At 38.3% G+C, this 144,179-nt stretch overlaps 1 long non-coding RNA gene across 3 annotated transcripts; it reads right to left on the bottom strand.

Moving 5' to 3' along the window:
• Positions 1-28,473: 28,473 nt before the first annotated feature.
• Positions 28,474-117,565, bottom strand: LOC118148456 (uncharacterized). 3 transcript variants are annotated; one of them, XR_013528256.1, is made up of 4 exons: positions 117,411-117,565; positions 87,860-87,989; positions 36,088-36,226; positions 28,474-35,645 (listed from the first exon to the last, which is right to left on the bottom strand). It is a non-coding gene; the product is annotated as an uncharacterized LOC118148456 (long non-coding RNA). The 3 variants fall into 3 exon arrangements; XR_004735268.3 differs by having other exon boundaries at positions 117,418-117,563; XR_008477040.2 differs by having other exon boundaries at positions 28,474-28,709; positions 117,418-117,563.
• Positions 117,566-144,179: the final 26,614 nt, after the last annotated feature.

The following is a 144,179-nucleotide window of genomic DNA, read 5'->3' as shown; positions in this document are numbered from 1 at the left end:
GGTGCAGAAATTAAAGATCCAGGAGCAATGAGAGATGTCACAAAAGGAATATTTCAATGCAGCGAGATCCCCCGTGGAGTAACAATTGGGGAAGATACAGGTCAGTACTTCAGATAAATCCAGTTGATATTTGTAACACTGTTCTCTGGACAGCCTTGTGACTAACTCCAGGCAATGCAGTCATGCGGTCACATCATGTTATACGGTCCTATGGGCAGGCAATATAGAGGTTCAGGGCATAGATTAGAGCCAGATTCCTTGCTTTAAATCCTGGTTCTGAGTCCTCCCAGCAATGTGTGCCTTGGGCAATGTACTTAATTTCATTGGGCCTCAGTTTCTTCATCTTTAACCTCAAGACATGAATCTTAAGATGTTAGTTTTTATTTTAGTGCTCATGGGAATACATTTGAATAAGTGTTTGCTATTATTACTCCATTGCCCGTAGGAATCTCTAAAACATTAGAAAATCCCTTTTACCCTACAGTTATCCTTTAGTAGTTTACAGAAGTGCTGATTCCACAACTGTTTAGTGAGCACTGTGCTAGGAAACAGTAACAGGGATGAACGGGACAGACACAATCTCTACCCTCATGGGATCCATAGACTTTAAGTGGGTAGGCTACCTGGATGACCAACGCTCATCAACCCATTCTGCACTCTTCCTGGAAACTTGACAATGTACATACTTCTGTCTTCAGCCTATCAGCATCTCAGACTCTGCTGCACTAAAGGGCCTGATCCCTTTTATCTTCCCAGATCTCATTTCCTACCCAAGATGATTGACAAGGATGACATCCAATTATAGCTTCTCATTCTTCAGTCAGAACACCAAAAGGTGGATTTTCTCTGATTTTTAATAGTGTCATGACAAAGCAGCAAACATGAAAAACTCATGACCTTGAGTAAGACCTGAAGACTGGGGAGTTTGTGGTGCTTTCATTACCTCACCTTTTCTGACCTGTATTCTGTCATGAGCATGGAAGGGACCAGCCCTGTGGTTCTGTGCTCTCCTAGTGATGGTTGTCAGGCCCACATGTCAGGGATAAAGGAAGCGCTGCCACATGCAAGTGGCTAAGAGCCCTGGGCTGCTGGATCAAGACTGCCCAAGGTCCCACCGATACAACCACTGTCTTGCTTCTCTTCTTTCTCACTCACCTTTTCTTTTTGCAAGGATTATCAGTCCAGGGCCCAACTGCTCCACAAGAGCCCTCTGCACAGACAGTCATGGATCACTGTCTGCAGCCTGTATTGATACATGCTCAGGTAGCAGGAGAGAAATATCACACTCCTCAAGGCTGAGCCAGTTGAGGTGCCTCTCACCCACCCCCACCCTTTTTTCTCTTTTTGCACACTAGGCACTAAAAGTAACTGCACTGCTTAGGAAGGATAAACCTAGAATAGGTGCCTGGATATCAGAATTCTTGAAGGAAGATAAAATAATTCATGAAGGATGAGTAAAACCTTGGGAGTTCACTATTTGGGAAAGGCATGACAAAGCAATGCACTCACAGGACGGGGCAGGTCCTCTGGGGCAGGAGAGGGGACTGGGGACAGCTTGGGGGAGAAAGACTCCCCAAGAGGGTGCTTAAACCTCCTATTAATAAGAGTAAGTGTGCCAAGCACATTAATCCAGCACTTTGGGAGACTGAAGCAGGAGGATCACTTGAGGCCAGGAGTTTCGGACCAGCCTGGGCAGCATAGGGCAACTCCATCTCTACATAAAATAAAATAAAATTGGTTGGGTATGGTGGCACATACCTGTAGTCCTAGCTGCTTGGGAGGATGAAGTGAAGGGATCACTTGAGCAAAGTTTGAGACATCAGTGAGCTATGATGAAACCACTGCACTTCAGCCTGGGTAACAGAGTGACTTGCGCCATTGCACTCCAGCCTGGGTAACAAGAGTGAAACTCCGTCTCAAAAAAAAAAAAAAAAAAAATAGAAAAAGAGGATATTTGGAGGTACAAGTGCTTCATTCAAAAAAAGTCAGAGCTTTGTGACCATTTTTGATTCAGGAGCTGGTAAAGGAAGTCATGTTGATTATTTACAGACAACAAACTGTAAAGAAGATGCAGTGGGTTTGGATGCACATGTGCAGCTTTTCCTCACGAAGTCAGTGTCACTAGCCCTGAGCCACATGGCAAAGAGAACACATGCACCTGCTCTGGGTCCCTTCCTTGTGCTGCACATTGTTCTCTTCCAAGCCAACTATTCTGCTTTTTTTCTTCGTGATAATGTCTTTCTCGTCACAAATAATTCTTTGGTCTCTGCTTATGTACTTGCCCCAAAGTGCACTCTTGAAGTCCTAAGTCTTTTTCAGGAGATTTCTCCAGGAGACTTCTTTCCTCCAGAATGTTCTGTGAGGTGGTGGTGCCTCATGGATTTGTTGATGAAAATGGCTCCTGGATGCCCTGCTCTCTGCCTCTCTCTGTCCTGTGGCTGCCTCACTGCTCTCTATAGCAGCTTCTTTCTCTGCAGTGACATCAGCCTTCTTTACAATGCAATGATAGATGATGAAACACTGATCACCTGTTTGATCAGAAAGTGTTATTTTCTGCTTGGATCTGACTGGAATAATCTCCCACATTCCCTCACAACACACAGGACTTCCTATGCAATAACATGAAATCTGGATGGGTGATGTGGGCTCTTTTTTAGTCAATTAATTCCAAATATTGTACGTGTTATAGAATTACTGGGTTAAGTTAAAAAAAAAAAGAAATCATGTTATTTGCAGAAACATGGATGCAGCTGGAGGTCATTATCCTATGCAAATCGATGCAGAAACAGAAAAGCAAATACTGCATGTCCTCACTTATAAGCAGGAGCTACATGCTGCATATATACAGTCGTAAAGATGGGAACAAAAGACACTGGGGACTACAAGAAGTGGGAGGCAGGAAGGGGAACAATGGCTGAAAAACTTCCTATTAGGTACTGTGCTCATCACCTAGGTGACAGGATCATTTGCATCCCAAACTCAGCATCCTACCTTATACTCATGTAACAGACCTGCACATGTACCCCGAAATCTCAAGTTGAAAACATTTATTACATTAAGTATTCCTAGCTTTTCCTATCTTTAATGGGAATAGGAAGAATATTTAGTTTCCATGACACACTTAGATAAGGAGTTGAAAACACTTTGGAGATAAATGGAGTTGTTGCTATTGTGGATTTCCTATGTTGACCAAATATCAACACTCATTGCTTTTGCCTCCAGTGAAGAGTTAGCATTTAGACCTCATCTGTGGCCTGTTCATTGCCCACAGTAAAGAGGTATCTCTTAGGGCCAGATGACTGAATGAAAGGAAGCTCCTCAATTGCCTATGTCCCTTTATAAATCAGCCGTTGTTGTATATATATATATACATATATAATAATGGAGCTGTATATATATATATACATATATAATAATGGAGCTGTATATATATATATACATATATAATAATGGAGCTGTAAAGACAAGCAAAGACAATGCATGGGCCACTTGCTTCATCTTGGTGTGTGCGAAAAACCTCTTAAACCCACACGCAGCCAGATTTTCATCTGCCCTTTAGGTGCCAAGCAAATATATGACATCAACAGAACCTTCCAGAGTTTCTGCTTGAAAACATTTGGTCTGTATGGTGAAAATAAGGAGATGATTAAGATATGATATGATTTAATGAATCACATAGTATCTGGTCAAAAAAAAACTTTTTTTCTTAGGTTAGCAATGCTTAAAAGAGGGAGAATAACATGAAGAAACCTCACCTGGAACACACTGGATAGATGTGGGCTCCAAACTTAATAAAGTCAAGTTGCCCAATTATGATATAAGCAGACTTCTGTGGAAAGTGAAATCTAATTAGTGGTTCAGGGTCAATAACTCATATGTGAGGTCTGATAAGGTCTGAAGTCACAGTCCTGAGGAGAAGGGGGAGTTCACTCCAAGTTCTCACATATGGGATCTGATAAGAGGTCACATTCTCAAAGGGAGGAGGGAATGCATTCCAAGTTCTTAACAGCAAAACATACACCATTCACAGAGCAATATTAGTGTTTGGAATCATATCATAGCTACATAACAACGCTCTAGCAAGAGAATCTCAAGCAGATAAATAGATAGTCATTTGATTCATATAAACCATAGACTAATGAATTTGATCTAGTTCCAGTATTAATATATTAAAATGCTAATAGCTTTGTTTAAACTAGATTTTAGACAAGGTTCTTTCACTGCTTAAAAAATCAACAATTACTGTATGATTGAATTGCATAGTTAGGAAATGGGCAGGGTTCTTCTAGTGGCACATTGAGTACAGAATTAAGTGACAAGGAGACTTGAGGGTCACTGAGGGACTAAAACACTCATTCACTTACACAATGAACAAATTCTTTCTTGGACAGGATGTCGGTTTGTGGGAGGTGATCCAGAACATAAGTGTGAGTTAACAGTAGTTCAGTTTAATTCTATTCCTACCACCCTATTGGACCATTGCCTTATTTTATGTCCCTTTATACACTAATGCCACAAAACCCAATTTAGTTACCACTGATGTTTTCTCAGTGTACACCTTCCATTTATTTCCATCCCCAGCCTCCAGTCAGGACCAGTGCAATTTATTATTTTTTTTGGTAGTAATATATTCTTTGCCTTTCAATTTCAACCCATCAGAAATCCTCAACAAATGTCCCAATATAATAATTGAAACAATTTCTGAAGAATATATTTTTATGGATGCATCCAATCAATGTATTTTTTTTTTTTTTTTTTTTTTTGAGATGGAGTTTCGCTCTTGTTACCCAGGCTGGAGTACAATGGCGCGATCTCGGCTCACCGCAACCTCCGCCTCCTGGGTTCAGGCAATTCTCCTGCCTCAGCCTCCCGAGTAGCTGGGACTACAGGCACACACCACCGTGCCCAGCTAATTTTTTGTATTTTTAGTAGAGACGGGGTCTCACCATGTTGACCAGGTTGGTCTCGATCTCTCGACCTCGTGATCCACCCGCCTCGGCCTCCCAAAGTGCTGGGATTACAGGCTTAAGCCACCGTGCCCGGCCCAATGTATTTTTTTTTTAGAAATTCTGAGATTTCTGAAGAATATTCCCACTATTGTGTGTCCCTAAGTGCAAGCATGTAAGCATTGTTGCTTACTGAGAGGCCCTCTGGAATGATGGTGAGCTCACTTAGAGGCAAAAAATAGAATTAAATCAGGTTTGCAGGCTGCTTGGGATCAGAAAACCCATTAGGATGAGCTAAACTGTTTTTGAGCTAAACTCTCTTAGTGCTTGCCATACACTTTGTTGTTGTCTTTAATATGATGCATATTCTGATGCGTATTTTATGTCCAGTCAGCAGGTGTCTGTATCCACCAGTACAGGGGCTTTGGACAGGAGAAGGCTATGTGAAGGATGGCTGTGGCTGGTATGGAAAAGGTGGGTAAAGCCAAGAGCAGCCATTAAACTCCCCATCTGACTTGTTTCTCTTCTTCCTTCTCTATTGCTGTAAATTACACATGACTGCTAACATTCACATATTTCTTTTTTAAGCAGCTAGGGGGACAGGAAGCCATGGTGTCATGTATTTATTAAACAAATGCTTATGAGTTCTTATTGTGTATAATTACTGGATTGGTGCTAAGCAAAATGCAATCCTTGTTTTTCAGACACCTAATTATAATTCAGAGTATCTTGTTGAAGCCATGTGGATGGCACACGTTGTGGGTCCAAAAAAGAACAAAGAATATGCGGAGGTGATCAGGGAAGGTTTCATGAGGAGGTGGCATATGACTCAAAGGTTGGCAAGGGCAGGAGAGGAGAAGGGATTCAGGTGTGTAGACTAACTAACTGGAGGAAAGATGTGAGGGGGAGACAGGAGAACCAATGGAGACTTGGTGGATGGACTGATTCTAAATATATACAAGAAGGTGGAGAGAGGCAACAACAAAAGACAGGATGAAGGAATCAAACTGAGTGCTGTGAAAACGAAATGATGAAATTGGACCTTCACCTACCGATAGGAGATAATGGATCCATTTACAAGTTAAAGATTGAGCACTTAAGTAGCAGACACTGTAATAGACACTGGAGCTATTAGAGGAAAAATAAGACCCTGCCATTTAACCTCAAATAAAAGCACTGATAAGGCCTGTAAGAATATTTAACACAGAATTGTTTTCTGGAATTTAGCCCCACACTTTATTCATGGTGGACTGCAATGGGGAAAAAAATGGAAGGCAGGCAATTCTAACTCCCAGAGGTGTGTGGGCAGGTGGAAGTGAAATGGAGGAAACAGACAAATAGGACAGTGCCTGCTCCATTTCCAGGACCGAGCTGGTGTATGAGGCTGCCTCCTTCCCCTCATCCCCCAAGCCTTTCTTCTAAGTCACTCCTCCAACAGGTAAGTACAGATGTAAGTAAGCTGCTGATTCTCAGCTTACTTTTTCAGGAGAATTATTTAGTTATTTGCATTTTTTTTCCATTTCTCTTTAGGCTCCAAGAAATAGAAAACACCTTATCTTTAAAAACCCTGCTTGTAAATTGTCCTTTAAAAACTTTACGAGCATGTCCTGATCCTTTCAGGTAGAGCTTAAGCATCTCAAGCACTGTGCTTTTGATTTCTTCGGTAATTCCCACAGCATATGGTTTCCCTATACACCTTTGTTGCCTGAAAGATTTCCTAATGAGATAAAAGATTCTGAACTTATTACCAGACACAAACAAACCTCAATAACAACTAAATACAAATGTACTTATTTTTCTGAAAGTGTAAACTATGACATGTCTCTGTGTCTACATTTTCCCATCTTTTCTCAGCAGCCATTGCTGAATCCATCATTTCATGGCACAAATGTTTGTAACCTGGAAAGTACTCAGTGGCTTCATGACCTTTAATATGATCCGAAAGCCGCAGCACCATTTTTCTTTACAACTTGCTAACAACACAGCTGTTGAGGTCATACACTCAGGATGGGAGTGTCTTCTCGACAAAACCTAACGGATATGTGGTTGTCCTGTTAGCTTCTGATCGTATTTCTGGTTTCTAAGCGTTCTCTAAGAGGTTGCATGAGTCAGGTGCCCCACCCAGGGCTGTCCTAAGCTCGTTCTGGCATCCTGTAACCGCGTAGGGCTCTATCTTCTCCAGGCCCATGCAATCTTATCCATGCAGCGTGAGACCAATCTAAGAGGGCTTTGGAGAAAGGCATTTGGAGGGCAAGGGGGAGGCGGCGGCACAGGACGAGCTGGCAAGAGGAGCTGGTCGAATAGAGGTGCTGGGACGCTGGGACCTTGAGACGCTGAGATGCTGGGAAGCAGGAGCCCATCCAGTGGCAGGGCGATGCTGTCTCTCATGAGACTCAGGGCAAATCCACAAGAGTTAGTAACCCCTCTTGGTGCACTGACCGGCCCACCCACCACCTAGTCAGTGTTGAGGTCTTCAACTCTTTCCTTCGTTTTTAAAACAGCGATCCTATTGAATACTTGTATTCTTCTTAAAAAATTGATTTATTCTATCAGCTTTATGCCACATGAGTGATTTTTCATTTAATGTAAGCTAGAGTGCTATTTCTTATTTTGATGGGGATTTGTCTTCAGAATTAATTTCAGTCATTTCTTCTTCTCTTCATATCTTTAGCAACTTATACCAACGGAACTTTGAAAGACTATTTAGATGATTCATTGGATCTTTAAATAAAAACAATATTTCTTCCCGCTCCATAATTATTTTACTTAAGATTTATGAAGTTATATTTTTTCTTATGTGGACGTGAACATAAAAAACTGTCATTCTGCTTATGTGTTAAATACAGGATAAAAAATTGCCAGGATTAGTTTGTTGTGTCTACATGTTTCAGTGAGTTTTCTTCAGCCTTTGCAAATACTAAGAGCAATACTATTATTTCTCTGTATTTTATTTTAATTAATTAATTAATTAATTATTTTTGAGACGGAGTTTCGCTCTTGTTACCCAGGCTGGAGTGCAATGGCGCAATCTCGGCTCACCGCAACCTCCGCCTCCTGGGTTCAGGCAATTCTCCTGCCTCAGCCTCCTGAGTAGCTGGGATTACAGGCACGCACCACCATGCCCAGCTAATTTTTTGTATTTTTAGTAGAGACGCGGTTTCACCATGTTGTCCAGGATGGTCTCGATTTCTTGACCTCGTGATCCACCCGCCTCGGTCTCCCATAGTGCTGGGATTACAAGCTTGAGTATTTCTCTTTAATTTAAACCTACCAGAGAAAAAGATAGAGCCCCAAATAGTTTTTCAATTACCTTAGCCTTTTTACAAAAAACGTTGTGGCCGGGCGCGGTGGCTCAAGCCTGTAATCCCAGCACTTTGGGAGGCCGAGGCGGGTGGATCACGAGGTCAAGAAATCGAGACCATCCTGGTCAACATGGTGAAACCCCGTCTCTACTAAAAATACAAAAAATTAACTGGGCATGGTGGCGCGTGCCTGTAATCCCAGCTACTCAGGAGGCTGAGGCAGGAGAATTGCCTGAACCCAGGAGGCGGAGGTTGCGGTGAGCCGAGATTGTGCCATTGCACTCCAGCCTGGGTAACAAGAGTGAAACTCCGTCTCAAAAAAAAAAAAAAAAAGTTGTAGTAAGAGGGTTGCCTGAAAGCCTTCTCTCTTCATGTGGAAGAGAGAAACCATGCTTGGTGCATTGCACTGCTTTGTCATGATATCTTTTTCTTCGCAGGCATTCTGAAATGACTGGATGGATGAACTGTCTTACAAGGACAGCCTACTGTGATTCATAATCCTAGTACTGCAACAGTAGGCATAGCTGCCTAAAACAAAAAAGCTTTTTTTCCAGCTTTGTGTGAATTTTTACTCAAGCATTTAAAAACATGCCGTCTGTTCTTTCAGTGGAAGGAACTCCCGTTAGTGTTAATGCAAGTCACATATTTACCTCAAAGTCAGAAAAGATGCCTCTGTCTTTCCCTAGGAATCCTACTTTATTATTATTATTTTCTTAAATGAAGAGTGTCTGGGCTTCTTTACTTTTTGTAGTGGAGCAGGGTGGAAAAAATGGAGCTGAGGTGGAACTTGGCACCATTTAAAATAAAGCTTTCCATTTGTTGACACTAGAAAAATACCTTATTGTCAGAGCATAAAAGCAAATGTCTCCATCTGCGCTTGATATTTTTTGGATTTTTTCACTTTGAAGGGAAAGTAAGTCATTTTGACTTTCAAAAGATAAAACAGATTTTAAAAATATTTTACATACACAAGCCACTCACTTTCCCACTGATTCACATCGAGTCCTTATGGGATAGAATCTCCTCTGAGGAACGAGAGGAGATGAAACACAATAGATGAAAGACACAGAAATAGTAGCAACATAATGGCCCTGTCCTCGTCTCTTAAGGAAGCATATTCTATCATCCTTGTTGCACTAAACTGTCTCTAATGTTGGCGGGCTGAATGCAAAAAATACTTCATTTTCAAAGCATTAGCAAGATCAATTACCAAATCCTTACAGTGAAGAGTAATAGAAAGCACCTGACAATATGGAAGTATCATGAAACATGGCTGTTATAAGAAATTATCACTTTGTGTTTTAATGTTTCATGTCAATCCACCTGGTAAATCCCATTCACTTTCGGGATTTTGCAGTAGTTCAGCATTTTGCTCAAATGGGGAGGCTGCATTTAGTGGAAAGAGCATGAGTTTTGGGATTTAGAACACAAGCTCAAGTTCATTTTTTCAGCAAATATTTATGTGCTATGAACTCAAGTGTTCCGCTTCCTAGTGGCTATGGAATTTTGTGTTTGGAACTTAGCGACGTTGTTAATATTTTACCTTGTGGCTAGGTGTAGTGGCACACATCTGTAATCCCAGTGCTGTTGGAGGCTGAGAACTCCCATAACAAGACTCTGTTTCTACAAAAATAAAAACAATTAGCTGGGCATGGTGGCACACACCTACAGTTCAAGCTATTTGGGAGTCTGAGATGGGACAATCACTTGAGCCCAGAAGTTCAAGGCTGCAGTGAGTTATGATTATGCCACTACAGTCCAGCCTGGGTAACAGAGTGAGACCCTATCTCTAAAATATGTATATTTATCTTAGTCTGCTTTGTGTTGCCAGAACAGAGTCCCAAAGAATGGATAGTTTATAAAGAAAAGAAATTTATCTTTCATGGTTCTGGAGACTAGGAAGTCCAATATCAAGGGATCAGCATCTGGCATGGGCTGTCATGCTGCTTCATCCCACAGAAGAAGGCAGAGGGGCAAGAGAGTGTGAGAGCCCGAGAGCAAGAAGGGGGCAAACTTGCTTTTATAACAAGCTCACTCTCAAGATAACTAATGCATTTCTATGTTAACATGAATTCTTTCATGAGGATAGAACCCTTATGGCCTACTCATCTCTTAAAGATTTCGCCTTTTAATACCACTGTGATGGCAATTACATTTCAACATGAATTTTGGAGGAAATACTTGAATCATAGAATACCTTTTTCATAATATGACTCAGGCAAAGCAAACTAAATACTCTAGATACATGATGGCCATAGTGATTAGTTTGGGATGGGCACATGATCCAAACTAGGCCAATCAGGAATTTTGCTGAAGCTTCCTGAAATGAGGCACTAGAAAGGATCTTGGGCAGGTGTGGTGGCTCACGCCTGTAATCCCAGCACTTTGGGAGGACTAGGCAGGCAGATCATGAGGTCAGGAGTTCGAGACTAGCCTGGTCAATATGGTGAAACCCCATCTCTACTTGAAAAATAAAAAAATTAGCTGGGCATGGTGGAATGCGCCTGTAGTCCCAGCTACTCAGGAAGCTGAGGCAGAAGAATCGCTTGAACCCAGGAGGCGGAGGTTGCAATGAGCCAAGATTGCGCCACTGCACTCCAACCTAGGCAACAGAGTGAGACTCAGTCTCAAAAAAAAAAAAAAAAAAAAAAGGATCTTGCTTGGAATAATGGAAAACAACCTTTTACCAGTATAAAAATACATCAACATATATATGTGTGTGTGTGTTTGTGTATATATGTATCTAACCTCCAAATTTTCTTTTGATACAGTGATGATGTCCACATATATTTAACCCAACCCAATTTCATTCATTCACTTGTCCCTAGAAAATAGAACCCATGAGCATGATAATTTAGTGCATCCACATTTTAAACTGTATATATTTGAATATGAATGCAGTCTCCAATTTTATACCACTGTTGAGAAAATAGTATCATACAGAGAGTAACGGGAGCAGGAACAAATGCAATACATACATGTATATATATATAAACATAAATAATCTGCCTCAGTAATATAAATATTTCCAAAGTTATGACTGTTTCAGAAAGAATTTATATCATCAGGACCTTAGCAAACCATACTGTTGGAAAAAAGACTAAGAGTGAACATAAAATTAACCAAAATGTAGGGAAACTATCTTTTCTTGGGCTTCTGTTTCTGTATTTCTCCCTTCCAGAATATGCATTCTTCAAAATTAAGGAAGCAGTAAAAATATCATATATTTCAAATTAAACTTTCTTCTAGACTAGTAAGACTCAATTTAATATGTTATTAAGAAATAGAAATAAAAACACTTCATGAAAGGTAAGCATGAAAGCTAGGTGATTTATTGGCTGGGTGGTTAAAAGCATAAAAATAAATACATTTGGCAAAATGGGAGGAGAGATTTACAGGCAGCTTCAGGATCCATGACTGAGGCATCCACCAATGCAGAGACAGTAAAACAGATAAGAACATTGTGCACTTAGCATTGACTCCCACTCATTCCCAGGTTGCCATATTAAATGCACCAGGTTGCTTCCCTTCATACTACCAGAAAGATGTTGCTTGAAATAATGAAAAATCACCCTCTACCAAGATAACGCATCAGCTGATTAATCTAAAGTTTAAATCTTGGCTTCAGGGCTTGTGTTGCGTTTGGCTACAACCTGCTTTACTCTTCCGAGCATTGTGCAGAACATGCAGTGTTCAAAAAGCAAGCGGTATGTTCAGTGGGAAAAGTGCGTTTTGGAGCCAAACGAGTCCTCGCTCTACCACTTAGCATTGGGAAAATAAGCTTTCTTCATCTATTTTATTTCTTTAGAACACTTTCCTGAACTTACGCTACAAATTTCTGTAGTTATTGTTTTTCCATTTATTTTAGTCATCTTACACCCAAACTCAAAATTCTCTATTTCGCCATGACTTGATGGGAGGAAGGTGGGTCCACAGGTTACTATAAAGGGTTCACAGAATCAGAGATATTTCAAATATTGCCTATAAACTAACTAAATAATGCCTCATATATATGCATTGTATACTACACTATCTTTCAAATATATAAACATAATTTTGAATAAATAAATACAATTTATTTAGAAATATCGCACTTTTTTGCAGTTTCTAAAAAATCAATGGGTAATGAAAAGATAATATCATGTGGATTTTTTTAAACTTCAAAAGGAGATCTCTAAAATGTTAATAATATTGTTAAAAAGATTTCTCCCTCTTTATTTGCTGATTATTTTAATATCCTTTTAGGACCTTATTTTCTCTTTTTTCCTTCTCACCTTTCTTTCTAAGTTAGGTTCACTATTTTCTATGTCCAAAGTCTCTATTAGTTAATACTAAAAAATAGACTGAAGAAAATAGTTGGCAATTGCTTCTTCCCCCGGCTTTTTTTTTTTTTCCCAAAGACTCCTGTTCAGGTATATAAATTGTCTGAGTGCCTCCATCCCATGGTACTGAGATTTAAAAATTAAGAAAAATTATATTCCTTCAGCTGAGCTTCTTCTTAGTGGTACATATATCTCAGTATACCATACATTTGTTATACATATATCCAGATGTATAGGAGCCTCTACATATTCCAGGGTACAGATACACCACAATCCCTCCCTGCCACAGCTGGAGAAGTAGATCATAAAGTCACATTTACTCAAAGTGTTTGAGCCTATTTTATTTTTTCTGTATTTTGAATAATAAATTTCATAGATTTAAAATTTCCAGAAAGTTAACTTAATAATAATAATAGTAAATTAAGAATACTTATTTTTCCACACCAAGAATTAGTGACTATAAAACAATGGTCATACTTGTTTAACCTGTTGTTAAAGATGCGAAACGTAACAAAAACTAAAGGCTTCTTTAACCACCATTACCAGCTGCATCCCCATTCATTTTTAGAGGCAACTCCTATAGTGTGAAGCTTTCCAGTTCATCTAAATGTGTAGATATGTGAATACTTATTATTGCTTTGCATGTTTTAATTCAATTGTTTCTTATTATATTTGCATTTCATGTTGCCTTTTTTCACGCAATATTATTTTTCAATATCTGTATTTGTTATGCAGCATTTTATTTTATTTTTTAGATAAAATTTGCTTTTTTATTTTTAATTTTTATTTTTCCATAAATTATTGGGGTACAGGTGGTGTTTGGTTACATGAGTAAGTTCTTAGTGGTGATTGGTGAGATTTTGGTGCTCCCATCACTGGAGCAGTATACACTTCATCTTCTTTCCCTTGCCATCCTCCCACTCTTCCCCACAAGTTTTTTTTTTTTTCTTTTGAGACGGAGTTTCACTCTTGTTACCCAGGCTGGAGTACAATGGCGTGATCTCGGCTTACCGCAACCTCCGCCTCCTGGGTTCAGGCAATTCTCCTGCCTCAGCCTCCTGCGTAGCTGGGATTACAGGCATGCGCCACCATGCCTAGCTAATTTTTTCTATCTTTAGTAGAGACGGGGTTTCACCACGTTGACCAGGATGGTCTCAATCTCTTGACCTTGTGATCCACCCGCCTCGGCCTCCCGAAGTGCTCGGATTACAGGCTTGAGCCACCATTCCCCACAAGTTTTTAAAGTCCATTGCATCGTTCTTGGAATTTTGTGTCCTCATAGCTTAGCTCCCAAATGTCGGTGAGAACATACGATGTTTGGTTTTCCATTCCTGAGTTACTTTACTTAGAATAATCGTCTCTAATCTTATACAGGTTACTGCAAATGCTGTTAACTCATTCCTTTTTACAACTGCATAGTATTCTGCTCTCTCTCTCTCTCTCTCTCTCTGTGTGTGTGTGTGTGTGTGTGTGTGTGTATTCTGTATATTCTGCAGTTGTTAGTTGTTGGGTGAAATGTTCTGTATGTATCTGTTAAGTCCATTTGTTCCAAGGTACAGTTTAAAACCATTATTTTGTTTGAGAAGGTTGAAGATAGGACTCCACTTCCTTCTAGCTTATGAGGTTTCTGCTGAGAAATCTGCTGTTAATCTCATAAATTTTCCTTTATAGGTTTCCTGGTGTTTCTGTCTCACAGTTTGTAAGATTCTTTCATCTTAACAACTTTGGATAACCTGATGACAATAGCCCCAAGTGAAGATCTTTTTGTGATGAATTTCCTAGATGTTCTTTGTGTTTGTTTTTTTTTTGTTAATTGCGTTTTAGGTTTTGGGGTACATGTGCAGAACATGCGAGATAGTTGCATAGGTACACACATAGCAGTGTGTTTTGCTGCCTTCTGCCCCTTCACCCACATTTAGCATTTCTTCCCATGCTATCCCTCCACAGCTTGTCCCCCCCACCGCTGTCCCTCCCTATTCCCCCAATAGACCCCAGTGTTTAGTACTCCCTTCCCTGTGTCCATGTGTTCTCTTTTTTCATCACCCGCCTATGAGTGAGAATATGTGGTGTTTCATTTTCTGTTCTTGTGTCAGTTTGCTGAGAATGATGTTCTCCAGATTCATCCATGTCCCTACAAAGGGCACAACTCATCATTTTTGATTGCTGCATAATATTCCATGGTGTATATGTGCCACATTTTCCCTGTCCAGTCTATCATTGATGGGCATTTGGGTTGGTTCCAGGTCTTTGCTATTGTAAACAGTGCTGCAATGAACATTCGTGTGCATGTGTCTTTATAGTAGAACGATGTCCTTTGGATATATACCCAGTAATGGGATTGCTGGGTCAAATGGAATTTCTATCTCTAAGTCCTTGAGGAATCGCCACACTGTCTTCCACAATGGTTGAACTAATTTACACTCCCACCAGCGGTGTAAAAGTGTTCCTATTTCTCCACATCCTCTCCAGCATCTGTTGTCTCCAGATTTTTTAATGATCGCCATTCTAACTGGCGTGAGATGGTATCTCAATGTGGTTTTGATTTGCATCTCTCTAATGACCAGTGATGATGAGCAGTTTTTCATATGTTTGTTGGCCTCATGTATGTCTTCTTTTGTAAAGTGTCTGTTCATATCCTTTGCCCATTTTTGAATGGGCTTGTTTGTATTTTTTCTTGTAAATCTGTTTGAGTTGTTTGTAAATTCTGGATATCAGCCCTTTGTCAGATGGGTAAACTGCAAAAATGTTTTCCCATTCTGTTGGTTGCCAATTCATTCTAGTGACTGTTTCTTTTGCCCTGCAGAAGCTGTGGAGTTTGATTAGGTCCCATTTGTCTATTTTGGCTTTTGTTGCCAATGCTTTTGGTGTTTTGATCATGAAGTCCTTGCCTACTCCTATGTCCTGAATGGTTTTGCCTAGATTTTCTTCTAGGGTTTTTATGGTGCCTGGTCTTATGTTTAAGTATTTAATCCATCTGGAGTTAATTTTAGTGTAAGGTGTCAGGAAGGGGTCTAGTTTCTGCTTTCTGCACATGGCTAGCCAGTTTTCCCAATACCATTTATTAAACAGGAAGTCCTTTCCCCATTGCTTGTTTTTGTCAGGCTTATCAAAGATTGTATGGCTGTAGATATGTTGTGTTGCCTTCAATGCCTCTGTTCTGTTCCATTGGTCTATATCTCTGTTTTGGTATGAGTACCATGCTGTTTTGATTACTGTAGCCTTGTAGTATAGTTTGAAGTCCGGTAGTGTGATGCCTCCCGCTGTGTTCTTTTGCTAAGAATTGACTTGGCTATGTAGGCTCTCTTTGGTTCCATATGAAGTTCAAGGTGTTTTTTTCCAGTTCTGTGAAGAAAGTCAATGGTAGCTTGATGGGAATAGCTTTGATTCTGTAAATTACTTTGGGCAGTATAGCCATTTTCATGATATTGATTATTCCTAACCATGAACATGGAATGTTTCTCCATCTGTTTGTGTCCTCTCTGATTTCACTGAGCAGTGGTTTGTAGTTTTCCTTGAAGAGGTCCCTTACATTCCTTGTAAGTTGTATTCCTAGGTATTTTATTCTTTTTGTAGCAATTGTGAATGGCAGTTCGTTCTTGATTTGGCTTTCTTTAAGTCTGTTGTTGGTGTATAGGAATGCTTGTGACTTTTGCACATTGATTTTATATCCTGAGACTTTGCTGAAGTTGCTTATCAGTTTCAGGAATTTTTGGGCTGAGGCGATGGGGTCTTCTAGTTATACTATCATGTCATCTGCAAAGAGAAACAATTTGGCTTCCTCCTCTCCTATTTGAATACACTTTATTTCTTTTTCTTGCCTGTTTGCTTTGGCTAAAACTTCCAGTACTATATTGAATAGCAGTGGTGAGAGAGGGCATCCTTGTCTCATGCCGGAGTTTAAAGGGAATGCTTCTAGTTTTTGCCCATTCAGTATGATATTGGCGTTGGTTTGTTGTAAATAGCTTTTATTATTTTGAGATACATTCCATCAATACCGAGTTTATTGAGGGTTTTTAGCATAAAGCATTGTTGAATTTTGTCAAAGGCCTTCCCTGCATCAATTGAGATAATCATGTGGTTTTTGTTTTTGGTTCTGTTTATGTGGTGAATTACGTTTATAGACTTGCATATGTTGAACCAGCCTTGCATCCCCTGGATGAATTCTACTTGATCATGATGTATAAGCGTTTTGATGTGCTGTTGCAGTTGGCTTGCCAATGTTTTATTGAAGATTTTTGCATGTATGTTCATCGTGGATATTGGCCTCAAGTTTCCTTTTCTTGTTGAGTCTCTGCCGGGTTTTGGTATCAGGATGATATTGGTCTCATAAAATGAATTTGGAAGTATTCCCTCTTTTTGGATTATTTGGAATAGTTTCAGAAGGAATGGTACCAGCTCCTCTTTTTATGTCTGGTAGAATTCGGCTGTGAACCCATCTGGACCTGGGCTTTTTTTGTGTGGTAGGCTCTTAATTGCTGCCTCGACTTCAGACCTTGTTATTGGTCTATTCATAGTTTTGGCTTCCTCCTGGTTTAGGCTTGGGAGGACATAGGTGTCCAGAAATTTATCCATTTCTTCCAGGTTTACTAGTTTATGTGCATAGAGTTGTTTGTAATATTCTCTGATGATGGTTTGAATTTCTGTGGAATCTGTGGTGATTTCCCCTTTATCGTTTTTTTATTGCATCTATTTGGTTATTCTCTCTTTTCTTTTTTATCAGTCTGGCTAGTGGTCTATTTTGTTGATCTTTTCAAAAAACCAGCTCCTGGATTTATTGATTTTTTGAAGGGTTTTTCGTTTCTCTATCTCCTACATTTCTGCTTTGATCTTAGTTATTTCTTGTCTTCTGCTAGTTTTTGAGTTTTTTTGATCTTGCTCCTCTAGCTCTTTCAATTTTGATGATAGGGTGTCAATTTTGGATGTCTCCACTCTTGTCATGTGGGCACTTATTGCTATATATTTTCCTCTAGAGACTGCTTTAAATGTGTCCCAGAGATTCTGGTATGTTGTGTCTTTGTTGTCATTGGTTTTGAAAAACTTTATTTCTGCCTTCATTTCATTGTTTATCTAATCAACATTCAAGAGCCAGTTGTTCAGTTTCCATGAAGCTGTGCGGTTCTGAGTTAGTGTCTGAATTCTGAGTTCTAACTTGATTGCACTATGGTCTGAGAGACTGTTTGTTATGATTTCAGTTGTTCTGCATTTGCTGAGGAGTGCTTTACTTCCAATTATGTGGTCAATTTTAGAGTAGGTGTGATGTGGTGCTAAGAAGAATGTATATTCTGTGGATTTGGGTTGGAGAGTTCTATAAATGTCTATCAGGTTTGCATGTTCCAGGTCTGAGTTCAAGCCCTGGGTATCCTTGTTAATTTTCTGTCTGGTTGATCTGTCTAATATTGACAGTGGAGTGTTAAAGTCTCCCACTATTATTGTGTGGGAGTCTAAGTCTCTTTGTAAGTCATTAAGTACTTGCCTTATATATCTGGGTGCTCCTGTATTGGGTCCATATATATTTAGGATCATTAGCTCCTCATGTTGTATTGATCCTTTTACCATTATGTAATGTCCTTCTTTGTCTCTCTTGATCATTGTTGCTTTAATGTCTATTTTATCAGAGATGAGAATTGCATCTCCTGCTTTTGTTTGCTCTCCATTTGCATGGTAAATCTTCCTCCATCCCTTTATTTTGAGCCTATGTGTATCCTTGCATGTGAGATGGGTTTCCTGGATACAGCACACCGATGGGTTTTGGCTTTTTATCCAGTTTGCCAGTCTGTGTCTTTTGATTGGTGCATTTAGTCCATTCACATTTAGGGGTAATATTGTTATGTGGGAATTTGATACTGCCATTTTGAGGCTAGCTGGCTGTTTTGCCCATTAGTTGTTGTAGATTCTTCATTATGTTGATGCTCTTTAGCATTTAGTGTGATTTTGGAATGGCTGGTACTGGTTGTTCCTTTCTATGTGTAGTGCCTCTTTCAGGAGCTCTTGTAAAGCAGGCCTGTTGGTGACAAAATCTCTGAGTACTTGCTTGTTCGCAAAGGATTTTATTTTTCCTTCACTTCTGAAGCTCAGTTTGGCTGGATATGAAATTCTGGGTTGAAAGTTCCTTTCTTTAAGGATGTTGAATATTGGCCTCCACTCTCTTCTGGCTTGTAGAGTTTCTGCTGAGAGATCTGCTGTGAGTTTGATTGGCTTCCCTTTGTGGGTCACCCAGTTTTTCTCTCTGGCTGCCCTTAGTATTTTCTCCTTCATTTCATCCCTGGTGACTCTAACCATTATGTGCCTTGGGATTGCTCTTCTTGCGGAATATCTTTGCAGTGTTCTCTGTATTTCCTGGACTTGGATATTGGCCTGCCTTGCTAGGTTGGGGAAATTTTTTTGGATAATATCCTGAAGATTATTTTCCAGCTTGGATTCATTCTCTTCATCACATTCTGGTACACCTATCAAACGTAGATTAGGTCTCTTCATATAGTCCCACATTTCTTGGAGACTTTGTTCATTCCTTTTTGCACTTTTTTCTCTAATCTTGGCTTCTTGTTTTGTTTCATTGAGTTGATCTTTGACTTCTGATATCCTTTCTTCTGCTCGGTCAATTCGGCTATTGAAACTTGTGCATGCTTCACGAAGTTCTCTTGTTGTGTATTTCCACTCCTTCAATTCATTTATATTCCTCTCTAAGTTGTCCATTCTTGTTATCATTTCCTCAAGTCTTTTTTCAAATCTTTTTTCAAGGTTCTTAGTTTCTTTGCATTGATTTAGAACATGTTCTTTTAGCTCACAGAAGTTTCTCATTAGTCACCTTCTGAAGTCTGATTCCGTCACTTCATCACAGTCATTCTCCATCCAGCTTTGTTCCCTTGTTGGTGAGGAGTTTTGGACCTTTGTAGGAGGTGAGGTGTTCTGGTTTCGGGTGTTTTCCTCTTTTTTGCGTTGGTTTCTTCCCATCTTTGTGGATTTATCCACCTGTCGTCTGAGTAGTTGCTGACTTCTCGATTGTGTCTCTGAGTGGATGCCCAGATTGTTGATGATGAAGTATTTCTGTTTCTTAGTTTTCCTTCTAACAGTGTAGCCCCTCTGCTGTAAGACTTCTGAGGTCCACTCCAGGCCCTGCTCGTCTGGTTTACACCTGTAGCAGCTGCAGAACAGTGGGGGATGCTACCAGTTTCTTCGTCTGCTATCTTTGCCCCAGAATGATGCCTGCCAAATGTCAGTCTCATCAGTCCTTTTTGAGGTGACTCTTTGGGTATATGGGGGTCAGGGGCTTGAGGAGACGGTTTTTACTTAATAGGAGTTCAAGTGCTGAACTGTGGGCTCCATTGTTCATTCAGGGCTGCTAGGCAGGTATGTTTAAGTCTGCTGCAGCAGAACTCATAAAACCCCTTTTTTCCCTCAGATGCTCTGTCTTGGGGACTTAGGGCTTTATTTATGAGTATCCATTGCACTGTCCTGCCCTGCTGGGAGGCAGTTTAGTCACTATTTGCCTGCCGAGGCTCTGCCCTGCTGCCATGGGGTCCTCCCTGTTGCCATTGGCTCTGCCCTGCTGCTGTGGGCTCTGCCCTGTTGCCGTGGGCTCCGCCATTCTGCCGAGTGTAATTCCCTGTAGTCCTGCTTATACGGGTGTGGTTAGAACTGCTGTGGTGATGGTGGCCCGCCTCTGTATTGGCGGACTCTCTCTGTTATGGCGGGTTGCCTCGGCAATGGCAGGCTGTGTTAGCAATGGGAGAGTACTTCAGTAGGGGCAGAATGTCTCGGTAATGGCGGATGCCCCTCTCCCACTGAGCTGCACCATCCTGGGTTCAGCTGTGCCCGCCATGAAACTCTCAACCCTGAGCATTTCAAATCACCGTTTTGTTTGTCCCTGTGGGGGTGGGACTTACCGAGCCTGATCACCTGGCTCCCTGTCTCAGAGCCATTTTGTTTTTTTTTCTTTAAGTTGAATGGTTGACTCTCTCCCAGTTGTTTCAGTTGCCTGCTGAAAGGACACTGGGATCTGTGTGATTTCCCGTGCAGCAACCCACTTCGCCAGCTCACACATCACTTCCCGGGAGTCTCCTGGCCTGGCTCACTGTCCGAGTCCCATTTAATCAGATGAATATGCTTATCTGCCCTCCCAAATCTCAAAATGCCAGTTTAACAGGGCACCCAGACCAGTGAATTTTGTGCGGAGTGCCGCTGCACTGTGGTGCCGGCCGAAACGGCCACGCCAGCCAAAACAGCTGTGCTGGCATCTTGTGTCTCCCCTACACTTAGGAATTTCCCTGTTCTGTGGGGAACAAAGATCTGTCTGGAAATGTGGCATGCACTCACCCTCTGCACATTCACTGAGAGCTGCAATTTTGAGTTGCTTCTACAGTGCCATCTTCCCCCGCTCCCTCTTTGTGCTTCTTGTATTTGAATGTCTAGGTCTCTAGCAAGGCAAGGGAAGTTTTCCTTGATTATTCCCCTAAATATGATTTCCAAGCTTTTAGAGTTCTCTTCTTCCTAGGGAACAGCGATTATTTTTAGGGTTTTTCATTTAACATAAACACATACTTCTTGGAGACTTTGTTCATATTTTCTTATTCTTTTTCTCTTTGTCTTTGTTGGATTGGGCTAATTCAAAGACCTTGTCTTTGAGCTCTGAATTTCCTTCTTCTACTTGTTTAATTCTATTGCTGAGACTTTCCAGAGCATTTTGCATTTCTAAAAGTGTGTCAAAAGTTTCCTGAATTTTTGGTTGTTTTTTCTTTAAGCTATCAATTTCCCTGAATATTTCTCCCTTCACTTCTTGTATTATATTATGGATTTCCTTGCATTGGGCTTCTCCTTTCTTTGGTCCCTCCCTGATTAGCTTAATAACTAACCTCCCGAATTATTTTTCAGGTAAATTGGGGATTTATTCTTGGTTTGGATCCATTGCTGGTGAACTACTGTGATTTTTGAAGGGTGTTGAAGAGCCTTGTTTTGTCATATTACTAGGGTTGGTTTTCTGGTTCTTTCTCATTTGGGTGGTCTCTGACAGAGGGAAAGTCTAGGGCTGAAGGCTTTTTTTTCCCTGCAGATTCTTTTTTCCCTGCAGTCTTCCCCTGATGTAGTACTCTCCCACTTTTCCTATGGATGTGGCTTCCTGTGAGCTGAACTGCAGTGATTGTTGTCTCTCTTCTGGGTCTAGCCACCCAGCAAGTCTCTCAGCTCTGGACTGGTACTGGGGGTTGTCTGCACAGAGTCCTGTGATGCAAACTGTTTAAGGGTCTCTCAGCCATAGATACCAGCACCTGTTCTGGTGGAGGTGGCAGAGGGTGCATGGACTCCATAAAGGTCATTTGCTTTGGTGATTTAATGTTCTATGTTGGTTGGCCTCCTGCCAGGAGGTGGCACTTTCCAGAAAGCATCAATTGTGGTAGTATGGGGAGGAACCAGTGGTGGGCGGGGCCCTAGAACTTTCAGGATGATATGCCCTCTGTCTTCTGCTAGCAGGGTGGGTAGGGAAGGACCATCAGGTGGTGGTGGGGCTAGGCGTGTCTGAGCTCAGACTCTCTTTGTGGGGGTCATGCTGTGGCTGCTGTGGGGGATGGGAAATGAGCATCCCAGCTCACTAGAGTTGTGTACTTAGGAGGATTATGGCTGCCTTTGCTGGGTCATACAGATTGTCAGAGAAGTGGAGGAAAGCCAGCAGTCATAGGCCTCACCCAACTCCCATGTAAACTGAAGGGCAGGTCTCACTCCCACTGTGTCCCCACAACAGCCCCAGATCATTTCCAGGTGGACAGTGACATGACCTTGAAAACCTGCTTCAGGCCACTAGCCTCTTAGCTGAGAAAGAAAAGGGCTTGGTTTTTCCCCCTCCTGTGGCACATCACATTTGAGCCCTCCCCGGAATTCTGGCCAGGAGACTTCTCACCCTGCTCAAATTGTGTGAGTTTAGCTAGAGATTTCCTTCTCCCTGTGGAGTTTCACCTCCTGCTCCCTCCCCTTGGATCCCTGTGGTGCCAGGCAGGAACGGCCTGCTAGGGGACCCAGCAAGCTCCCAAGGCCTTTCTACTGCTTCCTCTACCCTTGTATTTCACTTGGCTCTCCAAACTGACTCAGGCCCAGGTAAAGTTGGAAAATTCTCCTTCAAACAGACCTTAAACTTCTCCAGTGGGGATGTGTGTTCTAGAGAGGAGGGTCTCCCTTTCCCACTTCCTCAGTTGGGGCACTCACAGTTTTGAGGGTGTCTCCCGGGTCCTATAGAAGCAATCCCGCTTCCTTCAGAGGGTCTCAGTATTCTATTTTATGGCTGTAACTTGTTTATTCCTTACTTGAGGTCATTTAGATTGCCTCCATCCAAACATGTCATAACATACATTTTTCCCCTTGGACGAGCATTTTTCTAACATATATAGTATTTTAAAATTTTTTACTATAGTAAAAATTTGACACAATGTTAAAATTTTAGAATTTCTCTTGTGGTATTTTTATATTGATGCTAAAATTCTCTTCAGTGTTTTGGCATTGATGGTGTTTTGTTTTGCTAAGTTTTCTAAGTTTTCTTTGCCAGTTTCTCCCTCAGTTCTCCCTATTCTTTTATGTGTCTCTTAACCCCTCCTGCAACTGGTCTACTCATAGCTAACATCCCATTCCATTAGAGCCTTCACCAGATGGTTATTCAGAGGATACACATACATATTGCTTTCTCCTGACACTTTCCTCAGAAATAGCAAAAATAAATCTGATGGAAAAAAATCACAGAGAAAGATCTATTCTTTAAAATGTCAACTATCAGGCTGATATGAATGACTTAGATTCAGGAAGTGACAAGTAATGTATTGTCATTTGGAAACTGAATTGCCAATCTTTAACCCCTGACCATCCAGACCGTGGAAGATAAGATTTCCTAATCACTTCCTAAATGGGGGCAGCAGGCAGCCTACTGCATACAACACACATTCATTCCACCACGTGTCAGACCTAGTCACTGAATATTTTATGATGGTAGCCGGGTAATTAAGCAAATATTTGAAGGAGCAAGAGGGGTGATGGTGACAAGTGACAGGGTTAGGGAGGTGGGAGAAAGCCTTGGATGCTTCAGTTGTTGTCATGGAATTTGATTGGATTAAAACTCTCAGACACAAATAAATAATGTGTGTATGTGTATGTGTGTGTGTGTGTTTGAGACAGAGTCTTGTTCTGTCACCAGGAGCCAGGCTGGAGTGCAGTGGCGCAATCTCCGCTCACTGCAACCTCCGCCTCCCTGGGTTCAAGCAAATCTCCTGCCTCAGTCTCCCAAGCAGCTGGGACTACAGACGCGCACAGCCAAGCCCTGTATTAATTTTTAATATTTTAGTAGAGATGGGGTTTCACTATGTTGGCCAGGATGGTCTTGACCTCTTGACCTCGTGATCCGCCTGCCTCAGCCTCCCAAAGTGCTGGGATTACAGGTGTGAGCCACCGCACCCGGCCTGGTATTTGTGTTTTTATCTGTACCTAACTTTTATATTTCAGTACTCTGTCTGTATCTAGTGTGTGAAGAGGAAACTGAGGCATGCATGAGTCCACACAGATCTCACCATTGGCAATATGGTATTTCAGTGCATGTCAACTGCTCTGAGATCAGTGCTCTCTCCATTGTATGACTGTGAGGGTTGATCATTAGTTAATGAAGCAGTTGAGGTGGTGACAACAAAGACTTTACCTTTCTATTCCTGTTGTAGGTGCTAAATGTCATTGTAATGAGCAGGGTGGTCAGTATAGGCAGTGTAGTGGCTTGAAGGATTTGGACTTGCAGTCAGAATCACAATGGCCTCTCATTAGCTATGAGACTCTGGGCAAGTATACCCATGCTCCTATCAGTCACGTTAGCTCTTATTATACACATATGAAATCTGCAGGGAAATCCTCACATTTTGCCACAGTCAAATATCAGTTTCCTTTCTTCTATCTTTCTTTCCTTTCAGAACTTCAACAAGTAGCAAAATATACTGATTGAAGTTTCAGATATAAAATTTAATGATATTTAGAAAGGCAGTGGTTGGGTGAATGAACACAAATACTTCTAGGGTATTTGAAAAGAAAGTCAGCTATATATTAATTCCAAAGAATACATTTGCACAAATAACAGTGTACTGTTAATATCTCTTGAAGAGATGCTTTGCTAAGATGAAAAACAATCATTTGTGGCCACTACAGTCTTGGAAATAAATACTTGTTGTTATATGCTGTTTTAATAGTTTCAAACATAGAGAACACTTGCACTACTAATTACTAAGAAAACACTTGAAAAAGACATTGTGAGACTTCCACTTCTTCCCACGAAGGAAGAAATGCTTTGGAAATTGCTTTCCTTCCATAAAACCTAGAAAACCTAAGGACTTTGATCTCCGAGAGAAAGAAAATAATGCAGTGGGCAATATAATTGCTCCAATTTACCACTGAGAGGCAATTTCCAGCTTGCTGGACAGGGAGAGTCCAAATGAAGTCTGTAGTTTTGTGACTTGAAGAGACAGAAGTTGTAGTTTAGGGAGGCAGAAGCAGTCACAATTTGTGGTCAGAGTACTGGAGGGGAGGGACAGACAGGGACAGAGACAGAGAGTTCGGATATCTGCAGAAGGTCCCCTTTTAGGCCTTGGCTAAATATTCATCTGCACACACGGGATAAAACTTCCCAGGTTACGGGAAAGACTACTAGAAAGCAGCAGGCCCAATAGTTCCTGTAACTCACATAGGACTGGGGATAGTTAACATTTTTGTTGCACTGAGTGGAGAAATCTTGTGCTATGTGGAGTATCTGCAGGACTAAACTAGCCCTAGAGTGAAGTCTGCTTTGAACCTACCCTGATAAAGCTTAATGGCAAGCCTTGAATGGGTCAGTGTGATGTTCTAGTACAAGTGCCATAATAAAGCCGAATATTCATTAAAGGAAAGCAACAGAATTTAACACTCAATCGCATAAAATTCACAATGGCCAATAAATGGTAAAAATAACTCTGTTTGCAAATAAGCAGGAAAATTTGCTCAACGACTAGGATGAAAGTCAAATTGCATAAAAGAACCAGAAAATGCCAGGCGCGGTGGCTCATACCTGTAATTCCATCACTTTGGGAGACTGAGGCAGGTGGATCACCTGAGGTTAGGAGTTCAAGACCAGCCTGGCCAACATGGTGAAATCCCGTCTCTACTAAAAATACAAAAAAAATTAGCCTGGAGTGGTGGCAGGCACCTGTAACCCCAGCTACTTGGGAGGCTGAAGCAGGAGAACAGCTTGAACCTAGGAGGCAGAAACTGCAGTGAGCCGAGAATAATGCCACTGCACTTCAGCCTGGGCAACACGGTGAGACTCCATCTCAAAAAAACTACAAAAAACAAAAAACCAGAAAAGACAGAGATGAAGAAATTAGGATACAAGGATCCTAAAATAACAACTATGTTCAAGGATATGAAAGAAAACACGGACATAAGAGAAATGCTAAACCCGATAAAGAACCAAATACAACATTGAGAGATGAAAAATGCAACATCCACAAAGGGAAATAGACTGAATAAGATTAACAGATTAAACACAACAGAACAAAAGAGCAACAAACTTGAAGACAAAGTAATAGAAATTATTTCAAATGAAGTGTATAGAGGTAAAAAGTAAGAAGGGGACGAAATCTCTGTAACTTATGGTATGATATCAAGCAGTCTAACATATGTTTTATAAGAGTCTCAGAGTAAGAGGAGAAAGAGTGAGTCATACAGAAAAAAATATTTTCAGATGCAAAAAATTAACAAAATCCCCAAGAAAAATAAGAATAAAGTAAAGCAGAGTACTTCACTCAGGGTCCAATTAAAAGAGAGAAGCCACGCCACAATTTGAACAGGAAAGTTTAATACAAAGAATTATTCATTGTAATGGGGAATTGGATAGTAAGAAGCAAAGAGAACTCTGAAGATGTAAGGAAGTTGTAAGGAGCTATTTCCCAAAAAGGAGAAACACAGTCCCAATAGTCATTGTATTAGTTGCTGACCACATTAATTCATTCTCAAATTCAGTCACAGACCCATTGAATATTTTGTTACCCAAAGGTTGAAGTTAACTTCTAATAATTTGTATATGAAATAAAAATGGGGAGAAAAGGGAAGGTGGCTAGGTTATACCAACAAGCATATGCACATAACAAAGAGAAAATATGCCAAGCTAATACAGTCCTCATGTCTGTAATGGATCATGAAGTTGTAGTTAACATCTGTGACATCCTTCTTCAACTGCTCATCCTAAGTGTTTTCCTTGCTTTCATTCAGAACCTCGGTTTCTTTAGGCTGTTTATCTGGGGGAGATTACTAAGCATTCATTCCTGAAAGATATGAGACCTTCATCATTTGGCTTTTTGTTGTAATTTTGAAATAATTTTTACTACTATTATGGAATATTAGCATGGAAGTGCTAAAGGGCATTACCAAGGGTCCCCTGGATACTAGGGTTCTCTTTGCTTCCATTTTATGATAGCAATCCAGTTTTGTCTGGTAATTGGGATCAATCACTTTGGACAACAGACTAAAACTTTAAGGAAAATCTGTTGGTTTAGAGGCTTAAGAAGACCAGAATGACTAGGTAGAAATTTCAGTGACATCTTGTCATGTCCCTTGATGAAAGCATTGTCCCCTTAAGAACCTGGGCTAAACTCTATACCCAGCAACGTATTTTTCAAAAATAATGGCAAAATGAAGACCTTTTCAGACCAATAAAAGCAAGCTGAGAGTCTTTCTTTGTTTATTTTTATGTGTCATTTAAAGTAAACTTGCCCTTTATTCACTGGTTCTTTTTAAAATTGTACATTTAAAAAAATTTTCTGCAATTTTACTATAAGTATGTATTTCTTTTTACATTTTTTCTGCTTGGTATTCATTAGGTTTCACAAATATGGAAATTGATATCCTTCATCATTTCTCGTTAATGTATAGCCATTGCTTATCCTAATATCACCTCTATTTCACTCTCTTTCTTCTCTCCTTCTGGGTTTCTCACTAAGCATGTGGGAAACTTCTTACTGCATATATGTCCCATATTAAAAAAATTATATCTTTTTGGGTCTCCATGTTTTATTCAGCTAATTTCTTCTAACCTATCTTCTGGTTCATTAACTCTTTCTTCAACTGGGTATAATCTGCTAAACCCTTTCATTGAGTTTTTAATATTAGTTATTATATGTTTTAGTTGTATAATTTCTATTTGGATATTCTCCAAATCATGTATATAACTTTTTAACAGTTTCTATCTCATGGCTGATAAGTTTAAGCTTGGTTTTTATTTCCTCAAATATAATATTTGTTCCATAGTCTGTTGTCTAATAATTTCACCATCTAGAGTTCCTGTGGGTTTATTTCTGTTTTCTGGTATTTCTCTAAATCCTTGTTCATAGGATCTTGTTTCCTTGTGTGCTTGGTTATCTCTGACCCTGCTGGATATTGAAATTATAGGAATAATTTGAGACTCCAGATGATATAATCCTCTCTTGCATAGCTTTATGGCTTGTATAAAGTACTGTAGAACCTGAGTTGATCAATGAGCTACAAATGAATGAGATTCCATTGTATTGTTGAGAAATGTACATGCAGATTTGCCTTAATCTATTTATATCATCAAATTCCATAACTTGGGAAGCTAACTTGTTCTAATAGCTACCTTAAAATAAGACATTAATATTTCTGTTTTTTGCATATTTGATTAAAATGGATTTAATTAACATTCTAGTTTCTCTTTTAAGCTCCTTGTTGTATACTGCAAACACTTTAAAAACATTCCATAATTAACATTCTGAGTTACAGGGCTTTTTGTTTTAATTAGTAAATATGTCTACATGTCTGAACTTAAAAACAATGTTTTTGTTTTAAAAAAATATTTATGGCTGGGCGCAGTGGCTCACACCTGTAATCCCAGCACTTTGGGAGGCCAAGGCGGGCAGATCATGAGGTCAAGAGATTAAAACGATCCTGGTCAACATAGTGAAACCCTGTCCCTACTAAAAAAATACAAAAATTACCTGGGCATGGTGGTGCGTGCCTGTAGTCCCAGCTACTCAGGAGGCCGAGGCAGGAGAATTGCTTGAACCTGGGAGATGGAGGTTTCGGTGAGCTGAGATTGCGCCACTGCACTCCAGCCTGGTACCTAACCTGGTGACAGAGCAATATTCTGTCTAAAAGAAAAAAAAAGTTTATATGTGATTTTTATTTGTTCTTACTGCTTTAGAAGATAATTGGCAGTGAAACTAATGTGACAGTAATAGTAATTTTGCAAAACACAGTCATACCAATATTACTCTGTAATTTGTCCTGGTTATATGGATAGTATCTTATAAAATTAAAGAGATTTTGATCACAGTGATGTAGTCCCCTAGAGAATATCTTCAATACCTGCCTGCCTGATACCATGGAAAGAAGTAGATAAAAGAAATATCTTTCGGAAGTTACTTAGAAATAATTTAGGTTTATTAATCATCAAGCATTGAACTCATACCTTTCCTAAGAGCTGCTGATAATTGTGCCTTCTTGAATTCAATATTCATTCCAATAAAAAGATAAAGCCTAATGGAAGTAAATCATAAAAATTCCTTTTTCCTTCTCACTCCCATTTCTTGCCAGTCTAGCATCCTATTCTATTCTAACTCTTTCTTGAGCCTGATTGCATTTAGCCATGAGCATTTTATAGTTATCCTTCTGATTGTAATATCATTCCTTTGGGGAAAAAGAGCGTTTGAATTATGCTATTTTTCCAAGTGCTTCCAGAATTAGAAATATCATATTACACAAATAAGTAGTATATAATATCAGTTCACTTAAAATTTATTTCTTTTGAAACACAAGAACAAAAATTGTGTTTTTATAAATGGATCATCAGATATATCTCTTTTTCCCACAGGGAACAAAATCATACCCAAGCTTTAAATATAAGAGCAGAATATATATATATATATAGTCTACTCCATACCTCTTTATCATATTAGCTTCTCCTCATAATAACTCTATATTGAAACAAAATAAAACAAAAACGAGAGAGTAGATGCAGAAATGTTTTTTCCTTCATGCATACATCTAAAACCCTGTATTTTGGCCTACTTTGTGGAGAAAGTAATTTAGCTTTCCTCTGATTGTATTTTCTTGTTGGTAGAATAGAGTGGTAACTTCTCATTTCGATGTTTTTTGGAAACAGAAATAGACATATTATTTTTATCAGTGTTCTCAAAAATTTAAAGAGATTTTGTCTTCTGTAAAGTTTTTATTTAAACTCATTTTTGTCTTTTCACGAAACAAGAATCCCTGGAAAGGTCACAGGGGTATAAAGAGGAGGAGGAATGAAAGAACAAGGTAGCTGTCTAAGCCATCTATCCAGGGGGCTGTGGTTATACTTCATTATGCCTTGGAAGCTCTTTGACTCCCAAAGGTCAAATTTTCAGCTAGAGCAGGACCTAGAGCCTTGGGTCTGGATCCCAGATGCTAGGTCAGGCAGCTGAGTCTCAACACCATGACAGACTCAATACCTGGGTTCATGATCTGGTCCTTACCTACAGATTCTATGACTCACAGACTTGAAACTCTGAGTACTTTAGGGAAACTATTATAGGACTATATAGATACAAAAGATCCTCATCAATGGACTTGGATTTTATTATGATATCTACAGCAATGCACTAGAAACACAAGGTAGTATTTTTAAAGAGCCAAATTCCTTCTCTATGTGGAAGGAATAATATTAGTCCTTTGTTTTCCTTCTGACTTATATCCTATCTATTTTTTTCTCTTTATTTTTTAAAGCGTCACCATAAACTTGTTGATTTGTAGCTTGCTTTTTCACCCCTTCATCAAACTCTTAGATATCTGTTAGCTTATATAGATCTGCCTCATTTTAAAAACTGTAACATTCCATGTATAATACATATAGTATACAGATACTATCATATAGGTTATTTTGTGTAACGATTGCTCTATTCACGAATGTGTGCATAGTTTTAATGTTTTTGCCACTACAAACAAGCAACAGTGGACGTTTCTGAACCTGCCTTCATGCTACTGTGCATGGAAAGTAAATAATGATACTAATATTATGAATTTCTGGGTCTGAGAGTATAAGCATTTATAATTTTAATATATACTGTCAAATTGCTTTCCAAAGAGGCTGTGATAATTGACAGCTCTACCAGCAGTGTAGTTTCTGTAATTTTGACCTCAATGTAGTCAATTTACATTTGCTAACATGATGAATAGAAGGCAGTCATTTAATATTGTTTCCTTGATCACTACCGAGGCTTACTATAATTTCAAGTTTATTGGATATCTGTATTTATGTCAGCCTGTCCAGGTGCTTTTCTCACTTTTCTATTTTTTTCTGAACGCTTTTCTAATTAATTTGTAGGCTACATTCTGGACACGAATCATTTGCCTATTATGTTACAAAGATTTTCTCCCAGATTATCACTTAATATTATTATTTTTTCAACTTGAAATAATCTTTTCATTTTAAAATAGTGCTTGATTTACAGAAAAGTTGTAAAAGTAGTAAAGAGAGTCCCATACACCCCATCACCCAGGTTCTATTGTTAACATTTTTCATTACTGTGGTACCTTAGTCACAATAAATGAACCAATATCAATACTACATTATTATTAATGGAAGTTCATGCTTAATTACATTTTAATAATTTTTCCGGTGTTTTTTTTTGGTTCCAGAATTTCATTCAGGATATCAAGTGACATTTACTCATTAAATTTTTTTAGCCTCCTCTTAACTGTGACATGTTCTCAGACTTTTTTATATTTCACCATTGCTCAATATTTATTTACATCAACATATATATTAGTAGGTGACATAGAGCATACCGCAAGAATGAATAAGTCAGTGTGTCCTACCTGCATACTGATAAATTATTTATCATATATTAAAGTATTATAATATATAATGGCAATATATCATTACTGGTCACCTACATGTTTTAACTTAAATAATTATCTTAATTTTCAAATGAAGGTAAAGAAATGTTCAAAAGCTTATAAGTTATGGTTCAGGAATTTTATAATTTCTTATGCCTTAATCACTTTTATATCAATTTTGTTTTTTACTACTAAAAAAGCCGATAAATCCCTGGTAATGCTGGTTCCCTACATTAATTCTCAGCCATTTTTGAGGCCATGGTCACCTTACTTTCATTTATACTTACCTCTGTGTCTGCATGTATGTGGGTGCTTTTTAAAAAAGGTTTTTAGCAATTTGTAATAATCACCCCCCTTGAAAAAGTTAGGATTTAGCTCTCTATTACTACTACTTCTTGTCACTACTCAGTAAGTACCTTCTCATACTCTTAATACTAGTATATTGGAATTTCAGTTGTGCCAATAGTCAATGTTTCTAAATACTTCAAATACGTCAAAGATAATGGCAGTTGAGTCTTATATTGCACAAACATTACTATTCCTTCTTATGCAACTTCCTTCTCACCCCTGAAGGGATAATTGCTTTTTGTTTTGTTTTCTTATTTTTTATGTACTTATCACTGATTCAACCTTGAATTGTCAGTTGTCTAAAACCCTTCATTCATCAATAACTTTACTATTGTCACCTTCCTCAAGAGGAATCTTCAGAAACCATCTGTTACATACTCTGCCTCCTTTGCTTGTTGTCCTGGCCTTTGCCTTTTCTCCGTTGCTATATTGGACCCCTTGTTTCTTTCCTGCTACATTTCTCTTTCTCTTGGCTTTCTTTCTGTTTTTGAATGAGCATATCTTCCAGGACAGTCCTGAGAAAGGCTTCATGAGAAGTATTTCTTAAGTTTTGCATATCTGAAAACATCTGTATTCTACCTTCATATCTGATCAATAGTTTGGGATTTTTGTGTAAAATTCTAGGTAAAAAATAACTATTTTCTAAAAAGAAGTTTGGAGACAACATTCCATGTTTCACAGCCTCCAGTGTTGTTTTTGAGAAGTCTGATGTCATTCTGATCCTTCATGGCATGACTTTTTTTCTCCGTTTCTGGAAGCTTGTAAGGTCTTCTCCCTGACCCCTGGAGTGTTTATTCCATTGACCTTTAATGTAAGTATTGATACGACCATATCTGTTTTCAGTTTGTTCCCTCTGGTTTTTCTTCCTTTGTTTCAATCTTATTGACTTCTTTTTCAATAGTCGAATGTGTTTTGAAATTCCCTTTTATCTATTGACTTTTTAGTTATACCTTGTGGCATTATTTTAAAATAATTGTTCTAAGAATTAAAATATGAAACTTTTCATATTATAATATTTTACCACTCATAAAATGTAAGACCTTCACTATATATATGTTCATTTACATCTATTGTTCTTCACATTATAGTTGTGTTATATTATAAATTTTCCATTACAATATTACAATTGTGCTTCAAATGGTGTTGCAATTTTTAAATAAAAAGAACTAATCTTTTGTGTGTACTTAGACATTTCTATCACATTTTCGGTGTTCTTTTCAATTCCTCAAGATCTGTATTTCCCTGATATCATTTCCCTTCATCAGAAAGAATCTCCTTTAGCATATTTTGTACTGCAGGATTGGTGGTGCGAATTCTTAGTTTTTCTTTATATGAATATGTTTTAAATGCACCTTCATTCTTGAAGGTTATTATCATTGAATATATACTTATGCATTGACAGGTTTTTAAAAAATCTTTCTTTTGGTCAGCACTTAACAGATGTTCCACAGACTTGAGCCTCCATGATTTCTCATAAAAGTATGTCATTTTCCAAATTATTGTTCCTCTGTATCTTTTTCTCTGGTTATTTTCATAATTAAATTTTTGTCTTTTTTTTAAAACCAATGTGATTATAATGTGGTTAGGCATCAGTTTCTCCAAATTTACCCCGTTTGTAGATTGTTGAAGTTGTTGAATCTGTAAATCTGTCAATATATATCTTCCACCCAATTTGAGAGGTTTCTGTCATTATTTCTTCAATTATTTTCTTCTTCATTATCTTAGTCCTCTTCATCTGGGACTCCATTTACCTAAGTGTTGGACATTTTGAAATTGTCTCACAAGTTCTAAGGCTTTCTTAATTATTATTTAAAAAAAAACCTCTTTTTCTTTCTTTTCTTCAGACTGGATGGTTTTTATTGTTTTCATTCTGCTATTTAGCTAATTCAGTACACTTTCTAGTTCTGGAATTCTATTTTCATTTGTAAAATGTGCGTTTCGTTCTTCTTCATAGTTTCTCTTTTTGTTCTGAGATTCTCTATCTCTTATTTTATTACAAACAGATTACCTTATGTCTCTTCAAGCATGTTCACGGTAGGTGCTTTAAAATTGTTGTCCAACAACTCCAACATCTGGGGTTTCATGTTGGTAGTAATGTTTGAGAACTGTTGGGAACTTTGTAGGCCCCAAACTACAATTAAAGCTTTGCAAATCGGGGGTAACTCAGCATTCTGAAAGTCACAGGTCCAGCTGAGCCAACCTCTTTTTTCCTCTTCTTCAATGTTGTTTTTGATGCTGTCACATTCCTCATCAGCAGTCTGGATACCATGCCTCTGAGACAAAATTCTTTACACCTTCTGAGTCTGTCTTTTCTGAATAAGCCATTGAAGACTTTCAGGCAAAAATAGAAAGGCTAAAAACTGTATAACTGCTGGGATTGCTTCAAGTTCCAACATGTACCTATTCCTATCCTGCTTGATTGAATAATGTATACCTTTGTATTCAGCATATCAACTAGTAAAGTGTCTTGCACCCAGTAGGCATTTGGTAAATGTTTTAAGAAATAATACAGAAGCATCAATGTATCTAAATTTTCTGTATTAACTAAACAGAAAATAGCTGTGCCTTATACTCATATAGCCATATTTTTTTGTAGCCTCTCTTCTGGATCATTTAGCTCTGCAAAATTGCTTGCACAATAATTCCTTCCAACCAAAGCATTCGTTATTCTATCTGTAACCAGACCTCTTCTGGAAGAGTCTTCAGATGAGAGTTAGAGAACAGATTTTCCTTATTTTTAGAGACCTTGACAGTTTTGAAGAGTACTGGTCAGGTGTTTCATATAATGTCCGTCAATTTGACTTTGTCTAATGTTTTCCTTATGGTTTGCATGGGCTTGTGGTTTGTAGAAGATCAGAGAGATGAAGTGCCATTCTCACCATATCATATCAAAAGTGCATGCTGTCACGATGGCTCCTGATGATATTAACCTTCACCTTCATTACGAGAAGAAGGAAGTGTTTGAAATAGGCTGTGCGAGGTAAATCATAGATTTACAATTATGTATTTGCTTTTTACTTTTCTTTCTTAGAAATTGACTAAAACTGTAACAAAAGCTGATGGGGCAAAAGGAGAAATTGAAATACAGACAATAGCGTTTATTTAATAATCCTGAGTAATTGCATGTTAAATATTTATAAAGTCTGTTGCTTTTATGAGTTTATTTACCAAAGATCGATTTTGACTAGGGGGCTTAACTGGTTAAAGTTTCTCTGAGGCTATTTGATAAGAAAGGAATAGTTTCCTATATTTTGTTCATAAACAGAAATATTAATAATAAGACAGGAGATAAACAGAATAAACAATGTTACAGCACATATTGCATTTATAATAGTATACATTTGCAATTACATCTAATGACCAGCATTAAATACAGTGTATTAAATTATTCAAATTGCTCTTCAGTATAAATTATGCCATTGATTAGATTTATGATGGTAGCTGTGAGATGTAAACTAAATATTGTGACATTCTTTAATTGAAATAAATGCTTGTACTTCAATTAATGATACTTTTTTAGTTCATTAATTCTAGAATTTGTTTTTATAGTCTATTCAGAATTCTACAGTCAAATGAATTGAGATATAGGCAGCATGAGTTTATTAAGAACAACTCAATGATCATATAAACCTGATAACTTTTTCTGATACAGTGTTAAAGTAGCACATAAAATGTGAAATGAAATGCAAAGAAGTAAAAATGTCTATGTCTGTCCCTCTTAAATCCTGTGATATTAAACATGTCCACTTCTCAAAGTATGATTTGTGGGCAAATGATATCTTAAGGTGTGTGACTTTCTCTCTTCTAAGCTCATCTCAGAATTCTTCGTTAGCCTTAGTGAAATGTGGCCATATTCATACCTAGCCTAAAAAGTAAGCAAAGTTAGCATGGTTTTACCAGAGAGAGATAGTGAGTAGATACCTTCTAGAGGGAGGGCAGTATCTTTTTAAAGTATTTAACGAGATTTTACCAAAACCTAATAACCTCACTTTAGCAGTTTTAATGGGTAAAATATTTGAAGGACATTGAACAGTAACAATGTCTAAATGATATTTCTCAAAGAATGGTCCAAGGACCCAGGTCAAACTCACCATTCACCTTGAGTACATATTAAAATTATAGACCCCTTGAATCAGATGCTTAGGAATTGGGGTGGCAACTGCATGTTTACCATCTTTTAGATTGCCCTTATGCAAAGTGAAGTTTGAAGTCTACTTGTATGAAGGGTACTGTTTCATTCATAATATGTAAGGGAGAATAAGAATGAATACATGAAGTTCTCTGTTAGAAAAGTTTTCCTACCAAATAAGAAGTCTTGGAGAAGCTGTTTCATGTTCCATGTTTCTGAGGGTGTCATATTCCATGTAGATGGTCTTCTTTTTGTTCGTTTAATATTTGAGGTTATCGCCTGCTTACACTCAGCCTTGTAGTGAGGATATATCTGTAGAATAGATAATTATCTCCTTGAGGGCAGGAATCATGTGACTTCATTTCTACATTCTTATAATCCTATTTAAGTTTAGAGGACATACATATTTCATAATCTGAATTAGGAAAACATCAGCTAATTAGATTGAAATAAAGTGTAACCATCACTATTTGTGTTACTGTCACTCCTAATGATAAATTATGATAAGTGATACTGAAAACACCCAGCATAGTTTCTGCTCACTAGGAATGAATGCAATTAGTTTTCCAGATTCTTTCCTAATATTTTCCATGCGAGCATATTCCAGGACAGACCTCTGTAATCGCTTTGCTTTTCATCACATTTCCACCCTTCTCCCCACCCTTGAGGGTCATTTTTCTGAGGTGCACATAATAATCTTTGTTAGGCAATGTTTGGATTAAATGTATAATGGCCCTGATAAATATTATTTATGGTTATTTAAATAATAACAATAAAGATAATACAGAAAAACATGGTAAGGTTACTTAATTCATCCCAACCTAGTAACAAGTGAACAGTTTGCTTTGCACTTTCCACCTCTTTCTTGCTAGGAAATTATGAGATCCCATTCCCTCTATTCCCTCAGTGAACTCAAATGTTTTTCTTATTCCTTGGAGAATTGGGTAGGGAGAACAAGACTGAATAGATACTGTGGCTGTATTTTTTTCTGACTTCATTAATCTGGGCTACATGACTGTGAATAGCAGGATAATAGCACCATTTTGAAGGTCACCTGCCTTCTGGAGATGCCATCACACATAGAAATTATTACTTTGCAAATGTAGTGCTTTGCAGCCATTAAACTGAGGAATTGTCTTCTGTAAGCTCAGCTCTGTGCGGTCCTGTATGGCCACAACAGGCCACATTAGGGAGTGTATTCAAATCCAGTTCCTCCCAACAGGGTTGCACTAGCCTTAGGGTCCTGCTCTGGGTCTCAGTATCTGGTGTTTGAGGTGAGTCTTACTCAAAGCTCTCTGTGCGAGCTCCGTCCCTAGCATTGGTTCTGGTGTTGTGCTCTGGCTCTCTGGTGGATGGGAACCCTTCCATGAACTCCAACTCTCTTGGATAGGACCTTGGGCCCTACCACTTTCCCGGTTCTAGTGCATGAGTCAGCAGTGACTTTTGACTGTTTTTGTCAAACAAGAGAGTTGTCATTTCTGGTTTCTCCGCTTTTGCCTGCAACCCCAAATTGTGAAGCAAGCCTCAGATGAAAATTTTATCCGTTGGTTTCTCAGAAAACTTGTGGCGCCTTAGGATTAACAACAAAATTACAATTTTGAAAATCTACAAGAAAGCCAAGATATTTAAAGTGTACACAGAAAGGATTTCAAGTGGAGTTACATGGTATATAGCTTACAGTGCTTCATATCCAGGACCAGCTGAAGAAATGCACGCTAAGGCAGACGGGTGACTATGGCTTGAGTAACGGGCAGTTTCACTCTTTCTGGTCACCCAGCATGCATTATTCCTTCTCCCTCTTTTTTTTTTTTTTTTTGAGATGGAATCTCGATCTGTTGCTCAGGCTGGAGTGCAGTGGCACCATCTCCGCTGTAACCTCCACCTTCTGGGTTCAAGCAATTTTCCTGCCTCAGCCTCCTGAGTAGCTGGGATTATAGGCGCCCAACACCATACCTGGCTAATTTTTGTATTTTTAGTAGAGATGAAGTTTCACCATGTTCGTCAGGCTGGTTTTGAACTCCTAACTCCATGATCCACCCTCTTTGGCCTCCCAAAGTGCTGGAATTACAGACTCGAGCTGCTGCGCCACGTTACCCCTTCTCTATCCAGTTTCTTTTTGGAGAAATACTTCTCCACTGTGCCCAGTCTGAGTGGGATGGTAAATTCGAGTGCCTGCTCTGCTGTGAGGGAAGCCAGAGGGATCCCTCAATCTCTGTCCGCCGTCTTGAGCAAGGATCTGAGTAGCTGCTTCTTGACTTTTCCAAGCTGGGTTCTACAGTCTTCCCTCCAGAACTGAGATATTTTCCAGATTTTTCTAATAGATTCCTCTAGGCTTCTTCTAGCCAGAGTTCAGCTTTTGTTTCTTGAAATTGAAGGCCCCATCAGTAATAGTGGCAAGTGGTGGAGAGTGATGCGTTGTCTCAGAAATGCTGTCAGCGAATCTATTTTGTTCCAGAGAGAGCAACGGATACTTCCGTCTTTATCACAGTATTGTTACTTTCAACCAATTGTTGCCTTAAGTTTAGGGGTCTAGCCCATGAATCAGAAAAATACGTTCGCATTAACCTTCTTTACATCCTAAAGAATTTGCAAAGGAAATATTTACACAGCAGTAATTCCTGTGGATGATGATGTCTCTGGGAGCCAGTTGACCCATCAAATGTCATTAGCATCATATTCTGCAGACAGTCATGTGTCACATCTTTTAACTTTACATTAATCAAAATCATTAAAGAAATTAGCCACACAAGCCAGCCTCATTAGATCTAATTCATTCTGTGATGTGTAATAAAACACAAAGAACACGTGGCCTGTATCAGGAGGCAGGATGTTCTCAGTGGCTCATGTCACAGGTTTAAATGGATATTGCTTCTCACCCAATTTGCCAGTTTTGATTGCCACATAAGCTTAATTAATTCAGAATTGACACCTTACTCTTCCCACTCCAGAAAGCTGTCATTGTTTACTGATTTGTATAATTTACCGTCCGAAGGGGGGAGGGACAAAAAAGGGTCTTTATGGAGTTTGCAGTTTTGAAGCAAAGCACTGAGGACCACAAACATCAGTTAGAAAATGTCACCTTTTTGGAGGCCGAGGTGGGTGGATCACGAGGCCAGGAAATCAAGACCACCCTGGCCAACATGGTGAAACATGGTCTCTACTAAAAAATACAAAAATTAGCTGAGCATGGTGGCGTGTGTCTGTACTACCAGCTACACAGGAGGCTGAGGCAGGAGAATCGCTTAAACCCTGGAGGTGGAGGTTGCAGTGCAGTGAGCCAAGATCCCACCACTGCACTCCATCCTGGGTGACAGAGCAAGACTCCATCTCAAAAAAAAAGAAAAGAAAAATGAAAAAAAAAAAAAGAAAAGAAAATGTCATCTTTCAGCTTTTGCCTCAAACTGTCACAATCGAACAGCTTTCATGAAACTTTAATTTTCATGACAAAGAAATCCAAGCAACACGTTAATAATCTGTGTTTGTGGAAATTGGCAAAGAGGTATCATGTGAGACTTTGTCTTTCAGAAGCAGACTTGTAAGTTCTCTTTACTTTTCACTTCCAGATTTACACCAGTGGTGGAAAAAGTGGGAAGCAAGTCTTGTGGGGAGACAGTGCCATCCTGTGTTAAGAGCTTCCGCAGCAGAACGCCCAGTTATGTGGCAGGGTTGTGGTAACGTCTTCAAAGTAGGCTGTTTCTCTAGGCTGCGTGTGTTTTCCGGAAGTGTCAGTCATGGGAATGTTTCCTTGTGTCAGTCCTGCAGAATGGGGCTGAACAAGGAACCTTTAGTTAAGTCCAAAAACGATGATTCCCACTATCGCCACCAGAGGATGTTCTAGGCACGTTTTTGTCAGAGCAGCTCATACTGACTAAAATAGCCAGTCCTTCCAACATAACGGCTCTGAGGATGTGGAAAATCTCAATGTCAACAGCAGCTCATAAAATGGAAAAGAACATGGCATCAGCTATGTGTTTAGAAAAGTCTGAGGCGTTTAGACTAACTGTTCTTGAATCATTACCATGATACTGACAAGCAAAGAGATTTCTGAGAAACCAGTCGTATTTAGTCCTTGACTGCATGGTTAATAGAGAGAATAGCATAGGCTACCCACACACCACAGTTCTTTTTGAGTTTTGGGAAAGCAGCCATTTTGGTTGATACATTTAAAAAATTATTATTTTATTGCTGTAATTCTTGTGGTGAGACTAGGGTAGGTAGAGACCCAAAGAAGAGAAAAAAGTTTTTTTTTGTTTTTTAAAGGGAATTCAGTCTAGCATTCCTTAGATAGGGAAGAGGAAGGATTGAGAAGCATGCTTTACATTTATCCAAAAATAAACTATAAAATACTATCAAAAGAGTAGCAAGACCACCTGTTATAGATAAGAGCTTTAAAAACTGCAGTGTAATAGCAAGTATCAAAAGAGTAGCAAGACCACCTGTTATAGATAAGAGCTTTGAAAACGGCAGTGTAATAGCAAGGTCTGCTATGAAATGTCAAGTGTCAGGGAGTACTTACAGGCTGAATCTTGCATTGGTGCCAAGGAATATACATTGAGCTGAAAAGCAACCTGCCTCCCCTCAGTTTGCCTCATTATAGAAAAGATATTCTTTCTGTATGCTGCAAGAACACCGAAGAATATGTAAATATTAAAATGAGTAACTGTAACATGTTGTTGAAGGCAGATCATCTGCATGTGCGTGCATGTGTGTGGGCACGCAGAGACTAAAAGCACAAACCAGTTTTCAGGTTTGAGGGCATATGTTTTAATATCATACCTATTTTATGGAACATTCTCTGCTTTTACTAAAAAAGGCATATTTTGCACTGATTTATTTTATTATGGTAAGAACACTTAACATGAGGGCTACCCTCTTAAAAGATTCTTCAGGGTGCAATACAGGGTTCTGAAGGCATGGTGTCGCACAGCAGACGCTTCTTAAGGCTGAATAATATTTCACTCTGTGTGTGTGTGTCATATTGTTTTCTCCATTTTTCTATAATTGGACATTTAGACTGTTCCCACATCACAGTTATTATGACTAGTGCTGCGATGTATTTATTTTTATAAGGTTCTCATTTATTTTTATTAAGTTCTCTTAGTAAAATAATTGAATAATATGTATAAATTTTAGTGACAGCTGCAGTTCTTATGACAAAAAGAATTGGCAAGTGGATGCCTACAGGCAGGGAGAGCAGCAGGCAGGTGGACTTCAGGTGTGGATTGATCCAGGTTGCTGTTCTATGGGGCTTGAGGAACATAGCAAATACCTTCTTCCCCAGAAATGCTGGGAGGGAGGCAGTGCCTAACGTCGCATCTGGAGTTCTGCTGCTACAATACTTACCTTTTAACCATTTTTTTCTATTATGGAAATTCAGTTCATCTAGGCAATGGGAGACTGGTGTAGCTCACAAGATTATTGTAAATACGACCAGAAATACTAATGCTTGGCCTGTAGTAGGCGTTCAGTAAATATCAGCTATCATTACTGCATTATTTTGCATTGTTGTCAGCCATAGTTATACTCTAAAAAGGCCACACTCCATTGCCTTTGTCGGGTGGGGAGTGGAAACTCTGATATTCAGAAAGTTTGAAGTATCACCTGAATTATTAGAAAAGAAAATCCCATGAAAGTCTCTTCCAGTCCCCTTCCTAGAGTGCACCTCATAAGAATCGTATCGTTTAACCGTCACCAACCTGATGATTCGAGGTGGCTGATTTTTATCAAAGGCATGAGGGTGACCCTGGCAGCAGTGAATCTTGGTGTCCTGAGGCTAGTGAGGGAAGCCGAGGTAAAGCAAGCCTGCACTGGACTCAGTAGAAGGCACTGGTGTCAGGCAGTATGTCTTCAGGAGAGCCTGTGCCAAAGGCCTGCCCCTGGGTGAGAGTGAAAGGAGGGGCTACAGGGGAGGGAGAGATGACAGAGAAAAGCTTCTTTCTGCTCACTGTGAGTCAGGTATCCAAGTGAGACCATGATGTTGATATTTATCATTATTGAACATCATAGTTTTCTTAAAAATTATTTTAAAAGCCATCTGAAGAAAATATCTGAACCTCATCCTACTTTATTAGAGACAAATGCATTTATCAAGCCTTTCCCTTCACTCTCCTCTTCAATCTATTTTCTAATATTATGCTAGTTACTGTAAAATAACTATGACCAAGTTGTTAGATTTTGCCAGAAACAGGAGGCCAATTTTCCCAACAAAATTTGATGTTAAAGAGAATTTTGGCCTCAAATTAAGGACAGACTTTACCTTGTTTAAAGTGTATTTTGTGGACAGTCAAACTTAAAATCTGATTTTGAACATACGCACATGAATTTGAAGAGAATTTGGTACATGACTTCTTGATATACGTGTGTATATATATATGAGCAGCAACTTCAATTTACCTTCTCTCTACTCCATCATTTCTCCTTAACTTCCGCCAGTAATACTTGTATCTTCCTTAAATTTTATTTTTAAGTCTGGACATTTTTCTCTGACGAGACTGCTGTTCTTATTCCTATTGTGTTCTATTTTCTTTCTTTCTTCTTTCTTTCTTTTCTTCTTTCTTTCTCTCTTCTCTTTCTTTCTTTCTTTTTCTTTCTTTCTCTCTCTTTCTTTCTTCTCTTTCTTTCTTTTCTTTCTTTCTTTCTTTCCTTCCTTCCCTCCCTCCCTCCCTCTTTCTTTCTTTCCTTCCTTCCTTCCTTCCCTTCCTTCCTTCCTTCCTTCCTTCCTTCCTTCCTTCCTTCCTTCCTTCCTTCCTTCTTTCTTTCTTTCTTTCTTTCTTTCTTTCTTTCTTTCTTTCTTTCATTCTTTCTTTCTTTCTCACAGTCTCTCTCTCTAGTCCAGGCTGAAGTGTAGTGGTGCAATCACAGCTTACTGCAACCCCCACCTCCTGGGTTCAAGCGATTCTCCTGCCTCAGTCTCCTGAATAACTGGGCTTACAGGCGGGTGCCACCATGCCTGGTTAATTTTTGTATTTTTAGTAGAGATGGGGTTACGCCATGTTTCCCAGGCTGATCCCGAACTCCTGACCTCAAGTGGTCTGCCCACCTCGACCTCCCAAAGTGCTGGGATTACAAGCATAGCCACTGCACCCAGCCTTGTCTCCTATTTTCTTGACTCAATTCTTCTGTCTTCCTTTTCTACAGTCTCCCCCTCTTAATTGTCTTCCTTTCCTTGGCCATCAATGATTCTCAAGCTGACCATCCTTATCACCTAGAATAAATGCCTTCTTTTGAGCTTATGGCTTTTCTCCTAGCTGTCATTCTTCGAAATGTTAGAAAAGTATGTAACACGTGCCTATATTTCTGAACCATGGAGCACTGTGGCTACAAAACTAGTAAGGCACAGTCTCTGCCTCAAGAAGCTTAGAGTCCAGTATGTTGAGACAGATGTGTAAATACTTTGGGACACTAAATGCTGTCAGCATAAGCTGTCTGGGAGTGCCTGTCATATCCCAGGACTCAAGAGCACTTTCTCAGAGAAGGTGAGATTTGAATAAACACCAGAGGTGAGTTGGTAGTTCCCAGTTGGAGAGCAGTAGGGGTGAGAAGGACATTCCAGGCACATGTACAAGTGAGATCCAAGCTGGAAGAAGCAAGAAACAACAGTCATGCAGGGGAAAACTCACAAGTGTTTCTGTATCATTGGAGTACAATGTGCAGAGGAGAGTGCTTGGTAAGAAGTGGGGTTGAGAGGCTTGACCAACTTCATTTTTTTCCAGACATCTAATGGATCTTCAGGAGGTGCCTCATCTCAGCAACTGCCATTGCAGTTTCCCATTTAGGGATGCATTGCCTGTGCAGATATTCCATAAATTGGACTTTTCACTAAATTCCTCATTCCCAATGCATTATGCCTTTGACTGTGGGACTCATTACATGAGAGGCCACTAATGAGGAAATGTTAATGTATGTTGATGGCTTCTGGGTCAGGAACTATAAGGTGTCCACCAGGACCATTCTCACTGTTTCCAGTAACAGGATGGCAGAGTACGGGTGTACCCACAAAAGACTCCATTTCCCAGCCTCTCTTGCAGGTTGGGGTAGTGTGAGATAAGCAGAAGTGATGCTGCCATATCTCCACTGCATGCCTCCAAAAAGATTCGTGCTCATACATCTCTGAGCTTTCCCAGTGGTTGGGTGAGCAAGACCTGGAGCAGCTGCTCTGGACTCAGAGAGAGAAGCCATGTGGTGAACGTGGCAGGAACACTTTTTCCTGGTCAGTTATATGAGAGAGAAGCAAAGTTCTGTTTGTCTTATGTTTGAGTCTCTTTGTTATAGCTGCATGGCCTGTTTTGTAACAGAGTGTTATAATACATTTTAAAGCATTGACTCAAGATAATATAAATGACTTAATGGGAGTGTTCAAGAAAGAGTGTCTTAAATTAAAGCAGTTATCCAGATATTGGGCATCCCAGATGCATGAGTGTGCTGACCAGGTAGCCCTATTCAGGCAATAGGGTTCTGTGGCCCTCCTCAAACTACATCTCAAAAATAGCAGAGCCATCCTAAAAATAATGTGTGTATACTCCCAAAATACCAAGGGCAAGGAACACCAAACAAGCTGAAGGAACTATTTCAGATTAAAGGAGACTAAAGAGACATGACAGCTAAATGCAACGTATGGTCATAGACAAGGAAAAAAGAGCTGTAAGGGACATTATGGGAACAACAGATAACATTTGAACATGCACTGTCAATTAGATAATATCAATTCTAAAAATCCTGATTTTGATAAAACTTTGATAAAAATTTTTGATTTTGGTAGTTACATGAGAAAATGTTCTTAGAATAAGGACTTAAGGTTAAAACACTGTGATATCTGCAACTTATTCTCAAATGATTTAGAAAGAATATGCAAACACACACACACACACACACACACACACAAACTACGCATAAACAGAATGCCAAAGCACATGGAGTGAAATATAAACAACTGGTGAATCAAGATGGTAAGGGGTAGTATATACATCAGCAACTTTTCTGCAAGTTTAAAATTATGTCAAAATAAAAACTTAAAAGAAAAACAGATAGGAGCAGAATTTTCTCTTCTTTGAAAGTCACCATCAGCATCAATAATAACACACTTGAATTGGAATATGGCCTGCCAGTTAGATCATTGCCATTGGCGAAACATTTGGAAGGGCACTCCTGCATGCGCTCTTCCTCTTGGGCCCATTTCCAGCACTCTAACTTTCCCCTGAAGCAAATTTGTCAAAATAATTGTTGAATAAACTCACTTTTTAGAAGTTGTCAAAACAGAACCACTCCTCGTCTTTGATCCAAGAACAGATGTGGTCTTTGGGTATGAATAGAATATAAGGTAGAATTAGAGGCTGATTTTTTTTTTTTTAACCATGGACTAGAATTCTATTAATGTGATTTTATTCAATGGAGCGATATATTCTATTCATTCCAAATTGAGGGACAGTCCACAAAATAACTGCATATCCGTTTCAAAAATATCAAGCGTGAGAAGCACAAAGCAATGCTGAGGAATTACTATTATCCAAGGAACACTATTCTAAAATTTCCTAAAAGCATTTCCTTTTTTTTCTGTTCTCTGTTTCTACCTATCATAGTCTCACCACAAGAATTATAGTTATTAAACCAACCCTAACAACCAAGATGGCTGCTCTCCCAGGACTCAAAGAGAATTATAATGTGGATATTATGGTACTTGTCACTCCTTGAAATCACCTTAATAATATTAATAATTTAATTATATCATATTAATTTAAATGGTTTGTCTTAAATAGTAAATAATATAATTAAATAAATAAAATTTATTATGAAGTATAACATTAATGTAACATTTACTATTAATATTTAACATAATATTATATATTAAATAATACCATATATACTTATATATGTATATGTAGAGAGGAGTACTAGTTGGAATATGCATTCAGGTCGTCTATACCACAAGTGCTATCCCATGTCAGAAATATCCTGCAATCCAGTGAAATCATCTTACCCATATTGATGAAAAGAGATTTCACTGATGCATTCACAAAATCAAACACCTCAGTGGCTACTTCTTTGTTTATCAATAAATTCTAAAGGATTGTTAAATTACTTAGGCATGGATGCTGGGTAGCATTTTGACCGATTTTCAAACAAGGAAGATGGCTCTGAACCATCAGTTTAGGGCTATTCACTGAACTGCAGAGATGGGCATGTCTCTTGTGTCTGCGTGACCTCACCAGTTCCTCCTCATCATCTCACTACAGATGCAAGAGACAGCTTTAGGGTGGAGTCAAGTCAAGGCCAAGGAGCAGGCATGAGATGCAGAAGGCTGATGAGCTACTTCGAGAAGGTAAATGGTAAAGGCAGACAAAAACACAACCTGCACTGCCCACTACAGTACCTATAGGGCCCTTAAAATTAAAATTAATTAAAATAAATATAAAAATACATAAAATAAAAGACTCAGTTTCTCAGTCACAATATCCACATATGAAGGGTTCAATAGCCTCATATGGCTGGTACCTATCATTTGGACAATATGAACAGAGCATTTACATCATCACAGACATGAACTATCTGTACTGTAATTCCCAATGTGACTAAATTTACTCCAGAGTAAAAGCAGTCTCACTTTTGCCCAATGAAGCAAGGTCATACTAGCTGTTTTGACTGAATGTGATGACTTCTAGGCGTCACTGCCAAATTAGTTAGAGACCAGTGTTTTAAGAATGGAATGCAAGGCTGATTTCTGATTTTTACCTGAGAGAAGGCATCTCTTGGGAGTCTCAAAATCTCCAAGTATCCTAAATGCCATCTTCATATAATTACTTAAAAATATTTTGTTTGTCAAATGGAATTTCTATTGGACTGAGAAAATGTGGCACATATACACCGTGGAATATTATACAGCAATCAAAAACGATGAGTTCGTGTCCTTTGTAGGGACATGGATGAACCTGGAGAACATCATTCTCAGCAAACTGACACAAGAACAGAAAATGAAATACCGCATGTTCTCACTCATAGGCGGGTGATGAACAATGAGAACACATGGACACAGGGAGGGGAGCACTACACACTGGAGTCTATTGGGGGGAATAGGGGAGGGACAGTGGTGGGGGGAGTTGGGGAGAGATAGCATGGGGAGAAACGCCAGATATAGGTGAAGGGGAGGAAGGCAGCAACTCACACTGCCACGTGTGTACCTATGAAACTATCTTGCATGTTGTTCACATGTACCCCAAAACCTAAAATGCAATAAAAAAAATTTTACTAAGAAGTTAAAAACAACAACAAAAAATATTTTGTTTTTATATTAAGTTATTCAAAAGATGTTTACTGAACATTTAATATTTTTTCAGACTATGCAAGATAAAGGATTCAAAGTAATAATGTATTTTGAACACTGTCTAGCTTTTCAATATGGCCTGCTATGCCCCACATGATATGGCTTCTGTTTTCCCACCTCCATCTCACACGACTCCTCCTCCTCTCATTTGCCATGCTTGAGACACACTGAGGACTCTTCTGTCTTCTGAATACAAGCTAGTTTTTGTCCCAGACATATTGCAAATGTTCTTTTCTCTGTCAGAAACAACAGAGATCCCCATTAGATCTTTGCACAGCTGGTGCATGTGCCCTGACACCTCAGCCTTCAGGTCTTAGGTCAAATGTCATCCTTGGGGATGGCCTTCTGTGAACACCCTGTTTAGAGTACCTGCTTCCAGCTCTGCACTCCTGTAGTTCCATGTGATTCATCTGTATTAGCCTCTTTACAGTACTTGTCACTCCTGGAAATTAGTTACCTGTTAATTGTCTATGGGCAGAGACTTTGTCCTCACTGCTGTATCCTCAGTACCCAGAACAGGGCCTGGCAATAAGCATTTGTCCAAAGAAAGAATAAATCAATGCATGAAGCTGATATAGCTCTTACTTTTGCCGTGGGTATTTATACTTTTTTTTTCCTTTTTTTGTAGAGGCAGGGTTTTACCATTGTCTCTGTAGAGATGGAGGTTTGCCCAGGCTTGTCTTGAACTCTCAGACTCAAGCAATCCACCCACCTTGACCTCCCAAAGTGCTGGGACTTATACTTCAGTGAAATATTAATAGCTGACAGGTGATCATGTACTACGTAGCAACGAGCTTCCCATGGTTTATCGAACTTACTAATATACCAATCTGATATAAAATACTCTTATTTCACCAGCCAGGCCAACATGCTAAAACCCTGTCTCTACTACAAATACAAAAATTAGCTGGGCATGGTGGTGGTCGCCTGTAATCCCAGCTACTCAGGAGGCTGAGGCAGAAGAATCACTTGAACCCGGGAGGTGGAAGTTTCAGTAAGGCGAGATTGCACCACTGCGCTCCAGCCTGGGCAAGAGAGGGAGACTCCTTCTCAAAAACAAACAAACAAACAAACAAAACTCTTATTTCTCCCATTTTACAGATTGGAAATTTGGCATCTTAGATGAGTTAAGTAACTTGTGCAGGATTAAAGAGGTAGTAACGCGGAAGCCAAAACTGAACACAGGCTCTGTTGCGTTAGAAGCACGCCTTAATCAAGGGCCATCTCTCTTTCTCTCCTCTCTGCATACGCTTTTAAATTAATTTCCTCAATTGGGTTCCATGAGTCTTTGATGCTTGAGTTTTACTTTGGATGAATAACAATAATAATAATCTACAATATTTATATAATTCTTTTTTTATATGGTGGATGCACATGTGATTTCTTTGTAATCTTTATAACGGTCCTGTGAGCTAAGCAGAAAAGTTACGATTATCAACAAAATTATCCAGTCAAGAAGATATTCAGCATAAAGAAAGAAATTATTATTTTTGCATGTGAGAAAAACAATGTCACCCTGATTTTAAATGTCACCCCAATTTTGAAAATAGCCTCGGGCTTCTCTGTGAAATCATTGGAATGAATGGTAGAAGACAAGAAGAACTACTCTGCATGAATAAACCATGAAATATATTTGACAATAAAATTTTCAATTAATGTGGAAATATTTGCTCTGAAATCTTGGCTCTTGAGAATTTAAGTCCTGGCCAAATATTAAAAATCTGTTTTATTTCATTGCACAAAGTACATTGCAGACTCTTAGATGCCTGAAAAACAGAAAACTACTGTTTTTGAAAATCCTGAATATAGATTAGGTTGATGGATTTATTGTGTTGGGTGAATTGGATTTGCCCCGACACTTAGGAGAAGCCTTTACCCTCATGTGTTGCGGCTCCCTTAGGAAAATAGTTGCTTTTATTCTGATCAACTTTTAGATGGTGGTTTTCCTGGGCCTTTTGCTGCTCATTAGTATCTTTCTGGCATCTTTTTAAATTCAGTAAACGTACAGAGAGAAAGACAGAGAGAGTGAGAGATTCGTCAAGATCTCTGACCGAAGCATTTATTTAGTAGTGTGTACTTTAAAAAAAGATCTGTGAGATGTCTCAAATATACAACACATTTACATTAAAAGAAACATTTTCCTGCAGTTATTTTACTCATCATCTTAGCATATCCCTAATTTTAAGAGTTCTGCTTTACTAAGACTTGGCATTTGCTAGCAATCTATACCCAGTTTTATTTATTTAAAACTATTTGATGCATGTAGAGTATCTTCTATGTGTAAGTCACAACCCTGTACTCAATAATATGAAATAGGAGAAAGGAATAAAAAAGGAGAATGGGGGCAGAGTGGAGGAGGTGGGCAGTACGTGAAGGAGATAAAATAGACAGGACATGTGGCACCTTCACCCACTGTAAGGCTGACTCTACCATCACTCAGAGCTTCCTTCAGGTGCATAAATGATGCAAAAGACTTTTGGCCTCCCAAGGTAAACCACATAAACATTACGCTTGAGTAACTGGAGAGTGCAGAGCACTTGATTTTTCTGCATACACATGTTCTTGCTTTGTGCTTATTTCAAACAGGTGCCGTTGGTAAAACTATACAATACATGAGAATAGGAATTTTCAGGTCAGGAAGTGTAGTTAGGGGGTCATGTCATTAAAACCATATATTGAAATAGACATTGTCAAATTATTTTTTAAGTAAAAGGATTCTAAAGTAAGTAACATGTAATAAGTTCATGGAATCATTTCATAACAAGAGCAGCTCTTGCAACACACACTTTGCAAACCTTGGTTGCTGGGAATTGGACCAAACAGATGACCAGTTTCTTTAATTAATCCATACTCAGCTGTTTTCGTGATGCCACTCTCATGCATTTGTTTTTCCATTAAACAATTATTTATCATCTGTTTATGTGATGGGAATTCATTATCCAATAAAAAAATTTCAAATCCCAGGTTTAGAGGAAGATGCAGACAAACGACCAGACCCTCACAGGATAATGGGATCAATGCCCCATCATTGATGCATTTCATGGAGAGCAAGGGAGGAAGACTTGATGTGGATATGGGCAGTAAATAATACAGGTGGAGCTCCATTGGCCTCTGAAATTGAATTGTAGGAATAGTGGATGTGGCCACTATAAACATCAGAAATCGATTGAAAAACTAAGTTGTAAATGAAGAGTGACAAAAATTATGCAATACATTTATCTCTAGTATAAAAAGTGTTGGCTAGGGACAATTATGACAAAGGCAGAAATTTGTGTTGAGCTGATGCAAACCAAAAACAAAAAGTCCTCTAACTAATCAAATAAAAAAGCTCACGATTTTGAAGAATGCTATTTGTTTAAGGTCAGCTTCACCTAGATCTCACTATCTCTGTAACACAAATGGTTTTTCCAAGGCTAAAAGTAAGAAAAACTCAGGTGATCATGATTAAAAAGTGCCCTGTAAGAATGGTGACCTTTTGAGCTGGACTTTATCTAACTGTAGGCTTTTTACAAGTGAAGATCAGATGAGACCAGGTGAGACTCTGAGTGAGAGGAGAGAACAAAGACCAGAACTGGATTTAGGAAACATCAAGAAGTCCTGATTGTCCATAGCAGAGAATTCAAGATGGCAAATAGTTGATATTAAGGTTGGAAATGGAGATTTCTAACGTATTGTGGCCCATCTCAAATTTACAGAAATTAGGGCCACTGAGGATGGTATAAATACATAAATATAGGTATATTAAAAATTATTTTAATAATGGTGGAAGTTTCATTCAATAAATTTAAAGAATAGAAAACTTTTGTCCAAAAATATTATTCAAATTATCTTTAATAAAACCTCCAAATATTACTGATGCTGGAGCATACTTTTTTGCAGCATTTTTCTGCACCTATATGACATTGCAAATTGTAAATCTGTGAATTTTTATGCTGCTTTTTTTTTAACTCAAATAAGACTTTTCTAATGCTTTTTTATTTTTAGTGTATCTTCTTGTTATACAAGCATAAGTCTATTGGACAAATATAACAGTTCCTTATTACTCTGTTGTTGAATATTTAGGCTCTTTTTATTTTTAATTTTAGTACTATACAAAACTTTAAGATGAATGTTTTGTGTCTACTGATCCACCCATCTTGTTTCCTTGTGTGGCTGTAAGGTACAAGGTTTCACTTAGTCCACTCTATACCTCTATTCTAGTCACACGAGTACCTCAGGCCTTTGTCTGAACTACCTCTTTGAAAATGTATAATACATTTTCTCCAAGTCTAATTTGTTAAAAATAATTTTGCTCAGTTAACTTTTGCCCTTCTAAAAGGTACAGAAGAGCAATTATGTTTTGTGGGAGTTATTTGTTGTTAGGTTGAAGATACCATTTTCTGAAGGCTAGAAGCCTTTTACAGATTATCTTAATAATTACATTAATTTATATCTTAATTATTCATTTATTCAGTCTATTTTTTAGTACATTTTAATAATTTATATGGTAGTGTAGACTCTAGAATCAAAGAGCCCTCTATTTGAAAGTAAAATCTGCTGTGTGCTAGATATATGACCTTGGGAAATTCATTTAACCCCATTAAGCCTAAATTTTTTAGTCTATAAATTAGACTGCTATTACCTAACTCACAATACTATTATGAAAATTAGATGATATCCTGAATATAAAGATTAGTTATTAGTAGTAATGTTTAATTTGCATTTTCTAAATCTATTTGTAATTTATAATCAAAATCACTAATTTAATAAGTATTTATTGATTATGTGTCATATATTAAGTATTACATAAGCTGCAGAGACATAAGTTAGACACAGTCTAAGATCACATATTAGTGATGGCCAACATGTAGACAATGGATGACTTCAATTTATGGTAACATGAAAGATTAAAAGCATAAAAATCCTCCTGCTACAAAACACCTAGAAATCCTGAATTTATAGAAAGGTAAACCAAATTCATAGAAATAAAAATAAAGGGAAATTGAAGTAGAAAACTATTCGCTGCTCTAGCAAGGTGTTATCCCTCTTAGCAACCAGGACTTTGGGTTATAGGATATTAATCGATAGGAGATGGGGTACTGGGTCTAAAGGAGGTAGGGTATGGTGATGAAATGCCAACATAAGGTTTAGAAATTCTTGGATGTTTTATTTCTCAGCTATAGAGTAGATCTGGTACAGCACAGCGGCTCGTGCCAGTAATCCCAACACTGGGAGGCTGAGGAGGGTGGATCACCTGAGGTCAGGAGTTCGAGACCAGCCTCTCCAATGTAGTGAAACCCAGTCTCTACTAAAATACAAAAATTATCCAGGCATGGTGGTGCATGCCTGTAGTCCCAGCTACTCAGGCAGGAGAATGGTTTGAACCTAGGAGGCAGAGGTGGCAGTGAGAGGAGATCGTGCCACTGCCCTTCAGAGTGAGACTCTGTCAAAAAAAAAAAAAAAAAAGAGTAGACCTGAAAAATGATTGGCTGCCACATCCAGGCTAATGAAAACTGAGCTCATGGGGATGAGGTAAGAAAAAGTAAATTAGCCTGTACTAATTAAGATTTGGGTAGGATTTATACTATCTGTTTGATCTTAAAGATCTTGTTCTGAGAAGGACTTTTAAAAAGCACTTAAAAAATATTCCAAGCTAAAAATCACCTTGGAACATGAGGCTGAACTAAAGGAAAATCTGTCTGGCAGAAAATATCCTCAGCCTAGGACTATCTAAATGTGAGTACAATACTCAATTACAATTCTACAAGGAAGCACTTCACCATGAGTGAGCGTCATCAGGCCCAGTAAACAATCAAATTCAGTCCTGAGGAACTCAGATAAAAGTTTAGATAGAAACTACATTTAAAAAAAAGCATTTTAAAAATAACTGAAGGTATAAAAGATAAAATGAAAACATGAGAAAAGAACTAGATAAGCAACTTTCCCCAACATTTTATTATAAAATTTTCAAGCATAGAGAATGTTATGAAAATTTTCATGTAAAACTATACTATTGTTAACATTTGTTACATTCACTTAAAAAATCTTAAAATGATAGACAAGTTTATATATCAATTTATCATATTTCTTGTTGTCTTCGAATTGAGTTGCAGATATCAGTTTTCATGCCTAAACAATTCAATGTACATATTATTACTACATTTGTTAACTGTATTGTTAAAAATTACATTAATACCAATTTTTGTAAATAACATTAAATATATTATAAATAAATATTTGTTTATGATTTTCAAAGTAAAAATTACAGTGGAATTAATAATTTTAAGTGCATCATTTAATACTTTTGGCAAATACATACACCTGTGTAACTCAAACCTTTATCAAGATACAGAACATTGCTATGAATTTATATCCTTTCTAACCAGTAATACCTTCTGACTCTACCCCTAGAAACCACTATTTCTTCCTTGTAGATAAGTTCTGCTTATTCTAAACATTCATAAAAATGGAATCTTTAGGTTTGTACTCCTTCATGTAGATTACTTTCACTCAGCATAGTTTTGAAATTCATCTATATTATGTTAAAATACCAAGATTCATTTTATCTACTCTTTTATTAATGGACATTGTATTGTTTCCAGATTTTGGCTGCTGTGAATATTCTTGTATAAGTCTTTTTGTGGATATAGATTTTCATTTTTTCTGGGTAAATATGTAGGAATAGAAGTGCTGGATCAAAGGGTTTATTTAGTTTTGTAAGAGGTTTCTAAGCTTTCTCCTAAATTACGTTTTCCAAGAGTATTTAGAGACATAATAAGGTGGATGGAAAGTTTAAAATATATCTAGAAGAGGTCCCAGAGAGATTGGAGAGAATTAGTAGCATTTAAGGCATGAATTTTTCATAAATTTCTGAACAACATCAGATTTCCACATTCAGAAGACCTAATAAGTCCTAAACGAGATACATAAAACTAAATCCATACATGGTCAAATCATAGGAAAAATGTGTAACATCAAAGCACAAACTGATATGTGACTTCAGAGCAGTGATAAAGGAAACTTGTAGAGAATGGTATGTGGCTAAAGTGCTGAGAGAAACTAATGGCCAAATTAGAATGGTGCACTCAGGTAAACTTTCATAAAAAAGTGAATACGAGGTAAAGACAATGAAGATATCTTCCAATTAACAAAAACAAGCTAGAGAGAGGGAGAGTTTATTACTCTCAGACATTTGCAGAAAGTATTATTCAGGAAGAAGAAAATTGGAACAAGAGGAAAGGAACAGTGAACAAATAACTTGACAGACTTGAGCAAAAACGAGCCTGTGTAGTATAATGTCATAGATACCCTGATAATCAAGAGCATGGATTCTGATGCTAGACTGGGTTTGAATCCTGTTTCTACCACTTACTAGTTGTGTTAGGTAGAGTTAGTCAATTAACTTCTCCCATTCTAGGCTTTCTCACTCAAAGGAGGACTCAAGGAGTTAACATCTGTAATGTTAGCAACGAAGTATTGTATATTTCAAAGTAGCTAGAAGACAGCTCTTGAAATGTTCCCCACACATAGAAATGATAAATGCTCCAGATGATTATCACACATTCTATGCATGTAACACATAGTCACATGTACTTCATAAATGCATAAAGTATTACGTCTCAATAAAGTAAAATTAAAATAAATAAATAAATACCTGGTAGGTTATAATATTTTTAAGAAGCATAATTATAGGCTGGGCATGGTGGCTCACACCTATAATCCCAGCACTTTGGGAAGCTGAGGAGGGCAGATCACCTGAGGTTAGGAGTTCAAGACCAGCCTGGCCAACATGGTGAAACCCCGTCTCTAATAAAAATACAAAAATTAGCCAGGCGTAGTGGTGTGCACCTATAGTCCCAGCTACTTGGGAGGCTGAGGCAGGAGAATTGCTTGAACCTGAGAAGTAGAAGTTGCAGTGAGCTGAGATCATGCCACTGTGTTCCATCCTGGGTAACAGAGTGAGATTTAGTCTTAAAATAAAAAAAACAAACATAATTATAAAGCTTGATCTAATAAAATTATCACAAATCAGTGGTGAAAAAGAAACAGTATTTTGCATCATATGTAAATATCAATTACATAGGAAGATAGTTTTACAGATGAACTTGGAAAATCTTTTTAAAACAAGGTAGAAATAAAATTTATAAAAAATCATAACTGAAAATATCAATAAAATTTACCATATAAAACTTTAAAAAATTTTTAGACCATATAAGAAAAAAAGTCAAAGAGTGCCAGAAGATATTGACAGAATGTATAAACTCATGGATTGCTACTCAGGAAATATAAACGACTCCTTCAAATCAGTAAGCAAAAATCCAATGACTACATTAAAAAGTTGACAAAGGATAGAAAACAGGTTACTCACAGAATAGGAAACGCAATTGACCAACAAACCAGTGAAAAGTTGCTTAACCTTAATAATTTTTATAGAAATGAAAACAAAAATAACCATGAAATACAATTTCATATTCATCACTTTGGGAAAGAAAAACCAGTTCTACAGTACAAAGAACTGACAAGTATGTGAAGCACCGGAGAGTCTTATATACGGCTAGTGTACTGCTAGTGCACATTAAGCAAGATCTGATAATGCTCTGAGATTTAACATGCATTGCAGGGACACTCACACAAGCAAACCCAAACATTAAAAAAAAGTCATTTCTACATCCTTTGGAAGAATGAAATACTGGCTGCAACCAAAATATCCATCAGTAGAAGAGAAAATATATTGTGCATAGTAGTACTGTGGAACAGTAATTAAAGTAAGTGAAGCAAAACCATCATGGATTAAATGTCGAAACAAAATGCAGATGAAAAAGGAGCAAGATGCAAAAAGTGTCCATATAGTATACTGGTTCTATGAAGGTACAAGCATCTAAAATTGCCTGATTATCTTATAAGTGAGGATGAAGGCTAAAGTGTAAGGACACACATGATAAAGGTAAACGTCACTGTAGGATGGGGGTCAGGGAGATGTACTCAGAAGGTCTCAACTATATTCGTGAGTGGTAGCTTCATGGGTTGTTGCTACCTATTTACTTTGCTTTTCAAAAAACAAAAATATTTCTTCTTAAACAACAGAAGCTCCTTTCTCTGAAACAGTTGCAACAGTTTGATCATTGCTGTAACAGTGATGTGTAGAGAAAGCAGGGAAGCACTGCTTAGCACTTGAAAGATTTCTGAGAAGCAGAATGTGCAGCTGACCTACAAGATGGATGAGGTTGTCTAGGCAGTGAGGGAATTCCAGCAGAAAAAGACTACAGCCAAAGTACGTGGAGCATGCCAACACCTGATGTGAATGGAAACCAATGTCAGTAATTCAGTGTGGCTGGAGCACATGCCAAGATCAAAACCATTTAAATACATGCAGGGTCCTGAGGTACTTAGGAATGCAGCATCTGCCCCATCTGGATTCAAATCCTGGCTCTGCCTTCTACACCATCTAAACAGAAACTAGTTATTTAGTCTCCCTGTGTCTCTGTTTCCTCATCTTGGAAATGGGGCTGCATAGACAATACTTATTGTTAGTTGCCATTGTGGCTGTGATGGTGATGGATGCTTGCAGTAATACACTTGCTCCTACAGGCACACACTGAATCCTATGGATTCCCTTTATGAATATTTCTAACATGACTCTCTTCCACTCCGTGTCAAGTCCTCTGCTTCAGTTAATTTGTCTTTCTCAGGATGATTTGCAGTGCCTACAAAGTTAAGCGGGGGGTCTTCAGCACCCCATGGCAGGCCTTCTCTGCCCCAGCCTTGCCCTGCTAATCTGGGGTGCCATCCCCAATAATATGTATGCATCCCATGACTCCATACACTGGATCCACATATCATGTGCTTGATGCAGCACAAAAATTTGGCACAGAGAAAGATAATAGGAAACAAAAGGGAAGTCTTTTATTTTTGTTTGCTTAATATACCTCTTCACTAGATTTAACTCTTTTCTCCCTTCTCCACCCTCTTGTTTTTGTACTTATTATTTCTAGTTTAGTGCAGCTTTCTTGTCCCTGTATCTGGAGTTGGTACTAAGAATTGGTATCTCTCCTTTCCCTGTCTCATCATTTTGACTCTGAAGGTAGAATGTGCATCAGCCATTAATGCCATTTTTCATCTCCTCCCAGAAACATTTGGCAGCCCTTCCTTGACTCTGATGTAAGCTCATTTGATTGTCCCTTTTCACTTGTATGATTTCTTGGATATCAAAAGAGATCTGGAGGAGGCATTTCTTTGAATTTGTTAATTCATCTGCATTCTAATCTAGAAGCTCCACTGAAAGCATTATTTTTATTTTATTTATTTATTTATTTATTTATTTATTTATTTATTTATTTATTGCATTTTAGGTTTTGGGGTACATGTGCAGAACATGCAAGATAGTTGCATAGGTACACACATGGCAGTGTGTTTTGCTGCCTTCCGCCCCTTCACCCACATTTGGCATTTCTTCCCAGGCTATCCCTCCCCAGCTCCCCCACCCCGCTGTCCCTCCCCTATTCCCCCAATAGACCCCAGTGTGTAGTGCTCCCTTCCCTGTGTCCATGTGTTCTCATTTTTCCTCACCCGTCTATGAGTGAGAATATGTGGTATTTCATTTTCTGTTCTTGTGTCAGTTTGCTGAGAATGATGTTCTCCAGATTCATCCACGTCCCTACAAAGGACATGAACTCATCATTTTTGATTGCTGCATAATATTCCATGGTGTATATGTGCCACATTTTCCCTGTCCAGTCTATCATCGATGGGCATTTGGTCTTTGCTATTGTGAACAGTGCTGCAATGAACATTTGTGTGCATGTGTCCTTATAGTAGGACTATTTATAGTCCTTTGGATATATACCCAGTAATGGGATTGCTGGGTCAAATGGAATTTCTATTTCTAAGGCCTTGAGGAATTGCCACACTGTCTTTCACAATGGTTGAACTAATTTACACTCCCACCAGCAGTGTAAAAGTGTTCCTATTTCTCCACATCCTCTCCAGCATCTGTTGTCTCCAGATTTTTTAATGATCGCCGTTCTAACTGGCATAAGATGGTATCTCAATGTGGTTTTGATTTGCATCTCTCTAATGACCAGTGATGATGAGCATTTTTTCATATGTTTGTTGGCCTCATATATGTCTTCTTTTGTAAAGTGTCTGTTCATATCCTTTGCCCATTTTTGAATGGGCTTGTTTGTTTTTTTCTTGTAAATCTGTTTTAGTTCTTTGTAAATTCTGGATATCAGCCCTTTGTTAGATGGGTAAACTGCAAATTTTTTTTTCCCATCCTGTTGAAAGCATTATTTTTTTAAAAAAGAAGTGACATAGTATGTGCCGAGTACATACTGGATGAAATACGTATTATGGATTAAAAGGCGCAAGGCCAGAGACAGGGAAGGTAGCTGGCATTATTGGGAAGAATGGGCAAGGATTGAGGACCTGAGCTAGATAGAGAGCCAAGCAATAATAGGGAAAGAATGAACATCAAATACATTTGTAGGGTAGAATTCACTGCACTGGAAACCAGGTGGATTTGGCTGGTTCACGATGAACATTCAACAGATCAATAAAAGGAATGGACTCACATTTTCACCTGGTTGACCGAGACACCAGTCACTTTCCAGAGCTAGGAAACATGGGATCAAACAAAGATAACTCAATTATCCACATGCTGAATTTAGGTGTCAGTACCGTAAGTCCTCACTAAACATCATCCGTATGTTCTTGGAACTGTGACTTTAAGTGGAATCACTGTAACGAAACCAATTCTACCATAGACTGTTTGATATAAAAAAGAGTTAAGTTCCAATGGCACATTCCAAGTAACAAAATCATCACCAAACATGTAAATAAATACTAAAAATCCTTCTAACATTTAAATCACATTTGAAATAACTGCGAGTTAAATATACATTTAAGAAATATTAATACAAACAAATAAGATAAGACTTACCAATTTTTGGTAAATCAGTGAGTGATGGTCGTAGGTTATTGGTGGCAGGTTAAATCATATTGGTGGTAGGTTAAATCAAGGAATAACTAGGAGGAGGTTACTGAACATTCCCAACAAAAGAAATGATGGATATGCTAATTACCCTGATCTAATCACTATACATTATATGTATCGAAACATCACTATATACCCCATGAATCTATATAATTATTATTTTTCAATTAAAAAATAAAATTAAAAAAGGAATAAACGTGAGGAGAAAATTGTCAGGAGCACCCCTCCCACCACACAGTTCAAAGCCAAATCATCACAAACACGGCAGGCTAGCTGAGTACTTTCCTCCTTCATTGTTTATTGACATGCCATCTGTATGATTAGTATAGACTTTAAGATATTTTCATTTTACAATAATTTGTATTAATTCATTTTCCAACCTGCTTGTTCTTGTTCCAGTCCAGTTCAGGTAGGTGGGGCCGATCCTGGCAGCTCAGGACACAAGGCGGAACCAACCATGGAGAGGAGGCTGGTCCCATCACAGGATGCACTCAACACACACCCATATACACTCACACTGGAACCAGGCAGACTCACCAACGAACCTAATGGACGCAGCTTTGGGATGTGAGAGGAAACTGGAGGACCCAGAGAAAATCCATGCAGAAGTGCAAAGCACATGCAAACTGCGTTCAGACAGTGGCCCTGGACAGGAATTGGATTTTTTTTCTCATCAAAATTATAATGAAATCTGCATATTGAATGAAACAATATTGTTTGGGAACCTGCTGCATACAGAATCTATCTACTTTACTATAGTAAAGTATATATTTCTGGAATGGAATTTCCTCTACAATTTGAGAATTCTTTAAACATAATTATAGATTACCCTAATAAGTGTAATTATTCTCTTCAAGCAATCACTTGTGCATTTAAAAATGTATTTTTGTTTGTCCAAAGACCACAGTAATAATACAGTGATAAAGGCACTATGGGTATTGATTTGCATACATTTAGATAATATGCTGTTTTTCATGTGCTCGGCCACTCGATTCTTTGGTAAGAACAAAGCTATTGGCAGGACGTTTTATTTGAGACACACTCTAAGACTTAAAATAGTGAGTGATTCCTGCCTATGGGAAAAGGAGATACTGCTAAATATTACCCAATGTGTTAGGTAGTTTTCAAGGAGGGCCATCAGCTCCTCCCCTCATGATGCTTTCATGCTATTCTTCCCACCAAAGGTGAAATCTGTTTTCCCCTGCCCTTGAATTTGGACTGCCCTTGTCACTTGCTTTGGCCAATACCATGTGGCAGATGTGAAGCTGTGCAGCTTCAGACCTAGCCCTTTAAGGGTTTGGGAAGTTCTCAAGGATCCAGCTGCCATGCTGTGAGAAAACCCAGATGATCTTTCTGGAGGGAGAGGCCACTTGAAGAAGCTGTGGAGGGAAATATGCCACATGGAGGGGACCCCAGCCTTCTTGGGCTTTGCAACCCATGGGTGATGTCAGGCTGCATCAAGTGGAGCCAAAGATTCACCCAGGTCATAGAGAATCCAGTTAAGTTTTCAACATGATTTTAAGCCACTAAGCTTTGGGAAGGTTTGTTACACAGCAGTAGGTGACTGAGACACTCAGGTAGTTTGTATGCTCATCATTGAGAGACCAGAAAATGATAAGAGACTGTGTCAGACTTTTATAGGGACACTTTCTCTCACTTCCCTAATGGTATTTTTATTCCACTTGTCGGTATCTATCAGGTTTTCACTTTGTTCATTTTCTTATTTTTAATATTTATATATTCTATTTTTAACTGGCAAAATTATATATTTTTACTGTGTAAAAGATGAGGTTTTGATATATGTATACATTGTGAATTGGCTGACTCAAGCTAATTAACATGTATTACTTCACATACTTATCATATTTTGTGGTGAGAATACATAAAATCTATGCTCTTAGTAATTTTCAAGTTTAAAATGTATTTTTATTAACCATAGTTAGCATAATGTACACCAGATCTTTTGAACTTGTTTCTGATGTCTGACTGGAATTATTAGATTTTAATTTTATTCAATTTTCAACAAGCTTGTTCCCATATCTGGGTTTATTTTTGACCATATGAATTCCTACTTTTTAGTTTAAAATTATTTTGTTTCATGCCTGCTTGAATTACTGTGATCTTCAAGGGAAAATTTCTACTCTGAGAGCCTAAGAACAATTATATTGCTTATGGATTCCAGCCATGTGATGTTTTTAGAGGTATATGCATGGCACTGAACTCATAGCTTCATTGGGAATAAAATTGTCAGAATTTAGTGATGATCTCTTTAAAACATTTATTTGGTAAAATCTGCAGGTTTGGGAGACCAATATAATGGCAGAATTATTTGGGAGACCAATATAATTGCTAAGTCACTGTGAAAGCATTGCTCTATTTAATGTGTGCAATTTTGCACAAGCCAAGTGGAACTAATCAAAATATTGAAGGTAAGTTCTTGCTGCCAGCACTGCCTCAACATTCACCAGTCTAGCTGTTTACAAGGCCAAAAATACGACTTTATATACCGTGAGTGAATTGGATTCTTTATAATAAACTGTGGTTGAAATTAAGCAATAATTCCTTCTAAAGTGAACTATTAGGTAGCAATGTTTCAGCTCTTCAGTTCTTAACTGCACCTGCCGCTGGTCCATCAGGGGTAACACAGGCATAGGTTTAAGCATTCCCACCATTTTTAAACCCATTTTCAATATCTTTGTTTTTACACACACACAATCTCTCTGAGTGTGTGTCAGAGACTCTGCGTGAAGGGTGGTCTGGCTTCCTCTTTTGATGTCTCCTCCCTGTGCCTGCTCCTCCTAACTAGGGCTAACCCTGCACAGGTGCACAGCGACTAGAAGGGGTCCTTCTCCTATTGATGTTAGTGTTTACCAGCCTTGCCCTGTCGTGGCCCCTTAAAGCTCATCTTTAAATGCTCTCCCTCGATCTGCCCTTTCTCTTCCAGTGGTTGGCCCTCCCACCAAAATTCATCTGTTCTTCAGAGCCGGGTTCTCTGACAGTGGGTTGTTCCCTGGTCTAATTACCCGATACAAGGCAGTATGTTGGCCTAGAGGAGTGTCCCTAAGGATGGCATTTTTAGGAGTCCATTTAGTCCACTGGAAAAATATTTTTAAACAACATGGGATTTTTCTTCTCTTAAAGCCCAGTTATTGGTGGTTTTGTAAACTGGGACTACCACAGTTTATAGACAGACTCCACTGGAGCTTTCAAAATTTACTGAGCTAAACGTAGTAATCTCAGAGGTAAGAGTCAATGTTCAACAACAGCAAGACAAATCTGTCAAAATCACCTTATTTCCATATATCAGGCCAGGAATCATCATCAGAGCCAAGGACATAGATTCAGGCACAGGATGATGGTGTAGCTAGCAGACATGAGTCCAGGTAACCAGAGGGCAGTGTGGAGGAGTCAGGAGTGAAGGCGATGGAAGGTGCAAGGCAGGAAGGGCTTGAGCATGTGGCATGTCAGGTGCAAGCATGAATAGGATCCCAGCTGTGTTACTATTAGAGACAGAAGTCCAGCTGTATTATTTTCTATCACCCCACATCCTCAGAACAGAAGGGCTTGTATTTTGACCCATTTTGTTGAAAAAGATAACAAAGTGTAATATGTTTTTATAAAGATTTATCTTAAGTGGTTAACAAATATACACTTTTTTTAATTGCTAAGAAATGCACACTTTTTTTTAAATGCTAAGAGACAGAATAGGGAAGCTACTTACAAAGAATAGATCACTGCTTAAAACTGGACATGCCCATGTGCACACCTGGGCAGCACACACATGTCAATCTATATTCTGACAAGGAAATAGATTTGCTGGATCTTGAGCATTTCATTTGGGGCAGCTTCATTTCTCTTCCCTTTTATCTTGGGGATTATACTACTTGGACTTCCAATTCACAGTTTCTAGTGACTGTTTAACCTCTAGCTGCTACCTGTCTGTGCTTTTTGGGGTCCCTTAATGCTGTCATTTAATCCTACCCCCTCACATGCACAGACTACCTGGCAGATGTGTCAGTGGAAGGGGGCTGTCACTCCATATCACGATGGTCTAATTCAGTGGGGTATCATGCACACTGGCACCTGGGACTAGCTGGCCCGGGTGAGGCAGGGTCGTAGAGGGGTCCGTGTGGAAGAAGGGACAGCGACCAAAACCAGTAATAGCTGGAGCTGCAGGTGCTGGATGAAGGCTTCAGGTAGCTATACTGAAAATTGATGTTTTTATTTTATGGCTTTATTTTTCTTCTTAAGAATGAAACACACCTTCAGCGTCATTAATATCATGTAAATTAAAGGTTGAATTAAAGACTCTGGAAGATGGGCAATAATTATTATGTTTAGAATTGTTTGTTCAACCACTGGTGTGGCTACACACATTTAATAATGAACTGCTGGGAAAATTCCCTGTTTTAAACAGGAGAGTAATTATACTGCAATTATTGTGCCTTTTTTCTACAAATGGTCATCTTGATTTGAAATAGGCTACTCAGTGAAATTTACTGATGTGTATTTCTTTGTGTTACATTCCTGAGATACTTAGAGAAAAAAGGACATTTTTTAAAGATTCTGAATTGTTTGAAATGTTGTCCATCATATCCTGTGGAGGGTTGGGGTGGAAGCCAGAACTATTAAGTGGGGAGCCTGAACCCTCAGATAAGTTCATCATACAGCTCTGAGCACTGCCAGCTCAAGTTCCATTTTAGGATCCATCAGTTTCTAGCCCTCATGAAAAGGCAATTTTGCCTAAAACCTCTAGATTTCAAAATGGAAAGCAAAATTATTCAAAGGCTGAATTTTACTTCCTTAAAATTTTCTTAAGACCCAAACATCAAAACAAACTAAGGCTTAAAAAAATCCTGCTCTCTGGGACCTTTATCAAATGTGTTATTTTGCATCCAAATAAAAAGCTAAAATTTGAGTTTTTATCCAGGCATTATTTCTTGTATTACAAAATTATAGCTATCAACATTAGCATTCATGAAAAAAAGGTGAGATTAATTTCCAGTGTGTGCCTGGAATTTTTCTCTTATCCTCAGTCCACTGCTGTTGGTTAGAGATATGTCTTTTATACTTACGTATTCTTGGTTGGAGCAATTCTATTTCTGGTCACATCCCTTGCTTCATAGACAGAGGGATGCCTTTCCTCTGTAGGGTGAATGAAGCTGTATTTACTCGCAGTTGCATGAAGTTATATAACTTTGCTTTGAAGGTTATGTGTGTGCAAACCTCAATTAACAGAGATCCTTTTAAAATCATCTTTGCAGGGGATATATGATACCTGTTGGTTGTCTGGGTTGGTTTCAGTAATGTTTACTCAGTATATCTATCTTAGACTATTGCCTTTAGCTATTACATTTTGGTTGTCTTAGTTTTTTTTTAACATTTTATTTTACATTCAACTGTTTTCATACACTATAATTTGTCTCTGTACTATTTTCTTCATCTTCATGTCTCTTAACTTTTATCATATTAATGTATATGATTATTTTATAGTTTTGGACTTTTTCTAATTTTCAGTTTTAATTTTTATTGATTACATCCAATTTATCTGTTTTAGTTAGGATTATGTGCAGGGACACAAAACAGAAAATTGAAAAGAATAAGTTTCATGACAGTTGATGGTTTTGTAAAAGGGAGTTCCCTGCACATGCCCTCCTACGTGCCACCATGTAAGACTTGATTTTGCTCCTCATTTGCCTTCTGCCCTGATTGTGAGGAGACTCCCCAGCCATGTGGAACTGTGAGTCAACTAAACCGTTTTCCCTTATAAATTATCCAGTCTTGAATATGTCTTTATTAGCAGTGTGAAAACAGACTAATACAGAAGTAAATTGGCAGTGAAGTTCAGAGAAAGGAAAAACAGGTAAATGAAATGAGCATCCAGAATGGAGGAAAAACTGCTAAGGTTAAGGGGGAGGGAGTGAGAAATATGCAGTTGTGAGAAACAAGGTTAAAGAAGACAAAGGCAGGAGGCCTTAGTGGCATGTTGCACATTAAGAATTGTGTCCTGAAATAACACCCAAAGAGGCATGGTTCATGGAGAAACAGGACTTACTTATGATGTGCTTATTTATGAAAGAAACTGCTGTCATTCATTCATTCATTCAACAAATACTTATTAAATTCCTATTAAATCCCTAGAACTTTGCTTGCTTTTGGATGCTTAGCAGAGACAGCTGTTGACACTGTCTCTACTCTCATGAAGTTACAGACTACTCAGGGAAACTAACATCAAACTCATATTATATAATACTTTAACCTGAAAGTAGTATTCTGGATTTTCAGGTGGATGAGAAGGAACACTGAAAGACAAAGAGTGGGGTTTTGTGTATTTAAGGAGCAAAGAGAGATTATTATGGCTGAGATAGTGGAGCTGTAATAAGAAGGCCCCATACTCCAGATCCCAGAATCGTAAATCCACTGACAGCTTGAACTGTGCACCTAGAGAAACTGCAGGCACTCGAAAGGAGAGGAGGGGAGTCAAGGGCAAAATGAATCAGGAAGAAATGGTGGAAAATGAGGCTGACAGTATAACATGCAGGGACTTGGGGGTCATGATAACTGTAGTTTCACCTGAAGAGCATTGGAAAATCTGTCTGAGATTTAAAGTAGAGTTTGATGTGATTTATCGTTTGAGAAGTTCCTGGGGAAGGGCCTTGGGGGAGGAATGGCAAGGGTATATGCCAAGGCCTGTTTTCACAGGTTACATGACCTCATTGCTGTCAATAGGGACAAACTCTGAGCTGCTTTTGTAGTTGGTTAGTAGAGTGGTACCCACTCCCTTTAGCCAGCCTTCCTTATGGCTAAAGACATGAATTTATGGGACCTCTGTAGTCTGTAGTAAGACCAATGCAAGGCAAAATGGCATAAGAGAAATAAATCCTGCCACGTGACCCTTATTAAAAGCCTAATCCATGCAGCTGAGCTATCCAGAGATGGACACCCAGAATATCAGCTAACAGGTATGCACAATCAACTTTTGTGATGAAAGTAAAAGCAGATTTTATTATCAGGTGTGGCTATGGTCATATGTACCTGTTGCACAAACACTATAGGCACCAACTGCTATCAGAAGCTTATCAACAAAACTTGGCCAAATGTGCCATTTTCAAGTTTCTTTCAAGACACAATGACTTCATTTTTAATTGTATTTCCTCTCATGTACAGAAACTCAAGTTTAAAATCTTAAACTATATGTTTCTTGCCTTGTACATTAGAGATGGTTCCTCATAGGTAAGAAAAACAACTTATTCTGAAAGATGGTGTGCAATTCAACCTGAAATTCTTATTTAGCTCTGATCTCTTTCTACTTTTATCTGTTAAGAGTCTATATGTCATAATATCTTAAACCCCAGTTGGATCCCTGTCAACAAAAGTATTATTTTGAACTAACTAGAATTTCTTAGAATTGCAAACAGATTTAGAAACATGGGCTTTATGCTCCAAGGGTTGTTGTTGTATTTGTACTCATCAAATACCTCAAACTCTGCATATGATTAAGCTGAATAATTATGTCTCAAACTGAATATGTGCAAAACTATTCAAATATATGAACATGCATATATGTAGATCTGTAAAGATAGTTGGATTAAACTGTGAACACAACTCTAGGATTCTCAACAGAAAAACACATGTCTAAGGACATGTCTTATTTTCTTGAATGTAATATATTTTCAAGTTATGTATTTTATATGAGCTTTTCATCTTATAATTAATATTAATTTAATGACTTTTTTGCAATTAAAGAATTCTGTCAGTTCTTTTATTCACTCAAGCAAACATTTATCAAGGGTCCATTATGAGCAGAAGCTACGCTATTATTCTAGTCAAAGCACAATTATTCAAATATTACTTATCTAATTTTAAGATTAAACAGGGCTTTTATTTCGCATTCTTCCTTTTCTGCTTGCTTTTTGAACATGTGATTGTTCATTGTTCTTTAGCATCTCTGCCAGATGATGGACAAGAGAAATAAAATGAAATAAAAATCAGATCAAACAGTTCTGCTACTTGTCTGCAAATTTGGTAGGAAAGAACATTTTAACTATTTTTTATTTTTTTGGTTTGCTCTGTTTTATAAGTTTTCAATAAGTTTGGTCTCTGAGTGACTAGATATTTGAGCAACATTTAGATTTCAACTGTTCTTTTTCCTGTATCACCTAATGATTCGGTTAATTAAAATTTCACTAAATTTGTATTTACCTTTTAGAATTTCTTTCTTTTTTTTTTTGAGACGGAATCTTGTGCTGTTGCCCAGACTGGAGTGCAGTGGCACAATCTCAGCTCACTGCAACTACTGCCTCCTGGGTTCAAGCAATTCTCCTGCCTCAGTCTCCAGAGCAGCTGGGACTACAGGCACACAGCACCACACCCAGCTAATTTTTTTGTATTTTTTGTAGAGATGGGGTTTTACTATATTGGCCAGGTTGGTCTCGAACTCCTGACCTCATGATCCACCCGCCTTGGCCTCCCAAAGTGCTGGGTTTATAGGCGTGAGCCATCGTGCCTGGCCACCTTTTAGATTTTAACAGGGTTATGCTGTTTTAACTATGTTACTTTGGGTGAAGTATGGTGAGGTCAAATGCAGATCAGGCGAGAGAAATGATTCATACATTTTTAACAGCACCCTATCTTAGGTAGGGCCACAGTGGGAAGCACCAGGGTTGGTCAAAAGACTGAAGGAGTGAGGAGAAAATGTGGGAGAGAGGCTTTATTGTGTTTTTTGTTGGAAGAGATGGGTGAGGCAAGTTACACAGGTTTAGGATGGGCTGGTTTGAGTATTTTCAGCAGGCTCTGGGCATAGGGGCTGCTCCTGGTTGTCTGGTATTTGGCCTTGGGGTGATTAGGACAGGTGTGTTGTGGCCCAGAGTATGAGAACCCAGTAAGGCAGGTAGTTGAGGGTGCAAACTTAATTAGCTGCCCAGTCAGGGGAATTGACTGTTCTCTTGCAAGGGCCTTAAAACTGATCCAGACAAAAGTTTAAAAGAAAAACATATTGCATATATCTATTAAAATACTTTCAAATATTTCATGACAATGTCTGCCCACTGTCTGTCACCTCCCAGGTCCTTGTTACTATAGCTCTGGTTTGAAACCCTGTGACTGACTTCTGTCCAGTGTGTGGACCATTCAGTGGGGGCCATTTCTCCATAACACAGCCAAACTGAGCTTTAAAAACAAGTCTGCTCTCCTCCACCCCGACCCTAGCCACAGTCCCACTGGAACGTTTCATGGCTTCTCATTGCTCTCGGCATGAAAACACAGCTCTGATGTGATCTTGCATGGCTGGATATATGTCCCTCCCTTTGTTGGTTCATCCTCAGAGGCCTCGGCTCCATCTGGCTTGCCCTTCTCTCTATGCAACACTTTTTACACGCTCTTCCCCCTTCCCTAATATGGACTGACTGCATTTTATTAGCTTTAATGCACTATTACTGTAAAAAGAAAAAAACCTTATTTCCCCAGGAAAGGAAAAAAAGCTGCCCATTAAATCATGACTCAATGTCTTGCCAATAACACCCAGTAATGCAAAATTAGGCCTCTTTAGCCTATTTTTGCATTCAAACTTCTTTCTTGTATTTGAAGGGGTTGGCAGTGTTTCCTGCCCTCAGTCGCATTATGTAGTGTGTGATAAGCCAGCATTTTGCACATTGCTCAGTAACAAGACATCACAGCTCTGTCACTTGCGAGCACCTTCCTTTCTTATGTTGCAAAATGCATTTTGTAGTTGCTTTCAAAGAAAATATGGAATTGTACTATTTCCGCCAATGACAAATACTTGCTTCACTAATAAACCTAGTTCTCCAGTGTTCTTACATCTTTCCATCTTCACAGTAATCTTTCATTTCCATGGCAAATCGACAACATCTTAAAATGTTTTGACACCTGTCAAAACAACAATGTATATAACTCAATTGAAGAGAGGACAGTCTGAACAGTAACAACAAAATTCAAGCACAAACAGGCAATAATAATAATGTCACAACAGGTTCTCTTCTGTTTTTTCACTGGAGCCCATCCTCTCAAAAAAGCAGTGTTTTATGATTTTTTTTTTTCATGATAGTTAAACTCATTTGTCAATTTTCAGGCCGCAGTCTCTTGAAATCTAGTTGATGCCAGCCAGCTTGTTATTTAGATGCCTGGAAATTGAGCGTTGTCTGCAAATAGGAAGAATTCACTCTGAAGTTTCTTTTGAGTGATTTGTAAAACTGTCCAATAAGATGATTGCAATTAGTGCTTCTCTATACCAAGAAAGGTCTTCTTTTTAACCATTTTCTCGTTCAAACAAAGCATTCCTCATAATCCTATGTTAACTAATTTGAAACAGAAAAATCGACTTTTTATGGAATCATTCTCTAGCTATTTGGAAACCTAAATTATGAATATAAATTATTCCTTTCATATAATTAATAGACAGACATGCTTTTCCTTTATTTCAGGAGACTCTGTTGGCTTTCCCCCAAGGATATGATTACATCACCATCATCATCAACTTTGGCATTTCTATGGCATTTGGTACTTGTCAAGGAGTTTTTACATATGTTATCACATTATGTGCCCCATGTTTACCTATTTTAGTTTCTACTCTTTAGCTATGAGTATGCAATACATGTATCCTGTGGAATAAATGAGTGAGCAAATGAATGATCACCTTCATAATGCTCCACCCATGATAATTTGGAGTCGCCTGTGGTATGTCTCATATTCAGTAGTATCTGTATAGAACTGGCTTATTTTCTAGAACTTCTTCACCATAGCTGGCAATGGGTTTTTAATCCAATGCAAATTGAACTCTGAACAAATTATAATGGAAACATATTTCTTCCAAGATTTTCTTTTGAAAGTAAGATTTAGATGAATAGAACAGTGATAAATAAATAAGGGTTGGGAAAACTGTCCTTAATCTTGTATAAACTTTCAGTTATGTATTTTTTTTATCTTGATGTGGAAAGAGTTAACATTCACTAATTATCTACTAAGTGTCAGGTGCCTGTAATAAATATTTGACTACATGACTACATCTGATCTGGTTATGTGTTGTTTTTCTCTGGCTAATGCTGTGGGTAGTATTTCTTTCAATATCTCCTGGTTAGTTACGAAAAGTTTTTTTTTTTTTTTTTTTTTTTCGCTGCTTCTCACAAAGGTTCTCTCATGGATGCTATCAGTCTATTACAAAAATCACCTTAATGTACATTGATTCTTCATTTGTTTTCATCTTGGTTGGGTGAATTCTTTCCTACCTGAATTGGATATTGCTCCAGCATCCCTTGAGGGCTAAAGATCAGTATTTCAGCCTCTAAGCTCCCACTCACTCTGAGGTCATTGGTTTCCCTGTCCTGTGAGACTCATACAGCAAGCCTGAGAAGTCACTGTCTGGGCTGAGGTTGCACTTGCGATGAGCTCTGCAACCCATCAGTTTCTCCATGGCTCTTTCTCTTTTGGTATCTAGGACGCTATTTCCACGGACAGAGAAAAATAATAGTTCATCTACCTAATGGACCTTCACCCTAGCTGATATGAATACGAACATCAATTGAGAGTTTTGTCTTAGTTTATGTTTTTCTTCTAATTGGTTGCTTTCACAGCAATAAGTATGCAGATGGCTTTATATAAAGACCCTGCATCTATCAAGTGTCAGAGTGAGTGGCTACTGGTTTTTCAGTGCTAACTTTGCTGTTTGCTTCTAAGTTTTCTACTTTTTGCTGACCTGCAATCCAATGAAGAGAATACCAAAAAATAAGTAAAATCTCAACACTTGCAATTAAAAAAAAAGTTCTCCTAATCTTGGGCTAAATGAGCCCCTTTCTACATGTTCATTTCTGACGTAACTAAGGGAAAAGATTTCATATGCTTTGTGGAATGTCAAGTACATTGAAAACTTTGTTTCTGTTATGACATGCACATGGTAACCAAACACATTGTGTTCCCAAGCCAGTTCCTTGAGACTTACACTACCATTTCTCAAATATTTTCCTAAAAGATATGAGTTTGAGTATTGTTGGATAATACGCACTTACTTACTGTGAGCTATAAAAAGTATTGGAGATGAGATATTTAAAATGTTGAGCTGCTAATATTATAAAAGAACAAAACAGTTTGAGAATAAATTAGAAATAAAGGTGAAAATAAGTAAAGCCAAGATTTTCAGTATTCCCTTGGATAAGGCCCTTGAGAGTTGGTAACCTGCACATTAAAATAGTATCCTTTTTGTTTTATCCAAGTGCCTAAAACTGGGAACAGTCAATAGATGGCAAATATTTTTTTGTTGGAAATTGGATTACCTTCATTTCTCAAAGAGCTGGATTTGGTCACTTTCACTTTGACCGTCTTTTGCTACTTAAATTTATTGCTGCAAATTTAGGAGATAACTTTTTCTTAACAGAAGAATTCAATTTTATAACCAACTGATTTGGTTTACCTAGAGCTGTATTTTATGTAGCTTTATTGCACATATTTACTTACCATATTTCTATTCCTATCCTCATTATTCCGGATATTCATACATTTAGCTTGCTAGGAAATAATTCCATGCCTTTCCCCTTCATTTTTCTAAGTGTACAATTTACAAAGCTATTCACAGTATTTCATTTGTGCTATCCATATCAGATAGATTTTCACTTTCTACAGATAGAATTTTCAGAATAAATTCTTTATGTTCAATTGCCGAGAAAATAGTTTCCCTTGGCACCTCTATGATTTCTTATATATATAGTGTTCTTGTTCCTGTGTTTAATTTAAAAAGTTTGCGAGAGAAATGGCAATTTAAAATAATCCTTACTTTGCCTTAATTAAAAGTTTGAAGGTTTATCTAACATGGAAGTCTCTACAATTTATTTGCCACAATCAATTCTCAGACGGTTCTTATGGTGAAGTGAATGTATTATATTATAATGCCATCTTAAGAAGTGACTGGAGCTTTCCAGTGTGTTTATAGTGATGTCTGAGATCTCTGTTTGACTACCATTGTGTTCCCTGCTGTTAGCTGGTGATGAGTTGGACATTCAAACCATTTCAGCATAGGCCCAGTAAAGTGGAACATTTGTAAAACCACTGTGATGACTATACCTTCTAAATAACAGTGAAGAAGTTTTTGCAAATCACCTCTCCAGGGGCACTGTAAAACCTTGCCATTTTCTGATGATGGAGCAGTGGTAGTCAAATTGCTCTCCATAAATTTACAAGAGTAGGAAAGTCTGGAATCATATTTCCCATTATTTTCGAACCTTACCACAGCCAATTTCAAAATCTAGAAAAGCTCTGAAGCACGTTCTGTTTTGGAGATTTGAAGAGAGAGGAGAGACCGTGATAGTTATCAAGGAGTGAAAAGACTGCTGGCTTATGGGAGAGCGAAATGGGAAGGACGAAGGAGGAGGGAACATTTCATTTCCAGACATAAGATATTCAGGTTGTTAACCGCTGTAGACAAGAACAACTACACACTGAGATAATTGCTCTTACTTTGACTATTTCTCAGTTTCAACATTCAGCTCTTTTGCTGAAGTTACATACATGAGATGATCTCAGGTGCCTCCAAAGCCTTATAGTCAATGAGTTTATTGAGTAAATTGCAGGTCAAAGACAATGGGAGAATAAGGCAATGGCAGACTGGCAGGGCTGTAGTTTGGCTGGTGGGTTTTAATATTTCTTCAAATCAGATCACAGGAGTGGGCAGCAATTTTGCTACTATAGAACTGGCCATGCACAGTGTAGTATGTTGGTGCAAAAGTAATTGCAGCTTTTGCCAATTACTGCAGTTGCTGCACCAACCTAATAATTTCATGAGTAGAAGGTGATTACAATATTTTTAAACAGCAGAGTGTGGGAAATAAGTTAACACTCTCAAGTCCCTTGAAACTTACTTGACTTAATTTTTAAAACTTTTTTTTCAGGTGTTTATCTCTTACTCCTTAATTTTAATTAACATTTGATTGCCATGAACACCATGTTTTGGTTAGCCAGGAAGCATCTTATTCCAAGAAATTGGTATTTTTATTCCACTAAACCGTCTTTTAAATAAAGAGACCTTCTCTGATGTATTCCCAAACTTCATCTTTTCATGTTTCATTACAGAAATTTTCAATTCTACCCCCTCTAGGGAGAAGTTTGGGTCCTTAGTGTCTGTAATGTTTTTTGGTTTTTGGTGTCTGCACTATTTCAATTCCAATTTCCGTTTTCATTTTAATGGATTTATTGTCATAACACAGTATGTGAATGTTGTCAAAGTCAATACAATGAGTTTGGGTGTCTAACCTTTCAGTTTGGTCAATGGTAACAGAGCCTTTATTTTCTAAAGTCTCTTTTTTCAGTTCAGGCCTGGGGATAGCCTGCCACATAGTGCAAAACCACGTTGTTTATTGCCTTTTTTCCTTCTCCAAAGGATGACAGAATTTTTTGGTTCAAATTCTTTTGTGTGACAAGTTATACCATTCCAATTGTTGAATAACTAGCTTCCTTAACCTTTTATTGTGTTTTGTCACTCAAAAAAGAAATACATTCTCATTCATTTCTTGCATCATTTTCATTGAGTTGGTCTTTTATATTTTTTGGAGTCTCATGTTTCAATTGGGGATCATGGAATTAATATTTGATCTGTCTCATATTTTCCATATTTGAAAGCAATAAGAAAATCAATACTTCTGCAGATGGGAGTTTTGTTCTACCTCAGTGAATACTTTCAAGGAGGTAGTGTTTGTATATCTGCTTTTAGGCCTGGCACTAGCTGATGTTCAACAGGGTCAGCACACTAGTAAAACTTAAGTGGAGCTTACTATGATTATAATTAGCTCAAATATTTGATTTAAAATATACTCTTGCTAAGCACGGTAAAATTTGTTTATTAACAAGTTGTGATGAATTGCCTCATCCTTTCCTTTCTTCCCTTTGATGTAGTTAAAAGATTCTTTGTCATCTCATTCCATCAGAAAAAAAAAAAAGACACTCAAAGGGGAAAGACGTAAAGGCATGGATCCTAGAAAGTTTTAGCTTACTGATAAAGATACTTTCCTCTATCATGTTTTCATCACCAGAGTGCGAGATCAGATTCACCTCTGTATTCCACCGTCACCTCAAAATACTCCTGGTTTAGGTTATTTCCTTTCTTTCCTAGAGCATAATGGATCACATTTATTTATTATTATTATTTTTTACAAAGCATCTCAAATCAGATTGCATTGTGTGACGGTATTCAGAGAGGTTAAGTATCTTGGCCAAGCTCACGAAGGTCATATACGGAAGCAGTTTTTCAAATCTAGGTCTGGATTGCTGTTCTTTCACCACTTGGGTGGTGAGAACTCAAATCGTTTATACCCAAGCAACTTGTTGTCTATATTAACATGATTGTATTATTTATCTTTACTAACTTTACATTTCCACTGTTTTCATCAACATGACTACCATTCCAGGAAGATGAAAATAATTTTATTGTTTATACCATGGCCATTCTGCAAAAATCCACCCAAATGAGCATTGCAGAATACATAGCCTCAAGGGACTGTTTGTTCCCCGAGTCTTCTTGTGCATCAAAGCTTTCTCATTACTTTGTCCATTGATCCTAGACCATCGTAGCATTATCTTTACTCAGTCCCAGTTAAGCCCCAACACGGAAAAATGTCTTAGTGTCTAGACTCCAAAACCTTATAAAAATCTCAACGTCACCTGCCCTCTCCAATGTGCTGCTAAGGCCAAATCAAGGGAGAGTTCTGCCTTACTGTGATAAGTAATAATCTCTGCTCTGCTTATCTTCAAGTTGGTTTGCTGATATTTTCAGGGAGTCAGAATTTGAAAATGGTTAAGCCTTACACTTCTTCGATTAGAGTTTCTAGGACATAAATGCTAAGTGCATATCTTTTAGTTAATTACGAAAGAGACAACACACTGTCCCTTTATTTCCATTCCTAGATCTGTTTCTCATTGGCTGTATGCGCTGAGTAGTTACATATTTTCAGTTTTCTCCTCTGCAAGACAGTGATGTAGGATACAGCGTTATTCTCAAAATTAGAGATAGTTATCTTTGAAAATGCGCTGTAGAGTGCTATCTAAAGACAGAATAATATTGTCATTGGTATTATTTATTCCATGTGTTGGTGCTAATCATTCAGCATCGAACAGAAGTCAGGTTTCTGGCTAGAGTCCATAAGTGTTGATGAGGGAGGCCTTGTAAAGGAAGATATGCCTCAGGTTTCTGCCCTGTGGGGCAGGATGGTTGTGTGCCATTTTCTCAGGTGGGGAAAACAAGACAAACAGCAGAAGAGAGATTGGGGCAACAGTGGGGAAGTATGTGGGAGGACAGTGGATAAGCCTCTTCCAATGACATTACTTCTTTGCAACTAACTTTTTTTCAGGCATGTATCCTTGGTTCATTTTTCTTTTCTATTTCAAAGGTTTAGACACTGCTAAAGGCTGAATATTTGTGTTCCTTCAGAACTCATATGTTGAAACCTAATCTCCAGTGTGATGGTATTAGGAGGTGGAGCCTTTAGGGGGTGATTAGGTCACAAGGGCTAAGCCTTCATCATTGGGATTAGTACCCTTATAAAAGAGACTGCAGACAGCTCTCTTGTCTCTCCACCGTCTGAGGGAACCACGTGAGGACCATCTATGAACCGTCTGCTGAGGGAAGCAGGCCCTCAGCAGAACTCAACCATACCAGCACCCTGCAGCCTCGAGAGCTGTGAAAAATACATATTGTTCAAACTACCCTGTCTTTAATGTATTTCTTATAGCATCCCAATGGACTAAGACAGATAATAATCCAAATTGATTAGCTCTATCTCAGATCTTGAGTTTGGTTTCAGTGTCATCCATCCCACTGGAAATTTCCATCTAGATTTTCTACAGTGCCACAACCTCAACCTGTCAATTACTGGAGTAATTACCTCCCTTATGTTGGCTAGGCAGAACCAGGATCCATTAGGTTAACCAATTATCCTAACCTTTTCTCCGTCTCCCTCCATTCATCCACTCATCATATATTTACTGATCACTTTTTTGTCTGGCTATTATTTTGGGCTCTGGAGATACAACCAGCAAGTCAAACAGACACAGTCTTTGACCTCTTGAAGCTAACAGTCTTTTTAAAAAAACCGTATTTTATATTCTCTGCCCTTGCTTTTTAAGGCTTTTAAAGGCAGTGTTTCTCAAAGTCTGTGCCTTAGAATAGTCTTAGGTTGCCAATAGGTAATAAATGAAAAACAACACACACACACACACACACACACACACACACTCCGGAAAGCTGAGGTTATATGAGTTGAGAGAAATACGGTAAATAAATTTTAAAACATTCTCTACTGGTGGATTTCTCTGAGGCCTCTCTGAGGCCTCATGCCTCTTGTAAGTGACACTGGACAGCACTAGTGAACTTACTTGACCACAAAGCCCTTTGTCTACAGACCACTTAGCTGGCACAATGTACTTCAGAAATATCTTTAAGCAATTCAGCTCTAAAGACTGGTTTTACTAATCTTTTTATTTGACAATTATTGCAAGCCTACTACGTGTTTTGTGTTGCTATTCTTTGGTTAAAGACTGTGGAGAATGAACTACTGCCTCTGATGTGAAGGAATTCACCTTTTTAAAAATTTCCACCTTTTCCTTCTGGTCCACTGGAATATTGTATTTTCTCAAGCATTTGAGCTCCTTTCTAATATTGGATAATGAACTTAACTCTGAAGAGGAATTCAGATTTCCATGGCTTAAATTTCCTTTTAGAATTTCTCTACCCTCTGTGCCATCTCTTTACCCCTATTTTTGGTCTTTCTGAATGTTTCCTAGCTGTTTCTTCCTGATTGTAAGTGCATGGTGTGGGAATCATGTCAGACTCTCCTTCGTATGGTTCCTAGCAAATGTGTCACCTCTGGAGGCTAATGAACTACAAATAATGAAACTGATCCATAATGATGCGCTCACCAATGACCATGGCTGTGTCACTGTTTAATATAGGGATTTCTGTGGTTGACATGAGAATGGAATGCATTCTTTGGGTATTGGTTAACAGATGGAACTTTGTTTACTCTGTTCTGTGGCTATTATTAAGAAAGTTACAGTATTTTGAAGAGCAGTCATTTGTAGTACAGCAAGTGCTATTCTTCTATTGCCATGCTATACCATCTTTTATAAATCTATAGCTATCACTGGACTCTTTTTTCTCATATGGACTGGGATGAAGTAAATAATCTGTTTTAGTGCTGTCGAATAGAATCAACACTAGCTTTATTAGCAGCTGAGCATGTTATAGATCCCTCGTAAAAAAATCAGTAAAACTTCCTTAAAGCTTCTGTTTAGAAAAAATTATTTTCTTCCAAGATAATCTGAATGTCCTTAATGCGGTTACTGTGAAGCACAGAGAGAGGTAAGTGTGTGTCTCTGTTTGCATATGGAGAGTCTGTAAGTGTGTGTGATTGTAGTTTACTTTGTGACTTATTTCTGGCAAAATATAGATATAATTTTGTATATCTTTTAATTTTTCCTGGAACACGTATTGTCCACATAAATCACAAAGGAAAGTGATGTTAAGGCTAGGGCCAATTATTACAAGTTCATGATTTTCCAAAGGTGTGATGATCATTATGTGCAACAGCACAGAATATCAGGCTATAGCATGTACACCAAGAAAACAAATGCATGAACCAAAGGCACTGGGGCCCTGTACTGTGAGAAGACAGAAGACTTACAACGTCTGTTTTAGTGTACACAGGGGAGCAGAGAGCACAAGCAAGTATCATGGATAGACATCCCAGTGAAATAATTACATAAAAAGCTTGTTTCAGTAAGAACTTCAGATTCAGTCACAAACATTACATTTCAGTTAACTTCTCCTGAGGGTTGACGAAAATGGGCTAAAAGGGTTCAAGTAAAATTGACGTATCTAAGTATCAGCTGTGTGAAACCAAAGGAACTCATTTAATTTATGGATGGAAATTAGCTATTTATATCTTGGTCTCTGATAGTATTTTTTTTTTTTTGGTGCTTTAATAGAAAGATAGTGCTGTGGTCTGAATGTTTGTCTCCCTCAAATTCATACATTTAAAATATAATCTTCAATGGGATAGTACAAGAGGTGGGGCCTTTGGGAGGCAATTAGGTCATGGGGATTCCACCTTCCTGAATGGGATTGATGCCATTATCAAAGAGGCTTGAAGGAGCTCCGTTGCTGTTTTCTAATATGTGAGGGTGCCATCTTTGAAGCAGAGCGAAAACCCTCACCGGAAACTGAATCTGCTGACATCTTGATTTTGGACTTCTCAGTCTCTAGAACTGTGAACAATGCATTTCTTTCTTTATAAATTACGAATCTAAGGTATTTTGTTATAGTAGCCCAAATGGACTAAGACAAGTAGTTTAGTGGACTGGAAAATATTTGGAGGGAAAGCCTAACAGGATAGGGTGCAAGGTACATGCTGGGGTCCTGAAAAGCAGGCTGTGTGGGAAACATCCATGGTTTCGTTATTCAACCGCCATCCCTGCCTCTCTTCCCACTCTTGAGGTCTGTGGTAACAGCACTACCCCTTCTTCTAGGAAATGTTCTTTTACACACTCCAGTTGTGGAATTTGAATGCAGTGGCCATTTCATTGTTAACTCCAATCTGGCCACAGATGATTGGGATGCAAGAGTGGGCTTTCAAATCAGCCCAATCAGTCCCTGGAGTTTTGCAAACTGAAGCAGCGGGAAGAGATAGAGTCCCCAGACGATGGCCAAGCTATGAAGTACAAAATATAGAAGCAGAGATGGGGGTGGCTGGCAAGATGACCATATAGGAGGAGCTCCAGTCTGTAGCTCCCAGCGAGATCAATGCAGAAGGCCAGTGATTTCTGCATTTTCAACGGAGGTACCCGGCTCATCTCACTGGAACTGGTTATACAGTAGGTGCAGCGCACGGAGGGCAAGCCAAAGCAGGGTGGGGTGTCTCCTTACCCGGAAGCACAAGGGGTCCAGGAAAGCCATGGGGGGTCATGACATGAGGAACAGTGCATTCAAGCCCAGATACTATGCTTTTCCTGTGGTCGTCACAACCCACAGACGGGGAGATTCCCTCAGGTGCCTGCACCACAAGGGTCCTGGGTTTCAAGCATAAAACTGGATGGCCATTTGGACGGACACCAAGCTAGCTGCAAGATTTTTCTTTGCACACCCCAGTGGCACCTGGAATGCCAGTGATAGAGAACCATTCACTCCCCTGGAAAGGGGATGAAGCCAGGGAGCCAAGTGGTCTATCTCAGCAGATCCCATCCCCATGGTGCCCAGCAAGCTAAGATCCACTGGCTTGAAATTCTCACTGCCAGCACAGGACAGCAGTCTGAAGTCAACCTGAGACGCTGAAACTAGGTGGGGGAAGGGCATCCACCATTAGTGACACTTGAGTAGGCAGTTTTCCCCTCACAGTGTAAACAAACCTACCAGGAAGTTCGAACTGGGCAGGGCTTACCACAGCTTGGCAAGGCTGCTATAGCCAGACTACCTCTCTAGATTCCTCCTCTCTGGGCAGGGGATCTGTGAAAGAAAGGCAGCAGCCCCAGTCAGGGACTTAAGACAATACTCCCATCTCCCTGAGACAGAGCACCTGGGGGAAGGGCTGGCTGTGAGCACAGCTTCAGCGACTTAAATGTTCCTGCCTAATGACTCTGAAGAGAGCAGTGCATCTCCCAGCACAGCACTTGAACTCTACTAAGGGACAGACTGCCTCCTCAAGCAGGTCCCTGACCCCCATGCCTCCTGACTGGGAGACACTTCCCAGCAGGGGTCAACAGACACATCAAAAAGTAGAGCTCTGGCTGGCATCTGGTAGGTGTCCCTCTGGGACAAAGCTTCCAGAGGAAGGAACAGGCAGCAATGTTTGCTGTTCTGAAACCTCTGCTGGTGATACCCAGGTGAACAGGGTCTGGAGTGGACCTCCAGCAAATTCCAGCAGACCTGCAGCATGGGGGCCTGACTGTTAAAAGGAAAACTAATGAACAGAAAAGAATACCAATGATATCAACAAAAAAAGTTCACACAAAAACTCCATCCGAAGGTAACCAAGATCAAAGATTTTCTTCAAAGACCAAAGGTAAATAAACCCACAAAGATGAGGAAAAAACAGCACAAAAGCCTGAAAATTCAAAAAACCAGAACATTTCTTCTCCTCCAAAAAAATCATAACTCTTCACCAGCAAAAGAACAAACCTTAACTGAGTGTGAGTTTGACAAATTGACAGAAGTAGGCTTCAGAAGGTGGATAATAACAAATTCCTCGGAACTAAAGGAGCATGTTCTCCTTGCTTCCAAAGCACGGAAGCTAAGAGCCTTGAAAAAAAGGTTAGAATAATTGCTAACTAGAATAACCAGTTCAGAGAAGAACATAAATGACCTGCTGGAGCTGAAAAACACAGCATCAGAACTCTGAAGCATACACAGGTATCAATAGTCAAATCTATCAAGCAGAAGAAAGGATATTAGAGACTGAAGATCAACTTAATGAAACAAAGCATGAAGACAAGATTAGAGAAAAAAGAATGAAAAGAAACAAACAGCCACCAAGAAATATGGGACTATGTGAAAAGACCAAACCTATGTTTGATCAATGTAACTGAGAGTGATGGGGAGAATGGAGCCAAGTTGGTGAACACTCTTCAGGATATAGATACTCCTCAAGAAGAGCAACCCCAAGACACATGATTGTTAGATTCACTAAGGTTGAAATGAAAGAAAAAAATATTAAGGATAGCTAGAGAGAAAGGTCAGGTTACCCACAAAGGGAAGTCTATCAGACTAACAGTGAATATCTCTGCAGAAACCCTCCAAGCCAGAAGAGAGTGTGGGCCAAGATTCAACATTCTTAAAGACAATACTTTTCAACCCAGAATTTCATATCCATCCAAACTAAACTTCATAAGCAAAGGAGAAATGAAATCCTTTACAGAGAAGCAAATGCTGAGAGATTTCATCACCACCAGGCCTGCCTTACAAGAGCTCCTGAAGAAAGCACTAAATATGGAAAGAAAAAACTGGTACCAGCCACTGCAAAAACATACCAAATTGTAAAGACAATCAACACTATGAAGAAACTGCATCAACTGGCAAAATAATCAGCTAGCATAATAATAATAGGATCACCTTTGCACATAACAATATTAACCTTAAATGTAAATGGGCTAAATGCCCCAATTAAAAGACAGATTGGCAAACTGAATAAAGAGTCAAGACCCTTCGGTGTGTGCTGTATTCAGGAGACCCATTTCATGTGCAAAGACATACATAGGCTCAAAATAAAGGGATGGAGAAATATTTACCAAGCAAATGGAAAGGAAAAAAAAAAAGAGGGGAGGGTGTGCAACCCTAGTCTGATAAAACATACTTTAAACCAACAAAGATCAAAAAAGACAAAGAAGGGCATTACATAATGGTAAAGGGATCAATGAAACAAGAAGAGCTAACTATCATAAATATATATGCACCCAATACAGGAGCACCCAGATTCATAAAGCAAGTTTGTAGAGACCTACAAAGAGACTCAGACTCATAATAATAATATTATGCTAGCTGATTATTTTGCCAGTTGATGCCAGTTGCACTATTACATAATAATAATGGGAGGCTTTCACACTCCACTGTCAGTGTTAGACAGATCAACGAAACGAAAAATTAACAAGGATATTCAGGGTTTGAACTCAGCTCTGGACCAAGCAAACCTAATAGACATCTACAGAACTCTCTGCCCCACATCAACAGAATATATATTCTTCTCAGCACCACATCCCACTTGTTCTAAAATTGACCACATAATTGGAAATAAAACATTCCTCAGCAAATGCAAAAGAATGGAAATTATAACAAACAGTCTCTCAGACCACAGTGCAATCAAATTAGAAATTAGGTTTAAGAAACTCACTCAAAACTGCACGACTACATGGAAAGAGACTGACCTGCTCCTGAATGACTACTGGATAAATAACAAAATTAAGGCAAATATAAATAAGTTTTTTGAAACCAACGAGAGCAAAGACACAATGTACTAGGACCTCTGGGACACAGCTAAAGCAGTTTTTAGAGGGAAATTTATAGCACTAATTACCCACAGAAGAAAGTAGGAAAGATCTAAAATTGACACCCTAACAACACAATTAAAAGAACTAGTGAAGCAAGAGCAAACAAATTCAAAACCTAGCAGAAGACAAGAAATAACTAAGATCAGAGGAGGTAGAGATACCAAAAACCCTTAAAAAAATCAATGAATCCAGAAGCTGTTTTTTTTTTTTCTGAAAGATTAACAAAGTAGATAGACCACTAGCCAGACTAATAAAGAAGAGAGAAGAATCAAATAGAACACAAAATGATAAAGGGGATATCACCTCTGATCCCACAGAAATACAAATTACCATCAGAGAATACTATTAACACCTCTATGCAAATAAACTAGAAAATTGGTGGTGGGGGGGCAAGGAGAAGGACAGCAGGGGGTTTGAAGATTGGGGAGGGATAACATTAGGAGAAATGCCTGATGTAGATGAAGGGGGAATGGATGCAGCAAACCACCATGGCACATGTATACCTATGTAACAAACCTGCACAATCTGCACTTGTACCCCAGAACTTAAAGTATAATTATAATAAAAAATGAAAATCTAGAAGAAATGGATAAAATACTGGACACAAACACCCTCCCAAGACTAAACCAGGACAAAGACCTTGAATAGACCAATAACAAGTTCTGAAATTGAGGCAGTAATTAATAGCCTACCAAGGGAAAAAAGCCCAGGACCAGATGGATTCACAGCCGAATTTTTAAAGAGATGCAAAGAAGAGCTAGTACCATTCCTTCTGAAAGTATTCCAAAAAATAGAAGAAGAGAGAATCCTCTCAACTCATTTTATGAGGCCAGCATCTTCCTGATACCAAAACCTGGCAGGGATACAACAAAAAAAGAAAATTTCAAGCCATTACCCGATGAACACTGATGCGAAAATCCTCAATAAAATACTGGCAAACCAAATCCAGGAGCACATCAAAAAGCTTATCCACCATAATCAAGTTGGCTTCATCCCTGGGATGCAAGGCTGGTTCAACATATACAAATCAATAAATGTAATCCATCACATAAACAGAACCAGCAATAAAAACCACATGAATCTCAATAGATGCAGAAAAAGCCTTTGATAAAATTCAACAGCACTTAATGCTAAAAACTCTCAATAAACTGGGTATTGATGGAATGTATCTCAAAATAATAAGAGCTATTAATGACAAATCGACAGCCAATATCATACTGAATGGCAAAAGCTGGAAGCGATCCCTTCAAAAGCCGGCACAAGACAAGGATGCCCTCTCTCACCACTCCTATTCAATATAGAATTGGAAGTTCTGACCAGGGCAATCAGGCAAGGAAGGAAATAAGGGGTTTCAAACTGGAAGAGAAGAAGTCAAATTGTCTCTGTTTGCAGATGACATGATTGAATATGTAGAAAACCCCATCATCTAAGCACAAAATCTTCTTAAGCTGATAAGCAACTTCAGCAAAGTCTCAGGATGCAAAATCAATGTGCAAATACCACAAGAATTCCTGTATACCAATAATAGAAAGATACCCAAATTATGAGTGAACACCCATTCACAATTGCTACAACGAGAATAAAATGCCTAGGAATACAACTTACAAGGATGTGAAGGACCTCTTCAAGGAGAACTACAAACCACTGCTCAAGGAAATAAGAGAAGAAACAAACAAATGGAAAACATTCCATGCTCATGGATAGGAAGAATCAATATTGTGAAAACGGCCATACTGCCCAAAGTAATTTATAGACTCAAAGCTATCCCCATCTAGCTACCATTGACATTCTTCATAAAATTAGAAAATACTACTTTAAATTTTATTTGGAAACAATAAAGAGCCTGTATAGCCAAGACAATTTCTAAGAAAAAAGAATGAAGCTGGAGGCATTATGCTACCTGACTTCAAACTGTACTACAAGGGTACAATAACCAAATCACCATGGCACTGGTACCAAAACAGATATATAGACTAATGGAACAAACAGAGGCCTCACAACACCACACATCTACAACCATCTGATCTTTGACAAACCTGACAAAAACAAGCAATAAGGAAAGGATTCCTTATTTAATAAGTGGTGTTGGGAAAACTGGCTAGCCATATACAGAAAACTGAAACTGGACCCCTTCCTGATACTTTACACTAAAATTAACTCAAGCTGGATTAAAAACTTAAACATAAGACCTAAAATCATAAAAATCCTAGAAGAAAACCTAGGCAATATCCTCCAGGACACAGGCATGGGCAAAGAAGTCATGACTAAAACACCAAAAGCAAGGACAACAAAAGCCAAAATTGACAAATGGGATCTAATTAAACTAAAGAGCTTTTGCACAGCAAAAGAAATTATCATCATAGTGAACAGGCAACTTACAGAATGGGAGAAAATTTTTGCAATCTATCTATCTGATGAAGGGCTAATATCTAGAATCTCTGAGGAACTTCAACAAATGTACTAGAAAAAAACAACCCCATCAGAAAGTGGGAAAAAGGATATGAAGAGACACTTCTCAAAAGAAGACATTTATGTGGCCAACAAACATATGAAAAAAAGCTCATCATTACTGGTCATTAGAGAAATGCGAATCAAAACCACAGTGAGATACCATCTTATGTCAGTTAGAATGGCGATCATTAAAAAGTCAGAAAACCACAGATGCTGGAGAGGATATGGAGAAACAGGAACACTGTTACACTGTTGGTGGGAGTGTAAATTAGTTCAACCATTGTGGAAGACAGTGTGATGATTCCTTAAGGATCTAAAACCAGAAATACCATTTCGCCTACCAATTCCATTACTAAATATATACCCAAAGGATTATAAATCATTCTTCTAAAAGACACGTGCACATGTTTGTTTATTGCAGCACTAGTCACAATAGCAAAGACTTGGAACCAACCCAAATGCACATCCATAATAGACTGGATAAAGAAAATGTGACATATATACACCATGGAATATTATGCAGCCATAAAAAAGAATGAGTTCGTGTCCTTTGCGGGGACATGGATGAAGCTAGAAACCATCATTCTCAGCAAATGAACACAGGAACAGAAAACGAAACACCTCATGTTCTCACTCATAAGTGGGAGTAGAACGATGAGAACACATGGACACAGGGAGGGAAACAGCATACACAAGAGCCTGTCTGGGGGTGGGATGCTAGGGGAGGAATAGCATTAGGAGAAATACCTAATGCAGATTCTGGGTTGATGGTTGCAGCAAACCACCCATGGGACATATATACCTATGTAACAAACCTGCATGTTCTGCACAGTTATTCCAGAATTTAAAGTATAATAATTAAAAATAAATAAATAAAATATAGAAGCAGCTGGTGGCCATATTTTTAACATGTGGAAGAAGCTGGTCAGAGGGAACAACATACCTGGGTAGAGAGAAGCACAGATAGGAGATAGAGCATTTCAGAGATTACAAATTCCTGTTTTCAATAGTAACTAAGATCTAGCTGTACTTAGGCCTTTTTATTTTTACATGTTCAGATTTCTAATAAATTCCTCTCTGCTCAAGCTAGTTGCATCAAATTTCTCCACTTTCAAGTAAAAGAGTCTTGAATCACAGAACCTGAAAATTATGAACCAGAGAAAGTTGTTTAGGGAATACCACAAGCAAGTTGGTTCTGTTATGCCCAAGAAGCTTGCTTTGCTAAAAAATGTTGGCTTTCCCGTTTGAGTGGGATGCTACTTTATGAAGTATTAGATCCACAGCAAGACTGACTAAAACCTGATTAGTGTCCACATGAATCTGTTGTGTGGGGTCAAGAAAAACATTAAATTAAAAAGCCTTGCCATGTGTATGAGATGAATGCTTTGTTCATTTAAGCTTTCTCTCTTCCCTATTCTGCAACATGGAGCTCCTCCACTGGGATGAAACTCAAAGAATTTGTATGCAACCTCTATGCCACTTGAACCTTCATTTCTTGTCCCAGTGGGATTCATACTGCACAAAGTAGATGAGAAGCACAGCCTTTGCCAGGGGAAAATCCTAGATTGTAGACACTAATCATTTAGAGAAGGGGATAGTTATAATTTTTAAAATGTTTTTAATGGATAAGATAACAACCTGAAGCCGCTTGCAGTTCCTTGCCGATATGCACAGGGTCTTAGTCTAAGTCCAGGAGCTTCATGAGTTATGCATCACATCATATAACCCCTGTTCCACTAAGCGCCCCATCCTGCTCATTAGGACATGGATTTTGCCCCCAATGTCCATTTCTAACGCCTTTCTTTACCTTACCCCACCTTGACTTGGGGCTGTGCTTTCTAGGCAGCTGCCGCACTGTGGCAAAGAAGATTAAGTCCTAGACTATAGATCTGGAGATAACAAGGGACTTTGCCATTTACTTGTTTTACAAACTTATGTAAATTAATCTCTGGGCCTCTTTTCTTCAGTGGAATGAAGAAATAATACCAATCTTGTAAAAAAATTTTATGGGGTCCAAAGTGGCTCCCGCCGGAGGTCATGGCGCTTGTGAAGGCGAGGTCATCAGTTCAAGGCTAACCTGAGCAACCTCATAAGCTCAAACTGATTGGAAAAAAAAAAAAAAAAACAATTTATTAGTCAATTAATGCAAAAATATCTATTGAATGCCCATTACATGCAAGGCTCTTTTTTGGGGATTTAGCAGTGAACAAAACAAAACCCCAAAGTCCCACTTACCTAAATTTTATAGTGGAATTAAAGAGACAGATTATAATGGGTTATATATATACATACGATGTAAGAGAATGACAAGTGTTAAGGAAGGAAATAAAGCAGAGAAACAGATTAGGAACTGCATAAGGGTGATTTAACTTTGGAAATGTGGCTCAGAAAGACCTCTCTGAGGAGGCTGTTTTTGCGTAAAGGTTGGCTGAAAGAAGAGGTCAAGCCATGCAGGTACGTGAGGTAGGAGCTTCCCAGGTGGAGAGAACAGCAGGAGACATGGTTTTGAGGAAAGACTATGCATAGTGCATTGGAGGAACAGAAAGACCATCATTGTGGTCAGAGTGGAGTGAGGTGGAGGAAAGATCATGGGCAGCCCTTCTGGTTCCTGTGATGTCTTCAGCCTTTACTTTGAGTGAGATGGGAAGCTATCGGAGAGTTCTGCATCAATTGCCTGGAACGTGCATAGACTAGTTCTGGCGCATAGCAGTGTTCAGTAAATGCTTGCTGGCTGAGCCAAGTGTTTGGTTTGTTTGTATCCTTTTGCTTCCGCTTTCAGCAGGAGCTTCAGCCTTGGGATCAAGGCCACGTGGTGTCATGGTCTTTTCAGAGTACAGGAAGTCCTCTGAATTCTCAGGAATGCCTGCAGCAGCTCTCTGATTTTTCATCACTGTCATCATTTCTTTCAAAGAAGAGAGTGGCCAAAGTTGGCTTAGAGCCTGCAGTGCAGTCGATTCATACTTCTGCCAATATCTCATTAGTATTTGTATATTTCCCAGGATAGCTAATGTATTTCCCCTCTGATATCTGATAGTTAACATATTTCCTCTCTATCAATATGGATAGAAGCTTGTTAAATATGTTTACCTAGTAGTTTTTGAGCCATTATAAAAATTAATTATACAATGCTCAAGAGAGCATAAAAATAGAAAAACAGAGTGAGTTGATTAGAGAGAAAGAATCACACCTGCTGGTTTCTCACATGACCTTGATCTTGCGATAGAATTGTAATGGGAGGGAAGTTGGCTGACGATGTTGAAAGTGAAGTTTCCACTCCCTCTGTGTTCACAGATGTTCTGAACTAGATCCAGTCATCCCTAAGAAAATCAGAAAATTAAGGTTAGAGATGTGCACAAATGAGCACCTGCTATTCAAAACAATAATTTAAAAAACTCCCTTGTTAGAGTAAGCAAACAACAAAACAGCTGTGAAGTAAAATGTGGCTTTCCTGCCACATTTTCCTTTTATTTGTTTTAGAAAGGCATTTAACCAATGCTTGTTAGTTCTGAGCCTTACTGGTTGATGAATGCTAAAGCTACTAAGCCAGAATTTAATTTAGTCCTTTATTTAAGAATGTGTCCATTAATAGTCTATGTGTTAGTAAAGATTCTCCAGAGAAAGAGAACCAACAGGAGTTATGCCTTCACAGACATGACACATGCACACACATAGTGAGAAATAAAATAAATAAATGTCATTATGTATAATATATTTCAAATATATGTATCATATAAGTGAGATTTATTATAAGGAATTGGCTCATGGGATTGTGAAGGCTGAGTGTAAGCTGGAGACTCAGGAAAGTCACTGGTGTAATTTCCAGTCTGAGTCCAAAGGCCTGAGAACCAAGGGCCCCAATGATGTAAGTCCTAGTTCAAGGGCAGGAGAGGAGGTATGCTACAGCTCGAGCAGTCAGGCAGAGAGAGAATCCAACCTTCCTTTGCCCTTTTGTTCTATTCAGGCTCTCAGTGGGTTGGATGACACCTATCTACAATGAGGAGGGCTAAGTGCTTTACTCAGTCCACAAATTGAATGCTATTCTCTTATGGAAACACTGTCAGTGACATACGCAGAAATAATGTTTAACCAGATATCTGGGCACCCTATGGCCCAGTCAAATTAACAAATAAACTTAAGCATCACACCTTATTTCATTTTTTTAAGCACATTTATTTTTCTCTCATCATCTTCCTCACCTACAAAACAGTAAGGCCTATTGACTATTTGGTCACAACTATGTCACCAGAATTTTTAGAGTGCAGAGTGTATTTAAAATGAAAAATCTATAATTCACTTGAAGAGGATAAACAATCTTTTTATGACATGACTTATAGTCATGGTGGCAATCATAATATATTCATCAAATGTGTTTGCAACAAATGGGAATAACAATCCCTGAAATCACAGTTTACTTTTTGAAACAAAAACATGTTTATTAGCAATGTCTATAAAATATCATATAGAATTTCTAATACATCTATGATTTTTTTACATTTTCTAGATAACTTTTAGAATAAAATGTGTTGAAATAGATTGATAAAAAAGAAAATTGGAGTCAATAAGATTAAAGACCAGGGAATATAGGAGAATTACATTTTTCCAGACCAGATAATTATGATCTGATGATCTGACTCAGTTTGAATAGGACTCCATGAAAATGTGTCCTTTAAGGGTTGCCTAGGTGAGACCAATTCGTGTTCAATGAATTTTAGATATATTTTATTTTCCTTACTTTTGTTAAAAGTCTGAGTAATTGGAAGGAAATAGACTTCAGCATATTGTGTGAACATTTATTTTGGTGAGTTGAAATTGGGAAGAATGTATTCATCTATTTATCTATTTTATTAAGTGGGCCAGAACCCTCCCAGTCTCTGGTAAGAGTACCGTCCTTGTTAGGAGAGTGCCCCTTCCTTCAATTCTTTGCCATAGAATTCAGTGGATACCCCCATTTTTTTGCAGAACTTTTTCTTCCCTGCCAAAGTGACTGGATGAGAAGCAGGCAACTATTCCAGGTCAGAACAGCCCTGTTACCCAATCCCACAATAGGCATATATGGCCCAATCTGACCTAAATCAGAGTCTTCGTCAGAAGCTGGACAATATTTCTCACATTCATTTAAAAATCTTGGAAAACTCAAAGATAAATTTACCTTTTCAGGTTGAGTCTAACATTTAAATTGCTAGTTTTTGTTTATTAATGTTGCGTTAAAATACCTTATGGATTTTTGTCTTTTGCTCAGATGCAAACAAATATGCTGCCTATGTAGTGGACATCTTAGAAGTTGAAATTACAAACAAACAGGCTATATGGAATGTAGCTTAAAATACAACCTTTAAATTTTTTAGTGTGTATTTTTGTTTTACTATTTCTTCCTCTATATAACTTTGTATTTATAAAGAAAACTTTCTGCTCTGATAGCTAACAAGAATTTAGACTTGTATCTGAGCACTTTTATAGGGCCACATATATTTGTTATCATGTAGTAACTTAAAATATGTACACACACACACACACGCACACGCCTGTCTGCAATGAAACCTATATCATGCAATTTGCCATTACTGAAACTAAGACCACCTCTCCTCTGATCACTGGCTGTTTGCAAAATATTCTAATGATAAAGGCAAGCTCACTGGTAAATTTTTTAAAAGTCAGTTTAGGTTTTTTGTTGTAGAAAGTCCAATTTTTGTTTTCATTGTGCACTGGTTTTATGTTGGCTATTTATGAAAACAGTTATTATATGTGGTCTGCCAGGAGTCTGTTGAAGCATCTCACAGTCATCAATGTTCATATGTAGATATACATATTGCCATCTTTGACATCAACAGATGTAGCATTTTCATACCATACAGGAAGTAATGGTGCCTGACATTTCTAGGTTGAAAGCCCCTCTTTGTTTCTTGCACTAATGGAAATAGACTTTGTGGCCTTGTTCACTTGCTGATTGAACGTAAATGCTTCCATAAAAATAGGGAAGTTTTTTATTTTATTATTTCACCGAAGTTGGGAAATAAAGGTAAAGGAAGAAAATTGCCAAAGCAAAGATGATTTTTAAAATAGTTTAAATTCTATGCATCTAAATTAGAATGGCTATACAAGTAGTAACAATTCCTACTTTTGTAGGTGATGAGTGGTATAACATATCTATAAATGACTAATGGACAGAATGCTTCTAAATAAAGGTATAAAGACAGCTGAACTATACTGATTTCCTGGCATCATTTTTTTATGTAGGTGCTATTTTGTTGAGGTCTGAATGAAAGCTCAACTCCTTGATTCTGAAGAAAGGGCCCTCATGATGTCAATCAGACAATATTAGCATCCAGTGCTTTCCAGTCTCCTTGGATCAGCGATGCTTTTACCAGCTCCCATTTTCTAATGGAATCCTAGCATATTACCTGAATTTTTGACATGTTGGGGAATCACTTGCAACAGAAAGAATTAGCAGCTGAATATACAGCACAGCTGTGAGTTGAGGTTGGTAGTTTTTATATACCGAAGAAAAAGCTGCACTTAAATTTCTTATGTAAGATTTGGGTGATATTTTCTCATATTGTGAAATCTTGAGGCTGACTGGCTATACTCTATACCCAGTGCAGTAGGATGGGGGTGCTCTGATGTAGTGGAAGCAGGAAGGTGAAGGTACTGATAAGATTTTTCAAGAAAAAGAGCCCAAACACGTTTATTGATATTTTTCTGATTAAAAGCCTTGACATGTATTTTTTATTTTTCAACATTGTTATATTTATTGTAAAGTTTTTTTTAATATTGATACTAATATTTTAGTTTTATTTAAGGACACATGTTTGTGTAAAAAATGTAGGTTTGTGAAAAATAAAAATAGGAAAAAAATTGCTATTCATTACCTCATCATCCAGAAATACTATTAAAAGATTGGTGATATTTACTTTCAGTAATTTATCTATGTAAAGCACACTAAAAATATCAGTCTCTTAATTAGGCATCTTATGGTGTTATTTCCTTTTCTGCTTTTTAAATATAAAATTATATGATGAATATTGCTCAACAAGACCTACAATGGCTACATGGTATTTTATCCTATCAATGTACAAAACATTATTTAATTTTGTTGTTTTTGGAAACAGTTATTTGCTATATAAAATGATGATCCAGTTTATATTTTGGTGGCAATTTGGCAATATCTAATCGAGTTGAAGCTCTGTATGTCCTATAGACTTGCAGCGTAATTTGGGTTGTATACTTGAAAGTCTTGCCTATGTATTGTGAAAGAAGAAGTGTGCATTGCTGCATTGTTTATAATGCCTGGCTAACCATATAGTAGACTGTGGTTTATTTATATCATGGCACAGTGTATAGGCATGCAGTGAATGCAGCACACAGTAAGTACAGTAAAATGAGTATAAGTTGAAGAAACTCTATCTATATTGAGTCAATATGGATAAACCTCCAAAACTTAAGGTTAGGATAAAAATGAAAGTGGCAAAAGTCTAAATAGTATAACAGTTAACACTTTTACACTGTTGATGGGAGTGCAAATTAGTGCAACCATTCTGGAAGACAATGTGGCGATTCCTCAAGAATCTAGAAATAGAAATACCATTTGACCCAGCAATCCCATTATTGGGTATATACCCAAAGAATTATAAATTGTTCTATTATAAAGACACATACGCACGTATGTTCATTCTGGCACTGTTTACAATAGCAAAGACCTGGAAACAACCCAAATGTCCATCAACGATAGACTGGATAGAGAAAACGTGGCACATACATACCATGGAATACTACGCAGCCATGAAAAATGATGAGTTCATGTCCTTCCTAGGGACATGGATGACTCTGGAAACCATCATTCTCAGCAAACTGACACAAGAACAGAAAACCAAACACCACATTTTCTCACTCATAGGCGGGTGTTGAACAATTAGAACATGTGGACACAGGGAGGGGAGCATCTCACAAAGCGATCAGTTGGTGGGGACTAAGGGAGGGACAGTGGGGTGTAGGGGAGGATGGGGAGGGATAATGTGGGGAGAAATATCAGATATAGGTGATCGGGGGAGGAAGGCAGCAAACCACCTTGCCATGTATGTACCTATGCAACAATCCTGCATGATCTGCACATGTACCCCAGAACCTAAAGTACAATTAAAAAAATCAAATAAAATAAAAAAGAAAATGTTAAAAACACAATTACAATATATTGTTTGTGGATTTCCCAGTAGTATATCCACCCATGCAATAGCCTTCCCAACTGATGTTGGAGATGAATATCCATATTCTTATCTAAAGCCAGTCCTCTTATTTGTGCAGAACATCTGAGCTCTTTCCCTTTTTCAGGGACTTTGCTCCAGTTATTCTCTCCTCTCTTCTGCACTTTCCTTTTTTCTTTTTTTTTTTGCTATCTTGGACAACTTCCTTCATTTAAAAAACCAAACCAAACAGTGTCTAAGTTCTTCTCCTCCTGCTGTGTTTTTGTTCTTTACTTTCTAAAACATTCTAGACTGTATTTTAAGTAGATTGTTTATTCTCTGTCTCCCCACTAACTAGAAAGTAATTTCCATCTCCATGAGAGTAGGAATTGTGTCTTTATTCACCAATGTATTCCAGACACCTGGAGCTCCAGTTCAAATGGTAGGCCCTCAGCCAGTGCTGTTAAATGATAAACAGTAAGAATATGAATGTATCATGGTATGACAAATAGCAGCTTTAGAGTAGCAATGCCATTAAGGATGGGAAGGATGGGGAGCTTTAGCTACACATATAATTTTATTTGTTAAGATAAAAAAATAAAAGAAAGTTCTTAAGGAAATATGACATAATTTTAATTATTGTTAAAGCAGAATTTATTTTTCTTATTTTATGTATTTTTAACATTTTCCTACATAAAACGATATTGTGATGAATATCATTGGACATACATCTTCCTTATTTCTATTATTTCTTAGAGAGATTTTTAAGAAACTCAATTTTAAGAATTCAAAGACTTTGAGCTTCATGATGCACATTAACTAACAGTGTGTGAAAAGCTTGTTTCACCACAACCTCATCACCTTGTGTAGAGATACTGTCACTTGTCATATGTCACTTAATCCTCCCAACAACTCTATGAAATTGGCACTATTGTTATCCCTGTCTTCCAGAGGAGTATAGAGGCATTGAGTGGCTTGCTCAAGTCACTCAGCTTAAAACAGCTATTAAAACAATGTATAAGTATTTAAAAGAAAAGATAAACATAGTGCATAGAAAAATGGGAGATATAAAATAGAACCAAATGAAATTTCCAAAGACTAAAATTACAGTATTTCAAATAAAACTTTCACTGGATGGCATGGAAGGCAAGCAGGTTCTGTTTTGCTAAAGAACAGATTAGTGAACCTAATCCACAAAAAACAGAATATAAAAGGAAGCATGTAGAAAAAAAAAGACAGAAAAAATTGGATTCTTAAGTAGCTGTAGGATAATATTAAGTGGTCTAACATATGTACAATTGGAGTTGAAGAAAACTAGAAATAAGACGGTGGGCAGAGGAAATACTTGAGGAGTTAATGGCCAAAAATTTTTCTAATTTGGTAAAAGTACAAACCCATAAATCTAAGTAGCTCAACAAATCCCAAGAAGGACCCAGATGCATGCCGACACAAAACACATGAAGGCCCATCTTAATCAAATAGCTGACAATTAGGGATAAAGAGAAAAATACCAAAACTGGCCTGATTAAAATAGACACATTTTGTGCAGAGCAGGGTTTCTCAACCTCAGCAGAATTGAGAATTTGGGCCGGGTAATTCCTTGTTGCAGAATCTGTCCTGTTGATGGTAGGATGCTGAGCAGCACCCTTAGTCTCTACACACTAAATGGCTGTGACCACATCCCAACAAGTGACAATAAAAAATGTCTGTGGACATTGTCAAATGTTCCCTCAGGGGACAGTTGTCTCACAAAGAGAATCGCTGTGCATATGAACGAAGGTAAAAATGATTGCGGACTTCTTACAGAAATTTGTAAGCCAGAAGACAATGGTACTGAAAGGAAAAAAAAAGAGATGTCAAATTAGAATTCTGTTCCTGAAAAATATCCTTTAAGAAACGGTTTTTATTTTAATAAAACCAAAGCAGAGAGAATTCATTACCAACAATCTTGCATTACAAGAAGTGTTAAAAAATTCTTCCTAAAGAAGTAAAAACCACCAGAAATGGTCAATATGTAAGGAAATAGAAAAGACTTTTTGCACTCACTATTTTCATTTTTAAAAATTGTCTTTGACTTTTTAAAGTAAAAATAATAGTGTATTGTGATATTAATAAGAATAGGACAAAGGAAGGGAGTATGTATCAGAGTTGAAGTGGTCTCCTGGGATAAATTAGATACGCATATTGAAGGCCATAGAGTGACAAGTAAAATAAGTAAACAGACATATGATGAATTCAGGATAGAGGGTTAAGTGAAACATGAAAAAATACTCAGTTGATCTACAACCAGGAGGAAAAGAGGAGTAAGAAAACCAAGAAGAGAGCGGGCAAATAGAAAACTTAGAGCAAAACAATAACTTTAAACCCAAATACATTGATAATTATGTAAAATATAAATGGTCCCAACACTGCAGTTTAAAGATAGAAAGTATCTGACTGGGTGAAAAGACAAGACTTAGCTATTTGTTATCTAACTACACCAGCATTCCTCTCTTAAGAAATGAAGATTTTATCCTACCTACCCAGAATATGATGAGCAAACTTAAAGATACTTTTCTTTGGTAACAATGACATTTTTTTTTTTTTAAAAAAGCTCAAAGTAATTGTCTTGTAAAAATGTCCCATGATTTCGATTTCTCTGATTGTGTTTCCTTCTGATTACATTTAAAATTTAGACAAGAATAATATATAAATGATTGTATTTAATTCTTATTGCATTCTATTAGAAGGTATTAGGATAATACCCTATTATTTATCACTCAGCCTGGTATACTTTTGAGGGTGAAAGGGCGTACTCTTAATAAGTAAGTACTCTAAAACAACAGGTGAAACCAGGCTATGACTCAGGTAAACTGGTACAGGGCCACTTAATTATTGGTGATACTAAGTTTGATAACTTAGTTAAGATGGACTCTATCAGCGCTCTTCTGTGTAAAAGTACTTTTTTCCATGGTAATGATTAAGTTCAATGGGGGTAAATACATAGAGAGCATATGAATATCATATATTACATAATGATTTTGGCATCCATTAATGAGCCTTGCCAAAACAAATGATTACATTTTTAAAAAATGGCAGCTTTATTCTATCATTTTTTTCCTGGGTATATTAGTTTGCATTCTTCTGTAAAGAAGACCTTCCCTTAACCTCCTCTTTATCCTTTTAATATCTTTTTGGACTCATCCATTAGGATCATTATTCTTTTTTATTTAAAATCATTAGAAAAGTCAGCCAGCGGTAACCTTTGTAAGCTGATTTCCTTGCTGTTTTCATCTGTCTTATTTGTACTTGAGTACTTGCTTGTTTTATGTTACTAGGATGCTTCAGTTTTGACTTGTAATTTCCATTTCCCAATGGTTTGTCTTTCTATTGATATGCCTGTACCACATTGTTTTAATTATTTATCTTTATAGTTTTATCTAGCAGTGGTAACTTCCTATCATTCTGCTTATTTAGGGAGGTTTTCCTAATGATTAAAAATTGTTTTTTTTTTTTTTTTGCATATGCACTTTAGATTTAACTCATATAGCTAAAGAAGAACTAAGTTGTTGGGATTTTTCTTAAAATTGCATTAAATTGATATGCTAACTTGGACAGAATTGGCACAATTATGATACTAAATTGCCCTATCCAAGAAGGAGGAACATAATTGCATTTTTCTAGTCCCCTCTATTTTGGTGTCTTCAAGAGAGTTTTAAAGTTTTCCTTTTAAAGTTTGTTTTAAGTATCTTTTACTGTGGCTATTATAAGTGGGTTTTCCTCTTTCAATATGTATTCTAACTGGTTATCAGCTGTGCTTATGAAGGCTATTTACTTTTGTAAGCTGATTTTATATTCTGATACATTACTGAATTCCTTTACTGTTTGTGTCAGCTTTATCATCGATTTTCTAGGTGTTGAAAGTCCACTATAATATAATCTGCAAAACAGAGATAATTTCACTTCATTCCTGCCACAATTTTTATGCTTTTAAGTGTTTTCCTTTATCAGATGGCCATGGCTCACGTCTCCAGTGAGGCTGTAAGTAGTAGCGGCAGTAGAGGGCATTATCCTGACTTGGTGTAAAGGCATCCGGAGATTTATTATGAAAAGCATATATAATAGATATTTAAAATGGATGTAACATTTTGTTGAAGATATATTAGCCCTCATAGAAGTAATTCTATTCTTTTAAATTGGATATATTAATATTGTGAATCACATTAACATGATTTCTTATATTCCTAGAATAAATTTTACTTGCTCATAATATATTATTTCTACATGTACTTTTGAATTTTATTTGATGGCATTTTATTTAGGATTTTTTCACTGATATGTATAAGTCAAGTTTTTCCGTAGGTTTGTGTAGGTGTACTATCTTCAGCAGGTGTAGCTCTGTACTGTATGTTATGCTTTTTTCACTGATAAGGTTTAGAAGAAATTCTTCTTTTTCTATGCCTTGGACAATTTAAGAAGCATTGATGTCATCTGGATCTTGAAGAATGGTAAAATTTGTCATTCAACCTTCTTTGTCTGGCACTGGTTATGGGGGGAGGACAAAGATTCTTTGATGACTTTATTTTCTCTGGGGAAAGTTTTCTGATTATGCTTTTCCTTTACTAGTGTCATTTTTTGAATTTTTTTTTTTGTAACAGAAAAAGAATCTTCATTCTATTAGTTGAAATGGAAGGTTTGGATAAGCTTACATATTGAAAATTAACTATAGTAGAAAATAATTCTTAAATGATGAATTATAATTGACTACTGTCCACGCTTTCTAATCTGACTGAGAGATGCATTCTTGGGTAAGAATGCTAGACAGTGAGTAAGAAAACAAACACTGGAGAGTGAAATTTGATTACTGAGCGGAGGGGAGACCAATGAAGAAAATAGTAAAGAAAGGAGGAAATCAAAGAAGAGAAAGAAACTAGCAAAGAATATGGCCATTTTGCCTTAAACTGGTACACTTCCATCTGAGAACTCGCTCTTACTCGAGGACTTAACTTGAATTTAACTACAGAAACTGTAAAATTAACTATAAAACCTTTGTGTACTAATTCTCACTGATTCTTGTTTGTGGATGCTTGTATGCTCTTTGTTGCCATCAAAAGGTACTGTAATTATCTAATTTCATATACAAACAAACAGACACACATGTATGATGCATGAAAATTTAGGCAATTTGAGCAACAACTGGAAAACTGAATGAGTTAAAAAGCAGCAATTTTATTTGTATTATACCATATTAGTTTGTATGGTATACAATGGTAGCATTGTATGGACTAATATTTAATTCTCACACTAACTTTATTAGATAGATGCCACATGAATTTTACAGATACGAAGACCCCCCAGAGGCAAAGAGAAATTCAGTGCTCCACCTAGAATTACCTAGTAAGAGGTGGAGTAGAGACAGACTGAAATTTAAGTGTCAACTTTGGAGCCCAGGATCCCTGAGAAAAGACAATATTTATTCTCTTAATATTTATCCATCCATTTTTTATTCAACAAATAACCTACTAAGCTTTTGTCACTTTGCTGTCAGAGAGAATCAGCATCAGGCACTTTGTGCCTTTGAGGAACTTGAATACTACCAGGTAGGCAGTCCTGTCTCCACCCAGCAGACCTCACAGTGAGGTGGGATTGTGTGGTCGGTAAGGTGAGCTCAGTGTCCAAAACCTGCTGCCACCATTGGGGAGAACTTGGGTCAACTTCTCAGCCATTCTAAACTCCAATTACCCACTGAGAAATGGGACAATGATCAAAGTAAGTTCACAGTTTTATGATGAGGATCAAGTAACATCAACTATCTTAAGGGGTGGAGCTCACTAGGTGCCTCTAGTAATCCTTTCAGAACCTGAAGCAACCACAGGCCCTCTACAGAGCCTAGGATTCTTTTTTCCTTGAAAAACAGAGAGGCAACAATGTACTTAATAATGTAGACCTAAAAGGTGTGACTGTACTACTTTTTCGGGGGAAAATGTGATTCTCTGACTTAGGGTTAGCGAATGCTGGTTAAATACAGAGAAATAACCTGAGAAAATTTCAGGATCCCAGATCTGATCCACTATCAAATGGAAGGAGGGTCGGAAGTGTGCAGCCTTCAAGGTGTGCCCTCCTCACCTTGGGAATCTCAGGCATGTGCCTTCGGTAATGACATCTTGGTCTCCTCCAGTCTTGTGGAAATTTCCTGGTGAGGGGAATGAAAAGCCTACAGCATCAAGGTTCCTTCTCAGAAGTCCAGAAAAGAAAGAAGAGAAACTCATACATGATGGTGGACTTTGAGCCCAGAGGGCTTGGATTTGAATCCCAGCTGGACAGTTACTAGCAGTGCAACGAAGTAATGAAAACTCACGGACCTAACACCTTCCTGGGCAAAGTAAGAATAATACTAAAACTCGCATGGTAATCCTGCTGTATTTAATAAATTAATACATATAAAGTAGTTGGTGCGTTTGTATAGAGTAAATGATATAAAAGTACTAGTATTAGACAATGAAAGTTAGCAGCTAAGGGTTTAGCTTTTCTTTTGACCGGGAAGGATAAAGAACTCTAAGATCCTTGTGAGATTAACCCCTAGAGTGTAGCTATGATGAGGTAGTTTCTGAAAGTCTAGGTGCAGGAGAACCTGGTGGCTGGAATTTTTCTCTAGTTTCTTACATCTCACTGGCTGTAATTTGGGAGATCTCTGTAGAGGGTGCCCTGTGTGAGTGAATGGTGGTGGCGATCTCTGGGGAGGAGTGTTTAATTAGATGTGAAAGACAGTTCAACTTTCACAGCCAAGAGGAGCCCCGTGAGCCTGGGTGTCATGGGTCCTCCTCGGAAGAGAAACGCTCTGATGCATCCCTGTTTTGAGTGGTGCTGTAAGTGGTGGTACATTCTCTTTGAAGCACAATTCTCCTAGAAGCAGTGTGAGTCATGGTCAGTCATTACCTCTTGGGAGAACCTTATCTAGAAGGTTACTCACCCCAAAGTAGGTTTTGATGTACAGAGGTAGCAGAGTGTTTAGAGTAGCTAAGTGGTTGAGTGCCTTCTCTTTGTGCGAGCAGCCATAAGGGAGGGTTTCTCAGGGACTCACACCCTGTCCACATGGAATCACTCCTGATACCAGCTTGGCTCATGGTCATGGAAGTTGACACATGGTCTTAATCTGCTCAGGCTGCTATGACAAAATACCATATGCTGGGTGCTTTTAACAACAGAAACGTATTTTCTCATTTCTAGAGGTTGGAAGTCCAAAATCAGGGTGCCAGTGTGGTTGAGTTCAGGTGAGACCTTTTCCTGGCATGAAATAGCTGCCTTTTCACTGTATCCTCACAGGGTAGAGAGAGCGGGAGTGGGTGAGTGAGCTTCTAAGAACCTAATCCCATCATGAGGGTCACAACCTCCTGACCTTATCTAAACCAGCCAGATTATCTCCCAAAGGCATCATCTCTAGGTATCATCACATTAGGGGTGACTTACACCAACATAGAAATTTGGAGGAAGACATAGTTCAGTCCACAGCACACGCTTTCCTGGACCATGGCTAATATTTGAGCTGTATTACAGACTTAGGACTTCAGTCATTTCAATGGCAATGGATAGTGCAGAGATTTAGAGGTAGCTGTTTTTGAGATACCTAGTTAAGACAAGAGGGGATTTGTTTGGACTGCATCATCTGTGGTGAGATAAAAGGAGATAATACTATCTCTCAGTACTCAAGTCGAGCAATACTGTGATAGCTTTGCTATGCCAGAGTTTAACATAGTTTTCGTTTTGATTTGCATTTGACTCCTAATACATTTAACTATTGCCCAAGGAGTTCCAAGATTTTCTTATTTTTATAGGATCTTGACATCTTGATTTTCTTTATTTTCCTCAAAGCATCAAAAAATCAACACATTTTGGGGTTTGAGATGCTTTTTCATGTTTGATGAAATTCTGGTATCATAAATATGTTACATAACAAAGAAAAAGTTGAAAAATAATTTAAGACAACATGAGTGGGGGTTTTCATCAGATGGTTCATGTAATTGCTAGGAAATCCCAGGCTAGGAAACCCTAATGCTGTTTAAACAGAAAAGCAAGTTCTGCAGTTCCTCAGGATTTCAGTGGGGAGCCTAGAACATTTGCGCGAGCCCATTAGAGACTTCCTGATGTGTCACTGGCGGAGTCACTGAGCTCTGAGGTTTTCACTTGCAAGATGGTGTAAACAATGAATGTTTCCCTCAGAGGTGGTTATTGCAACCTGTACACACCTAATATGTACTACTTGCTATTATTACTATTAGCTCTGTTATCTGATGTTCCATTAAACAGAGCATTGAACTGCCTCTTTTCCTTATTATAGGTGTCTACCCTAAGTCACAAATGGATTCTGACGTGCTTTTTGAATCGCCAAAAGAAGATTAAATTATGTGCATTAGAAACAAATGTTTAGAGAAGGGATTCTCAACTGGGGGTAATTCAACCCCTTAGGGGATGCTTAGTGATGTCAAGAGACATTTCTGAAGTTCCCAAAACTGAGGGTTACAACTGGCATCTACTGGTAGAAGCTGGGGATGTTGGTAACCATGCACAGGGCAGCCTAAATGTCAATAGTGATAAAGCTGAGAAAGCCCGGTCTAGAATATATAAATACATTATAATTTTCTGAATGTGAACAATTTGGTATATACCCAGAAACTGTCTACCACATGCAATGCTTTATTAACCAGAAATCCTTTTCTGCAATTTTACTGGATAATAAGTGTAATACCTGTTATTGAGGTTTACACCTTAGGAATACTTTATTGATCACAAAGTTTGAGATGACCTGGAATAATAAATGATTGAAAAGGTATATAGGACACTTTTCTAGAGCACTGAGGAAGGGGATGCCACTTTCTGTCCAGGAGGTCCCTGGCACGATCTGAGCTAGAGGGATCAGGAATTTTAAATGTTTTTAATGTTTATTTTTTGTTATTATTGCATCTTAGAATCCTGGTTTCACATGAACACCTGAAATAGTACTGAACACCGTGGGACATACAGGGTTCCTCTGGACACAGCACAGAATCGCACTTCCTTGAATCCAAGCTTGTCCCTATACAGCCAGCTTGGTCCCCTCTGTAACTTTCATCAGAAAAACCCCACTGAGTGTGAAAATGAGCTCCACCTTAATTTTTATCTCCCTTTTCAACATTCTTTTTTTTTCCTGCACATGGGCCTAAGAGAAGGTTTGTGGAAGTCTAGGGAAGTTTTGCTGAAAGTGTCCAGGGCATACAATTGTAAAAATAATTTTGATTAAGTGCCTGAACTCTGAACTCTCAGAAAAAAAATGGCTTTGAGTCCGGGTGGTTATGTACAGCCCTGTTACTGTGGACATTAGTTACTCAGAAAATGAGGTTTACTGGGAGAAGTCAGTGCCTGTGCTATGCATATAGTAACTGTTCAGTAAGTGTTAACCATAGTTTTGATTATGATTAATTAGACAGGTTCTAATTAATCATAATCATAACTATGATAATAATTAATATAATGATAATCTTTATTAGTCTCATTTCCTGATACCCAATCCTTAGACTCACTGGAACAGGTGCTGGCGCTGTAACGCTTGGTGCTCTATTAATTTGCTCTTTCTACTCTTCTGGGAACACCCATTCATGTGCCTGTCAGAAGCTGGGTCACCCTTCAGGGCTGAGTGCATATGACACATGCCCTAGAACCTTCCATTCTGTGCTCCTGTGGCACTTTGGACTTCGCTCATGCAGCTCTAAGGTGCTGCTTACAAGGTTTTGCAATTAGCTAGATGTGGACCCTGAGATCCACAAGGGCCTACATTTCCATGTGACTTGTACGCTCCATGACTTTCTCTTGAAGGAATGAATTGGATTTTGCTTTGGTTTGAACAAGTAGGGAAGTCAAGAAAGAACAGACTTACAACTTTAGAAGAGCCCCTTTTGCAAGACTCTGAAGACTGAGAAAACATTTGACAGTGGAGAGCTTACATCTGGTTTATACTGGAGGAAGTAGTGGAATGAGAAGAGAGAAAAAAGCAAGATATTTCTAAGAAAGCTTTTTAAAATCCTTCTGTTCCTTATATCATAGTTTTTTTCCCCATAGACTTAGCAAATAATCACCAAGTACCCACCACGAGCCAGGGACTGTAGAAGATTCTGGAAATGCATTGATGAATATGATAGTCAAGATCCCTGACCATATTCAGTCATATTGCCCTGCTCTACATACAGATGTATTATGTCCTCTTGTAATCTGGTCTGACACTAGGCATATTTCTCCAGATGTAAGTAAATAAAACTGCAATGTGACTGAATCTTTCATTTGGTCTTTGGTGCCTGCAGCAGAATCTTTTGGTGGCATTAGCCCAAAGGGTCAACTAATCTGAGTTTTTCATGTCACCAGATTGGGAATCATTATGGTTTGATAGATATTAACTTGTCCACATTATTCTCCTCCAAAATAGAAGCAGAATAAGAAATCATTACTTTATCTTTGAAAACCATGGAAGCTTTAGAACTAACGTGCACATTAAAATAATTGTCGAATACTTGCTTCTATTATCTAGTAGCTATTTGTTTGCAGCTTGGCATCCTGGGTTTCTGTTCTTCAGAGATTCAGAATGTTCTTTAGTGATTAGGACTCATTGTGTTTATGATACATATTCACTCACGTTTCTCAAAATGGATGTGGGCATGAAATGGGCTGAATTTAGTCTTCTTTTTCTTTCCAGGTGAGCTTAAAAATCCAAAGGGGGAAAATCTCACAACAGAGCAGGAGCCCTAGATGCATTGTCTCCCACTCCCCCTGCCCCACCCGTATTCATTTCTAACTAACATTTTTCATCTCAGAGGGTACATGAATATGTAAGTGCAAATGCTGCTTATTGTGAACTCCGAACAAAGCGTAGTGCTGTAGATTTCAATGCGTTTGGACCATAATGTGCTGCTTTCTTGATAATGGGCTCTCTTGGCATTGAAATGAAAAGCAAACATATCATTAAGAAGGCGCTCCATAAAAACTGTCTGTCATATATCTTAAGCTTCATTAGTTTAGATTAATGACTTACTTGATATACATGACAATAGGTGAAGCAAATCTTTGTTTATTTATTGACAATTAAATGTGGCTGTGACACGCATAAACAGGCTTCTCTCTGATTAGTTCCATGTTTTAAAGTAACTTTGTGTTATAAAACTTGTTAACTACAGTATCATTTTATTGAGCTCTGCTCGGTGAATGATGTGATCTACATTGAAAGGCATCAATATTGCAGCCATTCCTGGCAGTCACTGGAGCATTGTGCTCACAGATTGGAGTTGATATCTCATTGTACAAATTCAGGGACCCAGAAAATGTCCAGTTATTGAGCCTCTGCCCTGCAAGGACAATGTTCTATTCATGGAATCTGGGTCCAAGGTCACAGACTGAAACCCGAACGAAGGGTAAGATTCAAATTCGTTTCATGGTTTTGCCAAGGACCTCCCTGAAATTCAGTGTTTTGAAAGCATGAAGCTTTTCCCAGAGTGTCCTGTTAATGCAGTAATGCAAAGAAGCATATACATAAACATAGTGCGTTCTAATTAGGAGGCCGTGTAGAGGACTAAACAAGCTTACCTTTAAAAATAGGTCTTGATAGGTCTGATATTATATTGATTCAGATGGCGTAAGAAAGCTTCCAAGAACACTTCGTAATGGACACACCATTTTAGAAGAGGCTGGGAATGCAGGGGAGAGGAAAAGAAGAGGAAAAGGGTAGAAGGGCAATGTAGCATTAAATGTATTTGCATGCTTGGCTCACTGAAATATTTGTGGTTTGCCTTTCCAGGAATTCAAAGTTGGAGGCTGTCAGGGATAATCAGTCCTTCCCATCACAGACACCCCATGGTTCTCCTTAATAGCTCCCTTTTATGTGCCATCAGTCCTCAAAAATATATTTAGAAAAGACTTATTTAGAAGGAGCCATAAAATAAAATCCATGTTGCAGTTGAGTATTACAAATTATTCTGGGGCTCCATTCTGTGCTATTAGGCTCTCTGTGGAATTTCCATGCAAAGTAAAAAATAAACTCCCAGCCATCTCAAAGGAGAATTCTTTGATAAAAGAAACCATCTTCTGTACCACCACTCATGACATCGTGGGAAGGCAGATCTCCCCAGACACTGGGATTCAGTAAAACATCTTTGCTTTCTTTAGGAAATACTAGGCGAAAAAAAAAAAAAAAAATACACACCTAGTTATCTTTTCTTTGGAATATTCTGGGAGAAAGTTTGAACGCAAAGAAAAGGATGATGTTAATATAAGCATTATCTAGTTTTATCTATGACCCTCGATGTAGCCTGTCCCTAGAAGATGACTTTGTAATCATTTTGCTCTTAATTGTGGTGTTAACACGTCATTTGGTTAATACAGGAAATCCATCATTACACTATTGAAGAGTAACCAAACTCTGCTCCTTACTTTTTCCCTTGTTTTCATTATGAGCCATTCTTCCCCTTCTCACATCAACCCCTCTCCCTCAGCCTCAATCCTGATGACAGCCTCATCAACAGCCACCTTAGCCTGGAACCACTGGCCTGGCGTGTCCAAATCCAGTGGACGAGGTTTTCAGAGGGCAGTGTGGGGCAGCAACAAAAAAAGTCGCTCTCATTTCATATCTTTCTTCTACAAAATGTGCCCTTTCGAATTGTGCTAACTCCTCCCAGAGGGAGAGGGCAACCATGCTGAGGCCTGAGGACAGGGTAGCTTCTGGAGGGAACAGGTCTGAATGGGGAACTGGGGATTAAACGATATCTTCTTTATCTGTTCCCTGGCTGACTCTCCTTTTCCTTTTTTCTGCGGTCAAAGACCAGCAAAAAGATGAATGTGGTGAGTTTTAGGTTTCCCAGGCACTTCAGTGCTCAGCCTTTCTATGGTTTGGTCCTCGTTCTTGTCCCAGGATCCTTTGGCAGGTTGTTAAAGTTCTCACCTAATAATCGCTGTCATCAGTTAACAAGGCAGAGCACCTGGGTGACCAGCTATCAGTTCTGTTTCATGGTGGGTCATATACTTACTTTTCAAATGATACCCTTCTTACATAGAAATACCTGTTTATGTTTGGAAAGAGAGAAACATAGATAGTATTTACTTAACCAAGAAAACTGTGCGCTATCATCTTAAAATTTGAGGGAGTTCATTTATACTATGTGTATGAACAAGTTTTTAAAAATAATTGGGAGCTGCTGTGTTGTCATATATATCTGAAGTGATGTGAGCAACTTAGTTTTAAAGATATATTGACTAGGTCATATTTTATTATTGAACAATGGCGTTGAAGATAACACAGAATAAAATAAAGAAAGTTAATGTGATCAGGTTTTGTATTATTAGCACCAGTGGCTTGAAAGCACTCACAAACCAAAATCTTGACCAAACCAAGATCCTTATCAAACCACAAAATTAAATGTAAAACATCTGCAACTTCAAGATAATAAACATTTTTTTTCCAAAAGAAGCAAATGAACAGGTTAGTCTTTCCTAGCTCCAGATTAAACTACATCTTTAGATTTTTTTTCCTATGAGGACCTTTGTTATAATTGTTCGCATTTAAACCTGTATCATTAAGCTTGATTTATCTATTGGAATGAGATTTTCGTATGCTAACCAGGAGCTCCTAAAGCACTAATTCTTTCCCTAAAATACTTTGATTATTTTATTTTGCTCTCCTTTGTTCACAAGAGTCAGCTTTTCTTTCAAAATTGCACCCTCTTTTCTCTGTGGCAGTGTTCTGAGGATTAGAATACAAATGATCATTTACAAATTGAAGGTTAACACGGAAATGCATTGTACTTGTGATTTGATGAGTAAAAACAAGTCACAAAATAAGAACAAATAGCAGCATTATCCCATGGGAAAGATCCTTCTGTATTGATCTATTATTTCCCAGCTTGAAATGTGCCCCTATTGTAGTTCCACTTGATTATGAGCCTTTTTATCCCTTCCCCTGGCTGATTCAACTTGAGTGCTTCTGACATTTTCAAAGTTCCTCACATATTCTGCTGAGCAGCAGGGGAAACCTTGTTAATGAAGAAATAACAAGCTGAAGATTTGAATAAATATTTAGCTGATTGAAAGGAGATATACAGTTAATTTTTTTAAAATGCTGACAACTGAGGAAACTCACTGACATGCTTTGCCTGTCTTAGCTAAAAATGGGCTCTAGTGGAGTTTTTTACTGCACTACAGGGCACTTTCATTTCCTGATTCTATTATAAACTAAGTGGCCACCTGAACCTGCCAATGAACTTGTTCTATTGTGTTTTTCTGTTTTTAATCCTGAAAGTAAACACATTTCTCATCAGATGTGTTACAGACTGCCATACATTGGAGAGATTTATGAAGGTGCCATTGGGTTATTACAGAACCATTCATTTATAAATAAGTGTCCATTCTGAAGGGAAACTACAAATGATAGCAGCATTTCCATCATTCCACAAATCTATATTATAAAAGTGTGTTGGCATTTTTTTAATATTACAGTGGCATGGAAACAATTTGGAATTTATGCCTTTTTAGGCTGTTTTCAGTCCTTATATATGATTAAAGTTCTGGTCTTATAACCTAGGAGATGTTTTATGTGACTCCCAGCAGCAGCTGTAAGAAGGAACATAATGGTTCCTTCAGGATTCAAGGATTAATTACATGAGCGCTGTGAGCCTGCCTAGCTGTGTAAGGAATGGTTGCTGGTGGATCTGGAAAGCCAGTGGAGGTCCCTAAGTTTTCTGTCATTGTATCCTGGTAGGTTCTGTCCCCAGACATAATGTCCCCTGTGTTTTACTAAAATGTGAACCTGTGCTCTCAGAGGATGTTTAGCACACATGATGTAGTGTCCTGCATTGACAGTATTTAAAACTATCTTCCAAAAAATATCATATACCAAAATCTTTAAAAAAACTCTTCCTCAAATAAATGTATGAAGACTGAAAATGGGGAAGAAACAAGTGTATTTGGGCATGGATGTTACTTAGTACGGGCCTGGTGTCATGAGAGGCAGAAACCTAACACATCAGGGTTGGAAGGAAAATGCAGGAGTCAGGTAGTCTAACAATCTCCAGAGATGCTTGAATTCCGCTTCAAACATCCTGGAAAAAGCTCCAGTGTAATAAGTGGTCCCAAGCTCAAGGGCAGATATCTGTTTCTCAAAGAAGCCTGCACAATCTTTGCACAGCCATATTTGTTGGAAAGTCCTCTGATTTCATGCATACCTGCTTTTGGAAGCAGTGGTGGTGCTCCTCATTTGCATGCTCAGTGTCTTCTAAGTTTACCCTCATGAAAATCACTGGGGCAGCAGGGCGCAGTGGCTCAAGCCTGTAATCCCAGCACTTTGGGAGGCCGAGGTGGGTGGATCACGAGGTCAAGAGCTCGAGACCATCCCGGTCAACATGGTGAAAGCCCGTCTCTACTAAAAATACAAAAAAATTAGCTGGGCGTGGTGGCGCGTGCCTGTAATCCCAGCTACTCAGGAGGCTGAGGCAGGAGAATTGCCTGAACCCAGGAGGCGGAGATTGTGGTGAGCCAAGATGGAGCCATTGCACTCCAGCCTGGGTAACAAGAGTGAAACTCCGTCTCAAAAAAAAAAAGAGAAAATCACTGGGGCAGTGTAAGTTGCAGACGGTTTTTTCAGAGCATTAGATTTAGTAGATCTATGCCAGAGTTCAGAAATTTACCTATGTACTACTCCCAGGAAATATAGAGTTTGGAATCTTCCCATTTCCTACATTCAGGAAATACATTCAATGTTATCTATTTTACAAATGAGGAAATTGAGACAGAGAGAATGAGGAATGTGCCCACGGTCCCATTGTTAAGTGGCGGAGCTAGGATTTAAACTTCAGAACTTAACCAGTGGCTTTCACTGCTACCAGTATAAGAAGGGAAATAAGGGAGCGGTAAATAATACTGTATATTGAATTATACAATGACTTTGAACTTGATCTACCAGACACATGTGAGTGGAAGTAATATAGTAACAGCAATTCTTTGCTGTACTGAATATTTGTGTCCATTGTAGTACCTACTAGGGTAGCACTCTACCCTAACTTCTAAAAAACTTCTAAAAAACACATGTTCTGCAGGATTTTAATAATTTTGATAAAGATACACATAAAAACAAAGAGGAGGGTTTAGTATGGAATAGCAGGCTAAAAAGTTAAGCATTTTTCTTAATTGCACCACTTATCAGAGCCTTTAATATACTAGTATCGATTTTACACTCAAAGACAGAATATGTGGAATTCTCAAACTTATTTGACAATTGGGCCTTCTGTTCTTCTTTTCCTCCTTCCTTCCCTCCCTCCCTCCCTCCTTCCCTCTCCATTCCTTTTCCTTCCTTTCCCTCTCCCTTCCTTTCCTTCCCTGTCCCTTCCCTGCCCTACTCTGTCCTTCCCTGCTCTCCCCTGCCCTCCCCTCCCCTCCCTTCCCGATCTCTCCAACAAGCAAAAAGCAAATGTTTATTGAGAACTTACCATGAACACCAGCTGAGTATTTACTCTCCTTTACGAAAACTGGCAACATCTTAAACAAATGAAAGAAGATTTTTTTCTATTTGAAAAAATTTGGGGGAGTCTCAAGTTGGACCTGATTTCCTCATGACTCTGTTGCTTCTTGTTTAGCTCTGAAAACTCTCTAGCCTTTCTCAGAGTACACTGTAAACATTGCTGATCATCCCAACCCAATACGTTGATTATGAGGTAATGGCAAACGTTTCCAGTGTGAGGTGTTTTGTTATGAGTTGTAAATCAAAGAATTGAATGCCTAAAATAGTTCATGTAATCCCAAATGCAGAGCCACTTCACTAGCTCTTAGGTAATGAATGTTAAAATTCAATAAATACTCAAATAAATACATTTCTTGAGAGATCCTTGTGTAGCAATGGTTTCAAGAACTGACATTTTGATATTGACACATGAGATGTCTAACATTTAAATAAACAAAACTCTCTTCATATGCTAAATAACTCCCCCAGTCTTGGTCAATCAACCAAATATTTCTCCACCCTCATCCAATGAAACAATGCCACGCTGTAATACAGTGAAGGATATTTTATCATGGGAGGAAGAACAATCATCTGAGAAAAAAGTTGTGTTACCTTTATGAAAACTGAATTTTGAGAATTTGGATTACAAGATTCTTATAAGAAAATGCTATTTATATAATCCACATATTGAATTTCTATCTATGTATTTGCTACATTAATGCATAAATAGTAATATACACCCTTTCTGAAGAATTTTATTAGGTTCCCCTCACCCCATTTTGTTTCTAACTCACTGCAAGCTTAGGAATAATGCAGCATACATCAGTTCCATTTGCAGAGTCTGTGAGTTTTATATGTAAATGAATTGAGTAGACAGCCTTAGAGGATGCAAGGCCTTGCTATTTAGTTTTAATCTTGATGCTGGGAAATAAATTTGGAATTGTCGATGGGTACTGTTCTTGGGTTCGATTATTAGCAGACATTAACTGAAGTACAGAAGCATCATTTGGGTATAGCAACCTGTTAGCCAGGGGATTATCAGATTAAAAATGGATGTGCACTAATTACTGAGTTAACAGTATGTGTCCATAGTGCTTTATGGGTCATGCATAATAAGTAGAAATATGATCTTGGATGAAAATTTCTGGCTTTGTGCAACATGAAACATTGAGAACAATTTTGACTTTTGTTCTTAATCCTGTTCATCCTCTTTTCTAGCAAAAATAATGTTAGATCATTGTTTTTCTGATCTTATTAAGAGGCAATGTTGCTGTAATTGAATGAAACTGAGTCAGTCCTTAAAATAGAGATGTTTATGGAACAGAGAAGTATGATTCATCAGCCCTAATGGAAATATTCATTGAGACTATCCAGCTTCCTTTCCTCCAAATTTGTGTTTATAAAGCAACCTCTGCTTTATAATTTGTTTTCCTGGGGGATTTATGCACTATGATTGAGTTCACTGACCGTCTCCATTCATGCACCAGGTAGGTCTTTCTGCAGACACTGTGAATTCCCAGTGTGTGCAGAAAGTTGATGAAGTTATCTTTTGTAAGTTTACTTAGCCCTAGTTTTCCTTTTTAGCTTGCCCAATACTGGGTGCCCTTAAAATTTGAGTTTGAGGCCCTGCAATCCTAAGGCCAGAGCCTGGAACTGTGCCCTTCTATGTAGAGTAAAATACCATGGGCAGTAGTAGCCTGATGGTCTGTTTTTATGACACTTTACAAGTTGTATCAGTGCCATGTGTCTTACCTATGGTTTACTGATAAAAGAAGTACCGATAAAAGAAGATTTATAATATTTCTAATGTGAATTGAGCTAGAGAGTTTTCTGATTCTTTTGTGGTTGCAGAGCTGTGAATCCTGTGGTAGCCTGTCCATGGCCCTGTCTCCTGAAATTTAGGCTTGCATGTAGTTTTTTTCACATCACGTGGCTGTGGCTGAGTCCCTTGATTTGTTTCGGCCAATGGATCATTAGCAGGTGTGATTCATGCAGCAGCTTTATTAACACTTGAACAATGGGGCTGTCTTTTGGAAGTCAGTTGCCCATATGGTATGTAGGAAAGCTAGTCCTCGATTTCAACAGTGATTGGACACATGGAGGAGGGCCCTGAAGCATGAGAGGCCGTCCTGGAAATTCCAGCCCTAGCCCCAGCTGAACATAGATATATGGGAGACCCCAGCTCCATCCTGTGAAGTAGAAGATAAATGCAGAAGAATGGTTCATCTGAGTGCAATCAACTCATGGAATTGTGGTTAATATTAAAACATTATTATTTTATGCTAGTATGTTCTGATGGTGTTTGTTGCATAGCAGTCAGTAAATGAAATGATTCTTTTGCCATAGCTATGGATTCCTTTACAAATGTATTCAATACAAAATATTAGATATAAGATGTATTGAAAATTAAAAGGGAATAATATCTAATTTCAGGGCCTAGCATAGTGAGTAGTACTTATCCAAGGTCCCTTGTGCCCATTTTTAGCGTGCCTGTTCTATACAAGAGTGGTATTACACTGCCATCTGGTGGCAAAGACTAAGGTTCTGGACATTTCCTGGAATCTGGTGCATTCATCCAGTCGCATTTGTGAAAGTGTTAACATACAAAAATGCATACACGAGCACAAAAGACTCGAGAGAACCTAAACAAGAAAAACCTTTTATGTAACCTTTCATGAGGGGAAAATGATGACATTTACTCCAGTGTATGTACAGTACATGCATTCTTTGTTGAGGTCAGTTGCCTTCACTTCCTAATCACTCTGGAACATGCTGTGGACTCTAGAGAAATATTGTGCTAGGGAAAGCTGGTTGCGTTCCTTCTCCTTCTTTCTACTCTTCTCCTCCTCTCTACTAAGAGGGACCATGATACTCAGAAGTGAACATCTTTCTTCATCAAATGAGTATGACTTTTTGAGATGTTACTCAGCACACACTGAGCCTCGATCAACCTTTCTGATGTGGACAGAGACTGCTGTGAGTGGGGTGGGAAGTGGGTAGGCACTGGAAAATGAGAGTTTTCAGGTGTTGATTTCATTTGATATTGCCATTGTTCTTTTACAATCATCAGCAGGAACCTGTACCATCAGGAAGCAAGGCAAGGACAGTTGCAGCTGAATGACGCAGCAAGTATGACCACCTGGCAGGGCTTCTCGAAGCTGTTATGAGCTCGACCCAGTCGTAACAAAGCTCATTGAGGTTTAGATCTAGGACTCTGCCACTGGGAATACTCTTTCTTCTTCAAGATAGATTAAAGGAGAAACTCACAAACTGTATAGGAACCACAAATTTCTTCTTAAAGATAACGTCATGTCAAAGAAAAATAAATATATTTTTGTTGTACATTTACCACTAAGATACATCAGCACAACACCTAGTATCATAAGTAATGGGTATGTGTATATAGATAGATAGGTAGATAGATAGATAGATATGCTCATGTTAAGACTAGAAAAGAAAAAAAACTTTCTTCCAAGTAAAATGATTTTATCTGAACTTACGATGTTGAAGGAAACACACTACTCATTTTCTCTTTTCAAGTTGAAGCAAATTTCTCTTAACATAATATGTATTGCAATAATAGCATCTAGTTAAGATTTCATTATGACATTTCAGTTCAATATAATACACAATCCCTGCCATGTTTTTATAAAACATTACTCTGTATGAGATATTCACATTAACTACAATTGCTGAAATGACTGATGTTTAAATCTAATGACAGTTTCTATCATTATTAAACTTCATTATAAAATAAAGTCTGTGGGTGGAATTGTGGCTTGATGCTTTTGTAATTTGCTCTCTACCTTTTCAATGTACTTTTCAGTTACATCAACTGAATCATTTCATCTTATAGATGCAAAGATGAAGGAAAAGAACAAAAACATGGCCATTAACGGAAGCAGTGCAAATGTGCATAGTTAATGGAAACCATTTTGACATTTTGTATTTGATTCCATGGTATACCTACTCAAACAATTTCAATGGCATATTAGAACAAAATGCTACATTGTACTCTTCACTAAGAATGCGAGTAATAGACTTCAAAAATTACCTTTTCACTGAAAGTATTATCTGCTGGAAATGAAGAAATGTTTTACATTATGAGAGGCTAATAGCAGCGAGAAGGAGCTAGGGGCTGGCAGGATAGCTCAGGCAGGGGAGGAACTTGACTCTTTACTCTCCAAAATATATTCTTCCATTTTGCAAAGCACAATAACAATATTCCCCTTCAATATTTTGGGTTCTAATATTACGGATTCTAGTTTCCTATGTCTTCTGTCTGCATTATTACTAATGTGAGCACAGGATCACATCCTAGTTATGATGGAATCAAGATCTCTATTTACCACGGGATCAAAATGTAAGGCATAATGGCTGCTTTGAATATGCTAATTTTGATTCTGGGAGAAAAATTTCCTTTCTAAAAATACACGAAGAGTTAAAAAAAATCTGAACATAGAAAAAATAACTACTTGATCCCCATTGCTCATGCTAATAGGCAGCTCATTTACTGGGGGAGTAAAGGTAGGTCCCATGGGTTCTGCTAAAGATGTGGTTGATTAGGGGCATTCTGATGTAGGACAGGAAAGAGGATGCCTACGCATTGGAGGAAGTAGTCCCGGTTGCGGGAGGTGTAGTCACCTTCTATACCATTCATTAAAGTACTTTCACATAGACAGTTGATTGTCATAACAACTCTGTGAAGCAAGCATGATTTCCTTCATTTTTCTCACATGAAAACTGAGGCTGAGAGACATTATGTAATTTGCACAAGTTCACATGTCCAATAAGACACATAACCGGGAAATGAACCCCTCTCTCGACTCTATTCAGGGAAAATGTGGAGGTGGAGAGAAAAAAGGGAAAACAAATTAGTTTTACAAGACAGAGTATAAGAAAACTTTTGCTTGGCACCGAGCAGGTTAACTGTGTAGGTTGACACTGACTCAAAGGCGGAAACAAGGATGATGGAAGAGAAGACAATGAATGATACAACCGGAAGTTGATTTTGTTTGCGGCAGTCTAAATGGCATAAATTAACCAGATGGCAAATGACTTGGTATTTGATAGCATGTTCTAGCAGAAAGAAATATCAAGATCTGATCTCCCTGGCATCTGCTCTGCAGCTGACTGCACTGATGTGATCAAGCCACTGCCCACCATGGGCAGGAGCCCAATGCTCACTTCAGGGAGTCTCTGCCCTGATGCTTTGGTAATCTGATGGAGAAGAGGCAAGCAGAAGCTGGGTCAGAGCTACCAGGAAACCCAAAGACTTACTTCTGTAGGAGAGGAAAGGATGATATGCTTTGGGGAGAAAAGACAAAGAAGGGAAACCCCACTGCAACATCTTTTTTACTACTTTCTATATCTTTTCTTGCAGTCATCTGCAGCCCAAGTTTCTGGTCCTTGGTCCATTGCAAGTGCCAAGTGGACAGCAGCAGTCCATTGCGTCTCACGGTTATGTAACTCAAGATGGGGCCTCCTGCGAACATGCACCCTTTTCATTGCTTATCTTGGAAGCAGGGGAAAATAAGAGCTCTGAATACTACAAAGTCAATTTTTTTGTTATATGAGAGAAGTAAAATGATAAATGTCTAAAAAAGCCCTAGGTGCCCCCCCCAAAAACTCATATTTTTATATGAAAACAAAAATGAGTCAATTCACTGGTTATGCATCCAAACACAAAGCAAAGAACTAACAGTGTAGCTTGTTTGAAAGTCCAAATCTTATTGTCCCGGTCAATTCTTAGGAGGATTGAAACATTGGCATGTGTGTGTGTTGTGGGGAAGAGGTGTATAATGTGAAACGTTTTCTTTCGCACTGGCTTCTTTTTTTTTTTGAGACGGAGTTTTGCTCTCGTTACCCAGGCTGGAGTGCAATGGCGTGATCTCAGCTCACCTCCACCTCCACCTCCTGGGTTCAGGCAATTCTCCTGCCTCAGCCTCCTGAGTAGCTGGGACTACAGGCGTGCACCACCATGCTTGGCTAATTTTTTGTATTTTTAGTAGAGATGGGGTTTCACCATGTTGACCAGGATGGTCTCAATCTCTTGACCTCGTGATCCATCCGCCTCAGCCTCCCAAAGTGCTGGGATTACAGGTGTGAGCCACTGAGCCCAGCCCTGCACTGGCTTCTTTCTTAGCATGGCAAACTTACTCTTTCAGAGCAGTCATCTGGCCCCATCACATTGGTGACCAGCACACGATAGTAAGAATTTATTGTACTCAGTATACACCAACCAGTGAGATTCCTTTCTTGTCTTCATTTTAGATTAAATATATCGACAACTGGTATGCATCTGTTAGCTTCGATGTGTTATGTCCTGAGCTGTAACTCATCTTTGCAAATGCTGCTTTTAAATGGAACATTCCCTCAATCCTGAAGTAAAGCCGCATCTGCAGAGAGGGCAGCCTCTAATTTCTCTGTGAAGAAGCAATCGCCATACTGATTGAGAAATTCTAACGGACAATTTCCAAATAAGGACATCTGCAGTTAGCTGAAGGGCCAGTGCTCCAGGGCAAGTTGGAGACCTGTCATTAGCCTATTGGACAAGTAGCTTATCATGAAAACCATTTAAAGTCTGGCACTCAGCTGGAACAGTACAGTGGTCCCCTCCTAGGAGGGTCAGCAAGTTACAAAGGACTGGGAGAGTTGTGACTTCATATGACGCATGTCAGCCAGGATATGTTGGGTGGGAGGTGGAAAGTTCATGCTCGTGGTGGCCTTCAGAGCTCAGTCCTGAGCACACTGCATAGAAGGTGAGGAGGCACAGACCATCCCCAGACCCATGTGTTTAGTGAAGACTGATGTAAGGGGCTTCCAGGATACACAGGGGCTTAGCTCATGCTGGCGTATGGTCAGAAAAGCACTAAACTTCAAGCACCCCTGTAGGGTTGGGGCAGGAAAAGGCTTGTGAAGTTCCTCAAGGACCACAGACTGGGCAGATAATGCAGCTGATCCTTTTATCAAAAGGGAACCATGGAAATATAGAAGGCTCATGGACTCCTTCACTTCCGTCTTGAGAGTGGGGGATTGGTTGAGACAGTGTTTTTCTAGATTTTATTTTTATTGGACACTGTTCACAAGGACAACAACCAGATTTGTAGAGCACTTTCTGCAGGAGCAACATGGATGCTGGCTCAGGTGTTCCAGGTAGAGGGCACAAGCTTTGCTCTCGATTACCTGGGACCATGGTGCCAGGTGGACAGGTGGGGAGACTGAAAAAAGTGTCCTGTGTAAGCATTTGCTTCTTGGTGGAAGCAGACAATGACAGTTTTCATTATAATTGTTATTCAATAAGCGTACAAACATACTTGATTGCTCACATAAAAACATTAGTGCAAAGAATGTGTGTCATGGTGTGCCTATTACATTTGGACATTTACCTATTAAGAAACTTCAGTGTTACCTAAAATATGAAGAAGGATTTGTGAGTAAGTTGAGTAAAATGTACTCTAGAGAAAACGGTCTTTGAACTTCAGGGAAGATTTCTGTTTAAAACTGCTTAGTTTTCACCAAGTAGTACTTTAAAACATATACTGTTTTTTAAGCCAATAAAACATTCCTTAAGTTCTAGCCATTTCCACTGGCAACTATGTACAATGAAGAAAAAGCTGCAGAAATGATCACCTGATGTGTGACTAGTGAAGGTAGACAATGGTGCCAGGTGGTGCCTGGGTGCATAATTATGAGAATAGTGTGTCAAAGCACAGCAATCAATCCCAAAGAAAAATCAACACATATTCAGCATCATCCCTATAGTGTTAGGCTGATTATCCACTTCAAGTAATTGAGGCAGTAAGATGAATGTGTAGAGCAGCCTTTATTTCTCTTTTGGAATGCAGAGCTAGGTATAAAGGTTAACTGGTGGCTTATATTCCTCATCATTCTGTATCTCAGCCACAGATTTCCAAGAAAAGAAAGACTTTTTCCAATGACTGACTAACGTCTACATGGTTTCTATCATCTTTAAACTATGATGTCAATGTGAAATGAGTTTATGATTTTTTCAATTGCATACACATATGCATAAGTACATAAACACAGAAACATAGAGACACACGCACATATACACAAGCACATACCACTTACATTACCAGGTGCGTGGACTTCATTCAGTTACATTAAACTTCAAACAGATGCTCTTTAAACAGACTCTACTGTTTTACACCTATGCCTCTAAAAAGGAAGCATGAACTATGTGAACCAGGGGGCACTTCACCCACCCAGCTAAGAAATGGGCTGTGTGATTCCACAATGAGGAACTCTTCTAGGTCTCCATGGGAATTAGAGAATGTTTGTTCCCCTCAGCCCTTGAAGATGCATGGCTGTCTTCCTTGGTGAAACTGAGTGTCTCACACCTGTCATCATTGTGAAAGCTTGAAATCTCTCATGTTAGCTTAGGACCATTGCTGTTTCTCACCTGGGAAGTTAGCAGCCTTTGTGGAGAGAAGATCATTATAAATTCACTGTCTCAGCTTCCACTGCATAAAACCTAAAGTCCTCAGTACCTTTAACATCCCTTAGAAATCTCACTCTTCAAGATTTTAATCTGGGTCTTCTCTAATCCTCCATGCCTGTGATAAGCATCCACACCTTAGGGCTCTATACCTCTTTCGAGGGCCATTTTCAGTTGTCCCGCCTCAATGGACCATTGCTCTAATAAATACCAATGTCTTGTTGCTTTGAACCCCTCATAGTAATTCTTCCTCAGTGCATGTTGGGCACAGTTTGTAGGTTATAGTGTATTCTCCAGAGTTAATGGACTTGGGTTTGACTCCTGGTTCTGCCGCTGTCTTCCGGTAAGTTGTAGAATATGTCTAAGCTGTGTTTCCCACCTCTCCAGGTCACAGCAGTCATATTCTCTCTCATCTAGCAAAGATGTGGGAATTGAAGAATCAAATGCTGATGAAGCACCAAGTCAGGGTACATAATCTGTGCTCCATAAAAACTAGCTTCTGTTTTCACTGCATCCACGTCACACTTCTGTCTCACTTAGGTTTCCTTGTACATATGTGCTTTGTACAGTTGCATCCTCAAGGAGGAGCCCAGATATACACATGTTATGAGGTCAGACATGACCAGGCTTAATTAGAGGGATTTGGGGCCAGCATCCCAAACATCCATTTTCATGAAGAGTCTAGGAAACGCAAAGAAAGAAATGTGCTCTTGAGGGGTGAAAAACTTGGCCAAAAAGGCAGATTGAAGTACAGCTTTTTGTATTTTCTCAAACGTTCCCTTGGCCCAAACCCCCAAGGCTTTTACCCAAGACTGAGATAAATGGGTTCCAACGTATAAATTATAAAATATAGGCAATCAAAACTGAAGGCAAAGGTCTGCACGATTTTGTGCTTAGACTGCAGACTGATGCTATTCCAACTATTCTGCTGAAGTAACTACTGATGCACTCATGGCATGGGTAGAGCAAAGAGGATTTCCCATGGCATACAGTCATCCATAAGAAAAGGGAAGGCTGCAGTCATCTCCAAGACCCAGGGACTTTTATGCTGGGCTGTAATTTCCATGCTGTAGTAACAGCAGACCTTAGAGAATCGAATGGAATCCATGTGACCACAGTAGAGCACGAATGGGAAGCATATGATGTAGTGTGCAGAAGAGGTAGATTTGCTAGCACACTTTTGATGCTACAGTAGAACCTGAGCATTTCCTTAATTAGCTGTATGAGTGTAAGTCAGGCAGGGATTGCTGTGCTCTGCAGAAGTAGGTTCATCTGGTACAGGACTGCTATTGTGCTGCTGCTGGATGGCCTGAGCTTATGAGGTTTGAGGCAAAGGGATCACACATTTTTGTCACAAATAGGTTTTGAATCCCTTGAGGACAGAGACTCATCCATCATTATTAGTCTGCTTGGCTTGCAATAAGAGAATACCAGAGACCAAATAACCTAAGAAATAGAAATGTATTTTTTTTCCTGCCAAAGGAACATGTACTTCCTTCATGAAGAATTTCCTAAACAAATTTTACCAGTTTTATTGCCTATAGAAATTCACCTTAAAAAATTTTTATTTAAATCATATATGTCCCGGGTAGTCTGTGAACTTTTTTTTTACTGCCCAATATTTTATTTTATTATTATACTTAGGGTTCAGAAACAGAAACGTATTTTGTCACAGTTCTGGAGGCTGGGAGCCCAAGATCAAGATGTCTTCAGGTTAGATTTATCGTGACACCTTTCTCCTTGACTTGCAGACAGCTGCCTCTGCCCCGGTGTCCTCACGTGGCCTCTTCTCTGTGCCTGCACTCCTGCTGTCCCCTCCTATTCTTAGAAGGACACCAGTGCTACTGGATAAGGGCCCCACACTTATGACATCATTTAACCTTAATTAAAGATCTTTAAAGATTTTATCTCCAAATATAGTCACACTGGGGTAAGGTCTTCAACATACAGATTTCAGGGAGACACAATTTGGTCCATAACATCATTTTCACCTTATTAAACACAGGCTCACTATAGGTACACAACTTCATTAAGAAATCTGGATTGTTATAGCAGACCATGAGGGGAAATAGGCTGGGGACTGAACCTTGGAAGTATGAAGATTAAATTCGTTCAAAATAATAAAGTGCCTGGCATATCAGAACTCCATCAGTTCTCACCTGAAAAGCCACCCCAAGTTAGCCATGCCTAAAGAAACTTTAACAGGGTGTTTATTAAGTCCCTAGAAGATGAAATACCGGAAACCTTTTATTCTTTCAGTGAGCTGAATGAGAAAAGCATTAGAAAGGAACAAAAGTAAGGTTCTGTGACTGATGGCTGAGAGTAGGAGGAAGCGTAGATCCCAGAAGACCCAGGAGGGTTTCGTTGTTCACGCGGCTCTAATGCTCAGTATATCACATCAGCCACTAGAAAACTAAAACAAAAAGTGGTGTGACATGTAAGTAGGTGCCCACTGCTACCACCTGTTATAGCTTAGAAATGTTAATGCTACTTGGTTAATGCAATAATTCAAAGATGTTCACTACAGCATTATTTATAAAGTAGAAAAGCTAACAGAGACCATGTCTTTAATATTTCACATTTGGTTCAGTAAATTTTGATATAATCACATTATAGACAATTACACAATTCTAAAAAGTGATCATTACAAAATGTTTGTGCTAATGTAAAAAGTGCTTATTTCTTCATATGTAAAGTCTATCCAGGAGTCAACACACACACACACACACACACACACACACACAGAGTTGTATAGTACAGCAATTACATAAAAGGCACATTAAAGGGGCTAGAAGAATGTATGTCAAAATGTAAAAATGATTATTTTTAGTTGGTGGCACTATTAGTGTTTTTAATTTTTTTGTGTTTTCAATATTGTAATACACTTGAAGTATAAGTATCATAAAAATGAAATAAAATATATGTATATTTCAAATAATTTTCACTGCTAAATTACCATATCAAATAGTTGTATCTATTCTGTTTCTGCCAACCATGTGTGAGAGCCCCTCCCTGCCCCCTCAGTTACATGGATCCTATTCTACTCCCTTCTGCATTCCTTCTTCTGTAGCAAATTGGATGGCACCTGCCATCTTGTTGAATGAATGAATGACTACTCTAAGAGATTTTCTGCAGTTGATGTCTTTCTTTTCATTCCCACTGCCCCTTCTTCTCCTGTGCCTGGCCCAAAATTTTGCAATGGCCCCTGACTAATCTCCCCACAACTCACTTCCTTTCTTCCTATTGCCCTGGCAACTTGCTTTGTTTCCTGAGTGAGTAATGGAAACTTATTGAATCTCAGTTCTTCTTTTTTTTTTTTGGAATAAAAAAGTTGTAAAGTGCTTGAAAAACACTAGGCAGCAGAGGGGAGAGCACAGAGGTTTGACTGACTTCTCTGTGAAACGATATCCCCCTCCCCCAGTGCCATGCAGATATGCCTTCTGTAAAAGCTGTGGAAGATTGAAAATAAAAGCAGAAGAAAATGAATCATTTCCATGCCTATGGGACAGGAAAGAAGTTAAAGATAAGTAAAAGATAGTCTCTGCAGAAAGGAAATAAAATCAAGATTAAAAACTGTGCTTTTCTCTCATTCTCCACAGAATACACTCTTGGTTCTTTTATCCTTCGATAATGTGGCACAGATGCACTGGAATACTATGAGATAGGAGACAAGAATATGAACAATGAGCTGCATTTTTTTCTTGCCTCTTCTAAAATTGGTCTTCAGCAAAGTGAAAAGGAAGGTTTGATTGCTACATCAAAGCATCTCTCCAGAATTCAAACTAAGACTTAACTTCCTTCTAACAAAACTAACTTAAAAAAATAAAAAACCCACATACATGCATACATAGCTTACCGAAGACCCTTTAACTCCTCTATTAAAATATTACAATCCGGTTCATTGCAACTGGATGTGAACTAGGTTAAGCATTCATTCTAAACAGGTAACAAATATTAGGGACTTAAATTTCCCGGAATTTTAACCTCTGCCCCTGCCCCATGTTGAATAGATTCTGAGAGTAGGAATGATTACAGAGCTTGCTTTGGAAACGCTGGTGTGGTTGCTATGGCAACAAAACTTTAGGGCATTGTTGTCTACATGGAATCACAAAATGACAGATGGCCCATTATGGAACTGTACATATTTGAAGATGAAAAGAAAATACATCACTCTAAAATCCATTCGTTGTGCTATTGCAGAAGAGTTGGGATATGATAACTGAGTGGGGTGAGAATAAGAAACCAGAAAGGGAAGGTTAAAATAAAAATTTCTTCATCTTGAAAGTTTGTCAACCTTCTTGAAGACTGCTCATAGATCACTGTCTCTCCCTATCCATACAGAGAATTCTATCCTATTAGGTATTTATTTGGCACTGCTTACTGCAAATTAGAAACTTCCTTCATCATCACTGTAGTTATGAGGTCAAAGTAAAACTGATTAAAAGCAAGAGGGTAGAACTCTTACATAAGTACTAACGGGATGGTTTGGTTTCCTTCCCCATCCTTGGGGTGGTTTGGGCATGCGCTAGAAGGTGCAGATGATGAAGCAACTGGAAAGGCTGAGTGTGTTTCCCTGTAGTTCTTTCCAGGATAGACCAGTTTGGATTACAGGTCAAAATAAAATCAAACTCCAAATGCATGCTGTGAAGTTCTAAGCTAGGTTCTTAAAGCTGTAGCTGTGGATTCAGACAATAAGGTTAGCAGAAACTATTACAACAAGCTTAGCAAGGCTGCGGCTATGACTCATGCCTGTAATTCCAGCATTTTGGGAGGCTAAAGTGGGAAGATTGCTTGAGCCCAGGAGTTCGAGACCAGCTTGGGCAACATAGTGAGACCTCGACTCTACAAAAAACAAAAAAAATTTAGCTGAGCATGGTGGTATGCACCTGGAGTCCCAGCTCCTTGGGAGGCTGATGTGGGAGGATTGTTTGAGCCCAAGAGGTCAAGGCTGCAGTGAGCTGTGATTGTTCTACTGTACTCCAGCCTGGGCAACAGAGCAAGACTGTGTCTCCAAACCAAACAAAACAAAAGGCTTAGCAATTTTGGCTAAGCTGGTGAGCTTGGCATGGGTAAATGTGATATATCTGCTAAATGACTCTATCTGTTCTTAAAATATTTATATCCAGATGAGGAAAATGATAGTCTTTTGTGACTCTGTGAACACGTATGTCTACAAAACATCTATTTGTGTTTATTCTTTCTGTTTATCTACCTATCATCTAACTACCTGTCTGTCCATCCCCATCCTTTCTATTCATTTATGAATAACTGAAAACACCTGATAACAAAAAGATCTGAAGTCAGGCCATAGGCTACATCAATGGAATCAGAAAAATTTCACTTGTCTTCAAGTATACCAAGGACAGTGATGCAGAAGAGAATTTTCCATGGTCCCAAGATAAAATGTTTCAGTTCAAAAATTTGAAAACTTTCTAAAAGCCAAACTCTCAAAATAGCATGCTGACTCTGAAGGCAGTGAATTATCTCCTGTTAGAAGTGGTCATGCATCAACACTTGGCCTTGGGTTAGTATGCTGTCAGGAGGATTTAATCATCAGTTTGGAACCTTGGCTAGACGGCCACAAGCCCTCTTGCAAGCTTGGGATCTACCATTCTATTTGGGCATATGGTGCTCATCAGACTCCTGAACCATGACACTCCTGCATTCTTCAGACCCACAAATCTGGGCCTAAAGAACCTATGGCAGAGTCCACAAATCATTCACAAAATTGGATAGTGCAATTGAGAACGAGTGAATATTAAGGACAAGGCCGGTATGACTGCATTTATTCTTTTTGATGGGTACTAGGTATATTTTTAACCTTGGCCTTTAAGAATGTATAGTCCATACATTAACCCTGATGACACTGCCTCTTTTCCAAAGATTCCCATTTAATTAATGGAAACATAAGCCTTGTCAAAATGAGGAAATGAGGCCATTTCTCCTTTGCAAAGGGCTTTGCAGTAAATCAAAACACTACGTTGAAGAATGCTTTGTCACATTTTAGCAGCATAACATTTATTGAGAAATAGTCATGCTGGTTAGAATTTTCATCGAATGTCATCAAATGTTATTTCAAAAATCTCTAATCTTGGGAGATATCTGTATGTGGTACTGCTAACACACACACACACATGCACACACACACATGCACACACGCAAATGTGCAAGTACTATTCATTTCTCCCATGTTGGCATGTTGTAAAATTCTGTTTTCTTTTCATTCCTAGATGTTGTAAATAAACTGGATCTGTACAGTAGGTTTTTGTCAGACTCCCAGAAAGACAATTTTATTTTATAGCACATCTAAGAGTGACAGCCAGAAACTGTTCTGCTCCACCTCAGCACAAACAAAATTAGCTTTTCACAATATTTTTGCAGATGTTAAAGGTCATTAATAGAATGAAACCAGATGACTAAAGCAATACATTCAGAATGATTGGGTTTTATTTTTCTCCCTAGCTTAAAGACACAGAGTCCCCTTTTCTCTCCTTCTTGGCTACATTTCAATTTTTTTTCAGTTATTTAAGAGTTTCCAAAATCATAAACGTGGTAGGATATGTATTTCTTGGCTTATGCCACCTTCCTTGTTTAACAGAGTTGGAATTTTTATTACGATGAAAATAATATTAACTGTTCAAAAAACCACACTGCTTAACAATTGCCCAAGCTTTCTGTTTTTACTGAGGTCAAGCTTTTGTTATGAATCACATGACATCCTTTTTCCAATTAAAAAGGAGAGTAGAGATAGTTAACTGGAGGAAATACTACTGGATTCCTCTTTCAGAATAGAAAGGAAAAGGCTAAAATACAATGTGTTTCTCATTGAATAAAGGATGTCATAAGCTCTGTTAGGACAGAATGCATATGCTGGCCATCCACATCTGTTCCTGACGCATAGGTAAAGAAACTGCAGTTAATACTTGGAAACCGATATGTTTATGTTTGCAGAATTTACAGATCAGTTTGCAATAGTATACTTTCTAGAATAATTCTGCCCTTATTATTCACTAGAGAATTTGGAAAATAATTTTCATCACATAGGTAACAAAGCAAAATAAAACAAAACATGATTATCTCCATTTCTTAGTGAAAATGAAACAGCAACACAAATCTGATCTTGCTTGTGGATATGTGGTTCATGTTGAAGGGGTTATGTGTTGCCATCCCATCAGGGATGGAGCAGCCCCACAGTCACTAGCAAACCACAGGGTAAGGCTAACTCTTCTGCAGAAGTGGGCAAAGAGTGGAAGGTGTGAATATATAGCTCTCATGAGTAAGGGTTATTGCTATTACATGGGATGTCTCCTTTGAAGGAAAGAGAACAGGTTGGAAGTATAAGGGTGAGGAAATGAAAAATTAAAATGTGGGAGTTTTAAAATATTATTTCTTTTTATCTTGGGGTTCCAGACACAGTAGGATTGGCTGTGAAAGCCTGAGAGAGTAAGTGGTACAATTATTATCTAAAGCATTTTTTGAGATGCTACTGCATGCCAGATACTGTTTGTGTTGCTAAGAATACAGTGAAGAATACAGAGGCGTACCTCAGAGATACTGTGGATTTGATTAGATCACAATAAAGCAAATATCTCAATCGTGCCAGTCGCGTGAATTTCTTGAGTTCTCGGTGCACTTAAAAGTTGTATTTACACTATACTATAGCCCATGAGGTGTGCAGTAGCATTGTTATGTCTAAAACATCTGTGTCTTGGAATCCTTTTTCTGGTGGAGGGTCTTGCCTTGATGTTGATGGCTGCTGGCTGATCAGAGTCATGTTTGCCGGAGATTGGTGTGGCTGTGGCAATTTCTTAAAATAAAACAACAATAAAGTTTGCTGTATGGATTGACTCTTCCTTTCATGGAAGATTTCTCTGTAGCATGTGGTGCTGTTTAATAGCATTTTACCCACAGCAGAGTTTCTTCCAAAATTGGAGTCAGTTCTCTTGAACTCTGCTGTTGTTTTATCAACTGAGTTTACATAATATTCTAAATCCTTTATTGTCATTTCAGCAATGTTTGCAGCATCTCCACTAGGAGTAGTTTTCCGTCTCCCGAAATCGTGCTTTGCTCATTCATAAGAAGCAGCAACTTATTCACATCTTCAGGTTCCATTTCTACGTCTGGTTATTCTGCTATTTCCACCACATCTGCATTTACTTCCTCCATTGAAATCTTGAACCCCTCAAAGTCATCCATGAGAGTTAGAATCAACTTCTTCCAAACTACTGTTAATGGGGATATTTTGATATTTTTCCATGAATCACACATGCTCTTAATGACATCTAAAATGGTGAACACTTTCCAGAAAGTTTCAATCTACTTTGCCCATATCTATCAGAAGAATCACTACTTATGACAACCATAGCCTTATTAAATGTATTTCTTAACTAATAAGGTTTGAAAGTAGAAATTTCTTCCTGATCTATGGACTGCAGAATGAATGTGTTAGAAGGCATGAAACAACATTAATCTCGTTGTACATCTCTATCAGAGCTCTTGGGTCAACAGGCGCATTTTCAATGAGCAATAATATTTTATTTTTAAAATTTTAAAAAAATTCTTAAACTTTTAGTTTTTATGAGTACATAGTAAGTGTATGTGTTCAGGGGGTACCCGAGATATTGGATATAGACATGCAATGTGAAGCAATCACATCAGGGAGAATGGGGTATGAATTTCCTCAAGAATTTAGCTTTTGTGTTACAAATAATCCAATTATACTTGTTTACTTTAAAATGTACAGTTAAGTTATTATTGACCTCAGCATTCTGATTTGTTCTCAAATAGCAGGTCTTATTCATTATTTTGAACTATTTTAAAATCCATTAACCTTCCTTATCTGCACAGACCCCCCACACCACCACCCTTCCCAGCATCTAGTAATTATTCTACTCTCTATGTCCATGAGTTCAATTGTTTTGATTTTTAGATCTCTCAAATAAGTGAGAATATGTGACATTTGTCTGTGTCTGGCTTATTTCACTTAAGATAATGATCTCCATTTTCATCCATGTTATTGCAAGTAACTATGTCTTATTCTTTTTTTACGTCTAAATAGCACTTCATTGTATATATGCACCACATTTTCTTTATCCATTCATCCATTGGTGGACACTTAGGTTGCTTCCAAATCTTGGCTCTTGTGAATAGTGCTTCAACAAATATAGCAATGCAGATTATCTCTTTGATACACTGATTTCCTTTCTTTTGGGTATATACCCAGGAGTAGGATTTCTGGATCATATGGTAGCTCTATTTTTAGTTTTTTGAGGAAACCTCAAACAGTTCTTGGTAATGGTTGTACTAATTTACATTCCCACCAACAGTGTACAAGAGTTCCCTTTTCTCCACATCCTCTCCAGTCTTTGTGATTACCTGATTCTTGAATGTAAACCATTTTAACTAGGTTAAAATGAGATAATATGTCATTGTGGTTTTGCTTTGCATTTTTCTGATAATTAATTATGTTCATTTGCCTGTTTGCTATTTGTATATCTTCCTTTGAGAAATGTCTATTCAAATATTTTGTCCATTTTTTGATCAGATTAGATTTTTTCCTTATTAATCAGCAGTTATACTTTAGGAGGAATTTTTTGAGCAGTCTCAACAGTAGACTTAAAATGTTCAGTAAATGATGCTACAAAAAGATATGCTGTTATCCATGTTATCCATTTTTGTTATGCTTTTTTAGAGTACACACAGAATAGATTCAGCATAGCTCTTAAGAGATCCAGGATTTTCAGAATGATATACAAACATTGGCTTCAACTTAAAGTCACCAGCTGCATTAGCCCCTTAGAAGAGTCAGCCTTTGAAGCCAGGCATTGAATTCTGTCTAGCTATGAAAGTCCTACATGGCATCTTCTTCCAATATAAGGCTGTTTTGTCTACACTGAAAATCTGTGGTTTGGTGTAGCTAGCTTCATGAACGATCTTAGCTAGTTCTTCTGGATAACTGGCAGCAGCTTCTACATCAGCACTGCTTCACTTTGCCCTTTGTGTTATGAAGGTGGCTTTTTCCCTTAAATCTCATGAATCACTCTTTGCTTGCTTCCAACTTTTCTTCTGCAGCTTCTTCAGCTTTCTCAGCCTTCATAGAATTGAGGAGAGTTAGGGCCTTGCTCTGGATTAGGCCTCGGCTTAAGAGAATGCGCCCAGTTCCATCTTCTATCCAGACAATTAAAACTTCCTTTTCTGAGCAGTAAGGCTGTTTTGCTTTCTTATCATCTGTGTGTTCGTTGGAGTAGCACTTTCAGTTCCCTTCAAGAACTTTTCCTTTGCATGAACAATTTGGCTATTTGACACAAGAGGTCTAGCTTTCAGTCTTTCTGGTTTTCAACGTGCTTTCCTCATGAAGCTTAACGATTTCTAGCTTTTGATTTAAAGTGATACGTGTGAGACTCTTCCTTTCACTTGAACCCTTGAAAGCTATTGTAGGGTTAATTGGCCTAATTTCAATATTGTTGTATCTCAGGGAATAGAGAGGCCCAAGAAGAGGGAAAGAGATGAAGGAACAGTCAGTCAGTCGGTGGAGCAGTCAGAACACACGTTTATCAATTATATTCTCTGTTTAATATGAGCATGACGCATGTTGCCCCCCCCAAATTACAACAATGTCAAGATGTAACATCTGAGATTACTGATCACAGATCAACATAACGTGTAACTGAAAAAGTTTAAAATACTGTAAAAATGACCAAAATGTGACAGACACAAAGTGAGCACATACCATGGGATAACTGGGGCCTGTAGACTTGTTCAGTGCAGGGCTGACACGAACTTAAACTTGTAACAGATGCAGTTTGTGTGAAGCACAACAAGAAAAGGTGAATTAGAATGAGGTATGTCTATATCAGACAAATACTGCTTTCAAGGGCCTTATATTTTAGTAAGAAAGATAGAAAATAAACAGGCAAAACAAAAACATCAGTATTCCAGGCAGAGGGAAAAGAGCAAGCACAAAGTTTCCACCATAGGGCGGAGAACAAGCTTTCTAGTTCAAGGAGCAGAAAAACGTTCTGCTTTTTGTGGCTACCGAGGGACGTAGTGATAGAAGGTGGGGTTATACCTGGTTGTGGGAACCAGTTCACCTAGGATTTCAGGGACTATAGTAATGAGTTTACATTTCTTAGATTCTAAAAGCAATGGAAAGTCTTTGGAGAATTTTCAGCAAAGGCATGAGAAACTTGATTTAGGTTTCAAAAGCCCACTTAGTTTGCTGTGAGGGCCAGTTAGGAGACTAGAGCAGAAGCTCAGACAGTAGATTCATGGTGCCACAGAAAGGTTGTGACAGTGAAGATAATGATAGGTGGACCAATTTGGGATATGTTTTGAGGTACAGAGTTATGATTTGTTGATAAGTGGATGTGAATAGAGGAGAAGGAGGAGGCAAAGATGACGGGATGGTTGCCAATACCTTTTCCTAACATGAGGGAAACTTGGACATTTGAAGCATGGCATGGAAATAGCAATTAAGAAAGTAGGTATTTGAGTTTGGTATTCCAGCCTAGAGACTTAACATTGTGGGTCATTCATATGTAGATATCATTTAAAGCCACAGGCTAGATTTGAGTATCTAGATTGGTGACCTTGCTCAGAGCAATTTTAGTGGAGGAAAGGGTATTAGAGCTAAATTATGAGATGAAAATGATTGACTCTAAATTTGAATTACGTTAGGAGCAAATGCTAACTTAGGAGGTCAATTTATTGAGTTTAAGTAGTTGTGAAGGGCACCAGAGAAATAAATCTTAGCTGGAGGGAGATATGGGGTCAAATGATGTTTTTAAAGAGCTTGTTGTATAGTAAATAGTATAATGTCTTGATAGCAGAAAAACTGATAATGGAATAAAGCAGGAGATAAAGAGAAGGAGGGAGAGAAGGAGAGAGAAAATCTTTGAGAAAGTGAGAGAGAGAATAGGACTGAGAAACACAAGTGGAGGGCTGGGCTGTTTTGCAGACGTGTTGCTTCTGTGGTAACAGAGGGAAAGCTGAGAGTGAATAGTTTGGTAGGTGTGAATGTGAGGACATCTGAGACCTGAATTAGGTTGCTTAGAGTCATGGTACTGGATATACTTTCCCTTTGCTATCTCCTAAGGCAAATAAAGGCTTTCCTGATATTTAAAATATTACTTATAGTATGTGTACGTGGTTGAACCAGTGTGAAGAAGTGGCATGCCCTCTTTCCTACTGAACTAGGGGGTTGGTAGTTGAAGTAAACTCTAAAAGAAAAATACATTTCTAGGACACAACTGGGTGTGTAGTCTGTGCACCCCTCCCCATCTGAAGTCTGGCAGATCCTAACCATTGCAGATTCTGCTGTGAACATTTGAAAATATGTTTTTGCTTCCCATTCTTTTTCTGATGTTGTTAAAAATGACATTAAATATAAAGCTAAATTTTCCTTTCACCGCTATCTATCTTTTCTTTGGAATCCATAATTATGAGTTGACATGTATTCTTAATATATGCTTTAATATATTGATATGCAAATACATATAAGTTACAAAGTAAAATTGCTTATGGGTATGTTTTAAAAAGTCTGCATAAACTTTATTTTGTAAATATAAATACTTCTCTGCAAGCAGGTCATTTTATCCAAAATAGTTTATACCTTTATTATGATGATACATATTTTCGTTTTAATTATTCAGATGTTCTCATCTTTAACTTGTTCTTGAGTTTTTAAATATGTCTGGTGTGAAATAGAATCTACTTTCACACTTTTTCATAGAAAAGCCAATTGTCCCAGTTATCAAAGAAATAATCCTCACTATTGAAATGCTATCACATTTCAAGTTCACATATAACGCAGAAAACATTTTTTATATTTATATGTTATTTCTTTAGCTAGTACTCTCTATTTTATTACTGTATCTCTGTAATGTAGTTTAATTCCTGGTACCTTTCTAATTATATTTAAAATTATGTTGGCTATTCTTCTTCCTTGATTCTTCTTCACACATTTTATATTCAGTATATCAAGTTCCATAAAATCTTATTGGGATTTTGAAAGGAAATGAATTGATAGACTAATGTGGACAAATTCAGCATCTTTAAAATAATGGCCATGTCTACCCATGTATTTACTCAAGTCTTTTATGTCTATGAAATTGTTAATTTTTAATATAGATTTGCTTATATGTATATTACACTACTATGCAAATTAAGCCAGATATCATTTTAGGTAATTTGCATGCTTTATTTCATTTAATCTGCACATCAATCCTCTGATAAAAGTGACAATCATTATTTTCATTTTTCAGAAGAGAAAATCAAAGTCCCAGAGAGATTAAGTAATTTGACCAATGTCACAAGGCTACTAGTTGGAGGGGCTGAATTGAAACTCAATTAATCTGACTCCATGGCTTCTTATAATTATGTAACGGCAATATCTGGTATCATCAGCACTTTGTAGCTTGTACTGTTATTTTAAAGAAAATATTTTAATTGCATTTTATTTGGGTATAGCTGGTATGTAGAAATGTTATTAATTTTTTCTGCATTGGTTTCTGTCCAACAATTTCTCTGGGCTTTCAGACTAGTTTTAAAAGTCGCCTGCAGATTCTTTTGGGTATCTGTGTAAGCAAACATATTGTATGCAAACAGTAGCAGTTTTGATCTTTTCTTTTCAGGTTCTCTACCTCTATGTTTTTATCTTGTCTTAGTACAATGGCTAGTAGGTCTGGTAAAATGCAAAATATTAGGATTGCTGGTGGGTATCTCAGTTTTATTCTTAACTTCAATGCTTCTGCTTTAAAAATTTACCATTAAAGATGATGTTAATAGATTCTCTTTCCTGGGCTATTGAAGTTCCCTGCTAGAATTTGATTGCCAGTAGCTTCTGTGTAATAATGACTAGATATTACATTTTATTAAATGCCTTTTTTATGTGTGTTAACATAAATTAACACACATAAATTATCTGATGTTCGTCTTGAGTTCTTGTGATACATGCTACTTGGTCACAATATCTTATATTGTAATACACTGTTGGATGGGATTCACAAAAATTTTCCTCCTATTTATTTCATTTCCATTATCTGGAATATTTTATATAAGTTAGAAATTTTTGTTTACTTAAAGATTCAATATATTTTAAAATCATCAAGGGATAGAAACTTTTGTGAAGGGAGATTTTTGTTTAAGCCTTATTAGTTCTTTGGGCTTTCTACTTTTTCTCAATTACATTTTTGAGTATTTTAATTTCCAAAAAGTTGTCAATTTTAGCTGTCTTATATTTATTTAAATGTCATCAATTGCATTCCACTTTGAATAAAAATACTAAATGTCTGTAGTTACAGCTTTTCTTGTATTCCTAATATTATTACTTTCTTCATAATTAGTCTTGTCAAAAGTTTGCCTCTTCTATTTTTTTCAAATATCTAGCTTTCTGTTTTTCTGCTCATATACAGTGTTTTGAGTATGTATGTGTATATGTTTATTTTCTATTTAATAAACATTTGCTTTAATCTTTACTTCATTCTTTTTCTTTGGGTTGACTTCATTGTTTATTTTCTAACCTCTTTAATGGAATGCTTAGCTATGTTATTTTAAAATATTATTGTACTTCAATATAAGAACTTAAAAGTATAAATTTTACTGTAAATATTTCTTTATATCATGCAAGCTTCAAAATATGCTTTTCAACATTTTAAATTGCTATAAATTAAATTATACGAAAATTAAGATAAAATGTTTCAATTACATTCTTTTGCATCTGTTGTATAGAAAGTAATTTTCCACACAAAGTTAAATTTTGGTATCATTAAGCACTGTTTGATTTTATATTAATTTGCTTTCACTGAACTCTATGGTTGGGTAAATCTATGCATAAATCATGATTGTCTAAAAATTTGTATTTGTGGGGGAGAGCGGAGAAGATGGCACTGTAGGACCAACTCAGGATTGCAGCTCCCAGTGAAAGCACAAGGGTGAGTGGACACCGTATTTCCAGACAGATCTTTATTGCCCATAGACCAGGAGATTCCCAGGTGTAGGAGCCCCACGGGCCACCAGTGTGGCTGTTTGGGCCGGCGTGGCTGTTTGGGCCAGGGCCGTAGGGCAGCAGCACTCTGTACAAAATACACTGGTTTGGTTGTCCTGTTAAACGGGCAATTGGAGATTTTGGAAGGCAGATTAGCACATTCATCTGATTAAACAGGACTTAAACAGAAAGCCAGGCCAGGAGATTCCCGGGCAGCAACATTGTTTGAGCCGGCACAGTGGGTGGCTGCACAGGAAATCAGATCCTGGTGCCCTTTCAGCAGGTGACTGAAACACCTGGGAGAGAGTCAACCGTTTAACTTAAAAAAAAAAAAAGGGCTCAGAGGCAGGGAGTCAGGTGATCAGGCTCTACAGGTCCCATCCCCACAGAAATAAACAAAACAGCAATTGGAAACACTCAGGGTTGAGAGTTTCAGGGCAAGCACAGCTGAACCCAGGATGGTGCAGCTTTGAGGGGGAGGGGCGTCCATCATTACTGAGGCACTTGACCCCTACGGAGGTACTCTGCCATTGCTGACACAGCCTGTCATTGCCGAGGCAACCCGCCATAACAGAGAGAGTCCACCACTACAGAGGCAGGCCACCATCACCATGGCAGCTCTAACCACACCCATATAAACAGGACTACAGGGAATTACACAGGGCAGTGGGGCAGAGCCCACGACAGCAGGGTGGAGCCCATGGCAGCAGGATGGAGCCCATGACAGCAGGGCAGAGCCCACGGCAACAGGGCGGAACCCACGGCAGCTCTGCATAGCCACTACAGGCAGGCAGTGATTAGACTGCCTCCTTGCTGGGCAGGACAGTGCAACAGATACTCATAAATAAAGCCCTAACCCCCCAGGACAGAGCACCTGAGGAAAAAAAGGGGCTTTATGAGTTCTGCTGCAGCAGACTTAAACATACCTGCCTAGCAACCCCAAATGAACAATGGAGCTCACAGCTCAGCATTTGAGCTCCTATAAAGTACAGACTGTCTCCTCAAGTATAAAGTACAGACAGTCTCCTCAAGCAGCTCCCTGACCCCTGTATATCCAAAAAGTCACCTCAAAAAGGACTGATCAGACTGACATTTGGTGGGCATCAGTCAGGGACAAAGATAGCAGAAGAAGAAACTGGTAGCAACCCTCATGGTTCTGCAGCTGCTACAGGAGTTCCCCAAGCAAGCAGGGCCTGGAGTGGACCTCAGCAGTCCTACAGCAGAGGGGACAGACTGTTAGAAGGAAAAAAAGAAACAGAAATACTTCATCATCAACCATCTGGACGTCCACTCAGAGACCCAATTGGAAAATCAGCAACTACTCAGACGACAGGTGGATAAATCAACAAAGATGGGAAGAAACCAGCACAAAAAGGAGGAAAACACCCAAAACTGGAACACCTTGCCTCCTACAAGGGACCACAACTCCTCACCAGCAAGGGAACAAAGCTGGATGGAGAATGAGTGTGATGAAATGACAGAATCAGACTTCAGAAGGTGGGTAATGAGAAACTTCTGTGAGCTAAAAGAACCTGTTCTAACTCAATGCAAAGAAAATAAGAACCTTGAAAAAAGATTTGAGGAAATGATAACAAGAATGGACAACTTAGAGAGGAATATGAGTGAACTGAAGGAGCTGAAAAACACAACATGAGAACTTTGCGAAGTATGCACAAGTTTCAAGAGATGAATTGACCAAGCAGAAGAAAGGATATCAGAAGTCAAGACCAACTCAATGAAATAAAACAAGAAGCCAAGATTAGAGAAAAAAATGCAAAAAGGAATGAACAAAGTCTCCAAGAAATGTGGGGCTATGTGAAGAGACCTAATCTACGTTTGATAGGTGTACCTGAATGTGACAAAGAGAATGAATCCAAGCTGGAAAATACTCTTCAGGATATTATCCAGAAAAATTTCCCCAAACTAGCAAGGCAGGCCCATATTCAAGTCCAGGAAATACAGAGAACACCACGAAGATATTCCTCAAGAAGAGCAACCCCAAGGCACATAATTGTCAGATTCAACAGGGTTGAAATGAAGGGGAAAATGCTAAGGGCAGCCCGAGAGAAAGGTCAGGTGACCCACAAAGGGAAGCCCACCAGACTCATAGCAGATCTCTTGGCAGAAACTCTACAAGTCAGAAGAGAGTGGGGGCCAATATTCAACATCCTTAAAGAAAAGAATTTTCAACCCAGAATTCCATATCCAGCAAAACTGAGCTTCATAAGTGAAGGAAAAATAAAATCCTTTGCGAACAAGCAAGTACTCAGAGATTTTGTCACCACCAGGCCTGCTTTACAAGAGCTCCTGAAAGAGGCACTACACATAGAAAGGAACAACCAATACTAGCCATTCCAAAAACATACCAAATGCTAGTGAGCATCAAGAAAATGAAGAATCTGCATCAACTAATGGGCAAAACAGCCACTTAGCATCAAAATGGCAGCATCAAATTCACATATAACAATATTAACCCTACATGTAAATGGGCTAAATGCACCAATCAAAAGACACAGACTGGCAAATTGGATAAAAAGCCAAAACTCATCGGTGTGCTGTATCCAGGAAACCCATCTCACATGCAAGGATACACAAAGGCTCAAAATAAAGGGATGGAGGAAGATTTACCAAGCAAATGGAGAACAAAAAAAGGAGGAGTTGCAATTCTCATCTCTGATAAAATAGACTTTAAAGCAACAAAGATCAAGAGAGACAAAGAAGGACATTACATAATGGTAAAAGGATTGATACAAGAAGATCTAACGATCCTAAATATATATGGACCCAATACAGGAGCACCCAGATATATAAGGCAAGTTCTTAATGACTTACAAAGAGACTTAGACTCCCACACAATAATAGTGGGAGACTTTAACACTCCACTGTCAATATTAGACAGATCAACCAGACAGAAAATTAACAAGGATATCCAGGACTTGAACTCAGACCTGGAACATGCAAACCTGATAGACATTTATAGAACTCTCCACCCCATATCCACAGAATATACATTCTTCTCAGCACCACATCACACCTACTCTAAAATTGACCACATAATTGGAAGTAAAGCACTCCTCAGCAAATGCAAAACAACTGAAATCATAACAAACAGCCTCTCAGACCATAGTGCAATCAAGTTAGAACTCAGAATTCAGAAACTAACTCAGAACCACACAGCTTCATGGAAAATGAACAACTGGCTCTTCAATGTTGACTGGATAAACAATGAAATGAAGGCAGAAATAAAGAAGTTCTTCAAAACCAATGAGAACAAAGACACAACGTACCAGAATCTCTGGGACACATTTAAAGCAGTCTCTAGAGGAAAATATATAGCAATAAGTGCCCACATGAGAAGAGTGGAGAGATCCAAAATAGACACCCTAACATCAAAATTGAAAGAGCTGGAGGAGCAAGATAAAGAAAATTCAAAACCTAGCAGAAGACAAGAAATAACTAAGATCAGAGCAGAACTGAAGGAGATAGAGACACGAAAAACCCTTCAAAAAATCAATAAATCCAACAGCTGGTTTTTTGAAAAGATCAACAAAATAGACCACTAGCCAGACTGATAAAAAAAGAAAAGAGAGAATAACCAAATAGATGCAATAAAAAAGATAAAGGGGAAATCAACACAGATTCCACAGAAATTCAAACCATCATCAGAGAATATCACAAACAACTCTATGAACATAAACTAGTAAACCTGGAAGAAATGGATAAATTCCTGGACACTTGTGTCCTCCCAAGCCTAAACCAGGAGGAAGTCAAAACTATGAATAGACCAATAACAAGGTCTGAAGTTGAGGCAGCAATTAAGAGCCTACCACACAAAAAAAGCCCAGGTCCAGATGGGTTCACAGCTGAATTCTACCAGACACACAAAGAGGAACTGTTACCATTCCTTCTGAAACTATTTCAAATAATCCAAAAAGAGGGAATCCTTCCCAAATCATTTTATGAGACCAATATCATCCTGATACCAAAACCCGGCAGAGACTCAACAAGAAAAGAAAACTTCAGGTCAATATCCATGATGAACATAGACACAAATATCTTCAATAAAATAATGGCAAGCCGAATGCAACAGCACATCAAAAAGCTTATCCAACATGATTAAGTAGGATTCATCCCAGGGATGCAAGGCTGGTTCAACATATGCAAGTCTATAAACATAATTCACCACATAAACAGAACCAAAAACAAAAACCACATGATTATCTCAATTGACACAGAGAAGGCCTTTGACAAAATTCAACAGCCCTTTATGCTAAAAGCCCTCAATAAACTCGGTATTGATGGAATGTATCTCAAAATAATAAAAGCTATTTATGACAAACCAACAGCCAATATCATACTGAATGGGCAAAAACTGGAAGCATTCCCTTTGAAATCTGGCACTAGACAAGGATGCCCTCTCTCACCACTCCTATTCAATATAGTACTGGAAGTTCTAGCCAGAGCAATCAGGCAAGAAAAAGAAATAAAGGGTATTCAAATAGGAAAGGAGGAAGCCAAATTGTCTCTATTTGCAGACGACATGATAGTATATCTAGAAGACCCCATCATCTCAGCCCAAAAACTCCTGAAACTGATAAGCAATTTCAGCAAAGTCTCAGGATATAAAATCAATGTGCAAAAATCACAAGCATTCCTATACACCAATAACAGACTCAAAGAGAGCCAAATCAAGAACGAACTGCCATTCACAATTGCTACAAGGAGAATAAAATACTTAGGAATACAACTAACAAGGAACGTAAGGGACCTCTTCAAAGAGAACTATAAACCACTGCTCAACAAAATAAGAGAGGACACAAACAGATGGAGAAACATTCCATGTTCATGGTTAGGAAGAATCAATATCGTGAAAATACCCATAATGCCCAAAGTAATTTACAGAATCAGTGCTATCCCCATCAGGCTACCATTGACTTTCTTCACAGAACTGGAGAAAAACACCTTGAACTTCATATGGAAGCAAAAGAGAGTGCACATAGCCAAGTCAATTCTAAGCAAAAAGAACACAGCGGGAGGCATCACACTACCGGACTTCAAACTATACTACAAGGCTACAGTAATCAAAACAGCATGGTACTGGTACCAAAACAGAGATATAGACCAATGGAACAGAACAGAGGCATCGGAGGCAACACAGCATATCTACAACCATACAATCTTTGATAAATCTGACAAAAACAAGCAATGGGGAAAGGATTCCCTGTTTAATAAAAGGTGTTGGTAAAACTGGCTAGCCTTGTGCAGAAAGCAGAAACTGGACCCCTTCCTGACACCTTACACTAAAATTAACTCCAGATGGATTAAAGACTTAAATATAAGACCTGGCACCATAAAAACACTACAGGAAAATTTAGGCAAAACCATTCAGGACATAGGAGTAGGCAAGGACTTCATGACCAAAACACCAAAAGCAATGGCAGGAAAAGCCAAAATAGACAAATGAGACCTAATCAAACTCCACAGCTTCTGCATGGCAAAAGAAACAGTCACTAGAGTGAATCGGCAACCAACAGAATGGGAAAAAAATTTGGCAGTTTACCCATCTGACAAAGGGCTGATGTCCAGAATTTACAAAGAACTAAAACAGATTTACAAGAAAAAAACAAAGAAGCCCATTCAAAAATGGGCAAAGTATATGTATAGACACTTTACAAAAGAAGACATAGAAGAGGCCAAAAAACATATGAAAAAATGCTCATCATCACTGGTCATCAGAGAAATGCAAATCAAAACTGCCTTGAGATACCATCTCATGCCAGTTAAAATGGTGATCATTAAAAAAATCTGGAGACAACAGATGCTGGAGAGGATGTGGAGAAATAGGAACACTTTTACACTGTTGGTGGGAGTGTAAATTAGTTCAACCATTGTGGAAGACAGTGTGGCAATTCCTCAAGGCCTTAGAAATAGAAATTCCATTTGACCCAGCATTCCCATTACTGGGTATATATCCAAAGGATTATAAATCATTCTACTATAAGGACACATGCACACAAATGTTTATTGCAGCACTGTTTACAATAGCAAAGACCTGGAACCAACCCAAATGCCCATTGATGATAGACTGGACAGGGAAAATGTGGCATGTATACAGCATGGAATATTATGCAGCCATCAAAAATGATGAGTTCGTGTCCTTTGTAGGGACATGGATGAATCTGGAGAACATCATTCTCAGCAAACTGACACAAGAACAGAAAATAAAATCCTGCATATTCTCACTCACAGGCGGGTGATGAACAATGAAAACACATGGACACAGGGAGGGGAGCAGTACACACTGGGGTCTATTGGGGGGAATAGGGGAGGGACAGCGGGTGGTAGGAGCTGGGGAGGGATAGCATGGGGAGAAATGCCAGATGTGGGTGAAGGGGGGAAGACAGCAAATCACACTGCCACGTTTGTACCTATGCAACTATCTTGCATGTTCTTCACATGTACCCCAAAACCTAAAATGCAATTAAAAAAAAAAGAATAGATGTTGAGTTGAATCTAAAAAAAAAATTGTATTTGTGTTTAACTTTGATTATCCACTGTACCAATGAAGCGCATTTGAATGTTTCCTTTAATACTCTGGCACAACAAAAGTTAAACAGGTACTCCTCCAATTCTAACTCTGAAGTGCAAATTAGCACTTCCTTTTTCAGGTACAATATGATGCTGAGTAAAGTTTGTCTTGAGAATATGTTTCTACTTTTTTAAAAGCTAAAAGATTTAAAAAGTATTCCTTTGGAATGTGTCAAGTGTAAAGTTTTGATATGATGTATCTAATGTCACATGCAGGATCACTGAAATATTAAATGCCAAATGGTTTGCAAATAAACATGCACATAATCATTTTTCTTCCCTAATTTTCAAGCTAGCAGTAACCAACACTCTTGCCAATGTCCCATCTATTTTCTTCCAGTCTCAGCATCTTGCATGCTATTGTCTACTTGTTTGCATGTGATGTCTCATGACTGATAAGTTGTAATGTCACTTGTTTGCTTATGACATTGAATCCAAGCTCCTCTGTAGAGTTTTTAAGATCCTTCCCAGTCTGGTCCCACATAGCCTGTCTTCACTTCCTAAATTTCCTCAAACTGCAGCCTCTATTCCTCTGAGTCTAAACTCCCACCTGAAGTCTCCCTACCCCATCTCTTCATGACATTCATTTTGCAGATCTCTTCCTCTCTAACCTCCAGACACCCTTCTGCTCATCTAAGTTTTATTCATCTAAGCACTGCTCAGCTGACACAGTTTGCTTGCTTCCTTGTAGATATCTTCTACTTCATTCATCTCTCATTGATCTGCTGTTTTCCAGTGATGCTTTACTGTTTGATTCCTATCTCACAGATAAATAGGTTTGCAGAATACTAAGCTCAGCTTTTTAATGTTTATACATGAGGAAATTGACTATCAAGGAATTTGGAGTCACTAGTTGAGATGGAGCGTATGATATCCACATCGTGTTTTGAAGTAAAGACATTGAGCTTCTTTTGGCATATGGAACTTGGTTTACCTGTGGGGTACCTAAGTTGAAGTGTCCAATAGGTTGTTGGCTGTACAGATCTGCTGCTCACGAGGCATGTGTAGACAAGAGATCCTGTTTTGGAGTCCACTACTGTAGAAGTGACAGCAGAAGCCAGGAGAATGGTTGAGAGAGCCCAGAGAATATTTGGAATGAGACGAGGAACAAGGACTGAACCGTGGGGATTTGCTGCAATTCTCATGTACTGGAATACAGCGGAAATCATGCTATTGCTAAAGTGAAACCAAAATCAGGTTTCTGGGGAAGTTGGGGGAGGAGAGGGAATGAAGGTGAATGAGAAGGCTGGTGGGCAGAGAGGTGGAGGCAGGTGAGGGTGCTGTCCTGCAGCAGGCAGCCCATAGAGTGCACTCTCACACAGACCCTGAAATGTCACATGGAAAAGAGCGCATGCTCTGTATGCCACCCGTGCCACTTGGCTTTGATGTCCGTGGGTTTGCCTTTGTATATGCATATTCAAGACGGTTCCTCTCTATTGCTGTTCGGCTGTGATAACCATGCATGCATGGTTTTAATAAGACTTGGCCATAGTGTTTCAGTTGCAAAGGCATAGATAGAATCCATGTAAATATCTTGTTCCATCTCCAAATGATAAATTGTGTAATGATATGAAATTCGCTTTAAACATTGTAGGTAAAAGGAGTATGTGATTTAAAATGTCATGCTTTGGAGGTACTGTATGAGCAAAATTCCTATAATCAATCATTCACAGAAAACTATTATTTAGAAATGATTTCAAAATAGATAAGCTGAAAATATCATATTTTAAGAACAAGAGAAAAGTGATGATATATCAAAAATTACTTTTCTATAGCAACATATTGGGTTTGAGGTTAAATTTAGTGTTGTTTACTTTATAGAATCGTAAGAAGTAAGAACTTCCAAATATCTCAGGGAGGCAATAAATATAGGTGAGGGCACATCTTACTTAAATTTCTCTGAAACCACTTTAATTTCGGTCAAACTTAATGCATTATCAGTTTAAAGTCAACCAAAAATATTTTTAACATGATAAAGGTTTGGGTTATTGCTTTAGAATGTTTAAAGAATAAGTTTTAGTTGGCTCAAACTTTTTTATTGCACTCTACACACACGGTACATACAAATATACACAAAATATTATAATGTAAATATACAACCTATATGGAAGAATATATTAGGGGCCTGAAATTCTCACATAGTGTTGGGTGAATTTGAAATATATGAATATTGAGAGGCTTATAATCTTAGAAGTTAATATCTGGAAGGGACATGAAAGGTTATGCTCACTACAGACAAGTGAGAAGCTGAGGGTCAGAGATTTGTCCAAAGGTGTAAGGATTTAGAAAGTGTGATAATAGGCCGGGTGCGGTGGCTCAAGCCTGTAATCCCAGCACTTTGGGAGGCTGAGGCGGCTGGATCACGAGGTCAAGAGATCGAGACTATCCTGGTTAACATGGTGAAACCCTGTCTCTACTAAAAATACAAAAAATTAGCTGGGCATGGTGGCACGTGCCTGTAATTCCAGCTACTCAGGAGGCTGAGGCAGGAGAATTGCCTGAACCCAGGAGGTGGAAGTTGCGGTGAGCAGAGATCACACCATTGCACTCCAGCCTGAGTGAAACTTCGTCTCAAAAAATAAAAAAAAAAATAAAAAAAAAAGAAAAAGAAAAAGAAAGAAAGAAAGTGTGATAATAATAACAGAATGACAATAATGATCACAACTACTTTTTCTATTGAGTGACTACTACGAGCCAGATAATGTCCTAAGTATGGTAATAGGTTATCACAATCCGACCTTACATGTCAGATTATTTTTCCTGATTAACAGATAAAAAACCTGAGGCAAAGCAAGATTTAAAAATGTCTATGTTCCAGCTTAATAAAGCACATATAAATTTCATTACCTAATTTTATGACATTTGACATCCAGAACTGATAATTATTATGATTAAAAATAATTACAGAAAATAAGAAAAGGTGTCCTCATTTTCAAACTGCACTAAGTTCTCTTCCAACACCCCCTTCACCCCCACTTTGAGGGTCACTGCTCTATCTAAAGTGAACCATTATTTGGACAGGCATGGTGCCTCACGCCTGTAATCCAGCACTTTGGGAGGCCAAGGTGGCCAGATCATCTAAGGTCAGGAGTTCAAGACCAGCCTGACCAACATGGTGAAACCCTGTCTCTACTAAAAATACAAAAGTTAGCTGGGCGTGGTGGTGCAGGCCTGTAATCTCAGCTACTCAGGAGACTGAGGCAGGAGAATCCCTTGAACCTGGGAGGCGGAGGTTGCAGTGAGCCAAGACCGTGCCACTGCACTCCAGCCTGGGAGACAGAGGGAGACCCTGTCTCAAAGAACATAAATTAATTAAAAAAAAAGTAAACCATTATTTATGTATCCCATTAAGAATGTCATCTTGAGAAGCTTGGTCTTCTGATCTAGGAAAATTTACTAATCTTGCCAGCATCATGGCAAGCATCGTAAGATACAAAAATGAAAAGACATGACCCCATTCTCAGGAAGAACGCAGTCTGACAGAGCACAGAAGTAGAAATCAAAGCTCTGGGTATAGGGAGGATGTAAGGGCAGGGAATCCTCATAAGTAAAGGTTCTGAGATTTGAGAGCCACAGTGGGTTGGGTACCTGAGGTTTCCTATCAGCTAAGATGCAGAGAACAGCCAGAGGGTAATGTGTTAGAGAGAAATGCCTCCCCTTTGTACACACATACTGCATACTCTCTTATTGTGTAACATTTCATTTGATCTTCACAGCATCCTTATATAAGGTAGGAATTCAACTTCAGGGCCCATTTTCTCATTTCTAGTCCTCCGTCTTCCACCGAAATAAAGGCAAAATCTCTCTCTTTATGCTGTGCTCCCCACATCTCCTTCTAACATAATGACAAATTCATGATGTCAAGCACCAATTAATTTGACTCAGCCTCAATCATGCAGTACTCTTACCCAGTAAGCACCAATTGACCAAATTTATTTGATTTCAGAAGATCATTTGAAACGAAGGAAAATCCTTACTAATTTTTATTTTCTTAAAATGCAGCAGAACGAAAGCAGATCATAGAGAGAAAGGTTAATTGTCTCCTAGTAACATAGGTCTAAGTTTGAGAACTGCCTGTGCCTCTTGCGGGCAGTATTCATGTGAGCAAGTCTCTTAAGGTCTTTGAACTTCAGCTTTTCTATTTATTAAATGAAATAGTAATGTTTCATAGGGTCGTGGTGAGAATTAAATAAAATAACATGTGTAAATCTCTTTGGCAAATGGTGTCTAAATGTCGAATTAGTGGATGAAATGAGTTGAACCAAAACAATATCAGAGGCCAGACAAAATGGAGAATTTGATGGAGGGACTGTAGAAGGGTAAACCAGCACCAGGCATGATTATTCTTAGATGTTTCCAGGGAGAGGAGTCCCAGATCCTGTGAATGCTGAATGTCTTGCAGTTGCAAAAGCCTCAGCTGTACCATCAAGCTTAATTTAGTCACAGATCAAATGCCATCATGCATTTGCCTCTTCCAGCTGCTTGTGCTGTGGGCTGGGAAAAGTTATAGCTGTTGTACACAAATTCCCTGCTGATGAACTGTGAAGTGTGGGGGCTGCTTTGTGAGTTACTTTATTTAAGCTTGAGCTAATGAGGATGTTTAGAACAGTCCTTAGCAATTTGTCAACACCTTGGCATCCCAGATCCATTTCCCAGGGCACTGAGTAAACATCTAAATGTTAGAGACAAAACAAGCTTCTCGTTAAGAATAATGTTATATGTTCTCTATGTGCTTTATCCTGCTCTTTCAGAAACGAAGAAGCATTTCTTTTCAGCTGGTGATTTAGTAGACATTCACAGGGTAGTTTTAGCAGAGTTTCAAAG

This window comes from Callithrix jacchus, chromosome 16 (assembly GCF_049354715.1).
Source record: "Callithrix jacchus isolate 240 chromosome 16, calJac240_pri, whole genome shotgun sequence".
NCBI lineage: Eukaryota > Metazoa > Chordata > Mammalia > Primates > Cebidae > Callithrix > Callithrix jacchus.
The sequence above is the reverse complement of the archived record's forward strand: the minus strand, read 5'-3'. Positions and strand labels throughout refer to the sequence as shown.